General features: G+C 42.9%; 1 protein-coding gene and 2 long non-coding RNA genes across 3 annotated transcripts; all 3 read right to left on the reverse strand.

Moving 5' to 3' along the window:
• Positions 1-9,195: 9,195 nt before the first annotated feature.
• LOC139227128 (uncharacterized) lies at positions 9,196-33,972 on the reverse strand. Its single transcript, XR_011587386.1, has 3 exons — positions 33,894-33,972; positions 9,620-9,669; positions 9,196-9,214 (listed from the first exon to the last, which is right to left on the reverse strand). It is a non-coding gene; the product is annotated as an uncharacterized lncRNA (long non-coding RNA).
• Positions 33,973-35,452: 1,480 nt separating this feature from the next.
• LOC139226691 (SEC14-like protein 1) lies at positions 35,453-87,362 on the reverse strand. The gene is made up of 16 exons (XM_070857637.1): positions 87,217-87,362; positions 86,053-86,138; positions 54,711-54,860; positions 52,561-52,692; positions 50,726-50,854; positions 49,438-49,681; positions 48,931-49,040; positions 47,089-47,278; positions 44,973-45,061; positions 41,756-41,826; positions 41,417-41,588; positions 41,186-41,320; positions 39,245-39,379; positions 38,630-38,881; positions 38,250-38,428; positions 35,453-36,441 (listed from the first exon to the last, which is right to left on the reverse strand). Exons 2-16 carry the CDS (start codon positions 86,113-86,115, stop codon positions 36,336-36,338), a joined length of 2,157 nt encoding a protein of 718 aa, XP_070713738.1. The 5' UTR covers positions 86,116-86,138; positions 87,217-87,362; the 3' UTR covers positions 35,453-36,335.
• A 32,835-nt stretch (positions 87,363-120,197) lies between these two features.
• LOC139227129 (uncharacterized) lies at positions 120,198-129,627 on the reverse strand. Its single transcript, XR_011587387.1, has 2 exons — positions 129,255-129,627; positions 120,198-121,357 (listed from the first exon to the last, which is right to left on the reverse strand). It is a non-coding gene; the product is annotated as an uncharacterized lncRNA (long non-coding RNA).
• Between the last annotated feature and the right edge of the window lie 14,552 nt (positions 129,628-144,179).

The following is a 144,179-nucleotide window of genomic DNA, read 5'->3' on the forward strand; positions in this document are numbered from 1 at the left end:
CCTACTGAATCTATTCTCAGGTTCCCATCCCCCTGCCAAGCTAGTTTAAACCCTCCCCAACAGCACAAGCAATTGCACCCCCCCCCTCCCCCACAAGGGGATATTGGTGCCGGCTCTGTTGAGGTGCAAGCCGTCCGGCTTGTACAGGTCCCACCTCTACCCCAGAAGTGGTCCTAATGCCTCAGGAATCTAAAGCCCTCCCTCCTGCACCATCTTTCCAGCCATGCATTCATCTGCTCGATCCTCCTATTTCTGTACTCACTAGCTCGTGGCACCGGGAGTAATCCAGAGATTACTCCCTTTGAAGTCCTGCTTGTTAATCCTAGCTCCCTAAATTCTGTTTTAAGTACTCACCTAAAGTATGGTGTATACACTATTGATAATGATGAGCCACAGATTACAATCTCTATCTCTTTGATGATGCTGATCACTAATTACTTGTAACTTTGGTTGATAGTGAATATTCAGGTCACTTCTAGTATCCCATGTCTTCTCATCATATCTCATCTTCTTACACCATACATGTTAGCCTGTATGGTATAAGAAGATGAGATCTGTGGTTGGGAAGATGTTGGAGTCCATTATTAAAGAAGCAGTAGCAGGACATTTGGAAAAGCATAATTCGGTCAGGCAGAGTCAGCATAGATTTATGAAGGGGAAGTCATGTTTGACAAATTTGCTAGTATTCTTTGAGGATGCAACGAACAGAGTGGATAAAGGGGAACCAGTGGATGTGGTGTATTTGGACTTCCAGAAGGCATTTGACAAGGTGCCACATAAAAGGTTACTGCACAAGATAAAAGTTCACGGGTTGGGGGTAATATATTAGCATGGATAGAGGATTGGCTAATGAACAGAAAACAGAGAGTAGGGATAAATGGTTTATTCTCGGGTTGGTAATCAGTAACCAGTGGGGTGCTGGGACTCCAACTATTTACAATCTATATTAACGACTTGGACGGAGGGACCGAGCATAATGTAGCCAAGTTTGCCAACGATACAAAGATGGGAGGAAAAGCAATGTATGAGGAGAACACAAAAAATCTGCAAAAGGACATAGACAGGCTAAGTGAGTGGGCAAAAATTTGGCAGATGGAGTATAATGTTGGCAAATGTGAGGTCATGCACTTTGGCAGAAAAAAAAATCAAAGAATGAAGAAAGATTGCAAAGTGCTGCACTATAGTGGGATCTGGGGGTACTTGTGCATGAAACACAAAAGGATATTATGCAGGTACAGCAAGTGATCAGGAAGACCAATGGAATCTTGGCCTTTATTGCGAAGGGGATGGAGTATAAAAGCAGAGAAGTCTTGTTACAGTGTATAGGGTATTGGTGAAGCCACACCTGGAATACTGTGTGCAGTTTTGGTTTCCATATTTACGAAAGGATATTCTTGCTTTGGAGGCAGTTCAAAGAAGGTTCACAAGGTTGATTCCAGAGATGACGGGGTTGACTTATGAGGAAAGGTTGAGTAGGTTGGGCCTCTACTCATTGGAATTCAGAAGAATGAGAGGTGATCTTATCGAAACGTATAAGATTCTGAGGGGGCTTGACAAGATGGATGCAGAGAGGATGTTTCCACTGTTAGGGGAGACTAGAACTAGAGGGCATAATCTTAGAATAAGGGGCCGCCCATTTAAAATTGAGATGAGGAGAAATTTCTTCTCCTCAGAGGGTTGTGGATCTGTGGAATTCGCTGCCTCATAGAGCTGTGGAAGCTGGGACATTGAATAAATTTAAGACAGAAATAGACAGTTTCTTAAACGATTAGGGAATAAGCGGTTATGGAGAGCGGGCAGGGAAGTGGACCAGAGTCCATGATCGGATCAGCCATGATCGTATTAAATGGCGGAGCAGGCTCGAGGGGCCATATGGCCTACTCCTGCTCCTATTTCTTGTGTTCTTATTGTGATATCATTTCGATTGAATGTTTTTCAGGTGTCCCACTCCGACAGTGAACAAGTGAATCTTGCTAGGGGAGAGATTTCTCAGTCTCACAAGATCAAACATAGAAAGGTCACATAGAAATCAAATACCATAAATTTTAATAATACATCCTCTGCATCATATGTTGTTTTGGATTTTAACAAATAATTAACAATGTTAAGGACAGAAAATAAATTTTGCAGCAGCCTAATAAAAAATAATAAACAATTTGAAAACTGAAACACATCATTGAGTGCTCAAGCGGTCAGTAGTGATTTTAATGAAATAGTTCCCTTTTTAGTTCTTAATTCATATCTGTTGTATTAATCATTTAAATTTGAACATCAAAATTACAAGTTATCCATATTTTACATTTGCTTCATTGAATATCTTTGCAATCCTCTTGTTGTGGTCATCTTGTCTTTAAACATTTCTAAATTATTGATTTTGTTTTTAACTTTACGAGCTTTGATCTGAGCTGTACCAAAGCACTACTGCCACCTAGTGCTTATGATTCAACAAGGCAATATTAAGGTGAAGATGGGTTCTTGCTTTTGTATAAATGAGTTAAGAATAAACATAGGATTGCCTTCCAGTCAATAAAATTCTAGCAAAAATCTTTAGAGAATAGGGGTTATTTTGATTTTTCATTGGCTGTATTTCTTAATGATTGTAAGAGACACTGTATCTCAGTTCTTACTTAACTTTGGACAAGAACCACTTATTATAGGATGGACATGTTGTCTTATTTCAATCTGAGAACTGTGATTGTTGCTGAAACAGATGACTAGACTAGTCTATGGGTATAGTTATCAGCTTGGGATAATAGCATTAGCATTTTGCATTTCCGGGCCTATGCTGGAGTGCAGGCAGAGTTTGATCTTGTATCAGCAACAATAATACTTCAAACTTCAGCAATACCAGCAATTTCAGAGGACTAACATTTTCATTCGCATTTATCACTGGAAAACATTTTTAATACATTGGGTTATTAGAGCGTGGAAAGCTTTATCACAACTGGTAATTTATCACATCGGTCAGGATGGCAGGCAGTGACTAATGGGGTGCCGCAGGGTTCAGTGCTGGGACCCCAGCTATTTACAATATACATTAATGATTTAGACGAAGGAATTGAATGTAATATCTCCAAGTTTGCAGATGACACTAAGCTGTGTGGCAGTGCGAGCTGCGAGGAGAATGCTAGGAGGCTGCAGAGGGACTTGGACAGGTTAGGTGAATGGGCAAATGCATGGCAGATGCAGTATAATGTGGATATGTGTGAGATTATCCACTTTGGTGGCAAAAACAGGAAGGCAGATTATTATCTGAATGATGACAGATTAGTAAAAGGGGAGGTGCAACGAGACCTGGGTGCCATTGAAAGTTGGCATGCAGGTGCAGCAGGCAGTAAAGAAAGCAAATGGCATGCTGGCCTTCATAGTGAGGGGATTTAAGTATAGGAGCAAGGAGGTCTTACTGCAGTTGTGCCTTGGTGAGACCACACCTTGAGAATTGTGTGCAGTTTTGGTCTCCTAATCTGAGGAAGTACATTCTTGCTATTGAGGGAGTGCAGCGAAGATTCACCAGACTGATCCCTGGGATGGCAGGATTGACATATGAAGAAAGACTGGATCGACTAGGCTTATATTCACTGGAATTTAGAAGAATGAGAGGGGATCTCATAGAAACATATAAAATTCTGACGGGATTGGACAGGTTAGATGCAGGAAGAAAGTTGCCAATGTTGGGGAAGTCCAGGACCAGGGGTCACAGTCTAAGGATAAGGGGTAAGCCATTTAGGACCGAGATGAGGAGAAACTTCTTCATTCAGAGAATTGTGAACCTGTGGAATTCTCTACCACAGAAAGTTGTTGAGGCCAGTTCGTTGGATATATTCAAAAGGGAGTTAAATGTGGTCCTTATGGCTAAAGGGATCAAGGGGTATGGAGAGAAAGCAGGAATGGGGTACTGAAGTTGCATGATCATATTGAATGGTGGTGCAGGCTTGAAGGGCCGAGTGGCCTACTCCTGCACCTACTTTCTATGTTTCTATGTAAAAGGGAATTGGATGAGTATTTAAAAAGGAAGAATATAGAGGGTACATGGAGAAAGGGCAGGAAAATGAGACCAGAATAGACAAGTAAAGCTGCCTGAGGAGATAGCACCCACATGGGCAAGATGGGATGAATTGCCTCCCTCTGTGCTGTACGATTTGGGAGGAGGGATGGACAGTGGTCCAGCTAGTGCAAGAGAAGACGAACAAATTACCTTCTCTGAAGATTGGCCAAAAATGCTGCAATGACACCAACTGACATTCAATGCTAATGGAATTCAAGGCCTAAATTAGGAAATTCTTGTCCCATGCCTGCTGAGTCTAACCGAATTTTATTTACAAAAGTGCAAAGTGTGAGTGCTTATATCATTCTGGAGACACTGGGACTGATTTTTGTATATGTAACATCCTGTAAACTGGCATAGATGGGGCATTATTAACCCGTAAAAGGGTCGAAAACCTATTGGGGGGGGGGAAATTGCGGTCAGAGGCTTCCTTCGTACGAACACCTATGACCCAAAAAAAATCTACGAAAGTACCTGGTGGTCCCTAGGATTCCAGTCGGAGGCCTAGATTCGCTGCGCAGCGCATGGGAAGATGTCTTTCACCTACGTACATACATGCTGGAGTCACGTGGGCCTGGACCACCAATCACTATGCAGTATTCTCATTGATAAAAATGGGAACTCCGTTTGTACAAGTTCCCATTACTATCAATGGGAAAAAGCCCCAAAGCACCAAAACACAGCATAATAAATAAAACAGCTCACATATTTAAAATTAATTGAAATTAAATGTAATTAAATGAAATGTTACAGTAAATGTTTTAGAAAAAATATGTATTTTTGGGGATTTTTTTTTAAATGTGTTTTCATAGGGTTAAAATTAAACTTACCTTAATGAACAGGTTTTTTAATGTAAAAATGAGTGTATAAATTACATTTTCATATGTTTTAAAAGTGTTATGCTCGTAAAATTAAGCTATGCGCCTGCTTTCACCAGGCGTAAAAGATTGAAGGAGATTCGTTGGGCATGAGTTGGGCAAATAGCCCAATCTCTCCTGCGCGGATGTCCTCTCGGAGATGCGGAGGTTCTGTACGGAGAAATTTTGATAGATTGGAAAAGCCGCTTTTCAGTTTACACCTTGTACACATTTCTGGGTCATAGAAATAGGTGGAGCTTCATTATAATGTGAAATCATGCTACAGTCATGTCGTTAAGATGTGGAAGCTTTTTTTCCAGCATTGGAAGTACTCCAGTTCTTAATATCTTCCATATAAATCGAGTAATCAGCTTTCCTAGCTTTTTAAATGTCAGGAAATTTGTTAAAGGGCCCATCAGCAACATGCAGATAATTTCAGATTGTTTGTTCTCACTTTTTGTTTGTGATTTTTATTTCGTTTGACATTCTGTGGGTAAATCTGTGGACAGAGGGGTTTACTGCTGGAGTTCTGAAATTTCCCAATTGCGAATGGGTTGCCCTGTGGGAATCCTGCTTTGCTTGCCCTACTTGAAGACGCAGAGGAGAAAGAGAAAGAATGCACAGATATCAGGGAAGGTAGACTGCACCATAGGTTGAGGGCTCCTACCCACCATGTCAACTGCATCTATTGGCCAGAGCAGAATTATCTGAACTTAACCATGAAACAATGCATAGAAAGGCTAAGGTTCACCAAATAGGCAATGACTGAGTTTGATGCATGCTTCAAGATGATGTCCAGCCAAACTCCAACGCTTCATGAATTTGCCAGTTGCTGTGACAGTCACTTCACCCCGAACATTTTGGTCTCTGGCTTTTTCCGGGCTGGTGGTGGGCATTTCAGAAACAACGGGCGGTTGGTAGTTGCCAGATATATAAAGGAGGTGACTGAGGCATTATTTGCAAAAGCCAGCAATTATAGCATTTCCCCAGCAACAAGAGACAACAAGACAGAGTTGTAAGTTTTTGCAAATGACAGGACTGCCCAAGGTCCAGGGAGTAATCGATTGCTCCTTCACACAATAGTAGGTCATACTTGAACTGCATGGATTTTCATCGCCCCACCATTGGCAGTCGTGCCTTCAGCTGCCTACGCCCTAAGTTCTGGAATTCCCTCCCTTTACCTCTCTACTCTTTATCATGTCTGTTGTGCCCCGTAGGGGACTAAATCCACGCTGTGATTCCGGAAGGAGCTCCTCGGCCACAGGGAGAAGACGGTTGAGGAGAACTCTAGCGACAACTTTCCCAGTGGCTGATAGCAGGGAGATTCCCCTGTAGTTGCCGCAGTCGGACTTGTCCCTTTTTTTAAAGATGGTCACAATCACTGCATCTCTCAGATCTCCCAGCATGCTCTCCTCCCTCCAGATGAGAGAGATGAGGTCATGTATCCGTGCCAACAGCGCCTCTCCGCCATATTTCAATGCCTCAGCAGGAATTCCATCCGCACCCATAGCCTTGTTGTTTTTAAGCTGTCCTATGGCTTTGCCAACCTCGTGCAACATTGAGGTTTCACTGAGGTGGTGGCGGGTCGCATGCGGATGGAGTCGAGAACACTCGAGTCAAAGGCAGAGTCTCGATTGAGGAGATCTTCGAAGTGCTCCTTCCAGCGGGCCCTGAGATATATCACCAATGATGTCTCCACTAGATCCTGCAAATCCCCTGGGCAGACAGGCGTACTAACATCAGTGTCCTTGTCCAGGTTAACATCCCCAGCATTGAAGCACTGGCCACACTCGATCAGCTCCGCTGGGCAGGCCACATAGTTCGCATGCCAGACACAAGACTCCCAAAGCAAGTGCTCTATGCGGAGCTTCTTTACGGCAAACGTGCCAAAGGTGGGCAGCGGAAACATTACAAGGACACCCTCAAAGCCTCCCTGATAAAGTGCAACATCACCACTGACATCTGGGAGTCCTTGGCCGAAGACCGCACTAGGTGGAGAAAGTGCATCTGGGAGGACGTTGAGCTCTTCGAATCTCAGCATCGAAAGCGTGAAGAGGTCAAGCGCAGGCAGCGGAAGGAGCGTGCGGCAAACCAGTCCCACACACTCCTTCCCTCAACGACTATCTGCCCCACCTATGACAGAGTTTGTGGCTCTCGTATTGGATTGTTCAGCCACCAGAGGACTCACAGAAGTGGAAGCAAGTCTTCCTCGATTCCGAGGGACTGCCTATGATGATGATGATGACTTTTTAAGATGCTTCTTAAAACCTACCTCTTTCTCCAAGCTTTTGGTCACCTCTCCTAATATCTCCTCATGTGGCTCATTGTCAAATTTTGTTTGATAATGTTTGGGACATTTCACTACATTTAAAGGTGCTTATATAAATACCAGATGTTGTTGTAAAGATACCATTTAATCAAGATGAAGCTCATCTTTATAACCAACTATACAGAATAATGGATGTTAATGCCAACGACCCTGGCAGCATTCATAATCCCTTGTTTTAAGGCAATCTCTCATGCCCCTGTTATTTGTCTCCAACAAAAAGGTGAAAGAAAGGATCCTCAGAAGCAGGGGTATCCTCTGCAGCTCTGACCTTTTTAGCTGCTACAGACCTTTAAGATGTGCAGCATCGGGCACTTTTCATGCCATCACAGAAAATGTCCATGAAAGCTGCGAGCTTGTCGTAGAAACACAACTGGTTCCCGAGAAGGGAACTTCTCACCCCTACCTAGTATGGCCTACATGTGATTCCAGTCCTACACTACGTGGTTGACTCCTAACATCCTCAAAACATCGAGAGATTGGCAATAAATACTGCTCTGCCAGTGTTGCCCATATCCCTACAACAAATTAAAAAATACAATCACACTTGCTGTTTACTGATTCTAAATGAGTGCCTGACCTTATCTGGGACACTGGTCTGCGCCGAAAATCATCCCTGAAATGATGGTTTTTGCTAGCGAAATGTCTTTATGTTCTTCAAAGTCACTCCAGTGCACCAATTACTTTGAAGACCAAACAACACAAGTAGCTGCTCCAAAGGCCCTGAGCAGAACTTTGTTGTGATCATGGTTCCATCACTAATAGGTGCCCGCTATTTCTGGCTACACTGAAAATGTTCTTTTGGTCACGAGTTTACCCATTGTACAATTCTGCGATTATTTTATCTTGGAAGTATGCCTATTACCAGAACCAGACAAGCAACATTCTCTGAAAGAGACAAGTGTCTTGAAAAACTTCACCTGTGGGATTTTCATCAACTACAGTATATGAGGGACAATAAACACGAAAAATTCTAAATGTATAATTTAATTCCAAAGATAAATTCCAAAATCTCTAAGGTGTTCAGATTGTATGATCCAGCAATTACTTTGGCATAATATCATTCAAGCAAATTTTCAAATAAGTCAACTAATGTCAGTCTACAGTGACTCCAATGTATCTTTGCTATCCAAATGATGGAAAATTTAATGAATTGCTGCTTGGGGCTGATGTTATATTTGGATATTTGATTTTGCTATGCAAATAATATTAATAACTGGTCAGTCCTACCCTATTTGTAAGCTCATGGTAATAGATTGTTCTTTGAGTTTATTTTAATCTATGGTCAACTGCTTTCAATCTTGGAGCAAAAGCCAATGTAAATATAGAATAAGAATATTAACAGATTGGTCATTTCTAAAATCTTAATAATCTGAAATATGCAAATATTGATCTAAAAGTTCACCCGAGATTTTCTTTGCCGATGAGACTGCAGTCGGTCTCCATTACAGGTGATGGTGATGTTGCAATAGTGTACAAGATCTCACTAAAAAAAGTCATGAATTTAAAAGTTACACAAAGTTTGTATAATAATGAATATTTCAAAGAGGTTGGTCAGAGCAGTGTAAGGTAATTCTTCCCTTGCCATATATTGCAGAGTGAAATAGGTGAGGCAGTTTGATTGTTTACTGAAGAAATACTCTGAGCTTTGCCAAGAGAACTATTTCCAAAAGCCATTAGCCATGATTTATTTTATTTCCAAATATAAATACTCAAGATCCATGATAAATTCTAAGTATTATTTATATTAAAATGATTTCAACTTGAACTCAACTACATCCACCAGATTAATTATTAGATTAATTCAATTCCAGATGTGGAGAGTTATTCCTTCCTAATATTTTTAGGTAATAATGAAATAATAGCTATAGCGAAAATTCCCCCAAAAAAATGTCAGTTAAATTCTTATTAATTACATATGTTGCAATAGTGAAATGAGAACCAATCATGTTTAAATTACCTTTAAATGGGATACCTGGGCTTTATCTGTAAAAGCACAATTGAGTCACGATTATAAAAATGAACATCTATAAGAAGGACTTGTTCTCAATCTGCAGTATACAATGAATTCACAAGCTTACCTTTACATACTGTAGTTTAAACAGGTATGTTAAACATTGACATTAACTGACTCAAATATGTTTCTTTGGAGAATTCAGAGTAAAGCAGTCAACTAAATGGTCAGTCATTCTAAATACCAATTTACATTAAAGATACTGGAACGCTAAAGTCAGTCTTCAAAATAAAAATTTTTAAGCATCATAAAATCAGATTGTAAAACCTAATCATAATCTGATGTAACAGACAACAAGCAAGTTTTGCAAATCATTCGGTAGCCTTCAGATTTAATTTTAACACATGAAACATGGGCATAATGAGATAGCAACTTACCTTAATGAGAGCTGCCTTCTGCTCTGCTGCTGGCTGGTACTAGACAGTTTCTGGAAATAAAAATTATAGTAATTGAACATTAAATTACACACCTATCAGGACTAAATGAGTCTGCATTTGTTTTCACTACAACATATGTGAGGAAAATAACACACACACAGCCTTAGGTCCAAATATCACTTTTATTTTGATCCAGGGAAGGAATTTACAGTACTATTTAAAGTAAAATGGAAAATCTCAGTCTATTTACCCAATCACTAAGTATCAAGACCATAATTGCTAGTTGGGTTGAGGGGTGGGTGTTACAGCAGTGGTGTCAGGGTGGCAAGACCAGAATTTGTAGACCAGCCCCGCTGGGTCACCATTCCATTTTTTTTTCAATGTCACCAAATTCCTCCATAAGTGGAGGAGGGCACCTCTTGAACCCACCTCACTCTGTGTGCACCTCATCAGAAGAGGTGAGACTGGTGAAATAATGTCATCCATCAGAAGTCCTACCAATTCCACCTCCAGTGCCCCTCAATACTAAATACACATGCTTGATACAGGCGCGCTTGCATGCCAGGACCAGATTGTGGCAGAAGTGGCACAAATGCAACTTTCCTAACAGCTGTCAGTCACTGCAACTTTGAACTTTTATAACAATGCTGTTGCACTTTTGGCTGCAGCAGCTCAGCCCTCACATTTGCCTCAAGGTGCTGTTCTGAAAGTTAGTTTATGTATACAGAGGAGTTGACAGATTAGAGGTTATAGACATGAAGAGTCTCGAACTCCAAAATCTATAACATACAACTTTTCATTAGCACTATAGGGAGCAAAGTGATAGTCAAATCTTGGTTTATTTACCTACATTTCCTGCAACTATAGTCAATTTAAGTGGAAATAATATCCAGAAAAATCCATATTCCTATCCATAGTTTTTAGTGTATCTGGTTTGGGACTATCTGCTTTTGTCCTGTCCTGATTTCCAGTTTCCGAAGTCGTTTTTTTAGTAGGAACTTAGAAGATCCACATTGGTTCCATTGATGGAAAGTTGCGCTTGTCAATTAAACAAAACAAGCTTATTATCTAGTTTCCATGAGTTGCAAACAGAAACACTTCACCTGCCCAGAGTGTTAAAGTGGCTATCCCTCCATCTCCAACCTCTCTCTAGTTTGTCTTCTTTCCTCTGCTTCCCCATGTCCTTTGTAAGCTGTGACACCTCCTGATTCCAGATCTTGGTTTGTATCAGATGTTCTTTATTTAGGATTTATTGTCTGGTTGAAGTTTTTGTGTAAGTGAAACATTTATCTTTACTGAGTTCAAAGCGATGTACTGTACTGATTTATAATGACAATTTAGTGAGAGATATTTTCTTTAATGCTACACACAAGAACATATATCCACAAATACAAATAGCAAATAATTTTTTATGGGTTTTTCTAACGGTTTTTGCAAATTTTCTCTCCTCTCCATGTGTCTGTTGTGTACAATCCAAAACCTTTTCCAGCAATTTGAAAAAGTATCTTATTTCTGAAAAAATGGTGAGTTTTGAGAAAAGTCCATTGATGGCACAATGAACTTGGAGATATTCTATACAAATTTACAGGAGCTGTTTATGGACAGTACTGGAACTGCACTTAATTAATAGAAATGGCCAAACTATACAAAATCATTGAAATAATATCATTCCATAGGATATGGAGTATTCATGGTTTGAAAAGTGGGAACCTCTCATATAAGGCTAGATGTCAATATGTAAATTGGGAGTACCCAAAGCAAGAAAGGATTGTATTTTGTTGTTGGCTACACACCATTTACCACATTAGTGAGATTTTTTTAGTTCAATATTTATACACCTTAGCAGGTTTATAGAGTGTTAATAATTTAAATGCTATGATGTCATCAAAATACACCTAAAATCTATATTATAAATAATTAACATTTACCAAACATTTCTTCAAGGGTTAACAAAATCAAATGGCCTGAATGTAATCGCAGGCAGAAAATTATTCTGCGCTATCTTTTTATTTGAGATATCATGGTGAAGGATGAAGGTTCATAGTGTAGATACCGCTAAGATTTAAAAGATTAAAAGAGATGAGATACAGTGATTAGCTGGTGCGAAGCTTGGAGGTTAGAAGCCTAACGTTTATAGAAGGAATAAAACACAGAGGGAAGAAAGGAGGTCTGAGGTCCTAGGGAAGGATGAGTTAGAATAGGAGACTGTGCAGAGTCTTGTTTTGGAACACTGTGAGTATGTAGGGAGCTGGAAGATCGTGTACAATGGGATATTTGGAGCTGAGACAGAATAAGAGAAGTAAGTTCAGAGGATCACCCTAACCATAACAGTGTCAATCAAATAGGGACAATCTAAAAGTCATATCAATAACCTACTAGTTTTAATATAATTTTTAACAATAATCTGCAGAAGACATAAAATACAGAACCATTCAAAACCTTTCTCAAAACATATGCAAAATAGCATGTTAAGGATATAGAACAATATTTAAATAAAGTTTTTGTCAGGCAGTTTACAGTCTTAAAAAAACTCTCAAGATACAATTTATTTTTTATCCCTTTTCCTTCCTTCCACTTCTAAAGATGCTGAGATACACAGCTTCATGGGCGTTGGTAGCAGTGTTGGCTACCCCTTCAACTATTCTGTTCTCATTTGACTTTCACACATGTGTACTTTCCAGCAGATCGTAATCAGGAGCAGGAACTAAGGCTAATTTACCCTTCCCTAGTTTAGGGGCACTGATGTTTATGGGTAGTGCCCCAAAACTACCTTGGCTGTGATCATTTAACTCAGCACAGAATGGGATTCTAAGCAGAACTTTGATGTTTGTTTGGCTCAGTGTTATACCACTTGGTGCTTTTATCAAATAGGTAAAAAGGGGAGTATAGCATAGAATTTCTAACAGTTTAATAAATAGCATTTGGTTGTAACTGGTTAGTTTTATGTTTTTTTTAAGTGGGTTATTAATACCAACATCAACACCCCTCCTGTTCTTAATACAGCACAATGTTTAGATAAAATAATTACTCTAAAGAATCTTCAAACACTAAACTTAGTGGGTCAAAGAGAAAGCACTTCCCACAATACAAAAAAAAACTATCTGCCCAGAGATGGTCTAATGAGCGCACATGAAAATTATGTGAATGACCACGGATTTAGAACGTTTGCACTTGAAATCACTGGAGACTCATTAAAAGATCGCTTCACTTATAATGATGACCCAGACACAGAAAGAAAAGCTCCACTGACTTGCCACCACATCATGGGAGCTATCAAACATATCCACTATATGCTCCTTTTTTTATCAACTTCAGCAAAATTAAAGCATCATATCTCAGGAGGATGTTGGTAAATGTATGTATAGGAGAACTGCTAACGGGGAATGAATCATGCCTAATACCCAAAAGCTTATGCAGTGATGCGCAGTGCCATGGAGGGAGGTGGATTAATTAGTACCACGCTCATAGCATAGGCTGCTGTTAGTTACTGATCAATGAGCTTTAATTTTTATAAATGACAATGATCATATAATTTAGTATATGTAGATGTTTGTGTAACCTGTATTCACTAGTTACAAAATGTTCCGCAGTACACACAAAACACATTGAAAATTAACAATCCCAATCTTACAGGAGCTCTTTATTTTAATTTAGTTTAGCCACCAAGTCAAAACATGTCAAACCATTATAACAGGCATTTATAAAATTAACTCAAGAACACAATGTCAGAATCAAAAATAGTGCTCATTAAACATGGAACAAAATATATCCAACATTCTCTTGTGCCTATTTGTATTAAGCAAATACTGTTAGAAAGAATTGATAGATTTATTGCATTGGCAGCATTTGCAAGCTGCATCACTATGGATTTTATGTCCTTGAATTTTAAAAGCTTTTTTTTGACAGCCTCCAGGCAGCTCGAGGTGGAGTATTGGTGCCATTCTAAGCTTTAATGAAACTTATGAAACTTAATACTAAATACAGACCCTTGAACCCTGTGTTGTGGGATTTGGATGGCTCTGTGCTGTTGTTATCAACTGTAATGCATGCTAAGGTAAAGTGATGAGATTTGCCAAAAAGCACTGTGGAATGTCTACTCAATGGGAACGACCCAAATATATAAGAGTAGTTGAGAGATCTTGGTATAATAGTTAACGGGTCACTAGCACTAGAGCCCAGTGATCTGAGATAGTAAAGAAAGCAAACAAAATATTGGGATGTAGAGCAAAGGGTATAACTTTTCAATTGAAAGTGAATGTTGCCCTTTGTATGACTATACCTAGAGTATTATCCTGTGTCTCGTTTTAGTCTCCCCATTGTCAATACACATTGGATAGTGTTATGGATGTAGTGTAAGGTATATGCAGGTGTACAATGTATTACCACGTTTAATTTCTGTAGAAAAATGAACAATTAATTCTTATGATCTAAAAACAGTTTTGAGTGTTCGGCAAATCAGCACACACCCACACACCACAGGTCCTGTGCACCAGAGTTTTGAACACGGTGGAACTTGTGGAGGGTAGAAAATGGGAATCTAGCAAGGAGACCATTAGAATACTAAGGCCCGAAATTCATCGACATACCACCCACTACTGCCCGGTAACCGCCCAAAAACACAAGTTTTGCCAAAAAACAGATACATACTGTCGACCTACCGCCCGACGGAAGTTTCATGAGTGACATACCGCCGGGTGGTATGCACACCGCCCGTCCATGCAGACTGCCCACATACCGCCCAAAAGTGCAAGTTTCATGACATACTGCCGACATACTGCCGGAACTGCATACCGTCCTGGAGAAGGTGCTTTTAAGTGGATCTTAAGTGGGCGGGATGTACACAGAGCTGACAGGTTTGTATGATATTACACAGATCTTTATAGTTTTCCAGTTTGATATATTTTTTAATGGATTGTAGTATTTTCTAGTGTTAGGCAATACTATAAATGGTCTAATAAAGCCTTATTTACTCCTTTATTAATGAACTACAATAAAAATGTTATTAGTCTCTCTCAACCCACCCCATCTCTCTCACGCCCCAGTCTCCCTACAGTCTCTCTCACCCCCACCCCCCCACAGCAATCTCTTCCCCCCACAGCGATCCCTTCCCCACCCACAGTGATCTCTCCCCACACCCCCACAGTAATCCCTCCCCCCCACCCCACAGTGATCTCTCCTCCCCCACAGCGATCTCTCCCCCCCACCACAGCAATCTCTCTCCCCCCACCACAGCGATCTCTCTCCCCCCCCACAGCGATCTCTCCCCCACCCCCCACAGTGATCTCTCCCCCACCCCCCACAGTGATCTCTCCCCCCCCCACAGTGATCTCTCCCCCCCCACAGCGATCTCTCCCCCCTCCACAGCGATCTCTCCCCCACCCCCCACAGCGATCCCTTCCCCACCCACAGCGATCTCTCCCCCCCACCCCCCCACAGCGATCTCTCCCCCCCCCACAGCGATCTCTTCCCCCTGCCACAGCGATCTCTCCCCCAACCCCCACAGCGATCTCTCCCCCACCCCAACAGCAATCTCTCCCCCCCCCACAGCGATCTCTCCCCCCCTCAGCGATCTCTCCCCCCCCCACAGCGATCTCTCCCCCACCCCCCACAGCGATCCCTTCCCCATCTACAGCGATCCCTTCCCCACCTACAGCGATCTCTCCCCGCCACCCCCACCCCACAGTGATCTCTCCCCCCACCTACAGCGATCTCTCCCCGCCACCCCCACCCCACAGTGATCTCTCCCCCCACCACAGCGATCCCTTCCCCACCCCCAGTGATCTCTCTCCCCCCCCACAGTGATCTCTCTCCCCCCCCACAGCGATCTCTCCCCCACCCCCCACAGTGATCTCTCCCCCACCCCCCAAAGTGATCTCTCCTCCCCCCCAACAGCGATCTCTCCCCCACCCCCCACAGCGATCCCTTCCCCACCCACAGCGATCTCTCCCCCATCACCCCACCCCACAGCGATCTCTTCCCACACCCACAGCGATCTCTCTCCCCCACCCCCCCCCCCACAGCGATCTCTCCCCCCACCCCCACAGTGATCTCTCGCCCCACACAGTGATCTCTCCTCCCCCACAGCGATCTCTCTCCCCCCCCCACAGCGATCTCTCCCCCCCAACAGCGATCTCTCCACCCCCCCCACAGCGATCTCTCCCAACACCCCCACAGCGATCTCTCCCAACCCCCCCACAGCGATCTCTCCCCCTCCCATAGCGATCTCCCCACCCCACAGCGATCTCCCCCCCCCCACAGCGATCTCTCCCCCCCACCCCACCCCCACAGCGATCTCTTCCCCCCCACACAGCGATCTCTCCTCCACTACAGCGATCTCTCCCCCCCCACAGCGATCTCTCCCCCCCCACAGCGATCTCTCCCCCCCCCAACAGCGATCCCTCCCCCCCCCCAACAGCGATCCCTTCCCCACCCACAGTGATCTCTCCTCCCCCACAGCGATCTCTCTCCCCCACCCCCCACAGTGATCTCTCCCCCACAGCGATCTCTCTCCCCCACCCCCCCCCACAGCGATCCCTTCCCCACCCACAGTGATCTCGCCCCCCACCCCCACAGTGATCTCTCCCCCCCACAGCGATCTCTCTCCCCCCCCCACAGCGATCTCTCCCCCCAACCCCCCCCCACAGCGATCCCTTCCCCACCCACAGTGATCTCGCCCCCCACCCCCACAGTAATCTCTCCCCCCCACAGCGATCTCTCCCCCACCCCCCACGGTGATCTCTCCCCCACCCCCCACGGTGATCTCTCCCCCCCACAGCGATCTCTCCCCCCCCCACAGCGATCTCTCACCCCTCCCACAGCGATCTCACCCTCCCCCCACAGCGATCTCTCCCCCCCCCCCACAGCAATCTCTCCCCCCCGCACAGCGATCTCTCCCCCCCCCCAGAGCGATCTCTTCACCCCCTCCCACAGCGATCTCTCCCCCCCGCAGCGATCTCTCCCCCCAACCCCCCCCCACAGCGATCCCTTCCCCACCCCACAGCGATCCCTTTCCCACCCACAGCGATCTCTCCCCCCCCCACAGCGATCTCTCCCCCTCCCCACAGCGATCTCTCCCCCCCCCCGCAGCGATCTCTCCCCCCAACCCCCCCCCACAGCGATCCCTTCCCCACCCCACAGCGATCCCTTTCCCACCCACAGCGATCTCTCCCCCTCCCCACAGCGATCTCTCCCCCTCCCCACAGCGATCTCTCCCCCCCCCCACAGTGATCTCTCCCCACCCACAGCAATCTCTCCCCCACCACAGCGATCTCTTCCCCCCCCCCACAGCAATCTCTCCCCCCCCCACAACGATCCCTTCCCCACCCACAGCGATCTCTGCCCCCCACAGTGATCTCTCCCCCACCACAGCGATCTCTTCCCCCCCCCCCACAGCGATCTCTCCCCCCCCCCACTGCGATCTCTCCCCCCGCCACAGAGTTCTCTCCCCCACCACCCACAGCGATCTCCCCCCCACCCCCCCACAGCGATCTCCCCCCCACCCCCACACAGCAATCTCTCCCCCCCCACAGCGATCTCTCCCCCCCCACCCACAGCGATCTCTCCCCCCCCCACCCACAGCGATCTCTCTCCCCGCCTCCCCACAGCGATCTCTCCCCCCCCACCCACAGCGATCTCTCCCCCCCCCCACCCACAGCGATCTCTCTCCCCCCCTCCCCACAGCGATCTCTCCCCTCCCACCCACAGCGATCTCTCTCCCCACTCCACAGCGATCTCTCCCCCACCACCCACAGCGATCTCCCCCCCACCCCCCCACAGCGATCTTTCCCCCCCCACAGCGATCTCTCTCTCCCCGCCCCCACAGCGATCTCCCCCCCACCCCCCCACAGCGATCTTTCCCCCCCCACTGCGATCTCTCTCTCCCCGCCCCCACAGCGATCTCTCCCCCCCCCCACAGCGATCTCTCTCCCCCCCCACAGAGATCTCTCCCCCCCCCCACAGCAACCCACAGCAATCTCTCCCCCCCCCCGCAAAGCGATCTCTTTCCCCCCCTACCCCTCCCCCCCCGCAGCGATCTCAGGTTGGCAATCTCTGGCCTCCCGTCGGTGCCTCTCAGCGGGCGGAGCTTCACAGCTGTGCGCATGCGCACAACTCGGAGCCAAAGATTCCCGAGTCAAAAGGCCTCCTTTGCCGCACACCGCCCGTTCCCTCGGCTTACCGCCGAGAAACGTGGGATGAAATATATCATATCAACAGTAGGTACGTTAGACAAACTGGAGTGATTGTTTAACTTTTGTTCATGAACATCTTAAGAGCTTAATTGTTACACAGCCATTCAGTCATAGATAAATACAGCAGTTAAGCCCAGTTACTACATAGTCTGCTATGGGTATTATATGAAAGATCTGATTTTGTGCAAGTTAAGTTCTGATGCTGTGAATAGATCCTGGGCCCGAAATTCAGTCCCGCTGGAAAGCTGGTGCTCCCCCCAACTTTTTGTGGCCATTAGCGCCGAATTCTTTTCGTGGCAGTGCCACCCCATATTCAGCTCCAAAAGTGAACAAATGGGTTCCAGCGCTAATGAACCCTTCCAAAATGGATTTTTCAGCGGTGTGGCTGTGTTAATTTGAGTGTCATCACCACTGAGAAATTCAGCATGCAGGTAAGGGTTTCTAATGAGCCAGGGTTTACAGCAAGGCCCTGAGGGAGGAAGGAGGTTGGAAGGATGGCTGGTGTAAGAGGTGCAAGGAGAGCCAACAGGTTCACTGATATGGAGCTGGAGACACTGATGGACGGTGTGGAGGACAGAAGAAGAATATGGTTTCCTGACGCGGGGAGACCTGGCAGACAGGCAGTACATAATGCATGGAGGGAGATTGCATGGGAGGTGTCAGGCACTTCCATATATGTGAGGATGCATCCACCCAGGAAGGTGCTGGCCAGTCTGCACCCGGCCCTTCCAGGGTGGCGATGGGTCAACGCCTCCTCGCTCTGGGGCGACGGGCATCCTCCTCCGAATCATGGCTGCTGCCTCCTTTGCCTGCTGTCTGTCTTGATTCCGATTGATTTTTTCGATCGACCGCCCAAACTCCACGGTAGCCGTTCCTTCGGGGACGGTGAATTTCGCGCCCCCCATCCCAAATCTAAACTGGAACCAGGAACTGCAGATTTACAGTTGTTGAGCCAGTGCTGACATCATTTGGTTGCAGGGAAGACTAAAGGCTGGATTTGCCATACATCATCTATTCAGAAATGTCAACATAGAAGGAGATTGAGTTGGACACTGGGCTTTCACCTCCGGGGTCTGGGATCAAGTCAAGCCCAAACTGATGAGATAAAAGTCCCTTCTGGCTGCTTACTGTATGAGTTTGGACTGTCTCGATCCAGTTTCTAGTGAATGTGTGTCTACAGCATAGAATTATTCCTAATGTGGTAATAATTTGCAAGCTTGCTCAAGAGACCACAGGATGGAAATCATTACACTGGTGCAAGCAGTTTAATTTCAGTACTTTAAAGATTCAGATTAACAACAACAAGAGGTGCTTTTCTATAGCTGGAGACTGAGACAAGTAAATCTCTAACTTGCTGCCCAGGCATAAAACCGGCATTGCAAATTAGTGCCCGTTATAGAACCCGCCCGATTTTCATTTCTATTGATTTCAGTCATGAAAATTCGTCGGGTTCTATAACGAGCAGACAATCCATTCCGCCAGTTTTACGCTCAGTTGAAAATTTACCCAATGTTGTTGAGATAGAGTAGAGGGAGGTTTACTCTGCAACTGACTCTACACTGTACCTGACCTGGGGGGTTCTTGATGCTGACATTGGGTGCCTGAAATAGAAGGAGTTGCACTCCCACCACGAACATCCCTCACTTTGATGAGCACAATAAAAGAAAGCCAGTTGTCACATTATGCATGTACTGGTGCTAGCTCCAAATCAGACCAATTTATTCTAACCATGCCCTTTAATATTTTCTTCAAGTGCTTATCGAATTCCCTCTTAAATATTACGATTAACTTGGTTTCAATAGTCACTTCGTGGGAATGCATTTGATTTTCTAATAATCCTTTCTGTGAAAAAAAACCCTTCTAACCTCCCACTTTATGCTTCCAGTTATTCTAATTTTATGCCCCCCCCCCCCCCAGTTGTTCTAATGTCTTGAATGAATTAAAATATTTTTTTGTGCAGTTTACATATGTAACAAGATTGATTAGGCTCATATTTGAAAGAAATCATGAGATAAGTGATTTACTTTTACCTTTCATTGTGAACATGTGTCTGCGGTCTTGAGAGCAGAGTGGTCCTTGAAAGATGGAGCAGTACTGCAGAGCTACAATTTAAAGTAGGTCCCGATGGTACCACACTGATAAAATGATACTGCTCGGAGTATGTTATCAATTATAATTATATATGAGCAGAAACGTCATGTTCATGCCAGCTAATCATTTCTTAGAACTAGAATATTGGATGCTGTGAAATAAAGACAAAACAATTTGGAAATACACAGCAAGTGCATTAGCATTATGTGTAGTGATATGAAGTCTGTACCTGAAGCTTTAATCTACCTTTTCTCTTTTCAAACGGTGATAGACCTGCTGTGTACTGCTACCATTTTACATAGGATATGGGATATAAACAGGGAGAGAGAGAAGCCATTTTAGCTGGAAGAATCTTTAACTTTTGTTAATCAGAAACGAGACTTCTGTGTTTGTGAACCTTCCTAGAAGTACAGTTATGTAAGCAACTTCTCCTTAGCCAAGCATTCTGGAATGATTGTGTTTTATCTTTGATATACAGTAAGCGATAATTAACTTCTCTTCATGCTGCTTTCGGCCGCATTCAGTGGGGGAAAGTCATCACTCCCCCCACTGGATGCGGCCAACTCAGCTGCTCCTCTCGATCTCCAATGGCGTCCGGTGAGCCTCCGATCAGCTCCGACCATAGGTTTGGACCCTACCCTCTCACTCTGCCCTCACACCGGATCCTGCCCTCACACCGGATCCCGACAGTGTTTCGGGCCCTACCCTCTCACTCTGTCCTCGCACCCAATCCCGTTGGCGCCTCGGCTCTACCCTCTCTCTCCGCATCCAGCTCCGGTGATGTCTTGGCCTCCCTCCGGCTGCCAGTCCCACTCAACTGAGGAGGCAAAAGCAGCTGAAGGAAGCACGGTGGAGCCCCTGTTATGTACGTGGTGTGTGCAATGGTGACGGCCACTCTGACCTCTCCTCCTCCTACGAACTGGATCTCTGGCCATCCCAATGCCTGCCCTCAGCCGGGAGCTAATACCTGGGAGAGGGAAGCATTGCCTCAAATCTCTCAATCCCACTCTCCACATCTCGGATCTCTCACCATCTCTCCAAAAGATGCTGCTCAGCACCAAGCTTACAGCTCACATCCCACTGTAGGCAATAAGGCCCATACAGTAGAGCTTGGTCTCCAGTCATCTTGGGCCCCCTTGCCACTGGGCCAGGACCTCGCTCGGCTAAGCCCGTGTGGTAACTGTGTGCAATGGCCACTCCACATTAAAAGAACTCACCCACAGACATCTTCTACCCTTCAAAATGAAGTTTGGGACCTGGAACGTCAGGACCCTCATGGACAACCCCAACAGTGACAGACCGAAACGCCGCACTGCTATCGTTGCCTCAAACTCAAACATTTCGATGTTAACATTGCGACCCTAAGCGAGACCCGACGGGCAGGGGAAGGCCAGTTCAAAGAGCAAGGTGGTGGTTACACCTTCTTTTGGAAAGGCAAACCAGAAAAAGAACGCCGCCTCTATAGAGTGGGCTTCACCATCAAGAATGAGCTGGTGGGCCGTCTCAGAGACTCCCCTTGCAGAATAAGTGAACGTCTCATGACTCTTCGGCTCACTCTAGCCTGGAACCAGTCCGCTACGGTCATCAGCGCGTATATCCCAACTCTGGACGCTACAGATGAGACCAAAGAGGAATTCTACTCCAGCCTCGAATAATCCCTGTCCCGAGTCCCAACGGACAATGAGCTGATCCTTCTTGGCGATTTCAACGCCAGAGTCGGAAAGGACACAGACCTCTGGGGAGCTGTGATCGGCAGAGAGTGGGTAGGGAAAACCAACTCCAGTGGTACCCTGCGAAATGCCTAGAACATGGCCTTGTCATTATCAACACCATGTTCCATCAGAGAGACAAGTACAAGGCATCATGGCAGCACCCTCACTCCAAACACTGGCATCTGCTCGACTACGTCATCATCCGAGCGAGGGACCGCAAGGACGTGTGCATCACCCGCGCCATGACAGGAGCTGACGACTGTTGGACGGACCACTGCCTAATCCGCTCCATCATTAACATCAATGTAGCCCCAAAACAGCAACGGCAACAAAAACAATGCCGCAGGAAAATCAACACAGAGGCCCTCAAAGACCCTGTTAAGAAAGCCCTATTCAGCCAGTGGCTCACTGCCAACCTGGCGACCCTCGATAACCCAGAGATGCAGAGTGCCCACAGCGTCTGATCTGCCCTCAAGGCCTCCATAATCAGCACCTGCGAAGAGGCGCTCGGTCACTTGACCAGGAAATACCAAGATTAGTTTGACGGGAACAAGCAGGACATCCAGGAGCTAATTAGCCATAAGTGCAAGGCATTTCTGAACTTAAAACAGCAACCCAACACGAGAGCAACGAAGCAACTCTACAGACGGCTGAAGGCCGAGGACCGACAAAAAACCTTTGACCTAAAAAACAGATGATAGGTGGAGAAAACACAGGAGATCCAGCAGTTAGCCGACAACCACGATGTGCGTGGATTCTTCAGCGCAGTCAAGACTACCTACGGCCCAAGCACCCAAGGCCCTACCTCACTGCTGGCCAAGAATGGTGAGGTACTCATCAAGGACAGAGAGGCAGTCGGCGCCCATTGGAAGGAGCATTTCGAAGATCTCCTTGACCGAGACTCTGCCTTTAACGCAAGTGTCCTCGACTCCATCCCGCAGCATGCTACCCGCCACCATCTCAGCACAACCCCAGCCCGGCATCCGTCAACTGAAGAATAACAAGGCAACAGGAGCAGATGGAATTCCTGCCGAAGCACTAATGTATGGTGGAGAAGCACTTTTGGCACAAAAACATGACCTCAGTTCTCTTATCTGGAAGGAGGCGAGCATGCCAGGTGATCTCAGGGACGCTGTAATCGTGACCATCTTCAAAAAAGGGGACAAGTCCAACTTCGGTAACTACAGAGGAATCTCCCTGCTGTCGGCCACAAGGAAAATCATTGCAAGAATCCTCCTCAATTGTCTTCTCCCTGTGGCTGAAGAGCTCCTCCCAGAGACGCAATGTGAATTCCGTCCACTAAGGGGTACAACAGACATGATCTTCACCGCACGACAACTACAAGAGAAATGCAGGGAACAGCACCAACCCTTGTACATGGCCTTCTTTGACCTCACAAAGGTCTTTGACACAGTCAACCATGAGGGATTATGAAGCGTCCTCCTCCATTTCAGCTGCCCTCAAATGTTTGTCACCATCCTCTGTTTGCTCCACGATGACATGCAAGCCATGATCCTGACCAATAGATCCACCACAGACCCATTCCATGTTCAGACCGGGGTCAAGCAAGGCTGCATCATCGCTCCAACGCTCTTCTCGATCTTCCTTGCTGCAATGCTACATCTCATCCTCAGCAAGCTCCCCATTGGAGCGGAGCTAAATTATAGAATAGACAGGAATCTGTTCAACCTCTGCTGCCTCCAGCCCAGATCCAAGGTCACCCCATCCTCTGTCATTGAACTACAGTACGCAGATGACACTTGCGTCTGCGCACACTCAGAGGCCGAACTCCAAGCCATCATCAACACCTTCACCGAGGCATATGAGAGCATGGGCCTTATGCTAAACATCCGTAAGACAAAGGTCCTCTACCAACCTGATCCTGCCACACAGCACTGCCCCCCGATTATCAAACTCCATGGCGAAGCCTTGGACGTGGACCATTTTCTATACCTCAGGAGCCTACTGTCTGAGGAAGAGAGTGTTTGAAGACCAGGGCCTCAAATCCAGCACCAAGCTCATGGTTTACAGGGCAGTAGTGATACCCGCCCTCCTATATGGCTCAGAGACGTGGCCTATATACAGAAGCCACCTCAAAACACTGGAGAAGTACCACCAGCGCTGCCTCCACAAGATCCTGTAAACCCATTGGCAGGACAGATGCACCAATGTCAGTAATCTTGATCAGGCCAACATCCCCAGCATCGAAGCATTGATCACGCTCCATTGGGTGGGCCACATCGTCCGCATGCCTGTCACAAGACTCCCAAAGCAAGCGCTCTACGCAGAGCTTCGACACGGCAAGCGAGCCCCAGGTGGGCAGAGGAAATGCTTCAAGGACACCCTCAAAGCCTCCTTGACAAAGTGCAACATCCCCACTGACTCCTGGGAATCCCTGGCCCACGACCGCCCAAAGCGGAGGAAGAGCATCCGGGAGGGCGCTGAGCACCTCCAGTCCCATCGCCAAGAACATGCTGAAATCAAGAATAGACAGCGGAAGGAGCGTGCATCAACCAAGGCTCCCCGACCCACCCTTTCGTTCAGACTATCGGTCCCGCATTGGACTCCTCAGTCATCTGGGAACTCATTTTTAGAATGGAAGCAAGTCATCCTCGACTCCGAGGGACTGCCTATGATGATGACCTAGGATATACAGCCCAGAAACAGGCCATCCGGCCCAACCAGTCCAGGCCTGGATTTTCTGCTTTTATTTTACGATTTTCAACATTTGTAGTGATTTTCAAAGTTTCATATTAGATGCTGGATGTTTTTCCAGTTCCTGGTACAAAATATGCTTGTACTGCTTTAGAATAAGATTTCCTTCAACATGTTTCTTGTCTAAGTACATATTTGCATAGCTGATGACAGTGTAAAGCTCTTGCACAAATAAGACAGGGGCTAGTTTTGCCTCCGGTTTGATATCTCAGATCCTTGCACAAGTCAAGCCCAGGCAAAACTACACATTTCAATTTCTGTTAAGAATAAACATTATGCTAATCTAAATGACTGCTGTCATTTCAGATATTTTGGAAACCTTAATTTGTGTTTTTTTAAATAAACTGCTGAGAGTAGGCACAGTGCCTTTTCAATGGCAGCTTTGAAATAAATGAAGTTCAGGCTATGGCGACATAATGAGAAATTTAATGATTCAACAGATTAATTTGACGCTGATGAACTGTGATTTTAGCAATTAAATTAAGGAGGCCCAACGGAGGATGTGCTTTAAATACAATGAGATGTAAATTTATTGTGCTCAGGTAAATGTGACCAAATTGGAAGGTCATAATGATCTGCATCTGAATGAAAATCTGCCACGCGACATTGCTCAGATATGTGACACTTCAAGACTTATTATTGTACCACAATCGATTAGGTTGCAAAGATAATTAAATACAACACAAACTAAATTAAATTTTCCACTTTCCCATCTGTTTAGTTTTCAGATCATTCAGTGTGTTGGCAATATATTGTCTCACCAATCTATATTCTATTTGTTATCAGACAGTATAACCCTCTATTATCCACACTACTTTGAGCAAACTCAAGGTTGCTGTCCCAGGCCCTGTAGATTCGATTCACTGTGAAGATAAATTGAAAGCAGAGACCCAGCCACCGAAATTCAGAATTCTTTAAATTAGCTGTCTCTGTGTTTTGTGTTAATCATACCCAAAAACATATCTTTCTTTTTTTAGCAGCTAACATGACCTGCTGTTTATTTCTGCCATTATCTGTCAAATTATTGATCCATTATACGTGAAACAACAATCTCAGCAGAAAGGCAGAAAATATGAACTGTCTTTACAGGAGGTTCATTTTGGCTTTGCTCATAGCAAGTAAGGTATTTATAATTATATTGGTATAAATGTTCCTTGTGTAACTTTATCGAGATGGTTATTGAAGTGTTGACACTTGGATCACAGCAGAACTCCAAAACACTACCACTGTAATAACCAGAATGACTCGCAAGAACGGTCATGAACGTAATATAAATGATTTTAAAACAAATTTTCAGTTGAGATTATCCTACCCAATCTCTTATTTACTCAGGTTAACAAAGCCATAAAAAAATCAAACAAAGTATTGGGGTTCATTTCTAGAGGGATAGAATTGAAAAGCAGAGAAATTATGTTAAACTTCTATAGAACCTTGGTTAGACCATACTCTGAATGAACAGTTCTGGTCTCCATACCATATAAAAGACATCATCATCATCATAGGCAGTCCCTCGAAATCGAGGAAGACTTGCTTCCACTCTAAAAGTGAGTTCTCAGGTGACTGCACAGTCCAATATAGGAATTACAGTCTCTGTAGCAGGTGGGCCAGACAGTCGTTGAAGAAAAGGGTGGGTGGGGAGTCTGGTTTGCCGCACGCTCCTTCCACTGCCTGCGTTTGTTTTTTGCATGCTCTCGGCGACGAGATTCGAGGTGCTCAGCATCTTCCCGGATGCTCTTCCTCCACTTAGGGCGGTCTTTGGCCAGGGATTCCCAGATGTCAGTGGGGATGTTGTACTTTATCAAGGAGGCTTTCAGGGTGTCCTTGAAATGTTTCCTCTGCCCACCTGGGGATCGCCTGCTGTGTAGGAGTTCCGAGTAGAGCGCTTGCTTTGGGAGTCTTGTGTCAGGCATGTGGACGATGTGGCCCGCCCAATGGAGCTGGTTGAGTGTGGTCAGTGCTTCGATGCTGGGGATGTTGGCCTGATCGAGAACACTGACGTTGGCGCATCTATCCTCCCAGGGGATTTGCAGGATCTTGCGGAGACATTGTTGGTGGTATTTCTCCAGCGATTTGAGGTGTCTACTGTATATGGTCCACATCATTTAGGAGGGCAGGTATCACTACAGCCCTGTAGACCATAAGCTTGGTGCCAGATTTGAGGGCATGATCTTCGAACACTCTCTTCCTCAGGTGACCGAAGGCTTCGCTGGCGCACTGGAGGCGGTGTTGGACCTTGTCGTTGATGTCTGCCTTGCTGATAGTAGGCTCCCGAGGTATGGAAAGTGGTCCATGTTGTCCAAGGCCTGCGCCGTGGATTTCAATGACCGGGGGGCAGTGCTGTGTGGTAGGGTCAGGTTGGTGGAGGACCTTTGTCTTACGGATGTTTAATGTAAGGCCCATGCATTTGTACGCCTTGGTGAAGATGTTGACAATGGCTTGAAGTTCAGCCTCTGAATGTGCGCAGACGCAAGCGTCGTCTGTACACTGTAGTTCGACGACAGAGGATGGGACGGTCTTGGATCTAGCCTGGAGGTGATGAAGGTAGAACTGGTTCCCTCTGGTTCTATAGTTTAGTTCCATTCCAGTGGGGAGCTTGTTGAGTATGAGATGGAGCATTGCAACGAGGAATATCGAGAAAAGCATTGGCGCGATGACGCAACCCTGCTTGACCCCGGTCCGGATGTGGATTGGGTCTGCAGTGGATCGTTGGGTCAGGATCATAGCTTGCATGTCGTCGTGGAGCAGAGGATGGTGACAAACCTTTGGGGGGAACCAAAACAGAGGGGGATGCTCCATAGCCCTCGTGGTTGACAGTGTCAAAGACCTTTGTGAGGTCAAAGAAGGCCACGTACAAGGGTTCGTGCTGTTCCCTCCATTTCTCTTGCAATTGTCGCGCTGTGAAGATCATGTCTGTTGTACCCCGTAGTGGACGGAATCCACACTATGATTCCAGGAGGAGCTCCTCAAAAGACATAGAGGTAATGTAAAATGTGCAAAAAAGATGTACTAGAAAGCAGAACTGAGAGGTTATATCTATTGGGAAAGACTGAAGAGATTGGGGCTCTTTTCTCTAGAAAAGAGATCAAAGGGTGACCTTATCGAAATTTTTTGCATTATGAAGGGGTTTCATAGGTTAAACATAGAGAGGATACTTCCACTTGTGGACGAGACCAGAACTAGGGGCCATAAATATAAGGTAGTCATTATCAAATCCAATAGAGAATTCAAGAGAAACTCGAGAGGGGAGTTAGAATGTGGAACTCACTAACACAAAGAGTAGTTGAGGCAAATAGCATAGATGCATTTATGGGGAAGCTAGATAAGCACATGAGGGAGAAGGGAATAGAAGGATATGTCTTCCTTTTTCCTCAACTGGGGATTCCCCTTCACTGTGATTGATAGGGGCCTTGACCATATCCATCCCATTTCCTGCACTTCTGCCCTCATCCTCAGAAACACAATAGGGTTCCACTTGTCCTCACCTTCCACCCCACCAGCCTGCACATTCTACAGATCATCCTCTGTAATTTTGCCACCTCCAGCGAGATGCCACCAAACACATCTTTCCCTTCCCTCCCCTTTCAGCATTCCAAAGGGACTGTTCTAAGTGTACTAAGCTTAAATAAAGGAGACTATGAAGGTATGAGGGCAGAGTTAGTTAAAGTGGACTGAGAAAATAGATTAAAGTTTAGGATGGTTGATGAACAGTGGCATACATTTAAGGAGATACTTCTCAACTCTCAAGAAAAATATATTCCAGTGAGGAAAAAAGGGTGTAAAAGAAAAGATAGCCATCCGTGGCTAACTAAAGAAATAAAAGACGGTATCCAACTAAAAACAAGGGCATACAAAGTGACCAAAACTAGTTGGAGGACTGAAGACTGGGAAGCTTTTCAAAGCCAGCAAAGAATGACTAAAAAGATGATTAAGAAAGGGAAGATAGTCTATGAAAGTAAACTAGTACGAAATATAAAAACAGACAGCAAGAGTTTCTATAGGTATATAAAAAGGAAAGGAGTAGCTAAAGTAAATGTTGGTCCCTTAGAGGACGAGACCGGGGAATCAGTAATGGGGAACATGGAAATGGCAGAAACTCTGAACAAATATTTTGTATCAGTCTTTACGGTAGAGGACACTAACAATATCCCAACAGTGGATAGTCAAGGGGCTATAGCGGGGGAGGAACTTAACACAATCACAATCGCTAAGGACGTGGTACTCAGTAAGATAATGGGACTAAAGGCGGCTAAATCCCCTGGACCTGATGGATTGCATCCTGGGGTCTTAAGAGAAGTAGCGGCAGGGATTGTGGATACATTGGTTGTAATTTACCAAAATTCCCTGGATTCTGGGGAGGTCCCAGCAGATTGGAAAACTGCAAATGTAACACCCCTATTTAAAAAAGGAGGCAGACAAAAAGCAGGAAACTATAGACCAGTTAGCCTAACATCTGTGGTTAGGAAAATGTTGGAGTCCATTATTAAAGAGGCAGTAGCAGGACATTTGGAAAAGCATAATTCAGTCAGGCAGAGTCAGCATGGATTTGTGAAGGGGAAGTCATTTTTGACAAATTTGCTGGAATTCTTTGAGGATGTAACAAACAGGGTGGATAAAGGGGAACCAGTGGATGTGGTGTACTTGGACTTCGAGAAGGCATTTGACAAGGTGCCACATAAAAGGTTACTGCACAAGATAAAAGTTCATGGGGTTGGGGGTAATATATTAGCAAGGATAGAGGATTGTCTAACTAACAGAAAACAGAGAGTTGGGATAAATGGTTCATTCTCTGGTTGGCAATCAGTAACCAGTGGGGTGCTGCAGGGATCAGTGCAGGACCCCAACTATTTACAATCTATATTAACGACTTGGAAAAAGAGACTGAGTGTAACGTAGCCAAGTTGATACAAAGAGAGGAGGAAAAGCAATGTGTGAGGAGGACACAAAAAATCTGCAAAAGGACATAGGTTAAGTGAGTGGGCAAAAATTTGGCAGATGGAGTATAAATGTTGGAAAGTGTGAAGTCATGCACTTTGGCAGAAAGAATCAAAGAGCAAGTTATTATTTAAATGGAGAAAAATTGCAAAGTGCTGCAGTACAGCAGGACCTGGGATGCATGAAACACAAAAGGTTAGTATGCAGGTACAGCAAGTGATCAGGAATCTTGGCCTTTATTGCAAAGGGGATGGACTATAAAAGCAGGGAAGTCTTGCTACAGTTATACAGGGTATTGGTGAGGCCACACCTAGAATACTGCGTACAGTTTTGGTTTCCATATTTAAGATAGGATATACTTGCTTTGGAGGCAGTTCAGAGAAGGTTGACTAGTTTGATTCTGGAGATGAGGGTTGAGTTATGAGGAAAGGTTAAGTAGGTTGGGCTTCTACTCATTGGAATTCAGAAGAATGAGAGGTGATCTTATCGAAATGTATAAGATTATGAGGGGGCTTGACAAGGTGAATGCAGAGAGAATGTTTCCACTGATAGGGGAGACTAGAACTCGGAGGCATAATCTTAGAATAAGGGGCCGCCCATTTAAAACAGGTGAGGAGGAATTTCTTCTCTCAGAGGGTTGTAAATCTGCGGAATTCGCTGCCTCATGGAGAGCTGTGGAAACTGGGACATTGAATAAATTTAAGACAGATAGACAGTTCCTTAACCGAGAAGGGAATAAGGGGTTATGGGGAGCGGGCAGGGAAGTGGACCTGAGTCCATGATCGGATCAGCCATGATCATATTAAATGGCGGAGCAGGCTCGAGGAGCCGTATGGCCTACTCCTGCTCCTATTATGTTCTTATGTTCCTTTCACGACACCCTGGTCTACTCTTCAATCAGCTACAACGTTCACTCCCCATCCCATGGCACCTTCCCATGCAAGTGCAGGAGATGCAGCACCTGCCCTTGTACCTCCTCCCTTCCCACCATCCAGGGCCACATTCCTTCCATGTGAAACAGCGACTTACTTGTACATCTTTTAATTTAGGATACTGTATTCGCTGCTTACAATGCAGTCTCCTCGACATTCGGGAGACCAAATTCTTTGTGGAACACCTCCATTCAGTCTGCAAGCGTGACCCAGATGCTTCCTGTAGCTTGTCATTTTAATTCTCTGACCCACTCCTATTCTGACCTCTCTGTCATCGGCCTCCTATACTATTGTAATGAAGCTCACTGGAAGCAGGAGGGACACCTCATCTTTCGATTAGGCACTTTACAACTTTCCGGACTCAACATTGAGTTCAACAATTCCAGATCATAACCATTGCTCCCATTTTTTCCAGACAGCAGTTGCTGGTAGTGATTCGCTTTCGTCATTTTTAGCTTCTCTGGACCCATCTTTTGTTTTTTTTATTGCCCCATTACCACCCCCTTTTGCCTTGCATCATCATCCCTTTTGTCATTGAATCACTCCTGTTTTCCACCCTATCACAGACTGTCCCTTTTGTTCTTTTCTCCTCTCTTGCCCTTTCCCTGCCTCTCTACTTGCTTAAAACCGGTTATATCTCGAACTTTTTACAGCTCTGATGAAAGGTCATTGACCTGAAACGTTAACTCTGTTTCTCTCTCCACAGATGCTGCCTGACCTGCTGAGTATTTCCAGCATTTTGTTTTTATTTCAGATTTCCAACATCAACATACAAAAGCAAAATACTGTGGATGAGGCTAGATGAAGAAGAGTGGGGGGAGGCTTATGTGGAGCATAAATACTGACATGGACATCTTGGGCTGAATGGCTTGTTTTTGTGGTGCAAGTACTTTGTAATACATTGTTTCAGTCTCTTGCCTCTTAATTAATGGCTTCATTCCGAAAATTCCCTTCATTTTGCTCAGCTTGGCTCAGTGACAGTACTCTAACACGAGTCCAGCAAACTAATGTATTCACTCAAGATGAACTGAAAGAAATTTTCCAGAGTCTGATCTTGGCACATTCCTGTCCTTCTGCCAGAGTCTGGCCAGCGTGTCAGCATACAACGTAAGCACCATACAAAAAGGGAAGACCTCATCCACCCAAATATGTACTGTGATTCATTGAGCCATGGTAGAAGACCCAAAATGCAACAATGAACTCAATAGGAACGCAGAACAGTACATTCTGTTTTTAGAACATTTTGGTCTAGAGATTCAATGGTGCCACACCTATTTTACAGGCCTACACAACAGGCACCTAAATGTCTAATATAGCAGGTGGCATGTGCACACTCATTTCACTGGAAGTGCAACCACCCACCAATTTGGTAAAGGCTCCATCAGAGCAGGCCAAGGAGCAAAAGGATCAGCATGGCGGCCTGGCCCAGCAGTCTGCGCGACAACCGGCCTGTGAGCACCATCAGAGCAGGCCGGGGAGCGGAAGAAGCAGCGTGGTGGCATAGCACTCCAGGGAGCAGCACAGGCTGGAGCAGGAGAGCAACGGCAGTGAAGAGCGACGTCACCAAGATCCAGGTTAGTGATTGGAGCGTGGACAGGTACAGCAGGAGCGGCGAGGTCGGGGCAAAGGAGCGGCGAGAGATTGTAGAGGGACGTGATCGGGGCCCAGGAGAGGCACAAGTTTGGAGCCCAGAAGAGGCAAGAGCCCAGGGGCAGCACGGGCCAGCCCCCACTGCGATATGATTGTGCACTAGGTCCGTGCAGCAGAGCAGGCCGGCAGTCGCCTTGGTTAGTCCTTGCCACTGGACTAAGACCGAGCTCTGTCAAGCCCATATGGTGGCTGGTGTGCAACGACCACCACACATTAAAAAAAATCCATACACAGGCATCTGCCACTCTTCAAGATTTAATTCGGGACCTGGAATTTTAGGTTCTTCATTGAAACACCTGTGAACTTTTTGACGTGGAAGCCGTGCCCTCCTGCTGCCCGCGCACCCCCCCCCCCCAATCCCTACCAGATTGTCTCCCCCTTCCTTCTTACGAACTCAACCGACTTTCAAACTGGCCAATCTTGGTGCAGCCCGCGACTGGCGAGTTGACTCTTGGACTGCAACTAGCGCCCTGGCTGGAGAGTTTAGAACTAGGGGGCATAGTCTCAGGATAAGGGGTCAGCCATTTAAGACTGAGATGAGGAGGAATTTCTTCACTCAGAGGGTTGTGAATCTTTGGAATTCTCCAGCACAAAGGGCTGTGAATGCTGAATCATTGAGTATATTCAAGGCTAAGATAAATTTTTGGACTCAAGGGGAATCAAGGGATATGGAGATCTGACAGGAAAATGAAATTGAGGTTGAAGATCAGCCATGATGTTATTGAATGACAGAGTTCAAGAGGCCGTATGGCCTACTCCTGCTCCTAATTCTCATGTTCTTAAGTGATTCCTGGATGAAGGGATTGTACTGCAATGAGAGTAGACTTGGCCTATATTCCCTCGAGTTTAAAAGAGAGGTGATCTGAAACATATAAAATTCTTAGAGCTTGAGAAGTTGTTGGGTTGCTGTTGGGAGGATGTTTCCCCTGGCTGGGAATCTAGAACTAGGGGTCAGTCTCTCAATAAGGGGTTGACCATTTGGGACTGAGATGAGAAATTTCTTCACTCAAAAGGTTCTGAATCTTTGGAATTCTCTATCCCAGAGAGCTGTAGATGCTCAGTCATTGAGTATATTCAAGACAGAGATCAATAGATTTTTTAGATACGAAGTGAAATCAAGGAATAGAGTAGAATGGAGGAACAAGCTCAAAGGACCGAATAGCCTACTACTGCTCTTATTTCTTATATATCCCAGTAGAATAACCCAATTAATAGATTACTCATAAGAATAGTAGCAATTTTCAATGTGTGTGTGAATTCTTCTTCTGCATACCATTGATATTGGTGAAAAGATCTCATTACAACATATTGGTCAGTTCTCCATATTATCTTACATGTCTGTATATGTCTTATATAGTGCACCCACCCAATCTCTCATCAGTTGCCTCCTTCTAGAAGACAACTGCTTAATTTTTTTAAACCTCCCTTTTAAAGCATAGGATAATTGACTCAATTCAAATCAAAATTCATGGGATAAAAGCTTCCTTCATAAAATGATTACCAAATCTTTGGAGTAATCTATCTTTATTCTTCAATTGTCTGCTCCATATACTATGAGACATGCCTCTAAAGTAACTGGTGGAGGGGAAACAGAAGGAAAGACAATAACCTATTTTCTGCAGCTGAAGCCACAGCAGACTTGTAGTATCTGTAGCATGTTTGAGACATACAGGCAAAGCAGCTACATGGGGCAAGGTTGCATGTTGAAAATCCCTCATATTGTGAGGATTGGTCTTTTTGAATGTTTTTGGCTTACATCAGGTTCTCACCTTCCTCATTAACAATGATGAATCAGTTCCACTAACCCATGGTTGCTCTCATCTTTGACAAGGACACCGGAATCAGCCCCATAAATATCGTTGACTGGATCTGTCTATATAACAGCACTATTGATGCACATCAGCGTAATGTAACCTATGTTCAGTTCTATCATTAGTATCCTACCATTAGAGATGTATCAAACTTGTGTATAACTAGGGTGCAACTTCATGGCTAAATCTTTAGATGTATCTGCTGCCAAGTGTTCGCTTGGCTAAACCCGTAGCTCTCTTACCTGAATCAATGTTGTGGATACCAGGCCCATTCCTTTAAGCATAAAGGGGAGTGAATTTCCACATTCTCCTTCGCATCTGTCGTAACTTCAGCAGAAGATCTGGAAAACAGCGCAAACGCTATTTTTCCAAGGTTTCTGTGACTCCTTTGCCAAAGTCTTGGTGGCCTAAGCAGGAGAACCCTCCTACAGAAATTAACCTTCCTAATCTAGGCTGACAAATCAGTGCAGTATGGGGCAAGTGCTGCATTATCAAAACTGCCTTCTTTCAGATAAGACATTTAACGAAGGCCCAGTCTGCCTGTACAAGTGAATGTAAAAGGAGTTAACCTAGTATCCTGGCCCACATGCTGCCTCAAACACCACCAGCAAAAACAAATTATCTGATCATTTTATTTACCTTGCTGTGTGCTTTTGGCATCATGAAGATTGCTCTAAAAGGCACATTTCCTTTTAACTTCCAATGTTCCTTTAATAAAGGAAACAGTACTTCCTGAAACTGGAGAATAGGAAAGAGAAATAGCATTTGCAACTTTTGAGTTTCAGACATTCTTTCTCAGGTTCTGGAAGCATGCCAAGACCCAGGGATACCACCTACACAGCAGAGTTCTTTTACTTGCTATTATACAAAGCCCATGTAACAAGTTTCCTGAATACAAGTCGTCTCAATTAGATATAGACCATAGCTCATCCTCATTTGACAAAATGCGTTTTGACTGCCAAACATGTGGGCGAGGCAAGCTTGAAGCTGCAAGCCTGCGTCATATTGTGAACTCTGCCCGTCCATGTCTGTTTGTGTTTTACCAAGATGAGCTCGAAATATCACTTTCAAAATTAGAAATCTGAATAAAGCTTGGACTTTACCTCAGTCCAGTGTGCTTCTGACGCACAATACCCAGCTATGCGACTGTTATCCTATTTGCATCGATAAATTTGACAACTGAAATATTTTTCCTGACGTCTATCTGGGAGAATAATTTCGCCAGATTTTATGTCTGAATCAGGGCTTGCCTCCCATATTTCAGCTTTCTTGGTTGATAACTCCATTTGTTTCTCCTAAAGATTCAATACGAAAGGCTTCTCTATCCTGCAAAGAAATATAGCACCATCTGGTGGTCAAACCGATGTAAACATCTCAAAGAAATACACCTTCACCTGTCTGTTTCAACTTACAGCAGGAATGCCAATGTTCATGTTAAAGGCATTATCCCTTAATTTGGGGAGTTTCAGGCAGACCGAATGTATTTAACAATCTCCTCTAGGATCTCTTCTTGTCAAATCTTCGAGTTGACAGCTGTAGCCAAATTGCGTTGCAGCAGATTGTATACCTGCTGCAGCATAAACATTTTCCAATATGATCAGATTTAAACGTCTGCCTTGGGCACAGGTTAGTTTTTAACAAAACAAAATAGAAGTAATTGGGAGCACATTGACTCACTAAGTTACTGCATACCCCTATTCAGAAACATTGATTCTGTAATGAAAAATTGGGGTTGTGACAAGAGTCCGACTTTAAAGCGACACAAATAAAATTTTGACGCAAAATAAGACTAACATTAGCATTTCAGTTTAGAAGTTTATTATTTAAAAAGAGGCTACTTAAAGAATACTTGAATGATTTATTACCAACCCAGTGGTAACATGTATTGCTCCATAAACAAAGATTGATATGCAATGTATAAGTACAGGTAGACACAACAGAAATGTTAACACAATGATTTCATTTCATGGGAACATTATTGGCTTCAGGACATTAAACACACAACTAAGTTGTAGAAAGAAGGGTTATGAGTTAAAGAGCAATTCTATAACAAAGAAGAAATGTTTAGCTAGAACTATATTCAAGTAGGTTGTGACAATGGTTTCAATTCTGAAGTGTGAGACATCATGCTTCCAAGCAATTATTTATCCAGGTCAAGTGTAAAAGACAAGCCTTCTCTATCTAGCATGTGCTTGTAATAACACTTTTTTTTTAATTATACAACTTTCTTTTCCTTTAAGTGTCATGTTCAGACTAAGTACAAGATATTTGTTTTTTTGACCTTGTGCTTTGTTCACTGCATTGTAATGACAGTTAAGAATTCAGGAAGGATTTGGTGACATTTGCAGAACAGGCAGGATTTAAAGTACAGTACTATCTTTAAAACTATATGGTCTGTTAGAAATTACAGTGCTGTAAACATTTACATCTTGATGGCATTTGACTGAAAGATGAATTAATAGATTTAAAAAATCTTGATTGCAAATTCTGGATGCACTAGGATACATACATAAGTGAAGGAGAAAACGAAAGATACAAAGAAACTGAACTGAGCTGATTGTACTGGTTGCATTAGTAAAGTTAAGTACGCATTTTTGTTGTAGCTGCACCATCATTCCAATCAGCTGCCACCCAAAAATTGTCCTGTTTTGCACGTGGTTTTTAATTGCAGGCATTCTGAATCACTACCTGGAGATCATAGAACTGGAGTGTGACTGGCTGGATGATGTTGTAGCAGCACTAAGCTGTGAGAAACCACTGTGGCTAGATTCGAGACTAGTCATGGACCCCCTGAAATAAAAATAGCATTTGTTTTTTGGGGTTTCAATGCAATACAAATATTCTTCATTGACACAAAATAATTTGCAGATCTGTTTGGAAATAGTTTATTGGGACTCTTGTCTTTGGTATCTGAACTATTTTCTTGGTATCTGAACCCCATTATTGTAATTTTTTTGTACATAAAATCCTAGAAACTTACAGTACCAATTGAGCATCATTTGGCCATTGACTTACACCGACCGGCTCTCTGAAAGGTCTATCCACGTATTTCTCTGCTCTTTAACCATACTCAAAATACTGTTCCTGGTAGAACATTCCATGACCCAACAACCCTTTGTTTAAAAAAAAACATCTCTCCCCACTTTTGTTCTTTTGCTGACAATCTTCAATTTACACCTAGTTAGTGACTCATCTACCAGTGGAAATAGTTTTTCCTCATTAATAATTTTGATATCCATCATAATTTTGAACATTGGCTTCAGATCTCTTAAACTTCTCTGTTCTAATGAAGGCAAGTAGAAACCCTCTTTAATCATTTGGCTTATCAATATTTAAAAACAATTAATTAAAACTAAAGTGGATTTAAAATGGCACCTGGTCATTTGGTGTAATTACCTTGGTTTTTACTTCACTTCTCATCATTTTTGAATGTAAAGCTCAGAACCATGTACTTTAGTGTGGTTGAAACCCTTTTAGGAACATTAATTTGCACCTACGCTAAAGGGTACGAGCAAGTACCACCACCATTTGGACTTGTTTGTAAAATCAACATCTAGAACATTTTAAAAAATAAAGCAGGGTCCAAATCAAGGTTATTTCCAAATTGATCAAAGAAGCCTAGCAAGTTTTATCCATGATTTAGCAAATGTCCCAGCAATTATATTACTGCTGTCCTGATCCAACATGAAAACACTGACATAAAGCGGATCATTTTCTGACTTTAGTCGTACCAGAGAGCATCGCCCACTGGAAGGGCACATCAGAAATTCACGTGTGCAGGATGCAAGATTTTCCAACCAGCTAATGGGCGATCACCTCTAAAATGTTCTGGTAGACCATAATCATATTTTAATAAATTTGTTTTAAGAAATGTAATACAATTTCACCACTCCTCCCTTTCTATAATTCCAGGCAACACAATAAAACTCACGAGAGCAGGAGACTTGCTAAGATATTCACTTCACACCAGCACTGTGAAGAGTGCAACTCAACAATTTCCCAATGTATAAGCTGCAGGTTGGAAGTCACTGTGCAAGTTTTAGCCTTCCCTTTGTTAACAGAAACCAAGTACAAACAAGTCAATGTGTGACCTTGGAAAATTACAACTTATCATAAGTAACCATAGCAAACTGAATTAATGTCAGTTTTAAACATATGGATAACAATATAATTCTAAATTTTGAAAATGAATTACCAAGCAGCTCACTGAACTGATTCAATGGAGTTGCAAAACATGGGTTCCTGCTGTAATTCCTTGTAGTGAAGTTTCCAACCTTATTGAGACAAAGCTGTGGGGGGCAGGGCTAAGAGATGTTGAGCAGAAGGAAGGCAGTTAACTAAAGGGGAAAGTCGGCTGCAATATATTGGTGCACCTCTTACCAGTTTTAGAGTGGCAGAAGCCTGGGACTAAATGGCAGACTGATCTGTATCAGGGACTAGTATACAGCGTGGAAAATATAGTGAAAGACTCCCCACTGCGAGCTGAAGAATAAATTGATTCCACCATATTCAGTGCAGATTAATTGCATCTAGTACTCATCTTCGCACTGGTCAGACACGGTACTGAATTCTCAAAATAGTAGCTTTATATCCTGTACCTGAAATCGTCCGATCCTATGACCTCAGTGTAGTACATAACTTTACACTTGTGGGAGGAGACCTGTAATGTTGCCAGCACATCATCTACTCGAGGCAGGTTAGTTGTAGCACAAGAAGGCATATTGTGAAACTTCCACTGTAGGATATAAAAACCAGGCCATCTTGTTACGTGTGAACCCTGTAAGCAACACAGAAGACAATAGAACTGATTAAATCCTTACTTATTGTTCTAAAAAACATGCAAACATCACTTAAACTGCACACTACACCAAGGCTAAACCTTTATCTTTGATTACTTTGACCAAAGACTTCAATTAACATATTTTGTCCATGGAACACTGGCCTTACAATGTTGATTTCTGATCATTACAAAACTTACCTGCACACTTTCTCCTTCTTTACAAATGAGTGGTGACTCCACCATACTATAGTCCATTCCTAGTTGCCATGACTTATCTATAAGCTGCACATTATTGCCTCCAGGGCATGTTATCCCATGGGCCCCAAGGGTATCCTTTTTGGGAAGCTGGGGTGCTCGCTTTGAGTGATAGATGTTGAAGGCAATATCTCCTTTTACCACGTCAAAATCCCAGGTTATCACAGAAGTTGCTTCCACCATTTCAATTGATATCTGGAAACACATTAAAGCAAAGTATTAAACATCAATGTACTAATGAAATGCTCAACTTTTCCATCTTAAACCATTAGGGGAAATGGTTTGAAGTTAAAACAGCAGCTATACAAGCATTACATTAAGGAATTTAAATTTTAAGAACAGCTAAAGAAGCAAATAGTATAGATGCATGCAAGGGGAAACTAGACAAGCATATGAGGGAGAAGGGAATAGAGGGTTATGCTGATAAGATTTAGATGAGGAAAGACAGGAGGAGGCTTGAGTGGAGCATAAACGCCGGCATGGACTGGTTGGGCCAAATGGTCTGCTTCAGTAGTAATCTTATGTAATGTAATCCTAAAGGGACAGCAAAAACTTTACCTCATGAGGCGATCCTTTGAAAACACTTGCCGATTGATAAATAGTTTCAGTCAACAGCCTGATGTCATCATTGTCAAGTTCTTCTGCGGTTCTATACATCGATTTGGGAATTAGACCTCCCTCTGGAACCTCACACTAAAAAGTGCAATAAAACATTAAATTAGATTTTTAATCATATTCTCATCAAAGGATATTTTGATAGTCTGAATGCCCAGCAAACAATTATCTGGGTTCTGTAGGTCAGTCTGCTTCCAAGTAGCTGCTTGACAAGTGCCGCTTTAAAAAGATATAAATACAACTGTAACAATGCACTTTGACAAAATGGTAGATTGTGGGTATTTGGCAAAAGTTATCCACATATTAAGTTCCCAATCTGAGCTGTGCCGTTGGGAAAGTATCCAAATAGCCACCTTCTCTACATGCAGGAGAGTTTGTCTTTAACTGGGAGTGGTGAATGATGTGAGAAATTCCAGGAGGGAAAATGGAGGAAAAATATACATAATTCCACTTACAAAAATAACATTCAGTATCAAACTATTACTGACATTTGATTGCAATATAATAGAGTACCAGAGTATTTCAGTAGAACACGATATGTAAAGCTTGTTACATATTGCTCCAATTGATTTGTAGAAGCTATTTTTTTTTAAGCAGGTACTAATATATGAAAAATCCACTTCTTTATTTTGCTATTCATCCTGTACCTTTATTGGTTATATTCAAACATTCAAGAATGAAGAACTAATACCATGCCCCTCTAGACTTGCCTCAACAGCCACCCCCCTCCCCCCCCCCAACTTCTCGATGTTTTGGATCAAAATATTCCAAGAGCAAAGATTAAAACAGACTTGCGGATAGCTCCTTCAAGAAATAATACTGCATTATAATTACCAACAGTAATATTCACATTATATACATAAACACCAGACTGTAACCAGTCCTTTTGGATGTCAAAGCAATAGATAGAAATATAGAATTAGCATTTCCCAAGTGTGGCTGTAAGGACAGTGGGGGAAAAAACCTGCTCAATCCTTTGCAGCCTGTATCATGATGATTTAACTTGCATTCACTCCATGTGTTAGTTGGAAACAAGAACTTTAAACAAAACAAACCCCATTTTTCTTTTGACCAACACCGAAACAAGATGGCGGCATAATCTCAGAATAAGGGGCCACCCATTTAAAACTGAGATGAGGAAGAATTTCTACTCTCAGAGGGTTGTAAATCTGTGGAATTCACTGCCCCAGGGAGCTGTGGAGGCTGGGTCTTTGAATATATTTAAGGCAGAGATAGACAGATTTTTGTGCGATAAGGGAATAAAGGGTTATGGGGAGCGGGCAGGGAAGTGAGCTTGGTGCATGATCAGATTAGCCATGATCTTATTAAGTGGAGGAGCAGGCTCGAGGGTTCAAATGGCCTACTCCTGCTCCTATTTCTTGTGTTCTTGTGAAACGAAACACACACGCGCCACACACACAATGTATAAATGGAATATGAGATTGACTAAAGAATTTATCCTACAGGACAAATTATACAGCTAATTATAATTGTACAATAAATTACCTATTCAACAGCTAAATACTCAAAACATAATTGTGTAATCAAGCTCTTCAGGTGCCAATGTAAGATGTTGGGATACTTGAAATACCCATCATTACACAATCCTGGCTCTCATCTGTTTCAAGGGGTATCATCTTAAATCTACAAACAGATTTTCTTCTTCAAAATAGTATCATTTCGTTTAATCAACAACTGCATTCATTTTTATTTTCGGTGAAGCAGCAAGGATGGCAGATTTCCTGTCACATTCAACTGTGACGCCTATTTTTACTAGTAAGGCTTCAATTTAGACACAGCAGAGCTTCTTTAATTGTTAGTTCTGATAAATTATGACATAGTATCCTAAGAATCAAAATTGATTTTGTCGTTGCACATTCTTACCACACATTCTCCTCCAAGGAAATCAGGGATCACTTCTTTGTCTATGTAATCAACCAGCCCTCCAGGCCCCTGGTAGTCATTTCCTGCATAGATAAGGAATTTTTTCCTTGTATTGTCATCAATGAAAGGACTGACCTGGAGTCAAAAGACGACATTAAATCACAATTTACAAACAATATAATTTAAACACAGTAATTTATCATTTATATTTCAGACACTGCAACAACGTACCAAAGTCCAAAGTACTGGAAACACTCTAGGTGCTCGAAGGATTAGCAGTCGACCCAGTGTTTCTGGATAGTTAGCTTCAACAACCTCAATGATTCTCAACAGCGCCTTAACACCGGGTCGCCAAAGGTGTCTCATATTCAAGCCTTCTAAATCCACCAAGCATGTCCACGAACTATTTAATATAAGACAGCAATTTTTTTTAAAACAATGGAGCACTTTGAGACTGATAGTTAAAGATAGCTGTAATATATACATGAAATTGTTTTTGTTCACAATGTCTTTCTTTTTTATGTGCTATATACTAATTGATAACGGTAGCGAGATGGAACTTGTGATTACCTGATCGGTCTTCCAAACACATTGGTGTTTTCTTCACATCGTCTTAATCCTTCTTCATTAATAGACAGCACCTGATTTAGAACAAGAATATCCCAATTTTAAAAACTTCTGCATATTTTCTGAATTGATATTTTAATTTTAAATACCTTCCGTAACAGGTTCTTATTAAAAAAAAGCTATTTCCTTTTGTCCCCATACAACCCCTCAAGCATGTTCCACCATTCAGTTAGATCATGGCTAATCTGCATTATAACTCCATCTTCCTGCTTTTGTTCCGTATCCCTTAATACCCTTGCCTAACAAAAATCTATCAATCTCAGTTTTGAATTTTTCCAATTGACCCAGCCGCAACAGCCTTTTGGGGAAAGAGCGTTCCAGATTTCCACTACCCTTTGTGCGAAGAAGAGCTTCATGACATCAGCCCTGAATAGTCTAGTTCTAATTTTAAGGTTATGCTCCTTTGTTCTGGACTCTCCCAACCAGAGGAAATCGTTTTTCCCTATCTACTCTATTAACAACTCATTTCATCATCATAAACATCTCAATTAGATCACCCCTTAATCTTCTATATTCAAGGGAATACAAGCCTTGTTTATGCAACCTGTCCTCATAATTTAACCCTTTTAGCTCCGGTATCATTCTGGTGAATCTACACTGCAACCCCTTCAAAGCCAATATATCCTGCCTGAGGAGTGATGCTCAGAACTGAATGCAGTACTCCAAGTGGGGTCTAATTAGAGCTCTGTACAGCTGTAACATAATTTCCAGCCCTCTTGAGATAAACATTAATTAGCCTTTTAGTGATTTCTGTACTTGGACTCTGAAATCTCACTGCACATCCACAGTTCCCAGCTTCTCGCCATTTGGAAAATACTTTGATCGGTCTTTCTTGGGTCCAAAGTGGATGACCTCCCACTTTCCCACATTGACCTCCATCGCCCAGATTTGCCCACTTATTTAACCTATCAATGTCCCTTTGCAACTTTCTGCTCCCATCTACACTATTTACTGTGCCATCTAACTTAGTGTCATTAGCAAACTTACATTATACTGCTCTCTAATCCTTCATCTAAGTCTTTAGATACTGAGGCCCCAGTACAGAATCCTGTGGTACACCACTAGTCACATCCTGTCAATTTGAGTACATACCAATTCTCCCTACTCTCTGTCTCCTACCTCCTTATCCAAGCCAATAGGTTGCCCCAATTCCATGCACTCTCATTTTGTTAACAGTCTCTGTGGAACCTTGCTGAATGAGTTCTGGATGTCAATAATAACATCCACAGACACTCTTTTATCCACCATATTAGTTTCCACCTCAAAATATTCAACTAGGTTTTTCAGACATGACTTACCCATTACAAATCCATGCCAGTACTCTGATCAGTTCATTTTTGTCCAAATGCTCAATCGCTCTGTCTCTAATAGATTCTAATAACTTCCCTACCACTGATGTTAGACTAATAGGCCTATAATTTCCTAGTTTAACTCGCCTCTCCTTCTTAACATTCCCCTAAAATGATAAGTGGATTCACTAATTTTTATCCAAAAAAGACCACTTTAGATGCAAGTTTATTTGTAGTTTTAAAAAGAAAATTATTTTAAACAATGAAACAAAAGGTCCCTTTGTGCACAGATGATGCTATCTTTGACGTTCCATCATAACAGCAGCTGTGGCTAGAGCAGCTGCAACAAGAAGTTAAAATAAAGTAATTGCCCTGATGGAATAGAGCAGGAACATGCATTTGATCCCTGGTAGTTATGTAATAAGATCTCAGGGGAAGAATTGAGGTTCTCAGCAAAATGCTGATTGAGCAAGGGACGATTTTGAAGGATGCATCAGTACTCTCTGGCAGTCTTACTGTAATTGTCAGTACTCTATTTCTGCACTGCTCTTTTAGCATCACAAATTCCAAAATCAAATCACCAAAAGCTGTCAAATATTTATCCCTAATTGACAAGAGAAATTCTAGTGGTTCTGGATCTTTATACTATGAAAGAATCCAACAATGTAACCATGTCATAAGTTGATTACATTTGTCACAGGCGCTAATCTGCATTTTTTTTTAAATGAACTAGATTACGTCAAAGCGACAAGGATTTTATTAATGCCAGTTTGTTTGAAGGTTTATGTAACATATTGCTTTGTGAATAGCAGCAACTTAGTGATACGTTAGTCTGGTATCAAAGATTTCAAGTATGCATAAGCTCAGGAAACTGTAACCTGCATAATGAGAGGCCATCACCAGAGCTGACAAATGAAACACTGGGTTAATAGTTGTTTTGTGTTTATATTTTTTCTATTATTTTCAATTTACTCCCAAGGAGAGATGCCATAGGCTGGTTGCAGTCAATGACCTGTGGGATACTTACTCTTGAGGAATTCATTAATAACAGCAATAAATAATTTACGGCAATAACATTCTACTGCGTTGCTCAATGATTGAGCACTGAAATAACGATGGAGGATTTCCTTCATTTTAAGTTGAAAAGTTGCATCTCTTGTTGCACAGAAGACCAAGTTTATTGCAATTTTTGAATTAAGTGAATGCAATTTAAAATGAACCCTTGTAAAGTTTGCCACAGCATTTGATATGCTTATAATGCTCTGGTTTACTTAGTATGTGGCATAATTGGGGAAAGGATGATGCCATACCAACTGAACTTGTTGTGATCATATGTGCGTAACCTTTTGCAATGGCTCAGTGAACAATCATCACTTAACTGAAGGAAATGATTCTGAAATGTCCATCGTAAAACTGCTGAGTCAAACAATATTTCATGCATTATAGTTTATTTACTGTTCCTACTAGAGCGAAGAAAAAAAATCTTAAGTAATAGAATTTGTTGAACTGAATTGAGTTGTGGATTAACAGATAACTTTTGCCCCTGGCTCCAGAGTTTGATTCCAATCCAGATTAAATGAATAAAATCATCCCCTCTCTGCTCTCCCATCTGATAAGAGTTTGGTCAGCTTCAACCCCGTTCATAATGGCCACAAACCGCCAATATGAAAACAGCAACAAAATTTTACATCCTGAATATGCACTGCATAAAAAACCTACTTAAAACATAAATACTATGTTGTTAATTCTTAACTGGAAGTGATTATTATATTTTTGCTGACTATATAGAGTTCCACTAATTGGGCAGGTACTAGAAATGTGGATTAAATTAATTACATTTTATAAGAATACAATGATTAAAATACACTTACATGTCGCAGCAGTGCTTCCTCGCCAAGCGCTCTGACAAGACCTTTGGTATCCATTTGCCCAAGTCTTAAAATATATAGGGGTCTCCCATCTGTAGAAAAAAATTGTAGCATTAAATTATTTATTGCTGTTACTAACAAAAATAAAATGGAATGATTTAATAAGATTCCATGTCTCTCGTATTTAAAATCCTCTGGCTGCCAAACATTAAAAAATTCGAGACTATAGCATGCAAAATACCAACTAGAAATTAGCCCTCAGAGTCTTACCCATTCTATTCCTTGGAGTATCCAATTCAGATACTCAGCAATCACATTGTAATTACAGGTAATAAAAAGCTGTCAATCATCAATTGTTGCTTCCATAAAACTAGCTGTGCCACAGTAGTTTAACTAGTCAGCCATTATACACAGAATATTAAATATACACGAACTGGAAATGTTTGCTTAGCCACTTTAAATGTACAAAACTGAAGTGAAGGGTAACACTGTATATTTAATGTATTAAAAAAACACTAATTTATTCCTGCCCCTTGCAGTTCAATTAAGATTCTTCAACTCAAAGGCTCTCCATGAATAGTATCAATACTACTGTATAACTGGCCCATAGAAGGTACAATTCAAGAAAAGGAAATTCAGATACCCTTCTTCAATATGAATGCACACCTCACTTCATACATCCGCTCAACTAAGAACTACTAAAACAGAAGAAGCACAGGTAGACAAATTTGAACAGATAATCTGGCACCTGAGTTTACAATTGTTTGATCAGGAATCTAAGCACTTCTACTGTTGGGACAGCCAATACAAATACTCAAGTTTTGTATGTAAACCCTCTATAAAAAGACTGTTATAAAGGCTAGAATGGACTTTGAGTTTAATTATAATTATTAATTTACATATCTACCACCTAACTGCAGCACATATGACATTATGAAGCATTTAGGAGGACTTTCTATTTTAAATGAGATGGTGGGGAAAGAAGGGGTTGATCATTTTGTTAATGAAAGCTAGAAATGGCTGCGTTAGAACACTTCCCATTTTTCCTACCAATGCCAGAACCAAGCACTCCCAAGTCAATTAGAAGAGTCTAGATGAAGGTCAGCCCCTCCATATAATGTCCAACACTATGGATGTGCATTTCCATGGGTGGCCCCCGCTTATCTGTAAAAACTCAAGATAAACAATGTAAACAGCTATACTGTTTTCCCTCAGTTTCCACGTTTCTTGAGACGAAGTTATGACGGACAAGTGGGAAACCCCCGCGGAAATTCACACCCTACAACAACCTCAGAAAAGTATGCCTCCGGCACAAATTCCCTACATGCTTATAACTCAAGTGAAATGTCCAATTTGGTATCAAACTATGCACGCTTTTAACTTGTAACCAATGAACTATCCAAACAAACCTCACTTTGGACCTACATACATTTCAAACACGATTCTAGGCTGTAATGTTGACCTAATGAGGCAAAGGGCTGGACTCCCATCCACAATGGTACCTTGTTATTTAAAAGTTACACTTCTACAACATATGCCTTCAAACTCTCATCTGATTATGAATCTTCATAGACAGTCCTCGGAATCGAGGAAGACTTGCTTCCACTCTTAAAATGAGTCCTATGGTGGCAGAACAGTCCAATACAAGAACCACAGTCCCCGTCACTGGTGGAAGAGATAGTCATTGAGGGTAAGGGAGGGTGGGACTGGTTTTCCGCACGCTCTTTCCGCTGCCTGCGCTTGATTTCTGCATGCTCTCGGCAATGAGACTCGAGGTGTTCAGCGCCCTCCCGGATGCACTTCCACCACTCAGGGCGGTCTTTGGCCAAGGACTCCCAGGTGTCAGTGGGGATAATGCTATCAGTACTGATAAGATTACTGGCTGCTTAATAAGAGTTTATTGTTTTGGTTATCTGCCGTAATTTCTTCTTGTGTGGTTTGGTGTCAAATTTATTTGTTTTGTCTTAAAACACTCCTGTGAAGTGCCTTGCGATGTTTTACTATGTTAAAGGCGATATGTAAATACAAGTTGTTGTTGTTTAAGCAAACAACGTTCATACAATAATCTCATTAAGTGTGATAGTCTAGTCATTGTACACATTGTCACATGTGGTGTTACCTTTGTCATGGTGATGCCAGCCTCCTGTGTAATAATCATGCAGTACTTGAGGTGGTGTCCAAGTCTCCAGCAGGTAGTCGACTTTGTGCTGTTTGCGCCATGTCAAAGACTGGCACAGAAGCTCTCTTGCTTTATCTATATTGAAGTCACGTGATCTTAAGAACCGCAGAATGTGCTCATCTTTAGGGATCTGTAAAAAAGATAATATAATTAAATTTACTGACGTGAAAGAAGGCAATTTTCCTATTAACGGAATGGAAACTGAAAACTAAAATCCTACTTCTTGCCACTGTTCAAAGAATTGTAGCTGCTGTTTCCTTGATCAGACTTTTATCCAAATTGCACAGTTCCACGTCTAAATCCAAATTGCACAGTTGCATTCTTGGTTATAACCTCATGACTACAGTAGAAATATTGAATTTCATAAAAGGCAGCTAAGAAAATTATTTAAAATGGTTTATAACTTCAAGATCAAAAAATCATTTCATCGATGCCTCTCAGTCTGATTCTACATTTTTTTTTTAAATCAAGTAATGAATCGTCAAATGTATTATTCATAGATCAACATTTTAAAAAATATTGTAGGACATAAATACAGGGGAAGGGGAGAGCCACACTTTGATAGGATCAGGCAAATAATCAAGGGGGAAGTCACTGCCATCTCACATTCAGCATGGGTAGGGCAATGCTTTTTAAAACTTTCCTAGTTTTTCCCCCACTCTCTCTCAGCCCACTTTATTTTGCCGTCCCTTCCATTCTTCTCTCTTTTATGTTTTTGACTTTTTTCCTTCACTACTTGTGTTTCGATTTTTCTCCTCAATCTCATTTACAGCTGAGAAAATGATTTTAAATGGTTTCAACTTTGTGCATGGAAGCTGGGAAACATTGCAATGATATGCCAATGAAGAGCTAAAAAGCAACCACTGAGCTCTCAGGCTGTGCAGCCATAGATACACAAGAAATATTTTGACCTAAGGTTTACTTCAAAGAATGAAGCTCCAGGGCTGAAGGAGAAGGTGCGCCAAAACTCCCCAAGAGGGGAAAGCACACGTGTGAAAAGGTTGTTGCAATTTTTGGAAGAAGGAAAAGTTCTTACGTGTTTATAATATTTTTTCTAAGGACATGATTGATTGCTATTTTTGCGACTGAAATTGAAATATAAGTGGGTGTTTATTGATTAACTCAAATTACGTGAGAAAGATATCAATTATCAAGCTTTGTGCATCATAAATATTTCCCAAGAAGCAAAATTATATCGATTTTTTCTGTTTAAAGCTTAAATTGCTGAATTAGTAATTAAATAGAATTTCCTACAATATTTCACAAAACTACCATTTTGAATGTGGAATTTATATAAAACCTAACATATTAAAAATTCAAATTTTTGAGCTTTGATCATGATTCAGCTGCACACTGTGTTGTAAATTTATCAGCTCAAAAACAATTTAAGCTAAAACACACAGGCCTATGGTGCACCATAAAGAGGAAAGCTCTCTGGTTACAAACATTGTTCTCAGTAAACAAACACCAAAAAAGGGCAAAATGGCCCATCAAGCTTGCCCCATTCAGTAAACGGAGTATCCCTGCACACCATCCTCCTACCTTTAGCAATGCTCCTGGGAGATAAACAAAGTGTAGCTAAAAACATTTTGTTCAGTAAGATCAATGATACAGCCTAAAATTCAAGATGACCAATGTAAATAAAAAATTGATTACGATGCAGTTGAATAATATAGGACTAGAAGAAAGGGATGGTGATTTACAGATTTAGGTTACAGGATGAGGTAAACTCATTTATGTCTTTGCTATTGCAGCAGGTCATTATGGCTATTACTTCCTTACCTTGCCTTTGTGTGCTTCCTGAAGCCACGTTCGAAGTCTAATGAGACAGCTCTCCTGCAGTGGTGTCAAATCACCCAAATAACGCTCAATGTAATCAGCATCTAGTTTATCTAAAGCACAGCCAGAGCTCAACATTAGACATAAATTGAGTAAGTTCATTCTCTTTAACTAGTACTGGAGTTCTAGGTTAACTATAAGCTTTATTCATTTTAGACAGATGAAAATAATTAATGTTATTTTCTTAATATTTTGCACCAGCATTTTTATATCCAACGACCTAACAAGATTATTTACTCCAAGGACACTACAAATAGATATTATGTACATTTCTAAATCTGGTTTTTAAATATTTATAGAAAAATGTATTACTGTTTCGTATTCAAGAACCTGAATGTTTTTAAAATTAAGATGCATAACATATTTTCAGACTGCACAACAAGTCTATAAACTTGGAGAAAGAAAGATGCAATTGTACAGTTAAGGAAATGAAAGCCTGAGGTGGTTTACCATCTGGTGTTCCTGAGAGAGAGTCAGGTGAATTACTGGAAGCAATAATCAGGTCTTTGTTGACGAGTTCTTCCTTTCCAACAGCATCACCTCGGCCAGGTATGGCCACAGCTGGCGAGGAGGTAAGTTTCAGAACAGGAACTGACTTTTCTATGTTGATGCTAACTGTCGGTGTCCACCGTGGTACGTAAGTAATTCCTTCTTCCTCCAGCTGTTTTAGGTAATATTCAATTATTTCTTTCCCCTATAAAAAGTAAAAACATAATCCATAGCATCTTGACTTATTGAAATATATAATATATCAAATCCCAACGATTAAACACTTGCGCATTGTGAATTTAAGCCAATTAAAGGGGAACTTAGTGTAAAGGTAATAACAGAAGATATGTACTGACCATTATATCTATTTTGTGTCAGTATTTTCTCGACTACTTTATTGGTTAAAATATATTTAGAATTTCAGTCCTCTACAATTATTTTAACAGTATGACCATCTTGGATGATGTGCAGCTTCCATAGCGTTGGAAAGTGTTTTGCTTTGTCGTCTTTTATTCAAAGCAGATTACCAACAAATTGAATTATGGTTGGTAAGAAAAATCTTCCATAGAAACATCTGTAAACAGTTAACAAAACATATGTCAGTCACTTGCTGATTGTTGTGGAAAATCACTGAGCAGAAGCCAAGTGCCTTCTGACTCAGGGGGGTGAGAGAGTCTCAGCAGCAGGCTGCTCTTTTGTTCCTCTTGATAGACACTCAAAGAAACATTGGGGACACAAGTAGCTGCAGGTGAGCGTGGCCTAGAGAAACCAAGTTAACTGTGAAGGGCAACATTACAAGTATATACTAAAACAATGATTACAGTGGAGCAAACTCAGCGTAAGTCTTAGATGTCTAAAATGTGGCTCCTGCATAAAACAGCAAAATTAAAATCAAATTAGAGTAAGGACTGACCGGGGCAATTACAAACCATCCATTGTACTTACCCCTACACTAAAAGCTTATGTTTTAATTATTTCAGCATAACTTGCAAAAATCATCTTAGCGGACTGACAGATATATATTTTACTAAAACATGTTAAAGGGTTGAAAATGTTCACACAGTCAAATGGTCTTATCTACGATAAATATTCTTGCTACTTCCATGTATTTTCTCTATGACCAGGTAGCTCTTGCATTATGAATATGGGCATAATACTTCTAATCAACACAAACTTAAATCACAGACATACAAGGGATAGCCTGTCTAAAGAAACTGTACTAAAACTGAACGCTTTTTTATTCACATACCTTTTTGATGCTGCTGGCGTACTGTTTCATCGCTATTTTCTCAACAGTACTTTCAAATCCAAAAAAAGACTTGATATCAAGGCTTGCTGACTGCTCAAAGCACGTCCAATCTTCATTTTCTTGGTGAACCTGGTAGCACATAAGAAAAGACATGCCAGGTGCAGCTCTGACTTTTAACAGTTCTAAATAATGGTGTCACATTGTTTGACTTGTTTTCTTTTTCATTTTTCAAAAAAAACTAATCACTTGTAAAGCACAATCCGTAACTTTCAAGATCTAATATTTCTAAATACGACTGAAATATTGTACGATAGCAGAGTTCTTTGGTCATTTAATCGAGATAGGGCTACTCCGCTGCAACAGACATTTAGCATTAACAGATGTATAGAATAAAGTAAATCTTCACCAAATATGGAAAGGTCTAATTTTCAGTTCCACTTACACCTATTAATTTTTAGTACACTATGAATGATCATCAGGTGTGGTTAGGCTCTTGGGATTACTGATAATCTTTCTTGAAAGGCAGCAACTTTTCCTGGTTTAATACATTTTGACATGTCAAAGCTTTGCCTGGACACATCGATGACATGCTGTCAATCTGCAAAACCTGAAAGGTTTTCAATCGGTCGCTAAGACTGGCTTTGGAGTTGGCTTCCAGCAAACCATTGTTTTTCTCAAGTTTCTCAAACCTCCAAAATGGTTAGTTTCTTTTTGAACAATGTGTTTTTTTAAAAAAAGAAAATAAGTTAAAATCGATGATGGGGGTATGATGGGAAGTAAAATTTAAGAAAAATAGGAGGAGAGTAAAAGAAATATATGGGGAAGACAACTGAAAGAGAGCAAATAAGCGTCGTAAGTGTTAACATTTTGTTAAGCTCAATCAATAAAAATGTGTAGTTTAGTCATGTATGTATTAACACTGAAATAAAAACAATTCCTCAAACATGTGTAGCATTATTACTGTAATAATAGTTTCAACTTCATAGCTTGAATTGAAATGTTAGAACTGTCTGGACAGAGATTCATTTCCGTAGAGCTACCAGCAGCCCAAGGATTAAATGTATTACTAAATGCCCACAATTTCACCTGCTTTGCAGGACAATACATTAAAGTATATAAAATGTAATATAATTCTAAAAGTGCTGGTTTATATTTAATATTACGGGTTAGGGATGATCAAAAAGTCAAATTTGCATACCTGCTGTGCCAAAGGACATCATAGGTATAACCAATAAATGGATGAAGTTTTGGAAGAAATACGGCATTCCTTAAATATTTAATTAAGCAAATTTCAAAATGTAAAGTTTTCATTTTTCGACTCTTTTAGTCTGCCGGCTTCCTTGCCCCTCTGTTACAAATCAATACACACCATGACCAACAGTATTTGCTTACTATCTCGCATTTCCTATAACACACTTCGGAATGGGTAATGTATCAGCAGTATCAAGCCACTGAACTGGTACAGAAGCGTTTGTTTGTGATTTATACGTTATTCATTCCTTACTGCAAGTGAAAGAGCTCTGCAAGTCATATAAAGCATGTACACATTTACTATGGAGTGTGGAAGACAACTGTAATTTGAATTTAAACACCAATAACCAGAGCATAGTGGAACTGGTGGGAAAATACAAATCAAAGTCAATTGTTTTGACAAAATACACACTCCACGCCTTTATGTAGCTTTGCCTGGCCTGAACCCTAGGTTATGGAAATTCAACTCTTCTTCTGAACTCCTCTATTGCCCTCCATATCCCCTAGCTTCAGAAGATAAAGTTGCTGGGTTTCCAGCCTTTTTTTTTACATTAGATTTTAAAATTTTGCAATTGATAACATACAGTGTAACAGCAGAATTCATTGATGACAACTCGGTTAGCAAAAGTTTCATTGTGGGCTTCTATCTTCAGTGTTCTCTCCCGCTTGTTCAAGGAGTTCTTCTGAATGAAGTAGATGTAATCAACACCTGCAATCTGAACAACATTATTAAACAGCTATGACAAATAAATCTGTATTACTGTGAAACATCATAATGGCATCAAATGCCTCATGGTAAAGGCCATCAATATGTCACAAGTTGCACAGCGCATAAATAAAACAAACTTGGCTAACTATATTTATAATTAAAGCAGTTGTGCATGTTGTTTATTTAGTCCTCCAGGAATTTCAAACATAAAAATAAATTCAAAATAATCTCTAGGGAGAAGAGCAGACAGAAAATGTTCAAAACACCACTGAAAGGAAGTACGCATCAGCGTGTAAATGCAATTAACTAAATGAAAACATTTTGATAAATCAGCACATGCTTTTTTGTAGTACAAGTTTAATGCAATGCTGCCATTAGTGATCACGTAAACTCAATTTGTTTTTAACAAATCCAATGTCTGATGACAGAATATCACTTTCAAGGTTAGAGCAACCTAAAACAGGTCTTATGAAAGTCAATGATGATTGGAACATAAATATACACAAATAATCCTCAGCTCACTCAATAGTAAATGTGGTTAAGAATACTTATTGGATCTACAACTGCCCAGCGGAGACATAGAAATATATCGAAGTTATAACACAGAAACAGGCCATTTGACCCACACAGATTGCATCAGCATTTACCTTCCATGTAAGTAGATTGTCCAATCTCATCTTAAATGCTGACAATAGTTGAGGAAGAAACTAACTCTGGAAATGAATTCTACATCCCAACAACTCTCTGCGCAAAGAAGTTTCCCCAGCCCTCTGTTCTAAATCTCTTGCATTTAATCTTGTATTTATGGCCCCTCGTTCTTGAACTCTCAACTACTGGAAACAGTCGGCTTCTTTCTCCCCTGTTCCATCCTTTCATAATTTCAAATACTTCTGTCATATCATCCCACAATCTTTTTCTAATGAAAAAAAGCATTGTATGACAAGTTTTCAACATCCTTTACATACTGAACTACTGAACATGATGTATTGAGAAACATTTTAAAGATACATGAAACATGTCCTCCTCTATTAGAGGCATCAAATTGCTGTGGTATATAGACCCCTAGATGTCACAGTAGCAAGAGGTAAAATTTGAACAAAAGAATTTTAATGCAATGCAACAAATAGTTTATGGTAATGACAATTCCCACTTGATGTATATCCTCTGGTGCTCCTATCTGCCTTATTCTCTCACTTAAGATATTAAGGAAGTGAACAGCAAATCATAATTCCTCCTCAAACTCTGAAATGGTCTATTACCATTATCAGTGATAGTCATTTTAGAATGAGGGGAAGTCTGGGATAGCCTTTCTCCAAGTAACACTGACTGAATTTTCCCTGCATGGGGAAGAGGGGGCAGTATTATATAACCAGATTATATCAGATAATTGGGCAATGGCTCAAGTATTCCAGGTGCCCGAGGCAATTGGACAACTGCTAATGTTGAACCCTGTCTTTAAAAGACACCTCGATTTTGGTTAACTTAAAACCGTAATTATTTTCTCCCAGCAGATGGTGATGTTACGCAAGTAACAATTTGTGCCAATCTTTACAATCTTGCTGGCTTTGGTTTTGCCTGATAAAGAGGGGGGGTTGTTAAAAAGTAATCAAGTGTTTTTACTGAATCATACCACTTATATTACCGAAAATAGCCTGTAATAAAAATGGAGGCAAAAAATGAGTAGTAATGTAAAATATATTAAGTAAAAACAGGAGTATAGTATTCACAGCAATAGCATTAATAGTATTCAGAGCAGATGACATTAAGTAAAAAATACACATTAGAGTAAATTACAAAAAATTCTGTAGAGTAACAGTTAAGACAGGCAGTCAAGTTATGGATCATAGAATTACAACTTCAAATCTGTTCTATGACATTCCTCAACAGATTGCTCTGCATAGTAATTGTTCCTCCAAGAAATAACATTTTTAAAATATTTTAACTTAATTGAACTCTTAGAAATGATCACCATTTGCACTGCAATTTACATTCATAAACTCACTCAAGTAATTGTCTAAGCCTTACCTTTTTTAGTAGTCTTGGTGCATCTACATCCAATTTGCATCGCCTTTCTAATACATGAACAGTCTCATCCTCACTCTTGTATTCACTGGTAATGTCACTTCCAACGAACATTGGGATTAGAGGGCATGTTGGGAATCGTTTTTCATAAGCCTAGGGAAAAGGCAATTACACAAGATTATATTTTTATTGAATACAAGCATTCAAATATTTATATTGCATAAGGAAGTTCCCCGTAAGCTGCAGCAAGTATTTGTGCAAGTCAGCTACAGTATTGTCACAGACCACAATTTTTCACTGAGTGTCTTTCAGTAGAGAACTGCTAACCCAAGGTGTAGCCACAAAACAGGAAAAAATGTGATCTAGTCATGTTTTTAAAAATCAAATTGATGTTAGCTTATTATTTGCTGATTTACCTTCTCTCTTACTCTTTTTGATCTAGGTGATTATTTTGATCTAGGTGATTGATCTAGGATATTATGCACCATGGCTCTTCATTTTAGATTCTCATTTAAAAAGTGTATGGAATAAATAATTCAATAAATACAACTGAATATATACACACATTTTCCAGCTAAGGAAAATAAATTTACCTCATTACTATCCCACTGAGACCATAGTATATGCCAGGGATTAAATAGAATCATAGAATGATACAGCACAAGAAGTGGCCATTTGGCCCATCGTGCCCATGCTGGCTCTTTGGTAGAGCTATCCAATTAATCCCACTCCCCTGCTCTTTCCCCATAGCCCTGTAAAAAAAAAACAATTCCCTTCAAGTATTTATCCAATTCTCTGTTCAATGTTACTATTGAATTTGCTTACACCACCCTTTCAGGTAGTACATTCCCAATCACAACAATTCACTGTTTGGCTAGACAAGCATAGGAGGGAGAAGGGAATTGGGGGTTATGCTGATATAGTTAGATGAGAAAAGAAGGGAGGAGGCTCGAGTGGAGCATAAACGCCGGCATGGACCGGTTGGACCGAATGGCTGTTTCTGTGCTGTACATCCAATGTAATCCGAAGTAAAAAATTCATTCTTTTGTTAACATTCATAAATTTAAACCCTTTATTGGACTGAACAATTTAGATCTCGTTAGCCTTCCGCTCTAATGAAAAAGCTCCCAGTTTCTCTAGTTAAGAGAGTCAGCCGTGGCTCAGTTAGTAGCACTCTCGCCCGAGTCAGAAGGCTGTGGGTTCAAGTCCCACTCCAGAGACTTGAGCACAAAAATCTACGCTGACACTCCAGTGCAGTGCTGAGGGAGTGCTGCACTGTGGGAGGTGCCTTCTTTCGGATGAGACGTTAAACTGAGGCCCCATCTACTCTCTCAGGTGGACATAAAAAATGTAAAGGAACCTGTTTCTATATATCATTTTAAAGCTATGCAAGGCATCTATTGAAATTTGTGTAACCTAATATATTTGCAGAATTCTACTTTGCGCATGTGTGGAAGAAACACTGTGAATACGAAATAAATTGATTTGAAAATTCATTTTGATTCAGCCCTTGATGTACAAGCTGAAGAATTAATCTGTCTGAATTTCTTTCAAAAATCCACAGGAAATTGCCACTTCCCCAAGGATTATACAGATCATTGAAATTACAACACTGATGGAGGCCCTTTGGCCCTGTGCCAGTGCAAGCTTTTCAACTGGAGTTAACTGCTTTGATCCAATTTCACTGACCTTTTAACATCTTCACATTGCTGGACTTATCTCCTTGAAGATGGTTTACCTGGTATTTAATCAATATAAATCCTTAAAAGTGGGAGGGATTAGATTATTAATAGTTGATTTACAAGTAAAGGAAGAGTACAAAAGCAGGGAGGTAATGCTAAACATATACAAATGATTGATTAAGCTGCAGTGAGAATACTGTGTCCAGTTTTGGGCACTCGTGCCAAGACTATGGAGAGAGTGCAGAAGAAATTTACGAAAATGATATCAAAGTTGAGAAGTTTTAATCATGAGTAAAGACAAAGAAAGAACAACTTGCATTTATATAGAGTCTTTCATGACCTCAGGACATCTCAAAGACACTTTAAAAGTGTAGTCACTGTTGTAATGTAGGAAACATGGTTGCTAATTTGCGCACAGCAAGCTGCCACAAGCAATGCAATAATGACCAGATAATCTGGTTGAGGGATAAATATTGGCCAGGACACCGGATATTTAAATATAATTGCAAATCAGGAAGTCAGGATTTATGGAAATTTTCCACGTGAGAATACATTTGCATGTACCCAACAGGTGCAGCATTTTACACATCAAGGGCTCATTTCAAGTTGTACAAGGACCCCGAGTGTCAGCCATGGCTCAGTGGGTAGCACCCTCGCCCGAGTCAGAAGGTTGTGGGTTCAAGTACCACTTCAGAGACTTGCGCACAAAAATATAGGCTGACACTCCAGTGCAGTGCTGAGGGAGTGCTGCACTGTCGGAGGTGCTGTCTTTCAGATGAGATGTTAAACTGAGGCCCTGTCTGCTTGCTTAGGTGCACGTAAAAAGTACTATTTTGAAGACATGCAGGTGAGTTATCCCTGGTGTCCTGGCCATTATTTATTCCTCAATCAACATCCCTAAAACAGATTATCTAGTCATTATCACATTGCTGTCTGTGGGAGCTTGCTGCCACATTTCCTACATTACAACAGTGACTACAGTTCAAAAAAAGTACTTTATTGGCTGTAAGGTGCTTTGCGATGTCTGGTGGTCATGAAAGGCGCTATATAAATGCAAGTCTTTCTTTCTTTCTTTATATTTTTTAATCAAATGTATAATGGTGCTCGGTACATGATCTCCCCCGAGAAAGCAATTTGTATTGCTGCGCAGAGCTATGAGTAACTAACCACAGAACTTCCCGGTTGTACAAGGATGTGTCTGCTTGAAGACATTTCCTCATCAGAACCAAATTAGTTACGGTATTAGAGAACCTTTTTACTTCCTCACAGCTGTGTGCTCAATAAGAGTTGCTTTTGTGTATTCTTGGACGCAGGAGTGGTGGGTGCTGGGAGAAAGGCAAGAGATAGGAGCAGCATTACATCTAATAAAAATATGAAATTCCAATACAATTTAACTTCATCCTTAATGTATATGATGCTGAAATGGTTAATTGTTCTTGAAAGTTATCCAAATATGGATACAAACCCATTTCCAGTAGACACCTCTGAAAAATTCAAACAACTATTTGCAAGCACAAAGATGGATATTTAAGGATCTGGACATTTATTCTGGAAAAAGTTCAATATGTTGGCCTATTTCCTATACAGCAAGACCAGGAAAGCCGCGGAGTAAGCCTTGGGTCTGGTTGTTCTCTCTCCCCTCCTCTCCCCACCCCCCCGGTCCCGGTTGAAAGCCAGATACTGTTATTGAATCTCAACTTTATTTACAATATGACAAGTTCAAAATTGTTTAGGGACAGTCCTAGCATTCGTTTATATCAATATGCAGTAAATGTATCTCGCTTAAAAAAAATTTATTTGTTCATGTGATGTGGGCATCACCAGCAAGGCCAGCATTTATTGCCCATCCTTAATTGCCCCTGTGAAGGTGGTGGTGAGCCGCCATGGCTATTTCAGAGTGCCGTTAAGAGTCAACCACATTGCTGTGGGTTCGGAGTCACATATAGGCCAGATCATGTAACGATGGCAAGTTTCAGAATGATAAAAAGATGTTATTGCTGCTTTGTTCAATGTAATTGAAGTATATACTGAAAAACTGACCCACTGTTCTCTTCTTTGAACCTGGTTAAGGATATAACTCAAGTCAATAGTGACTTGGTTGAAGCATTCAAAGAGGAGCTTCAGCATTTCCTGATTCACCAAAGCCAGAGGATACAAGCTCAGTTAGAAAACCGATTTAAAAAAATAATCAGATCTGACAGCAAAATAGCCTGAGTGAATAGCCTTTTCTAGTTCCTATAATCTAGTCCTTAAGCATCAGAGACACATCCATCAAATTGAAATTATGGTACAACTTTGGCATTATAAACATTTGAACTGCTAAGAGCAAAATCTCTTTTGCTGCAGAATTACTACAGTACTATAAATTATGTCAGTTGCAAATAAAGCATGCATAAAATCATGATTCATGCTCAATATGCAAGGCTTTGTACACAGAATATTTAAGGAGTTATGGACAGCTGTCCTTATATTCAAAAAAGTACAAAGTACTCAAGGAGGTGTCAATGCATCATACATTAAAATGGTCTTCAACATTTTGGAAGAGGTAAACATTGGTAATTGTGAAAGACATTAATTGTGGATGGTTCCTCACCAACTATTGGGGGCATTTTCTGTAATGGCAAATCGAGAAAACATTACATAGACCAGCGGCTCAAGATTTGTGTGGCACAAGTGGGCGGTCTGGAGGAGAACAATAAATTCTCAAATCAGTCATAGCCCATGCCATGACCCACATGTCTTTATAACTTATATAAAGCATATTACAAATTACGTGAAATATGTTTAAGGGGATTATGACGATTTATGGCATTCCCATCATAGGTCTGGTTCCAGTTGAAGCAGTATGAAGATATTAAACTTCAGCTGTGAGCTGAAGACAGCTCAAGAACAATAACTTTACCATTGCAAGATGCAGATTGAGAATATTAAAAGGAAAGTAAGCTCATGTTTTATTTAAAATGCAAATTTGAAATATTTTCTTAAACCCAGGGCAGGACAGAATTTTTCAATTCTTCTTCAGATAAATATCAGGCAACCAGAAGCAGACATGTTATATTCAGTATCACAAAACCAGACATACCAGGTATCCATGAGAGGAGACACTTCATAAAAACAAAATTTGGGGAAGGGTACAGTGCGCATTTTACATTGACTGCACTCCTTCCCACCACTGTATAATGGTCCTCTTTAAAGCTTTAAACATCTGAACTTTTAAAATGAGCTTTAATTCCAAGCACTACATTGTTCCTAAGTATTAGAAATATTCTCTCCTGATTACCATAATAATTGTACTATAAACACACGGATTATAATACAGTGGGGGTAGTACATTGTGATGCAACGGTCACAGTATCAGATACAAGGAAAATCCATGTCATTTAAAAAAAAATGCACATTGTACATATTCACCAAAAACCTAATGCAATCATGCCAGGACCAATACTACCTTAGAGCAGCTTCTTATACACAATGCAAGTCAGAGTTCTCAGGCCCGGGTCCTAGTGTAGAATGTAGTCTCAACACTGTTTATGCTCATGTGAAGGAGGGCCACTTAGGTGAGGAACTAGATGGTTAAAAGCACTGAACTGCAACCCAGCATGAATACAGATGGGGGAAAAAAAATGGACAAAAAAAAGGGGACACATACCAGTATTTTAATTAATGAGTTTCCATTAGAGTCACTAAAGATGAACCCTGAACTACTTGCATTATACATACACCAAACAAATGTAGATTAACTCAGCAATTCAATTGTAATATATTTGTTTTTTTTTAAAAATGGCAGCTCAAATCGGGGTACAATTCCATAGCTGCAGGCAGTTCTCTGGTGCCTTGCCCGAGTGACCACTGCTCATGCATGAGCCAAGCATTGATTGTTGCAGATTTTGACAGTGGTGGGTGTAATCCATTCCTCACACTACAACCACACTCATGCACTTTCCAGCAATTCTGAAGGATATTCTACATTATCTATACAAAGAGTTATATGTACACACCTTGTAGGTACCGAGTTGTCAAATTTCAACTGTATTCCTGTACTTTGGAAGTACAATGAGCTATCAGCTGGTTTAACAGAAATCATTGGTGAATCCTGTCACAATACTTCTGCCCCATTTATATTAATAGCTACAAATTAATGATCTAGAAGGTTTAAGTTAATTGAAACACTGAATTCTCACCCCTGTCCCTTTTCTAGTAATTAAAGTTTCCTCAACTGGATCATTCATTATAACCTCAATAAACACAGCAATGCTGAAATACCACCAACTTGAATAACAACTTTCATTCAGCACATTCTAGTCACATTGACTTGCATCCATCAACGCTACATCACTATGTAGTGGTCCATCAACATTACATCAAACAGTGCATTCCCAAATCAATTGTGCAAAAGTATTTCATTCAATTGTCACAAAACAACAACAAATTCTATTTTATAGCACCGTAATGTAGTAAAACATCCCAAGGCTCTTCACAGGAGCATTATAAGATAAAATTTGACACTGAGCTACATAGAATCATAGAAGAATCATAGGGGTCAAGTTTAGAGCCGTGCCTAGAATGGCGCAACCACACGAGCCACGCCCGATTTCCACCGAAAACTTACCTCGGTATTCTCCCCTCCCTCAGGTCGATCCAGGCCCTCGGCACAGCGCAACACAAATTATAGGGGGGGGGGCGGAGCCAGTTCCCAGCGCTGAAAACAATGCCGGGACCTCTGCACATGCGCTCTACATTGTGCGTGCATGTGCAGTAGCTCCAAGCTCCCAAAACTGTGTGGGAGGGACCCGAAGCACACCAGCCCTAGCCGAATGGGCTCATTGGGGCGGTGAAGATAGGACAGGACCTCTCTCCTCAAGCTCCGCCTCCCCCCACCCCCCGCCGCTCCCCCCCCCAGCTCCCACTCCGCTCCGGCTCCGCCCTTCTCCACGTCTTTGGCGGGGCCCGCCCGCCCGGCATCTTGCTGGGGGCAGGCCCCGCCCAGCATCTTGCTGGGGGCGGGCCCGTTCAGCAACCCCCCCACCCCTCTCCCCTCTCCCCTCTCCCTCTCCTCGCTGTCAGAAACACCGAGACATTGACAGAGAGAGAGAGAGAGACACTGACAGACAGAGAGAGAGCGAGACACAGAGAGCGAGAGAGAGAGAGAGAGACACTGACAGAGACAGAGAAACACACGGGGGGCCCGTCCCAGCACTCTGTTGGAGGGCTCCCGGTGCTGCAGTCGGTGAGTTGAAACTTAATTTTTTATTTATTGATTTTTACTTTTTTTTAAAAAATTTTAATTTAATTTTTTTTGATTTCTTGGTTGATTTATTTATCATTTATTATTGATGATGGCTCTTTATTTGTAAAAGTGATGTGTTTCATGTTTGTAAACTTCCCTTCCCGCCCCCCCCCGCCCAATCTCTCTTCCCTACGCCTGATTTTCTAAGTGTAGGCAAGGTTTTTCCGAGCGTACAAAAATCTACACTTACTCCATTCTAAGTTAGTTTGGAGTAAGTTTTCGCTGCCTAAACTTGCAAAACAGGCATAAGTGGCCAGACATGCCCCCTTTTGAAAAAAAAATCTGTTCTAAAATGAAACTGTTCTAACTCACTAGAACTGGAGCAAACTAAATGTCGAGAATTGCAATTTCTAAGATACTCCATTCTAAACTAGTTGCTCCAAAAAAACAGGAGCAACTCAGGCTGAAACTTGACCCCATAAGAATGGTTACAGCACAGGAGACCACCATTCGGGCCGTGCCGGCTCTTTGCAAGAGCACTTCAGCTAGTCCCACTCCCTGCCCTATCCCCAAAGCAATTTTTTCTCCTTCCGGTACTTATCCAATTCCCTTTGAAAGCCTCCACCACCCTTTCAGGCAGTGCGATCCAGATAATCACTCGCTGCGTAAAAAAGCTTTTCCTCACGTCACCTTTGGTTCTTCTGACAATCACCATAAATCTCTGTCCTCTGATTCTTGACCCTTCTGCCAATGGGAACAGTTTCTCTCTATCTACTCTGTCTCGACCATTCATGATTTTGAACACTTCTATCAAATCTCCTCTCAATTTTCTCTGCTCTAAAGGAGAACAACCCCAGCTTCTCCAGTCTATCCACGTAACTGAAGTCCCTCATCCCTGGAACCATTCTTGTTAATCATTTCTGCACCCTCTCTAAGGCCTTCACATTCTTCCTAAAGTGTGATGCCCAGAATTGGACACAATACTCCAGTTGAGGCCGAACCAGTATTTTATAAAGGTTCATCATAACTTCCTTGCTTTTGTACTCTGTACCTCTTTTTATGAAGTTCAGGATCCCATATGCTTTTTTAAACTGCTTTCTCAACTTGCCCTGCAACGATTTGTTCACATATACCCCCAGGTCTCTCGGTTCCTGCACCCCATTTAGAATTGCACCTTTTAATTTATATTGCCTCTCCTCGTTCTTTCTACCAAAATGTATCACTTCACACTTTTCTGCCCATTCCAGCAGCCTGTCTATGTCCTCTTGAAGTCCACACTATCCTCTGCACTGTTCACTATACTTCCAAGTTTTGTGTCATCTGCAAATTTTGAAACATAAGGCGATATTAGGACAGATGACGAAATGCTTGGTCAGAGGTAGGTTTTAAGGAGCGTCTTAAAGGAGGAAAGAGAGGTAGAGCGGCAAAGAGGCTTAAGGAGAGAATTCCAGAACTTAGGACCTTGGCAGCTGAAGGCAAGAATTAGAGAAGCGCAGATATCCTGGAGGGTTATAAGGCTGTAGGAGATTACAGAGATAGGAAGGGGCGAGGCCACAGAAGGAATTGAAAACAAGGATAAGAATTTTAAGATTGAGGTGTTGCTTAACCGGGAGCCAATGTAGGACAGCGGGCACGGGGGTGATGGGTCAACGGGACTTGGGTGCGAGTTAGGTCACGGGCAGCAGAGTTTTGGATGACCTCAAGTTTACGGAGGGTAGAATATGGGAGGCCAGCCAGGAGTGTGTTGACTGAATTAAAAGCAGCTTCTCATGAAACTGTTGTAATATCAATAAATTTTAATGTTTTAGCTTTTGGATCAAACTTATTTACTTAAATGGGAGGGAATAAACATTTTACTCAGACAGATAAGCAAATGCTGAATCACTATCTTCATGCTGCACTCGGTCAGAGTGCAGAAACTAAGCTGTGGCCTTATAAAAGGTATCAACCAGCCTTTTTTGGCGTCGTACCTTTTAGTCGTATATTTTCCAGCATCTGCAGTAACAGGTTTTTGACAGTCTGCCGAGTAGTCCAAATAGCAGTGGTTCTCAACTTTAATACAAAAGCAAAATACTGCGGATGCTGGAAATCTAAAATGAAAACAGAAAATGCTGGAAATACTCAGCAGGTCAGGTAGCATGTATGGAGAGAGAAACAGGAGTTAACACTCAGGTTGATGAACTTTTGTTCTGACCGGCTGAGTATTTCCAGCATTAGTTGTTTTCATTTAGTATTTTAATATTTTACAAAGTATCTTTTATCCATGGTGAGGAGTGCGGATAATAATTAGGACCATTTGGAGATTTAAATGACTGAAAGGAATCATTTAAAAAAGGCATCAACTGACACAAAATTTTAAACTGATTTTCTTTAGTCTCTCAGTGTTGAATGGTGGTGGCTAAATTGACTGCTCTCCTGGTATTGTGTCTTACCAAAATATATGAAAAGACATTTAGCAATGTTAGCTACAAACTAATAGTGGAAACTGATGGTTCTTCAATTCAATTCACTTAAAATATAGGGGAAGTCATGTTTGACAAATTTGTTGGAATTCTTTGAGGATGTAACGAACAGGGTGGGATAAGGGGGAACTAGTGGATGTGGTATATTTGTACTTCTCGAAGGCATTTGACAAGATGCCACATAAAAGGTTACTGCACAGGATAAAAGTTCATAGGGTTGGGGGTAATATATTAGCATGGATAGAGGATTGGCTAACTAACAGAAAACAGAGGTGGGATAAATGGTTCATTCTCAGGTTGGCAATCAGTAATTAGTGCAGTGCCGCAGGGATCAGTGCTGGGACCACAACTATTTACAATCTATATTAACGACTTGGATGAAGAGACTGAGTGTAACGTAGCCAAGTTTGCTGACGATACAAAGATGGGAGGAAAAGCAATGTGTGAGGAGCACACAAAAAACCTGCAAAAGGACAGACAGGCTAAATGAGTGGCCAAAAATTTGGCAGATGGAGTATAATGTTGGAAAGTGTGAGGTTATGCACTTTGGCAGAAAAAAAATCAAAGAGCAAGTTACTACTTAAATGGAGAAAGATTGCAAAGTGCTGCAAGTACAGCGGTACCTGGGGGTACTTGTGCATGAAACATAAAAGGTTAGTATGCTGGTACAGCAAGTGATCAGGAAGGCCAATGGAATCTTGGCCTTTATTGCAAAGGGGATGGAGTATAAAAGCAGGGAAGTCTTGTTACAGTTATACAGGGTATTGGTGAGGCCACACCTAGAATACTGCGTACTGTTTTGGTTTCCATATTTAAGATAGGATATACTTGCTTTGGAGGCAGTTCAGAGAAGGTTCACTCGGTTGATTTCTGAGATGAGGGGGTTGACTTATGAGGAAAGGTTGAGGAGATTGGGCCTCTACTCATTCGAATTCAGAAGAATGAGGTGTAATCTTATTGAAATGTATAAGATTATGCGGGAGCTTGACAAGATGGATGCAGAGAGGATGTTTCCACTGATGGGGAGACTAGAACTAGGGGGCATAATCTTAGAATAAGGGGCAGCCCATTTAAAACTGATATGAGGAGGAATTTCTTCTCTGAGAGTTGTAAATCTGTGGAATTTTCTGCCTCAGAGAGCTGTGGAAACTAGGTCATTGAATAAATTTTAGATAGAGATAGATAGTTTCTTAACCGATAAGGGAATAAGGGGTATGGGGAGCAGGCAGGGAAGTGGACCTGAGCCATGATTGGATCAGCCATTATTGTATTAAATGGCGGAGCCCGCTTAAGGGGCCGTACAGCCTACTCCTGCTCCTATTTCTTATGTTCTTCGGTTTGCAATTGCACACACAAGCTCAGACACCTCAGCTGAACGATCCAGAGAGGTTGGCCATTGTAGATATAGTGCTACTCTGCAGAGGGTGAGAAAACAATCCAAAGGCAGATAACGTCAAGAGCAATTTGCAATGGGAGTGCCCTCGTCAAGAGTTGGCACCTTCTTGGGTGCTGAGGAAAGGTAGTAAAAGAGCAACTAGGTAATCATCAACTCCGCAAATCAGTAAAAAAAAAAGTTACTTTTATACATAAAGATTATTGCTCCTCCTGTTCTGTCTGCCCCCACACCGCACCATTTTGTCTTCATCCTCTACATCTTCCATACCATGCAATTTACTCCAACCAAAAAGTCTTATCAGGCAGAAATATCAACTGTTTACTACATTTGCATTTACAGAAAATACTTACAGAACATACACAGCAACAATGGTTCTTTTACAGTGAAAACAAACTGATCCTCTCAGTAACATTCTAATACGTTTCAGGGAGTCCCTTATCTGGCAGCACCCCTCGTCCGGCACCATCCCCTGCCGCTGGGTGACACATGCGCAGAACGCAGCCGGTCAAAATCCTATTCACTAATATAATCTTTCTTCTCGATGCCTGGGTTATTGGCTGCCTCCTCCTAGTCACCCTGCTGGAACTCCTGCAGCCACAGTCCTCGGGCCAGCCACTTCTCTGGGGGTCGGGCCCATTCGGGCCACGCCAACTCTCCGGGGCCCACCGACACTTTGGGACCTGCCCCCGCCTCCTCCCTTCCCCGATCTCGGGCATGCTTTCTCCTCTCCTCTCCCCTCCCCACACTCACCACCCCCCCCAGACCGCCACCCACCCCCCTGGGCAGCCTCCCATCCCCCCCTCTCCATCCAACCCTTCGGGCCGCCTCCCACTCCCTCCTCCCTCCCAAAGACCTCCTCTCATCCTGCAAAATCCTTTCAGCACAGGCCAGGTCCTGAGGGTGCCGGATAAGGGAGATTCAACCTGTACTTTTTTAAATTCAACTAAGATTTTGGGCTAGAAATTCGTGGCCTTAGTGCCACTCCATAGTGCCATTAAATGGCATTAAAACGGCAGCCGCCACTCTTTTGCCAGCTGCTGACGGTTGCCACGACAGCCGCCGTTTCGTGCTTAGCTTAGCTGCCGGTAACTGGCAGTGCCTTGCTGGAGAAAATTGCGGCTTTGTGGCATAAATCAGTCTGCAACGCCGACTTGACGTCACAAGTGCGAACTTTGACCCGAGTGCTGAATTCAGCGCTGGGTCCCAAGCATGCCAGGTGACAGTGGTGATGTCTGCACCTCTTAAAGGGACAGACACGTCGTTCAGGTAAGTTTGGATTTAAGGTTTTCGACTGGGTTTTTTTGCATTTTATTGAACTGGTGGCTAGCTGCAATAGATGTGAAAAGTTTTTTTTTTTAAGTTTCATAGGGTGTGCTGCTGGACGCTTGCAAGGGCTTGGATGGTAGATGATGATTTTGAGAAGACAGAACATGTTGCAAATACTCAGCAGCTCAGGCAACATTCAAGAAAGAAAAACAGATTCATGTCTTAGGTCGAGATGCTGCCTGACCAGCTGAGTATTTCCAGGATTTTATGCTGTAATTTTACATTTACAGCATCTGCTTGCAGAGGGAAGAGGAGGAAGCAGCAGAGGAGGTGTCAGATGGAAGGATATATCCCAGACAGTCCCTTTGTGGTTAGGATATCCGGGATGAATCATCTGCCTGCGGTCCTAGAGACCACAACTCCAATTCCTCTTTCAATATTAGTCCCTCATCTTATCATGTTACAGACCATCACAAAGTCCTCTTGGCCATGATGCTGAAATAAAAGCCACCACAAAGCAAACTTTCCAATCCACCTATATACATCTATCCATCCAATGTGACATCAAGAAACCAACTCATCACCCATATGCATTCTCTTAGTGAGTGTTTTGTGTGCATCTTTGTCTATCCTACTAATGTCACACAGTGCTACCCCAGTGGCTGCAGCGTGGCTGGTGGAAGACAGCTGCCTTTTTCAGTGGGAGACATTGCAAATGTCCTTGCTGGTTGACCTTGAGGAGCTGGTGGCTGGGAGTGTCAAACCAATAATCTTCTTGGTCTTCTCCCTCTCTTCTGGTCATCCATTGGCTGGCAGGCTGCATTTCTTGGGTGTGTGAAATGAGGAAGGCACAAGGATGGAGTTGTGGTGATGGGAGGGTGGGAAAGCATGAGGTGCATGCCAGAAGGAGGATAACGTATGAGGATGCCAGCATCTTTTATCCTTTCAGCCCCACCAGTGGCCAAGGACTCAGCCATACCCCCTCAAGAATGGCCTGCACCGTCTCCTCCAAGGGGGTGAGGTGAGGCTAGGAATGGGAGATACGCCTGGTCATTGGTGCAGATTGTGGTAGGTGAGTGATTGGGGGTGGGGGTCGTGCATTAAGCAGTGTGTGAAGCTAGTGGTGCAGTTGATAGGAGATGGCTTTTGAAGATGCATTCACTGAACTTGACCAGTGGTCTGAGGTCATGAAGCGTCTTTCAGTACTGGAGCCAGGGGGCGACACTGCTGGCCCAACATTGTTCCTTCTGGACAGCCCCCTGGCCCCTGTGCCTAGAGTCCCTTTCTTGCAGTGTTTACCCTCTGCACAAAGCTGGAGCGCTGCATGAGAGACCTTGGGTGCCCCTTCCCTGGCTTGCTGAGCCACATCTATTAGTGCTGAGGCATTTATCCCATATTTTGAGGTTAGGAAGGGAATTCGGCTTTAAGAGCTGAATAATCACATTTGGTACTTCTTTTTAATGTTAAATATTTTTTTAAAGGCAGAAAGGGATGAAAACTGCATTGTTCCACTTAATTTTAATTTGTATTGCTTCGATGTGCATGGCCTCTTTAATTCTCAGACCTCTTCATTGCCCACTATTCCTTGCGAGCTCCACAGCTTCACTCAGAGACTGCACGAAGCTCCATCACTGCACCTGGACAGGAACTGTGTCTCGGCTACCTCCAGCAACGCCACCAGAACGGCATTGCATGGAAGCCAAGTGCTGCACCAACAATCTCCATCCCCCCACAGATCAATTTTTCTCCATTAGCTTTGTGGTCATTTTCAGCGGCCGTTAGCTCCAGTTGCCAGTGACACCGGCAACTTTGCTGGCTAAAATGAATTCCACCGCCCCCTTATATCTATGCTAGTAAATTACCCTTGGTATTACCCATGTTCAGTTGATGAATACAAGTTTTTTTTAAACATATACAAGATGGCGTTGGGAGTTAGAAGATATATAAACTCATTCCATAGAGCTACCTAGAGGCAATAATCAGCATAGAAAGTTGAATGGGAAATGGTGACAACAATTTACAATGTTAAATGCTAACAGAAAAGTGTGAATAAAAATTGTGACAACAAAGATTTGTGAACAAGAGTCCTAAGCACAATCGTTAATAATAGATATGGCTGTGGTGCAGATCATATACAAGATACAGCATAACCCTGTTAATTACACAGCAATAAGCCATCGCGAAAGTTCGAATCATCATATTGCTCATCATCTGAACTTCCAGTATTAGAATACAGTTGTGATCCAGTGAAGCAGTATGGTGACTATCAAAGTGAATTTAAATTTTTTTCATAAAAAAGACCTGCATGTAACAGTTACGTGCAGAAAATTACTTAACGCTGCTTTTGCTGTTAACATAGTTAGCAGCTGTGAGATGTCAATAAGAGAATTTTACAGTGTCAGCAAGTACAGTGAAAAATGCCAACATTTTCATTTGATGGCAGCCAATTTCTTTGACCTCATTGAATCTTTTTGAAGATGAAACTACTGTCAAGTGACATTGGACTAAGTTTTGTGTCTCACTACAGAAAAATAAATCACTGCCCTGTCCAAAATCTATACAGAGACAAAAAGAATAATTGAGAAAGAAAGCATTGTAGTCAATCTGTCACACAAACTCAAGAGGAGAAGCTGCAATTGTCTTGTCAGCTTTATCCAATCTTTACATAACTAAATATCCAAAAAAAATCACTGAATAGCTAATATAAAATCCAGGCGGGCACACAAACAACAAGGGTTTACAACATAGTTATTTTCTATATTCTGCTGTTAGAGAATGTTGGATGTATTTCATATTCTATTCAAATAGGTTTAGATCTTGCCACCTTTCTTGGATAATAAACTTAATATGCGCAAATTAAAAAGACACGACAGGTCCCAACATGTTCCGTTCAAAAGGAGCCAAAAAAGTTTGATGCCGAGGACACTTATCAGGCTTAGTAACAAATAAATGACATTTTTCAAGTTATCATGTGGATAATTTCATGGGGGTTAATTTTCTCGTGCTGTTTTTAGCATACTGGTTAACACATGTATATTAAAACTTTGCCAGTGTCTTTTTAATAACAACAGCAACAACTTGCATTTATATACCGCCTTTAACATAGTAAAATATCCCAAGGCGATTCACAAGAGCATTAACAAAATTTGACACCAAGCCACATAAGGGGATATTAGGGCAAATGACCAAAAGTTTGGTCATATAAGTAAGTTTTAAGGAGCATCTTAAAACAGGAAAGAGAGTGGAGCTGTTTAAGGAGGGAATTTCAGAGCTTAGGGCCTCGGCAGCTGAAGGAACGGCCACCAATGGTGGAGTGATTAAAATCAGGGACGTGCAAAAGGCCAGAATTGGGGGAGCGCAGATATCTCGGGGGGTTGTTGGGCTGGAGGAGGTTACAGAGATAGGGAGGGATTTGAAAATAATTTAAAGTCACTAACCCATCTTAAGGTGCGTTAAGATGGCAGATAGGAACTCGTGTATACATGCATTAATCAGTACTCTAAAGATAGTAGAAAATTAAGCCTCCTTACACCCTTTTCTAACAAGAATCATAGCAAATCTGATCTAAGGGCTTCATTATTTGAAGATACCAATAAAATGTAAACGTACTTAAGTTACTGAAACAACACAGTGCTTCAGTCGAGCCAATCCATGACTCTGCAAAGGGGCAGACTGTAGACACATATTCACATCTCACCGCTGTCAACCTGCGTCAAATCATTTTTAATATAGGTGCAGCTTCGAAAATCTGAGTTCCGGAATCGGGACCGATCGGTGGCAGGGTCGTCCGTAAGCCGTAAAATGTTCCAGAATCTGGACCTGCCGACCCTGGGCCTCGCCACCGCTCGCCTCGCCCCCTTAACTCAGGGCCTCTTCGCCGGTCCGCCCAAACACCACCTTCTCGGCGGGGGCCCACCCGAACATCTTCTCCTCAGCAGGCCCGAGCACCACCTCCTCGGCCGGGCCAGCCAGCCCGAGCACCTCCTCCGCGACGGGGGCCCACCCGAACACCTTCTCACAGCTCATCGGCAGGGCCCTGCCCCCCCTTTGACATTCCAAAATCCGGAAATACCTGAACCTGGGCTCGGTTATTTCCGCATTCGTGACATCAGAAAGACGAAAGTCCGGAAAAGCCCTGAATCCGGAATGGCCTCAGTCCAGAGGGGTCCGGATCCTCGACACTGCACCTGTACTAGGAACCCATAACCTATCATGAACCAGTAGTTTGAGAAAAGCAGATACTGTGGCTACAACAAAAGCAAAAGACTGCAAATGCTGGAAATCTGAAATAAAAACATAACAGAAAATGCTGCAAATACTCAGGTCAGTTGGCAGCTGTGGAGAGAGAAATAGAATTAACGTTTCAGGTCGATGACCTTTCATCAGAACTGGAAAAGGCTAGAGAAGCAGCAGGTTTTAAGCAATGAAAGGCAGGGAAAGAGGGGAGAAAGGAACAAAAGAGGTCTGTAATGGGGTGGAAGGTAGGACAAATTAAATGACAAAAGGGATGATGATGCAAGGCAAAAGGGAATGGAAATGGGACAAGTGTAGAAACAAAAGATGGGACTAAAGGAGCTGTAAATGGCAACAGCAGAATCATTACCCGCACCTGTTTGAAAAAAATGGAAGCAGTGGTTATGATCTGAAATTGTGGAACTCAATGTTGAGTCCAGAAGGGTGGAAAGTGCCTAATCGAAAGATGAGGTGCTGTTCCTTGAGCTTCATTAGAACTGTGTAGGAGGCCAAAGACAGAGAGATCAGAGCGGGAGTGGGGCGGAGAATTAAAATGATTGCCGACCGGAAGCTCGGGCTCACATTTGCGGTCTGAACGGAGGTGTTCCACAAATCGAGGTTTGGTCTCCCCAGTGTAAAGGAGACCATATCATGAGCAGCGAATACAGTACACTAAATTGAAATAAGTACAAGTATATTGCTGTTTCACCTGGTAGGAGGTGTTTGAGGCCCTGGACAGTGGGAAGGGAGGAGGAAAAAGGGCAGGTATTGCAACTCCTGTGCTTGTACGGGAAGGTGCCGTGGGAAGGGAAGGGGGTGTTGGGGTGATTGAAGAGTGGACCAGGGTGTCGTGGAGGGGGCGGTCCCTTCGGAATGCTGAAAGGGGAGGGAAAGATGTGTTTGGTGGCGGCATCACGCTGGAGGTGGCAGGCTGCTGGGGTGGAAGGCAAGGAGAAGGAGAACCCCATCATGGTTCTGGAAGAGAGGAGATGGGGTGAGAGAAGAAGTGCAGGAAATAGAGTAGGTTCAACTGTACCAGGGCCCCCCCCGAGTGTTAGGGGAGCTCTAATTTATGAATGAAACTGATCAGTGATAATAAAACATGTAGTAAAGAAAAGAGAATTTTTAAAGTTTTCAAATTTCCGTATCATTTAATTTAAGAATTTCAATTTATAATGGTGCTTTCTTGCCTTTTCTTCTCAGCATTTTATTAGAATAAAAGGTATAATTTCACTGTAATGTGTTTTTTCCTTTCACAACTTTCAGAAATACTGGAATCATTTCTTAGATAATAAAAATGCCTTTGGCATAATCAAAAAGTAATAAAAATGCTTTTGGCTTAAATTACACTAGCAGGTGGCATATTTTTTATTCACCGGTAATTTATAATGTTGGTCATGCGGAAAGGTTATTGCTCCAGTCGGAACAATTAAATCAAAAAGTTTTGAAAACAGAAACATTTGAAATCTATTCAGAAATGTAAAATAAAACCCCTCTGAACAATATCCAAGAGAAATTGTCATTTTCATATGCAAAATATATCAAGCCCATTTGGAAAGGGTTAATTAAACTATCATGTGAATTCATAGCAAAAATATAACATGCAAAATGTTATACCTGTTAAATAATGTATAGGCTTTTTAAAAGTTTACTTAAGAGATGAAAATTACAAATACTCGTTTCTTAAATTCCATTTGATAATAATCTACAGCAAATCTCGAAATTGAACAAAGCTTGGCAACACAGTTTGGTTTATGGGGTTGGGCTCCAACCAAGGTGATATACCGGAGCCCCCAAATCTACTCAATGGCCCTGGCTAAGGCAAACAATGTTAGAGGTGCAAATAGGTGCTTTGTATTACATAGCCAATTACTCAACTATTTTTTTCAAAGAAAGTTAAAAATATTGAGGTTACAAGGTACAGAAAGTAGTAATGCTGTAAAACTTCAAAATCAAACAGCTGCTACACATGTTCTCAATTTTCTTTTCTTCAATTTAAATTTAATGGTCAAATAAGAACTCATTTAAAGCTCTTGTGTAATTTTTAAAAAATACAACAGAAGTGTCAATTTGCCAAAGTTAATACAGGGTATAGAGGTTGAGTTTTTCTGTAAAATCTGCCTGTCCAAATTCTCTTGTGGAAATGGAGAACACATTTGAAAAGCTGGATTTTCCAAAAACTTGCGGTTTTAGTATTAAATATGCTGTATTATTTTTAAAAGCAGACATTGTGCAATTCTATTAGACAGTAGTAGTGGTACAGTTAAAACTAGTGAAAGAAACAATGCATTTTCCAACAGAAAACAGTATCTGAACAAATTATTCGTTTGGGTGCTCCCTGGTGCAGTTTTATAACATGTTCAGCCAGCTCTTTCTAAAATGACTATCATTATCTCTGTACTTCAGCTTCAAGATTTTATTAAGGGCTTGGTTCCCAGAAGCTGTCAATCCAATTACTTTAATTTCCAGGGGACTTTAACACAATCCAAGCTAAATACAACCCCAGCATCCCCCAACCAAAAAATACAAGCATTTAGCAATGACCTGGTTATATAAAGAGCTTTTTGATTACGCAACATTAAGAATTTAGTATTTATCTGAGGCCAGACACTGTGTAAACATACCACCTACTTAATTGGCAGATTAGCAATTTAAAATTGCATCATTAAAAATATGAAAAGTTTTGAATTCTTCATGGTATTTAGTGGGCTTTGCAAAGTCTCATTAAAATCACTGTTTACCAAATGGAATTAGTGCATTACAACTAAAAATCACAGATTAATGACAAATTAATTATTTTCTGAATGAATCTTTTCCTACTGAATTGTTTACCTCAAGGTAAACAAAATATTTTACAATTAGTCTGATTAAAGTGTAAAGCAGAAGATAGAATAGGTAGATAAAATTAAAGGTGAATGTAATTGCAGAATATAAAGTCTGATTAGGAACAGCTATAAAAAATGCAAAATCAACCACAACCTGGTGTTCCGAAAGTATTCAATATTTGTGTACAATAAAACCCAAATGCATAGCTGGCAACTTGATTGAGCACCAGTATCTGCCTAAAGGATAAAAATCTGAATGTTGGACAATTAATCATCTCACAACTGAGTTGTGTACCCAAGGTGGCTGAAATTTCCCTCACAAACGCAGCACCACTCATTCAACTCTTACAGCAAGGTGCAATACAGAACCCAAAATGCTCTGTACAAAGGAAATAATCACAAAGCTAATTAAGACTGTAAGACAACAGGAAATGGCTGACCACTAGCATGTGAGCACAAGAAAAAGTTGCTGAACATTTACTCGTGCCAAATATAGAGGTCAAGCCAGTGTTGACTGTTACACAAAAACAGTCAAATTATATTATGCAAAAGTATGGTAAACAAAATAAGCCAGGTTACATTACAACAATGACTAATCTTCAAAAGTACAGGTTGGACCTCCCTTATCCGGGACTCCCTTATCCGGCACCACCCCTCGTCCGGCATGATTCTGGTGGCCTGGGGCGCATGCGCAGAACGCGGCCGACCTCCACCCCGACTTTGCAGCCCTCCCCGACCACAGGCCTCCCCCTCCCCCCCCCGGGCATGACTTCCCTTTATCCGGCAAAATCCCTATTTGGCACAGGCCAGGTTCCGAGGGTGCCGGATAAGGGAGGTTCAACCTGTACTTCATTGGCTGTAAAGCGTTTTGGTACCTCCCGAGATTGTGAAATGCATTATGATATGTAAATCATACAGCACAGAAATAAGTAATTCGGTCCAACTGGTCAATGCCAGTGTTTATTCTCCACACAAGTCTCCTTCCACCCTCCTTCATCTCACTCCATCACTAAAACCTTCTACTCCATTATCCCTCATGTCCTATTCTAGCTTCCCCTTAAATGCATCTATGCCATTCGCCTCAACTATAAATGCAAGTTTTTCTTTCTCTCTTGTGGGATTGTAGATGCAGGGGCTCGCGAATTGCCAATATTATTTCTAATGATTAGCATGAAGAAAAATTATCAATCTGAAATGGATAAGCTTATTTCTGAAAATGCCACAGAGCTCAGCAAAGTTTTAGCACACATTAAGAACTTCAAAGAAACCATGGGAGTTGAAGTCTATTCCACATTATAGGAGCTGGATTTAGAACTGACACTGCTGTCAAAATGGCACAGTACAAAAGTATATTAAAATACTCATGTGGGAGGCAGTAAGAGAAAGAGAAAGCAAGAGAAGTGGATTAAGCAGAAATATGTTCCATTCTCCAGCACTAACATCCTTCATTTTGATAGAAACATAGAAAATAGGTGCAGGAGTAGGCCATTCGGCCCTTCGAGCCTGCACCACCATTCAATAAGATCATGGCTGATCATTCCCTCAGTATCCCTTTCCTGCTTTCTCTCAATACCCCTTGATCCCCTTAGCCATAAGAGCCATATCTAACTCCCTCTTGAATATATCCAATGAACTGGCATCAACAACTCTCTGCGGCAGGGAATTGCACAGGTTAACAACTCTCTGAGTGAAGAGGTTTCTCCTCATCTCAGTCCTAAATGGCCTACCCCTTATCCTAAGACTGTGTCCCCTGGTTCTGGACTTCTAACCTGTCCCGTCCCGTCAGAATCTTTATCTTTCTATGAGATCCCCTCTCATCCTTCTAAACTCCAGTGTATAAAGGCCCAGCTGATCCAGTCTCTCCTCATATGTCAGTCCTGTCATCCCGGGAATCAGTCTGGTGAACCTTTGCTGCACTCCCTCAATAGCAAGAACGTCCTTCCTCAGATTAGGAGACCAAAACTGAACACAATATTCCAGGTGAGGCCTCACCAAGGCCCTGTGCAACTGCAGTAAGACCTTCCTGCTCCTATACTCAAATCCCCCAGCTATGAAGGCCAACATACCATTTGCCTTCTTCACCGCCTGCTGTACCTATATGCCAACCTTCAACGACTGATGAACCATGACACCCAGGTCTCGTTGCACCTCCCCTTTTCCTAATCTGCCACCATTCAGATAATATTCTGTCTTCGCGTTTTTTACCCCAAAGTGGATAACCTCACATTTATCCACATTATACTGCACCTGCCATGCATTTGCCCACTCACCTAACCTGTCCAAGTCACCCTGCAGCCTCCTAGCATCCCACTCACAGCTCACACCGCCACCCAGTTTAGTGTTATCTGCAAACTTGGGAGATATTACACTCAATTCCTTCATCCAAATCATTGATGTATATTGTAAAGAGCTGGAGTTCCAGCACTGAGCCCTGCGGCAGGCCACTAGTCACTGCCTGCCATTCTGAAAAGGACCCGTTTATCCCAACTCTCTGCTTCCTGTCTGCCAACCAGTTCCCTGTCTACGTCAGTATATTACCCACAATACCATGTGCTTTGATTTTGCACACCAATCTCTTATGTAGGACCTTGTCAAATGCCTCTTGAAAGTCCAAATACGCCACATCCACTGGTTCTCCCTTGTCCACTCTACTAGTTACATCCTCAAAAAATTCCAGAAGATTTGTCAAGCATGATTTCCCCTTCATAAATCCATGCTGACTTGGACCGATCCTGTCACTGCTTTCCAAATGCGCGCTGCTATTTCATCCTTAATAATTGATTCCAACATTTTCCCCATTACTGATGTCAGGCTAACCGGTCTATAATTACCCGCTTTCTCTCTTCCTCCCTTTTTAAAAAGTGGCGTTAATTAGCTACCCTCCAGTCCATAGGAACTGATCCAGAGTCGATAGACTGTATGAAAATGATCACCAATGCATCCACTATTTCTAGGGCCACTTCCTTAAGTACTCTGAGATGCAGACTATCAGGCCCTGGGGATTTATCGGCCTTCAATCCCATCAATTTCCCTAACACAATTTCCCACCTAATAAGGATATCCTTCAGTTCCTCCTTCTCACTGGACCCTCGGTCCCCCTAGTACTTCCGGAAGGTTATTTGTGTCTTCCTTCGTGAAGACAGAACCAAAATATTTGTTCAATTGGTCTGCCATTTCTTTGTTCCCCATTATAATTTCACCTGAATCAGACTTCAAGGGACCTACGTTTGTCTTCACTAATCTTTTTCTCTTCACATATCTATAGAAGCTTTTGCAGTCAGTTTTTATGTTCCCGGCAAACAGCTTCTCGTATTCTATTTTCTCTCTCTTAATTAAGCCCTTTGTCCTCCTCCGTTGAATTCTAAATTTCTCCCAGTCCTCAGGTTTGCTGCTTTTTCTGGCCAATTTATCTGCCTCTTCCTTGGATTTAACACTATCCTTAATTTCCCTTGTTAGCCACAGTTGAGCCACCTTCCCCGTTTTTATTTTTACTCCAGACAGGGATGTACAATTGCTGAAGTTCATCCAGGTGATCTTTAAATGTTTGCCATTGCCTATCCACCGTCAGCCCTTTAAGTATAATTTGCCAGTCTATTCTAGCTAATTCACGCCTCAAACCATCGAAGTTACCTTTCTTTAAGTTCAGGACCCTAGCTTCTGAATTAACTGTGTCACTCTCCACCTTAATAAAGAATTCTACCATGTTATGGTCACTCTTCCCCAAGGGGCCTCGCACAACAAGATTGCTAATTAGTCCTTTCTCATTATACATCACCCAGTCTAGAATGGCCAGCTCCCTAGTTGGTTCCTCGACATATTGGTCTAGAAAACCATCCCTCATACACTCCAGGAAATCCTCCTCCACCACATTGCTACCAGTTTGGTTAGCCCAATCAATATGTAGATTAAAGTCACCCATGATAACTGCATATAAAAAGGACTAGTTCGAAGGAAAGTGAGTTGCAACATAAACCCCTAGCTCCACATAGACTCAATTCCCCCATGCTCTGGAAATGTTAACTGCAGCCGTGTCTGTCGGAAAGCACACAGCAAAGGCCACTAGGGGGAAAAAAAAGATCAGGCACTGATGCGCATCTCCTAGCGCTTGGTGCAGCTCTGCATTAGTGGTAGCTTGAGACCAGATCACATGGCATATTACCAGAGGAAAAAAAGAATATCAAATACATTCTTTGTCCAAACATTTATGTATGAATGTAAAAGTACAAGCAGGAAAACAAGGAAAATTAGAATTGGTAGGGTATATTACATGGAATATACAGCACAGAAATAGGCTATTCGGTCCAATTGATCTATGCTAGTGTTTATTATACTCCACATAAGCCCTCTTGCACTCTACTTCATCCAACCTCATCAGCATATCCTTCTATTCCTTTCTCCCTGATCTACTTACCTAGCTTCTCCTTAAATGCCTCAACTATGACTTGTGGTAGTGAGTTCCACATTCTAACCTCTCTCTGGGTAAAGAAGTTTCTTCTGAATTCTTATCGGATTTATTAGTGACCATCTTATATTTATGACCCCTAGTTTTGGACTTCCCACAAGTACGAACATCTTCCCTACAAGTACTTTATCAAAATCCTTCATAATTTTGAAGATCTTCTTTAGGTCGTCCCTTAGCTTCTCTTTACTAGAGAAAAGATAAAAATTAAATTAACAGAGGAAAGGAGGATGATAGGATGAGCACAAAGATTTATCTTAAACTAGATTTTTTATGTGGGGTTTATTTCAGTAATTAGTTTTACAAGATTAAAGATATTCTTAATGCTAGAGTTGCTTTATTACCATAAAATAGTTGTCAGCATCAGTGTGCAAGTTGAAATTGTACAAAACCAGTCGACCCTGGAAGACAGGAGGTTGCCTGAAAGTACCAGCACTCAAGGATTAAAAGACTTTGTCCTTTCAAACCTGATGAGGGCTATGAAGTTACTCTTGAAAAATTTCTCCTGAAATACATCTCTATGAACATGATTTGACATAGTAAAACAATTTTAAGTTTTTAAAATAAAGTATTTTCTACTGGAAAGCTTAGTTCACATTTCAACAGATGAGATTTAATAAATTTGGGTCCAAAAATAACCGTATGGACACCATATTCACTCCGCCCACTTTTAATATAATCGGTCCACCATTTTAGCTATGTAATGTAATACAACAGGAACAAACACAGACAACTTTTTTTAAAAAAGCAAGTCTAGCAGACTAGACAGATTCAGTTCTGCTACAATTCTGGCCACTTCCCCCCAAAGTTCTGATGCCATTTTTATTTTTGGAAAGGTGTTAGTGTGACCATATTGCATTGTGGTTAAGAAAGCTGGAGCAACAATCCTAAGCTAGGTGGTGAAATTCAACTTTAGCGAGGGCGCAAATGGGCAGTTGAGAATTAGCTGCACATTATACATCCCGCCTGATTTTCTTTTCCATGTGTATAATGAGTGCCAATTCGCTACTGCCCATTTTACTCCTTAGAGATCTTCATCTGGATGTCTTTAAATGACTTTAAAAATATGATTTTATAAAATATTTTCTAAATATGCCAACGGCATCTGGTGGTAGGTCAATACCGAACCAACCCTGGCTTTATTGGTACTTATCCAACCTGAATAGCTTGGTCCTGTTCGAAAGCTTGAAATAAAAACAGCAGCTCCAACTGCTGCAGAATACTCAGAATTTTCAGTTTGTATCAGTCTCAGAAATTGCAGCTGCATGCTCCTGACCTCATTTACTTGGCATCATAATGTGGTTCTACAACAGATGTGATGAGACCAACTGTTAGTATGGATGATGCAAGATGACTGAAGGGTATATGACTTTTTCAATTTAGAATGAGTGCGTGTGTGTAAAAAAAAAAAACAGGGAGCATAACTCTCAAGTGGTTTTGTGAAAGGAACAAATTAAATGGAAATTATTTTGTTTTTACTCGGGAAACCATGTTTAACCAAATTCTTCTCTTCAACTAAATGAGGAAATAATCTTATGTATTAAAACAGGAACACTCCAACCGAGATTGAAGTTGACAAATTCCCCTCTTATCTTTTCCTCAATCACTTCCACTCAATCACCACCATCTCCATAGTAATCCGCCAAAAGCCAGACTTAAGCAAAGAGGCATGAGGTCCAGTTAAGAGACGGCAAAAGTTACATCCCAAGGACTTTTCCAAAAAGGTTTGTCATCTTTCTAAAGTTCCCATACTAAAAATTACAAACTTGGAACAGATAGGTGCATCAAAATCTACAAGATTTTTCACAGAAATTGGATTTAAACAATATTTCACAAAGTCCCTAACATTACAGAGTTGCAGTAGCAAAGTAATTAAGCCAGCTCTGCTTTCTCCCTTAGCGCTGAATACCTCTTTTCTTCTAGGCTGCTCGACTTGAAGCACTTTTGTCACAAAAGGGATTAAGATTTATAAACTGTATGTCAGCCAACACCATTAGCAGTATAGTTAAGCTGCAGGAGTTGCTGAATTGCCTTTCTTGTTACAGTATTTGGAATTTTTCCTTTTAGCTTACAAAAGCTGCTGACTGTGATAAAATAAGCATCAATGCTGCAGTCAGCAATCCCACCATGCACCAGAATGTTGAACATTGTAAACAGCTGTCATACAATATGTAACTGTGTTTGTCAGCTGACAGTGCAGTCATGTGCAAATAGGCTGACAAGAACATTGGAAAAATATTAATCTAAAAAAAATAGTTAATGGGATGTCAACGCTAATTAGATTTTGCTGCATTTCTTCTCAACAAGTCAGCAGTATGAAACAATTTTACTTATTGTAATAAAGCAGCTCAGACTTACGGTAAGACAAACCAATACTACTATAAAATCAAACACGACTGGATTTTAATCACATGTACAAGTTGATTTCTTTTCACCAGAAATATGGAGAATTTTTTAATAAGAAACCTGTAACTATATCAGAACCTTTCTAAAATTAGTCTCAGAAAAGAAATTCCTTAGTAGTGAATTTCCTGTACCTTATCCCAATTAGCCCCAACAGTAACCAGCAATGAGCTATATCACCATAGAAGGCATTGGAGCATGGTCTTATTCTCACATTAGCTCTTTCAACAGGCTTGGCTAATTAATGATCAAAAGGAGGTGATTATTTCCTCTCTAACACAGGGCTATTGAGGCTAATTTTAACAACCACACTGCCACAACAGCTGAGACCTATTAGCTCAGTACGTCTCAGTTGAGAGAGAGAGAGACAGAGAGAGAGCGCGAGCACGAGCGAGAGAGCAGAGGATCCCAGGTTCAGTACCCAGTCTATGCCGAGTTAGTTGATCTGGGTACCCTACCAAAATGTGCGCATATGTAGACACGATCACTACTGGCTATGATGCCAAGTGATAACTGTGATGATCGAATAGCCTGCTGGTGCAGTTTAGCCTTGCACAAGAAAGGACAGCATCAAATGAACCATACCTCAACAGAAGATGATCCCTTCAGGCAAAGGGAGAAAACGGCATGAAAAATAAGCACCAGATGACAGTTAAAGTTAGCTGACTAGTTTCAATGTGGGTCAAATCTGCTATAAATGGGTTAGTTCCATGAATGTAGAAGTTGCAAATGCAGAATAGGCTATAACACTAACCTTCAACTTCAACATCTATTTTCTTCACGTGTAATTCCCAAATCCTACAGTATGACTCGTGATTAAGTAAATCCCCAGTCAGTACTATATCCTATTTTCTCTAAACCACTGCCATCCAGCAATGCCCCTACAAAAAAGTATCAATATATACTGACATTTTGGGTCAAATCAACACTTCATCTTTTTAAAGTACTGACATCAGTTTATCTTTAAAATCAAAACTACACAAGCTGTATTTTTGCCCAACAGAAATATGCTTGGTCTGTTTCATTAATCTCAATTTTTTTTATTTTGTATGGCACCTGCAGAGCAGAATTACTGTAAATTCAAATGATTTAAAACAATATTGTTACAAATTTCTTGCCTAATGCCCTTCACGCTTATTAGTTTCAAACGCTCAGCATAAATTCTTATCTCTGTATATATTAGAAGTCTTGCGTGTGTGAATGCGGCACTACATAGCACATTAGATTAATCAAGATGCAGAACCAGAAACCGCTGATGTTTCAATCACTTAATCAAAACACGCGGAGCACCACATCAGCTGCTTCTGCTAATAGATTTTGAGATGAGCCCTAATCATCATTGATTCTTTTCATTCATATATCGTACATTTCCATTTCAAGCCAGCATATCTCTCCCAACTCCCCACGAGCAGTGATACACAAGATCCAATAGAGGCCCACATTCATTTTATTTGGGGAAACAGTGTAAATATATATTAAAAATGTAATGCAGTCTTATTAAAACCCAGAAAGTTCAAAAAGGTATAAACTTGGCATTTAAACTGCTAAAGTTTGGATTTCATGCACAAGTAGATTTTATTGCTTTTTTGATAATGTGATTAGTCAAAATTAGTTGACCATATATTTATAGGGACATCACAGTCTGTGACTCTCCTGATTGGAGTGCATCTCTAGGGGAACGGGACTTTTATCTATCATAGAGATATCCCCCTGGCAACCTCCCAGCCTCAGGTCAGTTGCATATGAGAAGCGGGTTCCTTTTCCTCTGCCAGGGAGTTCAGCCGAAAAGAGAGTGGAGTTTGGACGCAGCAGGACTCCTGAAACGAACGGATGCAGACAACCTCTGTGTTGCCTACAGAAACAAAGCCTTTCTGTCGAAAAAATGTTTTACTCCCCTCCTTGGGCCCGTGAAAGGCACAGGCTCAAGAAGAAGATTCAAAGAAGTTTCCCAAAAAAAAGCCATTTTGCAGGCAACATGGAGACTGCCAGGAATAATTTGTCTTGGCCTTCCGCCAACCACTGAATGCTGGATACATGACCCTTGCGTCTAATATTCAAACAGCATAAATGCTGGCAAGCATGGCAATTTATCTCATTTGCACACAGGTTGTACACACCCAGCCAACAAAAAGAAAAAAAGACTTGCATTTATTTAGCGCCTTTCACGACAGATGTCCCAAAGTGCTTTGCAGCCAATGAAGTACTTTTGAAGTGTTGTCACTGTTGTAATGTGGGAAACACATAGGCAGGTGAATGTCAAGCTAACTGCACTGACCACCTGGAAATGCGGACACAGCGGAATGCATCTCTGTATACCTTCCTGCCGCAGAAAAGGCTACAAAGCGTAGATCCGTGTATCTTGTTTATACATGTAGTCAATGGCCCGGAATTTGCAGTCCTGATGATGGCTCACTGGCAGCGGAATTCCTAAAGTTTCAGTGTCATTCACTGCTCCTCCACAGGCTGCGCTTTGCTGCTGCTCCACCCCACCCCACCCACAATCAGCGTAATCTCTCAAATCATGGAAACTGACGAAAATTTTGGCTCTTCCACAATCATTCCGCTGTTAAATGCCACATTAAAAGTTAGACCGTTTAAGGTTAGATGTAACTGGGGGCTTGAACAGCATATTGACAGCTAAACAAATGTTATGGCCCTGAAAAACTAAATTCTAATTTTGTGGAGTGTGAAATTTATCCATTTTAATAAAAGTTTTAAATCACAAACTTTTCTTTTAAAGCTTGTTCATCTTTATTTCAGGTTTACCTTTTCCCCATGTGAGAGCCCCAATCTTTGTTTTGCTCGCTAACATTTATAAAAAGTTAGAATCAAAGGAGCTTACCCACTTCCTGGTTCGCTTGTCTGTGAGAATTCTGATTTTGATTGGCTTCTTAGTCAGGCTGTTGACGTCATGGCAGCTCTTCGCTAAGAATCCCCATTAACTTGCGTTGATTTCAATTATGTGTCGGAAAAGTGGAACTTCTTGCCACAGAGATCGCGAGATCTTTGTGCAAAGCTTACTTTGGGGTCAGCGATGTGGGCCTTTGCTTTGCCGCTGACTGCAAATGATTAGCCATTGTAAAACGAACAAAATAATGGAGACCATTGCCTATGAAACTCTTAGCTCTTGCAAAGATTGGGGAATAAATATGTACCATCATTTTTTATGATTGGATTTTTTTTTTAAAAACCACAGTCCATCAACCATATATAGAAAGATACAATTTATCAAAGTGCATTTATTAACCACTTATACTCTTGGGTAGCCAGTTCCCATGAGCGGTAAGTGACTTTACTCGCTACTACAAAATATAACATTCGCACATGTCCAATTTTTGTTTTGCAAGTGAAAAAATATTTTTGAATATTAAGAATAATCTCTGCCTATGCAATCATCAGTAGAAATTCTACGGTCAAAGATGCACTCTACATAAACTTGGTTGATATGCACTAGGTATTCTGGACAAAAAAACTAATCTTTAAGGGGAACACAATTCATTATAAAAGAATTCAGCTACATAAATTATATTCTAATGCAAAGCATGGCTCATAATTTGTGTTCTTTTCCCAATACTTTACAAAAGATATCAGTGTATTTGAATGGAATTTCTTACAGAACAGAAATTCTTTTCTTTTGTAACATAAATCTACTGATTTTACAAATATAACAGCGGTGTATTGAACTTCACAAAATCTGAAGCAACCATGGGTCAACAGCAATTGCTGAATAACACTGCAGCAAACATAACCAGTGAAATAAATGCACTATCTGGAGCAATCCATCTAAAATCTTCAACCTCAAAAAATGTGCTCTTTAGGGACATAAGGCAGCTGTACTGAAAGATAATGGTTATTCAGTGCAGAAACAGAATCTTGTTACTCCAGGCAGATAAAATTAGAACACAGTAAAACTAACACTCCCTTGTTCCCACTTCATGTGATACAACTAAAAAAAAAGACATTCTTGTGTCTGAAAAAAATAACAAAGGCATTGGTATTCTTATAGATTGCATTCACCAGCTTAAATTCTAGCTCTCAAATAGGTTGAAATATAATAACCTCAGCTGCCATCAACATATGCATGATCCCACCAGTACAGATGAATTAATCCCAAAGTTATTTCATTTTAGTCAGTGATTCACTCGTATATGTAAACTTTGTTTATGATCAATGGTCCTGCAGTTATTTTGTTTTAATCAATGTGGATCAGTTCCAAACAAATATAGTAATCTGACTTGTTTTTCTTCTCAGAATTCAAATTTGAATAATTCAAACATTTAAGGCAGTATCCTCTTTCTTCAGCAAAGCTGTCTAACCCATTTCCTAATCTTTCTCTTGCTTGGCACTCATTCCAGGAACACCATCTGTGAATGCCGCGAGATGTTTTTTACTTTAAAGCTGCTATATAAATTCAAGTGGTTAACTCAGTACAAGTGTTACTAAGTTTTCACACTTGGAAATTGGATCCTATTTTGCTGCAAATGTTCAAATTTTAATAGGAGTAATTTTTTGTGCCACAAATTGTAACTTGATAATAGCAACCTCCATCCTTGAATCTTTATAAAAAGACATTATTGATGCTAAATCCCAAATTGTCAATGCTCCATGAAATTTAGTTTGAATCACACAATAGCCTGAAGAAATACTTTTGCAAGTTTATTTGGATTATAACCTAGAATTAGATGAACATACAGAACCACGTAGTGATTATCTTTGGTTCAGAAATGTTACTACAATATTCAAAGATACCTGTACTGGAATAAATGTTACTATGCTTTCAAACATGTGCAATATGTAGCACAAGACAACCTGTAGCATGAGAGAAGTGAAATATTATCTTCTCACTTTTGGCACCAAAAAAACAGTCAGCAGAGCCAGCGCAACATATTTTGTCATTCTGCACAGAATCTCTGCATTGTGGTCCTATTAAGACCCGAAAACAATTTTTTTAAATCACCATATATCCAGTGTAGAGGTGGTAATATCATATTTTCGTGATCAAGTCACAACACTAAGCCCATACCAGAACCTGCACCTTAATATCATTTTCCAATATTTTTCAATGTTAGATTCACACAATCAAGGGGGTGTTTGTGTATAAGCGTACAGCATAGCTCCTTGGCTCTCTAGCAAAATACCAAGAGTATATTCATATTATGAGCTAAATATTCAAGTACAGTGATGCATGCATTAACACATTATTGTACCAACACACTTGGCATAAATATAAAATCTGCTGAAAGTAGCTCAGGTTATCTGACTTTAGCAGCGTATCAACGTGTATAAATGGAGTCGGTCAATTATTTGCCACTCAACATGCTTGGGAACTACATTTTTTTTTAAAAAAGCTTTATTTAATCAAATCTGCAACCAAAACAAATGGTTTACTCACTGTCATAACAAGTTCAAAGGGGTGTTTGTAAACCCTGACGGGTGACTGGTATTTCTGGACCATGACTGCACTTGCATCAAAAGCACCTAAAAAACGGGATGAAAAAAACAAAAGACTTAGATTTATATAGCACCTGTATACCCACCGGACATCTCAAAGCACTTTACAGCGAATGAAGTATTTTTGGAATATCGCCGAGAGCATGCAGAAATCAAGCGCAAACAGCAGAAGGAGCGTGCAGCAGAAGGAGCGTGCAGCAAACCAGACTCCACACCCACCCTTTCCTTCAACCACTGTCTGCCCCACCTGTGACAGAGACTGTAGGTCCCGCATTGGACTGTAGTCACCCGAGAACTCACTTTTGGAGTGGAAGCAAGTCTTCCTCGTTTCCGAGGGACCGCCTGTGATGATTTTTTTTTAAAGAATATAGGAAATGCGGCAGCACAGCAAGCTCCCACAGACAGCAATGTGATAATGACCAGCTAATCTGTTTTTGTTATGTTGATTGAGGAATAAATATTGGCCTGGACACCAGAGATAACTCCCCTGTTCCTCTTCAAAATAGTGCCGTGGGATCTTTTACGTCCACTTGAGAGAGAGACGGGTTTAAGGACACATCCGAAAGACGGCACCTCCGACAGTGCAGCACTGCCCTGAAGTGTCAGCCTAGATGTTTATGCTGGACTGGGGGACTTGAACGCACAACCTTGTGACTCAGAGGCGAGAGAGCGTTCACACACTGAGCCACAGCTGACACTGCGAGGAAGGAGAGCGAGACAGCTGGAGACCAACCAAACAAAACTGAGAGCGCTCATTTCCTGCGCTGCTAAACAAAACAGAAAGGCACCAGCTCGGCGACATCCTGACAAGAGGGAGCAGAACTTGTGCTTGTTTGTGGGGGGGGGGGGAAGGAGGGTGTCAGTCGAATCGATTCTTCTTTTACTCTGTGAAGTGCCCGGGGACTGGGACAGGGACACTTGCCCGGCTGGAGGGAAGCGACCGGTGGACCGGACAGGAGCAGACCAGACCTTCCCGCACGGACAGCTGCTTCGCTCGCCCGCCCGCCCCAAATCCCCTTCGGTCCAACTTTCAAACAGCCGGAGTAAACAACGCCGAGGCCCCGGCCCAGCTCCCTCACACACACCACAGGAACACAACACCTACCCGCAGTTCTTTAAGCCGCTCTCGCCGACCTGACACGCTTGCAGTGTCTCTCTCGCCCTCCCTCCCCGCTCACAGACGGACGATAGGAACGCGGCCCCGGACCCGCGGACGCCCCCGCCGCCACCAGCCCCGAGACTCCCCGGCAACCCCAGCTCGCGCCTGCGCACCGCTGCCGCGCCGCCCGGGCCGGAGTGTGACGTGCGCGAGCCAGCGCGAGTCACGTCAAAGCAAAGCCAAGCGACAGAGAGAGAAAAAACATTGCTCACCGCCCGCAAACTGCAGGAACATTGCTCACTGCCCGTAAGCTCAATTACTCACCGACTGCAAAAAAAATAATTGCTCGCCTTCCGCAACATCTTACTGACAGCAAACTGCAAAAAAAAACATTGCTCGCTGCCCGCATAAACATTACTCACCGTCCGCAAAAATATTGCACACCCCCCCTGCAAAATGTTACTGATCTCAAACTGCAAAAATAATACTCACTCCCCCCACCCCCTGCAAAATTGCAAAATGTTACTGGCCTCAAACTGCAAAAATAGTACTCGCCCCCTGCAAAATGTTACTGACCTGAAACTGCAAAAATATTACTCACCCCCTGCAAAATGTTACTGACCTCAAACTGCAAAAATATTACTCACCCCCTGCAAAATGTTACTGACCTGAAACCACAGAAATATTACTCACGTCTGCAAAATGTTATTGACCAGAAACTGTAAAAACATTGCTGACCGCCTGCAAAATGTTACTGACCTACATCAGATAAAACATTAATATAAACACCTGGACTACACTTCCTCTCACCCCACTTCCTGTAAGGACTCCATTCCATTCTCCGAGTTTCCCCGTCTGCCGTCACATCTATTCTGACGACACCACCTTCCATACTAATGCTTCCGATATGTCTTCCATTTTCCTCAACCGAATATTCCCCTCTACCGTGGTTGACATGACCCACGACCATGTCTATTCTATTTCCTGCACTTCTGCTCTCGCACCTTCTCCTCTCTCCCAGAACCACGACAGGGTTCCCCTTGTCCTCGCCTTTCACCCCACCAACCTGCTATTCAACGGATCATCCTCCGCCATTTCCACCACCTCCAGCGCGATCCCACTAGCAAACACATTCAGCATTCCGAAGGGACTGCTTCCTCTGCGACATCCTGGTCCACTCCTCAATCAATCCCAGCACCCCCTCACCTTCCCATGACACCTTCCCGTGTCCTGCTCAGGAGATGCAACACCTGCCCTTTTACCTCCTCCCTTCCCATTGTCCAGGGCCCTAAACATTCCTTCCAGGTGAAACAGCGATTTATTTATACTTCTTTCAATTTAGTATACTGTATTCGCTGTTCACGATGCGGTCTCCATTACAATGCAGATTGGGTGACCGCTTTGCAGAACACCTGCGTTTAGTCTGTAAGTGTGACCCCAAGCTTCCGGTCGCCTGTCACTTTAATTCTACACTCCACTCCCACTCTGATCTCTCTGCCTCTTACACTGTTCCAATGAAGCTCAACGCAAGCTCAAGGAACAGCACTTCATCTTTCGTTTAGGCACTTTACAGCCTTCTGGACTCAACATCGAGTTCAGCAATTTCAAACCATAACCTTTGTCCCTAATTTTTTTCTTTGTTTCTGTTTTTTCTCTTTCTTATGGCAGCTGTTGATGATTCTGCCATCTCCATTCACAGCCTATCCAGACTCATCTTTTGTTTCTTAACTTGCCCCAATACCATCTCCTTTTGCCTTGCACCATCATCCCTTTTGTCTCTTAATCTCTTCTGCCTTCCATCCTATCACAGAACAAAACATTACGTATTAGCATCAGCAAAAACTTGTTAATCAACAGCAAAACATTACTCAGCAGCTCTAACTGTCAGTAAATATCAGCACCAACAGCAACAATAAAAATTGTTCATCAGTGCCAACAACATCAGCACAATGTCACTCATCAAACATCATTATCAGTGAAGCATTGCTCACCAGCACCAACAGTAGCAATAAAACATTAGAGACCTGCAGTCTGCTGACTTCAGTTGATCTCAGTGTCTACACTTCAAAAGTGTTTCATTGGCTGCAAAGCGCTTTGGGACATCCTGAGATTGTGAAAGATGCTATATAAATCCAAGTCTTGCTTTTTTATGAACCTAACCTAACAAGAGTCAGCACCTTCAGAAGAGGGCAAGAGACAATTAAGTACGAAAGAAAGAACTTGCATTTATATAGTGCCTTTCATGATCCCAGGACATCCCAAAACACTTCACAGACAATTAAGTCTTTTTTGAAGTGCAGTCACTGTTTAATGGAGGGAAACATAACATAAAATGGAAATTAAAATCCGATGAAAGGAAGCTATCCAGGACAAGCTATCTGATTGTATCAAGGTGGGTTACAATTGCACGAATGGGTTAGAGTCATGAATTCTCAAGTCCAAAAATAAATAATAAACAACTGACCCTGAAGTTCCATGTCTGCATTTTTTGAAGATGCATTTTTAAGATATATTAAATCCCTTTTATGATACAGCAAATAAATACCGATGCTCCAAACTGAACATCAATACATCAGTCTGTTTCAGTACTAGCTGCTAGTGCTCTGAAGAGAATAGGAAATAGGACTGCAGACATGAGGTTTTACTATATCACATATATGCACCTGCAAAAAATGCAGTCTACAGTACTTCCTTTGTATAGAGCAGCAACAGTTACTGCTGTTTACCAACAAAGTGTTGGCCCGGGATTTGCAGTCACCAGTGAAATTAAGATGCTCGCTGCTGGCCCTGAAGTACACTTCGCACAAGGATCTCACAATTCCTGCGTCGAAAACTTTGGGTTTTCCGACCTTCAATTCAAATCAATGAACTGTGGTGGGGATCCCCTTGTTCGAATTGCTGTGACGTCAACAAACTGACTCAGCAGCCAATCTCACAGAATTCTCACAGACAGCGAACAAGGAAGTTAGTAAGCCCTTTAAATTCAAACTTTAATAAATGGTTTGAGAGAGCAAAATAAAGATTGGGACTATCTCATGGGGAAAATGCAAACCTGAAATAAAGATGGACAAACTTTTTTAAAAAAACAAAAACTTTTTTTTTTAAAGTTCCTCAAAAATTAAACTTTTTATCAAAATGGACAATTTCAAACTGCACAAAATTAAAATTTGTTTTCTACGCCTTTAAGATTTGTTTAGCAGTAATAACGCTGTCAAAACCATGTTACACCTAATCCCTTTGGGTCTAACATTTAGTGGGGAATTTAACATCATCATCATAGGCAGTCCCTCGGAATCGAGGAAGACTTGCTTCCACTCTAAAAATGAGTCCTTAGGTGGCTGAACAGTCCAATACGAGAACCACAGTCCCTGTCACAGGTGGGACAGATGGTCGTTGAGGGAAAGAGTGGGTGAGACTGGTTTTCCGCACGCGCTTTCCGCTGCCTGCGCTTGATTTCTGCGTGCTCTCGGCGATGAGTCTCGAGGTGCTCAGCGCCCTCCCGAATGCACTTCCTCCACTTAGGACGGTTTTTGGCCAGGGACTCCCATATGTCAGTGGGGATGTGACATTTTATCAGGGAGGCTTTGAGGGTGTCCTTGTAATGTTTCCTCTGCCCACCTTTGGCTTGCTTACCGTGAAGGAGTATGAATTTAACACCGTACTTACAACAACAATGTGTATTTATATAGCGCCTTTAATGTAGGCGCTTCGCAGGAGTGTTATAAGACAAAATATTTGCACCGAGCCACATACGAAGAAATTAGGGCAGATGATCAAAAGCTTGGTCAAAGAGGTAGGTTTTAAAGAGTGTCTTAAAGGAGGAAGAGAGTGATACGTCCTTACTACACAGTATAAATGCACACGAGGCCCATGCTTGAGAGAAGGTCAGTCTGTGACCTGCCCTTTATTCCTTAGCACTCAAGTGATGAAGGTGGGTGGAGCTTCCCCTTTTGTACCTGAAGGTCCAGGTTAGGAGTGTCTCCCACCTAGTGGTCAGTGTTCTCACAGTGTACAACTTAGGTCAGTTTAAACATGGGTTACAATGCTGGTTGAATACATGACATCACCTCCCCCCCCAAAGTCTTATTGGGATCACAGGTTGAGTCTCTCTGGTGGTTTACGTTCCCTTGTAGAGCGCCTGAGTTGGGGCTCCGGTTGTTGGGCGCTGGCCTGAGTGTCTGCTGTTTGCAGTGCCTCAGGCCTGTCCGGACTGCCCACAGTGACTGGGCTCTCCTCCCTTTGGTTCCGGTGTTCGGTCACCTGTGGTGGAGTGAACTCTATATCGTGTTCTTCCTCTGCTTCTTCTATGGGGTTGCTGAACCTCCTTTTTGTTTGATCCACATGTTTGCGGCAGATTTGTCCATTGATAAGTTTAACTACCAGACTCCTATTTCCCTCTTTGGCAACCACTGTGCCTGTGAGCCATTTGGGCCCTGCAGCGTAGTTGAGGACAAAAACAGGATCATTTACATCAATACATCGCGCCCTCGCATTCCTGTCATGGTAGTGATATTGTGACTGGCGCCTGCTCTTGACAATTTCTTTCATGGTGGGGTGTATAAGGGAAAATCGGGTTTTGAGCGTCCTTTTCATTAGTAGCTCTGCGGGTGGAACCCCTGTGAGCGAGTGTGGTCAGGATCTATAGGCCAACAGGAGGCGTGATAAGCGGGTTTGTAGGGAACCCCCTTGGAATCTGAGCATCCCCTGTTTGATTATCTGCACTGCTCGTTCTGCCTGGCCGTTTGAGGCCAGCTTGAACGGTGCCGTTCTAACATGGTTAATTCCATTGCATGCCATGAAGTCCTGGAATTCAGTGCTTGTGAAGCACGGGCCATTGTCGCTGACCAAGATGTCCGGTAGACCGTGGGCGGCGAACATTGCCCGTAGACTTTCTACCGTGGCAGAGGATGTGCTTGAATTTAAAATGTCACACTCGATCCATTTGGAGTAGGCGTCTACTACAACCAAAAACATTTTCCCCATGAAAGAACCTGCGTTGTCCACATGGATGCGTGACCAAGGCTTGGCGGGCCATGGCCAGGGGATAAGGGGGGGCTTCCCTGAGCGCATGGCCCAGCTGGGCACACGTGTTGCACCTGCGAACACAAAGTTCCAGGTCTGCGTCTATCCCTGGCCACCAAACGTGTGACCTGGCAATTGCCTTCATCGTGACAATGCCCGGGTGCCCATTGTGGAGTTCTCTGATGAACACCTCTCTGCCCATCTGGGGCATGACTACGCGGTTTCCCCACAGTAGGCAATCGGCCTGAATCGAGAGTTCATCCTTGCGCCTGTGAAATGGTTTAAATTTCTCAGGGCATGCCCTGTACGTGGCTGCCCAGTCCCCATTCAGGACACATTTCTTGACTAGAGATAATAGCGGGTCTCTATTTGTCCAGACTTTAATCTGACGGGCTGTCACGGGTGAGCCTTCGCTTCCGAAAGCTTCAACAGCCATGACCATCTCAGCACCATGCTCGGTAGCCACCTCAGTGGTGGCTAGTGGGAGCCTGCTGAATGCATCAGCGCAGTTTTCGGTGCCCGGTCTGTGCCGAATTGTGTAGTCATAGGCAGCTAACGTGAGTGCCCACCTCTGTATGTGGGCCGATGCGTTTGCATTTATGGCCTTGTTGTCGGCCAAAAGGGATGTTAGGGGTTTGTGATCTGTCTCCAGCTCAAATTTCCTGCCAAACAGGTACTGGTGCATTTTCTTTACCGCATATACACATGCGAGCGCCTCCTTTTCTACCATCCCGTAGCCCCTTTCTGCCTGGGACAGACTCCTGGAGGCATAAGCTACCGGCTGTAACTGACCCTTGGCATTGTCATGCTGCAACACACGCCCGACACCATAGGACGACGCATCGCACGTTAACACAAGTTTCTTACATGGGTCATACAGCGTTAACAGATTGTTGGAACATAACAAATTGCGTGCTCTATTAAAAGCCCTTTCCTGGCTGTCCCCCCAGACCCATTCGTGACCTTTGCGTAGGAGCACGTGTAGCGGCTCTAGCAGCGTGCTCAATTTGGGAAGAAAGTTACCAAAATAGTTCAGGAGCCCCAGGAACGAACGCAGCTCCGTCGTGTTACGGGGTCTGGGTGCTCTCTGGATCACTTCCGTCTTGGATGCAGTAGGGCTGATCCCGTCTGCTGCTACCCTCATCCCCAGGAATTCTACCTCTGGAGCTAGGAAGAGGCACTTCGCCTTTTTCAGTCGCAGCCCTACCCGGTCCAGTCTGCGTAGCACCTCCTCCAGGTTGTGGAGATGTTCTTCAGTATCGTAACCCGTAATGAGGATGTCGTCCTGAAAAACCACCGTCCCTGGAATCGACTTGAGGAGGCTTTCCATATTTCATTGGAAGATCGCGGCGGCCGAGCGAATCCCGAACGGACATCTGTTGTACTCAAACAACCCCTTGTGTGTCGTGATGGTCAGCTTCTTCGACTCACTCGCCAGCTCCTGGGTCATGTAAGCTGAGGTCAGGTCCAATTTTGAAAAAAGTTTGCCACCGGATAGCGTCGCAAAGAGGTCTTCCGCTCTCGGTAGCGGGTACTGGTCTTGGAGTGACACCCGATTGATGGTGGCCTTGTAATCGCCGCATATCCTGACCGACCCATCCGCCTTGAGCACTGGCACAATCGGGCTCGCCCAGTCACTGAATTCGACTGGCGAGATAATGCCTTCCCTCAACAGGCGGTCCAATTCGCCTTCTATCTTTTCCCGCATCACGTACGGCACCACTCTGGCCTTGTGGTGTACTGGTCTGGTGTCCGGGTTTATGTGAATCACTACCTTGGCCCCCATGAAAGTGCCAATGCCGGGTTGAAATAAACACAAGTTTCTTACATGGGTCATACAGCGTTAACAGATTGTTGGAACATAACAAATTGCGTGCTCTATTAAAAGCCCTTTCCTGGCTGTCCCCCCAGACCCATTCGCGACCTTTGCGTAGGAGCACGTGTAGCGGCTCTAGCAGCGTGCTCAATTTGGGAAGAAAGTTACCAAAATAGTTCAGGAGCCCCAGGAACGAACGCAGCTCCGTCGTGTTACGGGGTCTGGGTGCTCTCTGGATCACTTCCGTCTTGGATGCAGTAGGGCTGATCCCGTCTGCTGCTACCCTCATCCCCAGGAATTCTACCTCTGGAGCTAGGAAGAGGCACTTCGCCTTTTTCAGTCGCAGCCCTCCCCGGTCCAGTCTGCGTAGCACATCCTCCAGGTTGTGGAGGTGTTCTTCAGTATCGTAACCCGTAATGAGGATATCGTCCTGAAAAACCACCGTCCCTGGAATCGACTTGAGGAGGCTTTCCATATTTCATTGGAAGATCGCGGCGGCCGAGCGAATCCCGAACGGACATCTGTTGTACTCAAACAACCCCTTGTGTGTCGTGATGGTCAGCTTCTTCGACTCACTCGCCAGCTCCTGGGTCATGTAAGCTGAGGTCAGGTCCAATTTTGAAAAAAGTTTGCCACCGGATAGCGTCGCAAAGAGGTCTTCCGCTCTCGGTAGCGGGTACTGGTCTTGGAGTGACACCCGATTGATGGTGGCCTTGTAATCGCCGCATATCCTGACCGACCCATCCGCCTTGAGCACCGGCACAATCGGGCTCGCCCAGTCACTGAATTCGACTGGCGAGATGATGCCTTCCCTCAACAGGCGGTCCAATTCGCCTTCTATCTTTTCCCGCATCACGTACGGCACTGCTCTGGCCTTGTGGTGTACTGGTCTGGCGTCCGGGTTTATGTGAATCACTACCTTGGCCCCCATGAAAGTGCCAATGCCGGGTTGAAATAATGAGTCAAATTTGTCCAGGACCTGTGAGCATGATACTCGCTCCACAGAGGAAATTGCATTGACATCGCCCCATTTCCAGTTCATGACAGCAAGCCAACTCCTCCCCAGTAGTGCGGGACCGTCCCCTGGGACAATCCAGAGTGGCAACCTGTTCTCCGAATCTTTGTGGGTCACGACTACCGTGGCGCTGCCTAGCACCAGAATGATCTGCTTTGTGTAAGTCCGTAGCTGTGCGTCAATCGGCGATAATTTTGGCCTCCTGGCCTTGGATATCCACAACTTTTCGAACTGTTTGATACCCATCAGGGACTGGCTTGCACCCGTGTCTAACTCCATTGATACTGGGATGCCATTGAGGAGCACTTTCATCATTATCGGTGGCGTCCTGGTGTATGAACTGTATACGCGCTCCACATGAACTCGCTGAACTTCAGCTTCCAGCGATTTCCCCCAGTGTCCATTTCTGCAATTTCTGCAGGTATTTTGCTCATCTCTGCAAACTCCGGCTGAATGTATGCCTCCACGCCTCCAGCATGAGTTGCGGTTTGAAACAAAAGATCCCTTGCCAGTCGATCGTCCCTGACTGCCCCTGTTATTGTCCTTGAGTGCACCATTAACAGGTGTTGATGGCCCCATTACTGGCCGCATTGTCCCTTGCAATGGCGTGAATCGCTGTTCAGCTTGCCATTGTCTCTGTCGAACTCCCCCTCTGGGTTCGACTACATGTTGGGGCATGCCTGACTGCCCTTGTCTGCCTGGAGAACTGTATGCTGCTTTAACAATGTTGAATCTCTGTCCCAACCATTCCTTAACACAGTACCTCTCGTCTGTTCTGCTAGTGGCCATGCTCGCGTGGTTTAAATCCCAGTTTCTTGTCGCCATTGATACGTCCTTACTACACAGTATAAACACACACGAGGCCCATGCTTGAGAGAAGGTCAGTCTGTGACCTGTTCTTTATTCCTTAGCACTCAAGTGATGAAGGTGGGTGGAGCTTCCCCTTTTATACCTGAAGGTCCAGGTTAGGAGTGTCTCCCACCTAGTGGTCAGTGTTCTCACGGTGTACAACTTAGGTCAGTTTATACATGGGTTACAATGCTGGTTGAATACATGACAGAGAGGTAGGGAGGTGGAGAGCTACAGGGAGGGATTTCCAAAGGTTAGGGCCCAGGCATTTGAAGGCATGGCAACCGATGTTTGAGCAATTTTAGTCAGGGATGCTCAAGAGGGCAGAATTTGAGGAGCGCAGATATATCGGGGGGATTTGTGAGGCTGAAGAAGATTACAGAGATAGGGAGGGGTGAGGCCATGGAGGGATTTGAAAACAAAGATGAGAAATTTGAAATCGAGGTGTTGCTTAAACGGGAGCCAATGGAGGTCAGCGAGCACAGGGGTGATGGGTGAAGGGTGAAGGGGACTTGCTGTGAGTTAGGTCATGTGCAGCTGAGTTTTGGATGATCTCAAGTTTACGTAGGGTAGAATGTGGGAGACCAGCCAGAAGTGCGGTGGAATAGTCAAGTCCAGAGATAACAAAGGCAAGGATGAGGGTCACAGCAGCGGATGAGCTGAAGCAGGATAGAGATGGTCAATGTTACAGAGGTGGAAATAAGCGGTCTTAGTTATGCCGCGGATATGTGATTGGAAGCTTATTTCAGGGTCAAATATGACACCAGTGTGGTTCAGCATTAGACAGATGCTCACTGCGGAAGAGCTGAAGTTGTCGTCAGTTCCAATGATTTGGCTGATTACATAGATTGCTGGCTCTGTTTAGGGGAGGTGGTGGGGGCGGGGGACGGTGGGGGTGGATTTGCACAGTGCAGCCTGTTTCGGAGCTGTCACTGACAGACCGCAAGTTCGAGACTTCTGCATGCGCCTGCGCCGAGTCCCGAAGATGCGGTCAGTTTCAACGGTGGATTGACGGCAATCGCTGCCAGTTCACCGATATCCGACCACAAATTCTGGGCCATTGAAACAACTGACAGGTTGGGATCAGTCTACTTGATCAATGTAATGTGAAAAATGTAGAATGTGGCACAAACTGGGTTGATCTTAATTCATGTACTTAAACGTCTAATTTGTTAGTCTACTGTGAATAATGTTATTGTTGATATACACACATATATATATAAATAATTATTCAGCTAAAAACAAAAGAGAAGAAAAATAATGTTTTTCCAAATACACAGAATGAGGGTGAAAAATTACTTTCAAGGAGGAGGAACGGCAAGTAAGTTTACAAAATTTTATCCAGAAAAGAAATGTTTATGTCCAAATATGCTTACGAAAAAATCAGATGGGGATGTACATTCATGGTAACACCCTGTTCTATTAGATGTTGCCACATATCACCAAAAATGGAGGTGAAATTAATATATTTTCCTGTGTGAATAGTGGTGTGAATATAAACATCCGAGATGTTTTACTGACGTGCGAATCTTCCCTTACATTCTGTAAGAAAAATAATTTCCGGCATATATGTATCTATTCTCACAGGGTCCAGATTTTACTTTGGCCTTCCCTATTATAAAGTAAGATTAAACAAAGGACTGACATCCTTTGCCCTTTATCACAATTTGTATTTCTCAGAAATCAAACAAGTCAGTAATGCTAAAATTTACAATTTCCACATTACCTTCCTCGTTTATCTGTGTGCACAGAACTGCTCATATAACATGAGCCTTTGTAAAAAGGCACAATACCAATCTGTGCTCTGCAATACTGTAAGATTGTATCAGGTATGAATCATCCTACTGCGCCAAGTTGGATGGGAATAAAGTGGACCTTTACATTTGTGCTAATACAGATTCGGTTTATAAGAAAATGAAAAAGCATGGATAACGAAAAAAGTATCTTTTCTAATATTCTTTCTTCCAACACTAAACAAAAGTGGTAATAATTACATTCTAAAACATGTGTGCTTTTTAAAATTAACTGGAACAAAGTTAATTAATTACAACGAAGGGAATGCATATGCTTTGGACACTCATTACAATGCCATTTTATGAAGGAATTAAATGTAATTAAGATACATTCCACAGGCTCAAGTCAGTTAAATAGCAACAGTTACAGTATGATCCACATAAATATCCTTTAACTTTCCTTAGCATAATCACAACACTGTGGTCAGCGATATGGTGTGACTTTCTCTTTGAAGGTTACTTTTTTTTTTCTTTTCCCATAAATATATTTTTTTAATGTCATACATTTTACTCTAGGGCCAAAAGAACAAGTAGGTAACCTGCTGCAAGACATCTATTAGTTCTGCTCTATAGATGTACATGAGAGTGGTCTTCACCCTCTCTTTAGGGAAGGCCAATCATCTGCTTGACATCTTTCCTGGCATTGTCAAGAGCAGAAATTCATTGAGGACTGCATTGAAGTGTCACCATAGCTTATGATTGTGGCCACTTGGGAAATAGGATTTTTTTTGAGATAATTTGATAAAACATTTTCAATCAATAAACTTTCAAGAAAAATTTTAACAATGGCAGTTTAATGTGTGACATTGTTTATGGGTAATTTGAGCCCTGGGGGGAATTTTAACATCTAAGAATGGGTGGGTTGGTAAAAAAAAATAGATTTTTAGAGCAGGAGCACAACCCGGTTTCATCACGCTCACTTCCAGGTTTAACGGAAGAGAATTCGGATGCAGCGAGAAACCTACTCACTGAAATCGGGGAATTTATAATTGGATGTAATGCAATTAACATTAATGAGGTATTTTTAAATGGTTTTAAATTGGCTTCAAATTTTACTTCAGCAGCACAGGTTTCCCAGGACTCGGGAAACTGACCAGGAAAGCGGAGACAAATTTGAGCAGCAGCTCAGGTGGATATTTAAACTTGTCATTGTCCCATCTGAATAAAATATCAATTATGGCAGCTGCTATCTCAGTTCCCTCTGGCAAATGTTTGGCAGAGAGTGCGTGTATGGATATAGCTTTTTTCAACTTTTAAGGATTTCACACTGACATGATTTGGTGTCTGAACAAATATTTTGTGTCAGTCTTTGCGGAGGACACTAGCAAAATTCCAACAGTGGATAGTCAGGAGGTTATAAGGTGGGAGGAGCTTAACACAATCACAATCACTGAGGAAGTGGTACTCAGTAAGATAATGGGACTAAAGGCGAATAAATCCCCTGGACCTAGGATCTTAAGAGAAGTAGCAGCAGGGATAGTGGATGCATTGGTTGTAATTTACCAAAATTCCTTGGATTCTGGGGAGGTCCCAGCAGATTGGAAAACTGCAAATGTAACGTCCCTATTTAAAAAAGAAAGCAGACAAAAAGCAGGAAACTATAGACCAGTTAGCCTAACATCTGTGGTTGGGAAGATGTTGGAGTCCATTATTAAAGAAGCAGTAGCAAGATATTTGGAAAAGCAAAATTCGGTCAGGCAGAGTCAGCATGGATTTATGAAGGGGAAGTCATGTTTGACAAATTTGCTGGAGTTCTGTATTTGGACTTCCAGGAGGCATTTGACAAGGTGTCACATAAAAGGTTACCGCACAAGATAAAAGTTCACGGGGTTGGAGGTAATATATTAGCATGGATAGAGGATTGGCTAATGATCAGAAAACAGAGAGTCGGGATAAATGGTTCATTCTCGGGTTGGCAATCAGTAACAAGTGGGATGCCGCAGGGATCAGTGCTGGGACCCCAACTATTTACAATCTACATTAATGATTTGGAAGAAGGGACTGAGTGTAACGTAGCCAAGTTTGCTGACAATACAAAGATGGGAGGAAAAGCAATGTGTGAGGAGGACACAAAAAATCTGCAAAAGGACATAGACAGACTAAGTGAGTGGGAAAAAAATTGGCAGATGGAGTATAATGCTGGAAAGTGTGAGGTCATGCACTTTGGCAGAAAAAATCAAAGAGCATGTTATTATTTAAATGGAGAAAGATTGCAAAATGCTGCAGTACAGCGGGACCTGGGGGTACTTGTGCATGAAACACAATAGGTTAGTATGCAGGTATAGCAATTGATCAGGAAGGCCAATGGAATCTTGGCCTTTATTGCAAAGATGATGAAGTATAAAAGCAGGGAAGTCTTGCTACAGTTGTACAGTTGAGGCCACACCTGGAATACTGAGTGCAGTTTTGATTTCCATATTTACAAAAGGATATATTTGCTTTGGAGGCAGTTCAGAGAAGGTTCACAAGGTTGATTCTGGAGATGAGGGAGTTGACTAAGAGGAAAGGTTGAGTAGGTTAGGTTCCACTCATTGAAATTCAGAAGAATGAGAGGTAATCTTATCAAAACATATAAGATTATGAGGGGGCTTGACAGGGTGGATGCAGAGAGGATGTTTCCACTGATAGGGGAGACTAGAACTAGAGGGCATAATCTTAGAATAAGGGGCCGCCCATTTAAAACTGAGATGAGGAGAAATTTCTTCTCTCAGAGGGTTGTGGATCTGTGGAATTCGCTGCCTCAGAGAGTTGTGGAAACTGGGACATTGAATAAAGTTAAGAGAGAAATAGACAATTTCTTAAACGATAAGGGAATAAGGGGTTATAGAGAGCGGGCAGGGAAGTGGACCTGAAACCATAATCGGATCAGCCATGTTCCTATTAAATGGCGGAGCAGGCTCGAGGGGCCGTATGGCCTACTCCTGCTCCTATTTTTCATGTTCTTATGTTCTTAGGATCAGGATGGGAGGCACCGTGTTTGACAGCACATCAGAAGAGGAAGACCATCATCATTCACGACAGTGGCGACATGCTGTGGTGGGATCAGCACATGCACAAGAGGGAGGTGCACAGGAGGGAGGTGCACAGGAGGGAGGGGTACAGGAGAGAGGTGCACAGGAGGGAAGTGCTCAGGAGGGAGGGGTACAGGAGAGAGGTGCACAGGGGAGAGATGCACAGCAGGGAGGGGTACAGGAGAGAGGTGCACAGGAGGAAGGTGCACAAGAGGGAGGGGTACAGCAGATAGGTGCACAGGGGAGAGATGCACAGGAGGAGGTGCACAGGAGGGAGATGTACAGCAGGGAGGGGTACAGCAGGGAGGTACACACAAGGGAGATGCACAGGAGGAGGTGCACAGGAGGGATGTGCACAGCAGGGAGGTACACACAAGGGAGGTGCACAGGAGGAGGTGCACAGGAGGGAGGTGCACAGCAGAGAGGTACACTCAAGGAAGGTGCACAGGAAAGGGGCCAAGGTTGCAGGAGGCACTTCCCATATCACAGGGTTTACAGACAGAGGCTCAGCTTCCTTGACCTCTCGGAAGAGCAGTGCTTGCACAAGTTGAGATTGTTGTGTCAGGTGGTGACAGACATCTACAGCCTCCTACGGGAAGACCTGTGCCTTACTGGAGCTGGTGTTCACACATTACCAGTGGCTGTGAAAGTGACCACCACCCTCAACATTTTCACCCCCAGATCCTACCAGGATGCTACCAGTGACATATCCAGCATCTCCCAGTCAGCTGCACATACATGCATAAGGCAGGTCACTGACGGCTTGTTTTCCGAGCTGACAATGATGTAAATTTCGCCTGTGATGACATTAGCCATAATAAACAGGCACTCGGATTCGCCTCTCTGGCTGGATTCTCCCAGGTACAAGGTGCCATCGACTGCACACACGTGGTAATCCGAGCACCACCACAGTAACCAGGTGTTTTTATAAACCACAAGGGATATTTGTCCATCAACGCACTGCAGATCAAGAAGGCGGCTCACCACCACCTTCTCAAGGGCAATTAGGGATGGGCAATAAATGCTGGACTTTCCAGCGATGCCCCCATCCCATGAACAATTAAACAAAACAGCTGGTGTGCAATCACAAGAAGAGGGTCATGCAGGTCTGTGCCAGATTTCCTGGGAGCTGTCATAATGCCTTCATACTGAGGCAGTTCGACATCCCAGACTTTTTCATTCCAGGAAGCAGACTTAAGGACTGGCTCGTAGGAGACAAGGGGTGCCCACTTCAATCTTTGCTCTGTGAGGAACCCCACCAATGAGGCACGGGAGAGCTACAACTCTTTTGGGGGGGAACAAAATAAACATTAGATCAAGTGCCCCCTGATCTGGGGGACACTCAAACAACAGCTCCACAACTCTTTTGGGAGGAAAAAGTAAACATTAAATCGTGCCCCCCGATCTGGGGGACACACCAAACATTTTTCAAGGCCCTTTTTTGTGGGGTTTTTTTTGGGCACTAAAATCATATTTTTTTCAAGTGCCCCCTATAAAAGGGGAGGGGGAAACGGGAGAGCTACAACTCTTTTTGAGGGAGACAAAATAAACATTAAATCAAGTGCCCCCCGATCTGGGGGACACATCCAAACATTTTTCAAGTGCCCTTTTTTTGTGGGTTTTTTATGGTTTTTTTGTATTTTATTTTTGTTTTTTTGTGGTTTTTTTGGGCACTAAAATCAAAATTTTTTTTTTCCAAGTGCCCCCTATAAAAGGGGAGGGGGACACTAAAAACACCGGCAATTAAAACAAATTAAACTTTAAAACATAAAATCAAATTAAAATTTGGTTGCCGGGGGTGATGATGCACTCCAGTCCCTCCGGCGCCCACCTCTCGCGGAACGCCGCGAGCGTACCGGTGGACACCGCGTGCTCCATCTCCAAGGACACCCTGGCCCGGATGTAGGCACGGAAGAGAGGCAGGCAGTCAGGCTGACCGACCCCCTCGACCGCCCGCTGCCTGGACCGGCTGATGGCACCCTTGGCCGTGCCCAGTAGCAGTCCTACGAGGAGGCCCTCGGACCTACCCGCTCCCCTCCGCACAGGGTGCCCAAAGATCAGGAGTGTGGGACTGAAGTGCAGCCAGAATTTCAGGAGCAGCCCCTTTAAATATTGGAACAGGGGCTGCAACCTCGCACATTCAATAAAAACGTGGAACACGGACTCTTCCAGACCGCAGAAATTGCAGGCGGCCTGGGAGCCCGTGAACCGGCTTAAAAATTTGTTGCACGGGACTGCTCAGTGCACCACCCTCCAGGCCAAGTCCCCGATAAATAGTGGGAGAACTCCCGCGTAGAGTGCCCTCCATCGGGGACCCCCTCCTCCTCCAGACGGCAGGATGGTACGCCATGGCGTGTCCGGATGGCAGGCGAGGATGGTAAAGTTGAGAGTGTGCAGGAGCAGCCCGTACAGGAAACCCCTCCGCGCGGAACTGAAAGGCACGGAGGGGATTTCCCTGAGGCGGCTCACGTTGTGAGGCGCCGGCTCCCGAGGGAGGTTCCGGGGTTTGGCGCCGATGAGGAATTCCGTCCGGACGGGGGTCAGTTCGGACGGGATCTCCCCACATGCTTGAGCCTCCTCGATGCACCTAACGGAGTCAGGGCCCAGAGCTGTTTTTAGCGACTCGATGGCATCGGCCGCGCGGCGGACGTCGGCCGAATTTAAAACGGAGGGGGGTGGGGGGGGGAGAGCTACAACAAGAGCTACATGACCACCAGGTGTGTCATTAAGCAAGGCATCGGAATGTTGAAGATACAGTTCAGGTGCCTTGATAGGTCTGGAGGCGTCCTTTGGCACTCATCAGCTAGGGTGTCCAGAATGATAGTTGTGTACAGCTTCCTGCACAAAACTGCATGTAATGTATGCACCTATTAGTATGCTCACAGGTTTGTGGAGCACTTGCATCTGGAAGAGTCTGTGTTCCATGTTTATGTGGAGTGTGTCAGGTTGCAGCTTCTGTTCCAATATTTGAAGGGGCTGCTCCTCAAATTCTGGTTGCACTTCAGTCCCACGCTCCTCATCTTTGGGCACCCTGTGTGGAGGGGAGCGGGCAGATCGGAAGGCCTCCTCGTAGGACTGCTCCTGGGCATGGTCAAGGTGGTCATTAACTGGTCCAGGCAGCAGGCAGTCCAGGGGGTCGTTCAGCCCAACTGCCTGCCTCTATTCCGTGGTTACCTTCGAGCCAGGGTGTCCCTGGAGATGGAGCACTCGGTGTCCACCGGTACACTCACGGCCTTCCGCAAGAGATGGGCGCCGGAGGGACTGGAGTGTATCATCACTGCCGGCAACCAAATTTTAATTTGATTCGTTTAATGTCCACAGTTTAATTTGTGAATTTGTCGGTTCTAGTGCTCCCTTTTAAGGGGGGCACTTGATTTATAGTTTTACTTAAAATAGTTGTGGAGCTGTTGCATTGGAGTGGCTTAGCCAGTCACGTGATGTTCACAAGACTCAATAAAACCCCAATCAGTTGGGTCTAGGTCATCCAGGATGAGGTATGCAGTTGTGAGCCTAGTGGATGAACTGGTAATGTGTAGTGTGGTTGTTCACCCTTTGTTAATAAACCAACTAGTTCTTAATAGAAATGTGTTGCTATGAATTATTAAACAAAGAACACATGAAGCAAATACATTACACTGTGCAGCAAAGAGGATTGCAGGAGGAGGACGACAAACGGTCTCATCACTCATCTTTGGATGAGGAGAACATGAGGAAGAGCAAGAGGAGAATGAAGGTGGAACACTCATTGCCAGATCAGCCATTTACGTTGCTGGCCAGGATGCCAGCAATTCCATAATATCACAAAGGTGTGAAACATAATAAATGAAATCTTTCAGTCCGCTCCCACCACCAGCACCAACCCCCACATCCCCTCCCTTTGCACTAAACAGTCCTTCAACCATTCATCCACCCATTGTACATCCACCCAATAGGCCCCGGGATGGATTGAGTGCATTATTTAGTTGAGTTGGAAAGACTTTATTTATTTGTTTATTTTTCTCTCCTCCATTCCTATTTTCAGTTATTCATGTTAGAAAATATATTTTTCTTCTCCCTTCCCATGGTGGATTCAAAGTTCTTGCTGAAGCTATCAGTCACACAGCACTGCACCAGAAAACCTTCTCCCCGCACCCCCTGTTGGATTTCCAATAACCAGCATCTTGCACATTTGTTATCCTTGGGGCCCTCTTGACTGATTCTGGCCACAATACGAAAGCTCAGCATCAAAGCACTTCCTCAGGAGTCCCTCTGTGGGCCTCTGCATACATCAGCCCCTGTAGCAACACATAAAGAAAACCAATCCCAAACCAAACTATTAGTTCCGTTTTTTTTAAGGCATCAGATGTGCAAGATACTGAAAAAGAAAAAGCGCTTTTATTTTTGATGCATGCTGTTTGCAATTGCTGACATGGCCTTCAAAAAAGCTGACAATTTTAAAGCAGACAATTATGCAATTTAATGTAAGAAAGAAAAAAAAACTCCACCCAACAGTGTTTCCCTTTGTGTAATGCAACTGCATCCTACATACATTATCAACATTCCACAAGAGTGCAACTTCTTTATTTGGACTGGTATTTCGTGGAACTATGTCTTGGAAATATTCATAACAAATGTAAAATGCATAACACAGATTACATTCGGAACATTGTCTAATACAATTTTCAGTAATAGCAACATTTCCCAGTATTCTGGACAACCCTGGAAGCATCCCTTAAAGAAATTGGCCTGCAGCTTTTGCTCGGTCAGCACAATTTGTCCAAAATCAGCCCAACTAGCGGGATTTTAAGCGCAAATTACGTCCAACATAAATTGAGTTTCCACGATCTTTTGTGCTGGTTTAAAAAACATCACGCTGGAAGCCCCACACACAAATGTGGCCATGCCCCTAATCAAAATTAATCACCATGGCGAGTTTCTGCTAATTGCACCTGTTTGCGGGCCTTCGAGGAGGCTCTTAAAATTAAGTTTTTTGGGGGCGGGCGGTGGGGGGGGGGGGGGGCGAGGACTCTAATAGCATGTTTTAAAAGCTTTTAAATATTATAAAATATTTAATTTACTAAAAAGCTGACTACTATACACCAATGAAACTTGTAAATGGTTTTGTATAGTTTTTTAAAAGTTTTTAGTTATTTAAAATCGAGTCACTCACAGATGGTGAACTAGACACACTAATTAAAGATGTTTATTTTTTGTGATAAACCCATTTTCTCTTATCACAGAATATTTTTTAATGCAAAATTCTTTTTTAACACATTCTAAAATGCTGCCCAATTGCACTGGTTACATAAGAACATAAGAAATAGGAGCAGGAGTGGTACATTTGGCCCCTCGAGCCTGCTCCGCCATTCAATAAGATCATTGCTGATCTGATCTTGGCCTCAACTCCACTTCCCAGCCCGCTCCCCATAACCCTTAATTCCCTTATCGTTCAAAACCTTATGGTTCAAGGAAGATTTTCTGTTCGACAATATGCAAATGAGTTTGAGCAGAAACGTGAGTAAAAAAGTCAATTCAGGCAACTGTCTGAAGCTGAACCAGACTGTTCGCGACCTTGGTGTCATATTTGACCTGTAGATGAGCTTCCAACCATATATCCACACGATCACCAAGACTACCTACTTGCACCACCTTAACATCGCCTGAAACCACCCCTACCTCAGCTCATCTACTGCTGAAACCCTCATCTATGCCTTTGTTATCTCTAGACTAAGCTGGGTGGCGGTGTGAGCTGCGAGGAGGATGCTAAGAGGCTGCAGGGTGACTTGAACAGGTTAGGTGAGTGGGCAAATGCATGGCAGATGCAGTATAATGTAGATAAATGTGAGGCTATCCACTTTGGTGGCAAAAACACGAGGGCAGAATATTATCTGAATGGCGGCTGATTAGGAAAAGGAGATGCAATGAGACCTAGGTGTCATGGTACATCAGTTATTGAAAGTTGGCATGCAGGTACAGCAAGCAGTGAAGAAGGCAAATGGCATGTTGGCCTTCATAGCTAGGGGATTTGAGTATAAGAGCAGGGAGGTCTTACTGCAGTTGTACAGGGCCTTGGTGAGGCCTCACCTGGAATATTGTGTTCAGTTTTGGTCTCCTAATCTGAGGAAAGACGTAATTGCTATTGAGGGAGTGCAGCGAAGGTTCACCAGACTGATTCCCGGGATGGCAGGACTGACATATGAGGAGAGACTGGATCGACTGGGCCTGTATTCACTGGAGTTTAGAAGAATGAGAGGGGATCTCATAGAAACATATAAAATGCTGACGGGACTGGATAGGTTAGATGCAGGAAGAATGTTCCCAATGTTGGGGAAGTCCAGAACCAGGGGACACAGTCTAAGGATAAGGGGTAAGCCGTAAGGGGTAGGACCGAGATGAGGAGAAACTTCTTCACTCAAAGAGTTATTAACCTGTGGAATTCTCTACCACAGAGAGTTGTTGATGCCAGTTCGTTGGATATATTCAAGAGGGAGTTAGATATGGCCCTTACGGCTAAAGGGATCAAGGGGTATGGAGAGAAAGCAGGAAAGGGGTACTGAGGTGATGATCAGCCATGATCTTATTGAATGGTGGTGCAGGCTCGAAGGGCCGAATGGCCTACTCCTGCATCTATTTTCTATGTTTCTATGTTTCTAGACTTGACCATTCCAATGCTCTACTGGCCAGCCTGCCATCTTCCACCTTCCATAAACTTTGAGCTCATCTAAAACTCTACTGCCCGTTTCCTAACTCGCACCAAGTCCCGGTCACCCATCATCCCTGTGCTCACTGACCTGCACTGGTTCCTGGTCCAGCAATGACTCAATTTGAAAATTCCTATCAACGTTTTTAAATCCCTCCATGGCCTCACCCCTCCCTACCTCTATAATCTCTCCAACCCCGCAAGATCTCTGCACTCCTCCAATTCTGGTCTCTTGTGCATCCCCGATTTTAATTGCTCCACCATTAGAGGCTGTGTCTTCAGCTTCCTAGGCCCTAAGCTCGGCAATTCTCTCCCTAAACATCTCTGCCACTCTACCTTTCTTTCCTCCTTTAAGATGCTCCTTAAAACCTACCTCTTTGACCAAGACTTTGATCATTTGTCTGATATCTCCTTATGTGGCTTGGTGTCAAATTTTCTTTGATAACATTAATGTGAACCACCTTGAGACATTCTACCACATTAAAGGCGTTATATAAATGCAATTTGTTGTTGCAGCACAATTTTGAGTGCAATTTGCACCTAGATTGCTAATTGCACCCAAAGCAGAAACTCTACCCCTTTATGTTTGTTCTTTCCCCAAAAGCTATTTTTTTCTACTGCACATATATTCCCCATTCCCCAAAATGTTAATGGACCTGGTCTGTAATTTTCTTCTGTTCTGCATAAGTGCAAAAGTCTACCTTACCTGCTTTGCGTGAAAAACAGCCAGATGAAGTCAAACACACTGTGACTCAATGACTCAAGAGGCAATTTTAACGCTGCCCACCTGGCAATTAAAATCAGCGAGAAGCCATACTCGCTGACGTCCCGCTCCATTCCCAGTGTCTGGAATTTTAACCTGCTCTACTGAGCAGGTCACAAGGACATTCGCCTATAGCTGGCGTAGTCCTTTTCTAAATATACAGATTGGGCTCCGATAACATAATCGGGGCACGACTGCTATTTTAACTGTTGGCCTGAGCGAGGAAGCCGTTGTGGTATTTCCTCCAGGTGGAGCAAGCAAGAAGAGAAGCCAGCGCCAGTACATTTTGTTTTAACTTTACTTGTGGGGCCAGGAGCAGAAGTGCTTGGGCTCCCCTTTTCCCAACTGTGTGTCTCTCCCAAATCTTCCTCCCTGCGACCTACTTGAGTGCTGGGATTCATCTCTTTGGTCCTGGCTCCAGCCTCCTGCTGCCCGACATTCCGCAAGTTTTGGGCGGGCAACTGATCGGAAGCATGCAGATAAGGCCCAGGAATTAGAATTGCCCAGGCCTTAAGCTGCCAAGGTCAGGGTAGTTTAATGCTCGCCTTGGCCCCTGTCCGCCCGATTCTGCTCTGGGTTAGAATCCAGCCTTTAGCCTTCGGCAGCAACCCACATACTACTTTCAGAATAAATTGCTCAAACTGCAATATCAGCACTGGAGTTGGTGAAGAACATGGAAATTGTTTCTGAAATATTTATTACATTATTTCATTTACCTCGCTAAAAGAACTTCAAGGGAACGAAGGAGATTGCCATCAGGTTTAGGCAGATGTGAATTAATTCGGAATAGTAATTCTCTTTAACAAAAAGGAAAAGATGAATGCGTACAGGGGAGTGGAAGAATATCCTAATTCATGGTTACTCTAAAAATAGAAATCAGAAATCTGGGAGAATATACATTCTGATATCTAATATTTCCACCATGCTCTTGAAATCCTAAAGAGTCTTACTGATACCACACATACTGCTGATGTGGAACTGATCAGGAAATTGTCAGAACTGAAAGTTATTATTGGCAAGTGCGACATAGATTGCAAACCCATGTAAATATATTGAGCTGTATTTTTCAAAAATTACATAGATAAAAAAAAGTTATTTTTTAAATTAAAAATGAGTAGTTGCACGTGGCAGGCCTGTATGATTGACTGTTTCTTAAGACTAATTTTCAACCTTTATCTTCCCGGCCACCTTTCTTCTCAATTCTCACCTGGACATGCCACATTTTAATTCTACCTTCCCTGGCACCGTGCCTCCCTTGATCCTGCATCCTACCCATCACAACTCTGCAGCCTATCTTCTCTCCTGTGATACCATGCCATTCTTTCCCATGTCCGCTGTGTCACTTATTGTGGCTGTCAGAGGGTAGCAATCTCAGTTGCTTCATCCTTCCCTCTTGGCAACTACTTTGTCTAATATGACTTTTTTAAAAGATGACGCTGAATGCGTAAAGGAGAAAGGAAGCATACCCTAAACTGTGCTCACCCTAACAATTCAATTCAAAAATCTGGGAAAATACATGTTCTGATATCTAATTTTTCCATCATGCTCTTGAAACCTCTCCAAATTTCTCTCCCTCCTATTTACCTCCTCCACTGTTGCGACACTAATCCTGCAACAATAATTTCTCCTCTCCAGAATGTTTACTCTCTCACAAACAAGGTCCATGTCATTCAAGATCTGGTTATGGATGATTCCATTGATCACCATACACTGACCAAAACATGACCCAGAAGGCAATTCCATCCCCTTTTATGGAAACCTTCCCACCTGGCTATACAGTCCACCATTAACCTGCCTCAACTGCTGAAGCAGTAGTTTGACCCTCATTGCCAAGTCACATAAAGGCCTCTCCCCTACTCCTCCAGCACCTTCCATTCCTTCCAATATTTGCTCTCTTTCATGCCTCATACCTCTAATTTAAAATCCTCATATTTACCATGTTCCCAAACCCTGTGACAGCTTCCTTATTGAAATGTGATTCCTTCTCTCTTCCGTTAATCTCTGCAACATTTTACCTTTGGTGATTTAAATCTACACTTCACCTTCCATTGCCTCCTCTCCTCTGACTTTAACATTCATATAAACACGCCCGTCCATATAGGCCACCCCATTTTCTTTATCATCTCTCATTGCCTCGTTGCACCTGAAGTCTTGATATTCAACAAGGCTATCTTTAAGCACTTTCTCAACTCCCTGACCATCTACATCCCACTACCCTCCTTCACTCTCACTATTCCCACCAGCCCCGCCCCCCCATCCCCCATGAAAAATCTCTCCTCCAGCTCACTTGCTGACTGACTTTCTAATTCCCAAATCCCTTGCCATGAGCCTGCCATCCATTGACTGCTGCTGTTGACATGCTTAACTGCTCCCTTACTTGTCTTTGATGCCCTTGTTCACAGCAAATCAATTATTTTCCCACCCCTGCTGTTCCACTTGGTACAGCTTCGATCTTCACTCCCTTATCTTCACTCCCTTAGCAAACTCGAGCATAAGGCATGCAAAACTAGCTTAGTCACCAACCACCAGATCTGACTCGACAATATCAAGTATTATTGATCTTCAATTCCCTCAGCCAAAATTGCCTACTCCCCAATAATCTTGTAGGACATGACAATCCTAACTTCTTTTCCACAACCAAATGTCTCATAAAAAGCCTCTCTAAAGCTCCCTCTACTCTCACCTCAAATATTAAGTGCTAAGAACTCATGGATTTCTTCATCTCTATCCATGCAACAGCCTTTGCTACTTCAAGCCACTCCTCTAACCCCAACCCTAATCTGTCCCAGTCTGTTACCTCCTTTAGCCCCAAACCCTTGGCTTTTACAGTTTCTCGTTTCTTAGCTGATCTTGTATGAGATCTAGCTCCAGGTTCCTCAATCTCCTCTCTACACAGCTCTGATGGCTAAATTCCCCTTCCTGACTAACATGTCAGCTGATATCAACAGTGGTTCCCTTTCTTCAGGCACTATCCCACTCCCATTAAAACCCACTATACACGCTTCTCAAGAATGTGCCTTTGACAGATCTTTCCTCACTAACTTCTCTCATCTCTTCAAACTCCTTGAATGCATCGCCATTTCCCTGCTTTGTATGAAATTCTCCTGTAATTCCCTGATCAATCTCGTATACATCCCTGTCACAGTGCCAAAACTGCATGAGCCAAAGTCATGAATGATGCTCTCAGTGACTCTAAGCCTCCTTACTCTCAGCTTATCTATATCGTTTGCTATGGTTGATCATGTCATCCCCCTCCAATACCTCTCTCCCGTCATCCAGTTCCATGGGATTTGCTTTGCATGGTTTCATTCCAGTGCATCACCAGCAAAGCTTCCCCAAACTGTTACCTCTGAAGTCCTCTCGGGATCCATCCTTCCCCCCCCTTCTTCATTTACATGTTAGCCCCATGGCAGTATCAGCCACAGGCACAGGCTCAGCTTCCGTATGTATGCCGATGGCATTTAGCTCTATGTCTCCATCATTTTACTTGAGCCATTGACTGTCTCCATGCTGTTAGATTGCCTGTTTAATATAAAGTCTCAGATGAGTCAGAACGTTCTTCTGCTTAACATCAAGATCATTTTAATCCCACATCCTATGGGATCATTTACTTCCACCTCCACAATACTGCCCGCCTCTGCCACACCTGAGCCCTTTCGCCACTAAGATCCTTATACATGTCTTTGTCACCTGCAAGTTTGACTATGGCAACCTTCTCATTGAAAGCCTCTCATCCTCCTAACTCCATAACTTCAATTTGTCCAAATCTGTCCTGTATAGTTCATGACCTGCACCAAGTCCCACTCATCGATCTCCCCTATTCTCACTGACCTACATTGGCTCTTTGTCCCCCAACATATCAAATTTAAAATCTCTCCATGGCATCATCCCAGTCTATTTCTGCAATCTCCACCAACCCTATAATCCCTCCTGAACACTATATTCCTCTGACACTGATCTTCCATACACTTCCTCCCACCTTTTCTCTGCAATTTGTGGCAAAGCCTTCAGCTACCTCGGTCCTATTCTTTGGAACCTCTTGCATGAAACTTCTCTGTATCTTTTTTCCTCTTTTAAAAATTTTCTCAAAACTTATTTCTTCATGTCCATTTCCTTATTCCTAGCTACAAAGAATCTTGGACTTTTTCTTAATGTTAAACACGCTATATATATTATTGTTGATCAAAAAGATTTTTGACAATGTGAGCCAAAAATTTGCAGGAGGCATAGAAAGGAATGATGTGGGTGAAAACAATTCTCAACTGGAACTATTTTCCATGTAGGTGTTAAATCCCAACTGAGCATATACAATGTTCCATTGACAGTATTTCGGAATTTTAATGCCTGACACAAGGACTATCGCATAGAAGTCTTTCTTCTCTTAGGTGGTTCCTCGAATCGAGGATGACTTGCTTCCACGCCAAAAAGGGATGAGTTCATTGAGTTCACAGGTGTTTCAAAGAAGGACTTAATATTCCAAGTCCTGAACTGCATATTGAAGGGTGGAAGATGCATGTGCGTGGATTTTTTTAACGTGTGGTGGCCGTTGCACACCAGCCATCACATGGGCTTGACAAAGCTGGGTCTTGGTCCAGTGGCTAGGGTTAACCAAGATGACTGCAGACCAGCTCTGCTGCACGGACCTAGTACGCACACATTTCGCAGTGTGGGCCGGCCCGTGCTGCCCCTGGGCCCACGCCTCTTCTGGGCCCCAAACCCACGCCTCTCTTGGGCCCCGATCATATTGCTCTGTAATCTCTCGCCGCTCCTTCGCCCCGACCTCGCTGCTTCTGCTGTACCTGCCTACGGTCCAATCACCATAGCTTAAGCCATCACTCACAGACAAGGACGGGAGAGGTAGTTTTGTGGTGAAAATATCTACTTTTATTTACCCTTCTCAGTGCTTATTCCCCAAATCTGCAAAATTCTATCAAACTAACCCAACCACCTTATGATGCCCAGAGAGGCTATAAGTCATTACCATCGGTATGGCTGCCATCAAAAAATGCTACTATACCACCAGTAAATTTTCCACTTCTTCAAAAATTTGAATGACATTTTTTAGACAGAGACTAGGGCTCAATTTCAGAAAGAGTTAAGCCAATGAAGCATTGGATTTTGTAGACAGTGTAGGATGCAGTTCATTACTGCAGATGAAGGGGTTGTCTTGTGAAACATAGAAAATAGGTGCAGGAGTAGGCCATTCGGCCCTTCGAGCCTGCACCACCATTCAATAAGATCATGGCTGATCATTCACCTCAGTACCCCATTTCTGCTTTCTCTCCATATCCCTTGATCCCTTTAGCTGCAAGGGCCATATCTAACTCCCTCTTGAATATATCCAATGAACTGGCATCAACCACTCTCTGCGGTAGGGAATTCCACAGGTCAAGAACTCTCTGAGTGAAGAAGTTGCTCCTCATCTCAGTCCTAAATGGCTTACCCCTTATCCTTAGACTGTGTCCCCTGGTTCTGGACTTCCCCAACATCGGGAACATTCTTCCTGCATCTAACCTGCCCACAGAATTTTATATGTTTCTATGAGATCCCCTCTCATTCTTCTAAACTCCAGTGATTAAAGGCCCAGTCGATCCAGTCTCTCCTCATATGTCAGTCTTGCCATCCCGGGAATCAGTCTGGTGAACCTTCGCTGCACTCCCTCAATAGCAATAACGTCTTTCCTCAGATTAGGAGACAAAAACTGAACACAATATTCCAGGTGAGGCCTCACCAAGGCCCTGTACAACTGCAGTAAGTCCTCCCTGCTCCTATACTCAAAACCCCTAGCTATGAAGGCCAACATGCCATTTGCCTTCTTCACCACCTGCTGTCCCTGCATGCCAACTTTCAATGACTGATGAAAGGTTGAGCAGGTTGGGCCTATACTCATTGGAATTTAGAAGAATGAGAGGTGATCCTATTGAAGTGTATAAGATTCTGAGGTTGCTTGACAGGGTAGATGCAGAGAGGATGTTTCCCCTCATGGAGGAATCTAGAACTAAGAAACATAGTTTCAGAATAAGGGGTTGCCCATTTATAACGGAAATGAGGAGGAATTTTTTCTCTCAGATGGTTGTGAATCTTTGGAATTCTCTACCCCAGGGAGCTGCGGAGGCTGGGTCATTGAATATATTTAAGGTGGAGATAGACAGATTTTTGAATGATAAGGGAGGCAAGGGTTATGGGGAGAGGGCAGGGAAGTGGAGTTGAGGCCAAGATCAAATCAGCTACGATCTTATTGAATGGCGGAGCAGGCTCGAGGGGTCAAATGGACGACTCCTGCTCCTATTTCTTATGTTGTTACTGTTCCAGTTAAGATAAGTCATTTAAAAAATCTTTTTTCCAAACTCATCAGCTTGAAGTATACTCTTCCTAACATTTTTCACTAATTCTGCATTGGCAGTTACCCAGCTCGATGCACATGACAGTTGACATCACATACACATCCTGTCCAACCTCAATATGCAAAATTCTCATTCCAAGTATAACGCTTACATGTAAAATCCTGTTCCAAGCAGAAATTGTGCTCCAATTATCTAAGTACATTAAATTGACTGCCAAGTTTTCCCTGGAGGCAGCAATACATTTTAAAACTCCAATCATTTTAAGTGCGAACATTTTTTTGGTCTTCCTGTTGTTTGTTTAGGCTGAATTGCAGAATTAATAATTAAACATGTTGCAACACACAAAATTATAAACTGACCATTTTTATTTGTAGTATCGCAACAAAATTGTAAGCTAGTTCTTTTCAATTAGATTTACTATTTTCTTACACACAATGCATAGTGAATATAAATATACCCAATTACTCCTCTGCCAGCTTGTGCACCCTAATGTACAAACAGCACAAAGAAACAGAAGGAATTGAGAAACAGAATCATGGGAGTCAGAAAGGTTAGTCAACTCATCAAGCCCTCTCCTTCCATAGATACTGTACTGAGATTCGGCGAGTGATCGCGGTGGATGTGCGGCAAATGTTTGGTGCGGAGGTGTGGCGAATGTTTTGTGGCGGAGGGGCGATGAGAGATTGTGGCGGAGATGTGGCGAAGGAGCGGCGAGAGATCGTGGCGGAGGTGTGGCAAATGAGGGTATGGAGCCCAGAAGAGCCGAGGGCCCAGGGGCAGCACGGGCCAGCCCACACTGTGATACGTGTGCACACTCGGTCCGTGCAGCAGAGCAGGTCTCCAGTCGTCCTGGTTAACCTTTGCCACTGGATAAAGGCCTAGCTCTGTCAAGCATGTGTGGTGGCTGATGTGCAATGGTCACCACACATTAAAAAAAATCCACGCACAGGCATCTTCCACCCGTTGAGTTCAGGACTGGAATATCGGGTCCTTCATCTGCGAACTCATTCCTTTTGGTGTGGAAGCAAGTCATCCTCATTCGAGGGACTGCCTACGATGATGATGGCTATCTATCTTATTGTGGACTTGATTCCGTCCATTTAAATCCAAATGGTTCAGTAATGTTCCTCAGGGATGAGCACCAGCCTGGTCTAATCTATGTTTGAATCTGGTCCTCATTATATTATTGGCTCTTAATGTCCTCGCAAATGGCTTAGCAAACCATTGTGGGATGATAGTGGCTCAATGATCTACAGTGTGTATTAGCTGATCTCATCTATACCAAGCCCCAACACCTTCAATTGCATGCCAAACCAGATAAATCAGGAAAGCGACAGCAAGAGTGAAGGTAAAGTGTAGATAAAGAGGGCTACAGGTTGGAGGAAGTGTAGTCTGGCCTGTCTAAATGCAGCTGTCTTTTTATATTTAAAAAAAAATTAAACAAAAAGTCTATGTGGGCTCAAATGATCTAAATGGACTATTTTATGTAGCAGTTTACTCCTGTTTTTATAAATGACTATAAGTAAGTAGCATTGTTAAAAAGATTCAAAATATAGTGAGAAATATTGACATATTGATTTTTCCTTCTAACAATTAATTCACATGTATTTTCATCCAAATCCTTATTCTGAAAAATATTCCAAATGGGGATCTCATTATCTCTGACTGGTATTTGCATCCACTAAAATTATTTTTCAATTGTTTTAATACAATAAAGTTAAAGGGTTGAAGAAACTATACAGAACAAAAAAGTCAATACATTTCATAATAAATCATAAAGTAGCTCTATGAAAAGACAAGAATGCGTGCTGTTTTCTCTTTACATAACATAATTCTGTTCGACCCAAACAGATTTGTTAAATTATAATTTAATTACCTCGTGTAGACACAAAAAAGTATGCAAAAACAAGGTCAAGCGATCACCAAAAGCTCATTATTTTAATCACATTAGCAGTGAAGGTTTTAAATTACTGCACTGCAAGTTTCTATTCATACTAATATATTGATTCAGGAGACTGGTCATTATCTATTCATGCAGGTGAAAATAAACATACAATTAATAGCATTTACCTGTATAGATGTCTTCTTTTATGCTGCATATTGAACACAGTGGGATTTGCACTAATTTTATCAGCGCAATCCGGGAGAAATTGGCCAAATTGGATTGAGGAAACTTAAGTGTAAGTTACGTCAAGAATAAATCATTTTTTTCACGATCTTTAATGCTGGCTTAAAAATAATTTTGCCCGAAACCGCGCTGCCAACAAACTTGGCCACACCCCCAGATCAAAATAACGAGGTTGGCGAGTTTCCGCTGATTGTGCCCATTTACTCCCATTTGAGGGTCTTCAAATTGAGCTCATTTTCTGAGTGCACAGGCACTAGTAGGCACGTTTTACAAATTCTTTATATATATAAAAAATATTTAATTTACTAAGTAATTGATTAGTGTACACCAATGAAGCTAGTAAATAGTTCAGTATAGTAATTCCCAGTGATTTAAAATCAGGTTGCTCACAGGTGGTGGATTAGACCTATTAAAGTGCTTATTTTTTGTGATAAACCCATTTTCAGCTGTATTAATAAAACTGCACCAGTGTTTACCCCTCTGAAATGCAGTATTTTTTAATGTAAAAAAAAACAATTACGTTCTATTACGCTGATTCATGGAAGGTTTTACATTTGTGAATATGGAAATGAGTTTATGCAGAAACTTGAACCATAACTTCACTTCGGAAAAATGGCAAATTCAAGTACAATTTGCACCCAAAATGGAATCTCAGAATCGTACAGCACAAAAGGAGGTCATTCGGCCCATCAAATCTGTGCCAGCTCTTTCGAAGAGCAATTCAGTTAGTCGCACTCCTTTCCCATATCCCTGCAATTTTTTCTCCAAGTATTTATCCAATTCCCTTCTGAAGTCTACTACTGAATCTGGTATTCACCACCCCATCAGGCAGTGTGTTCCAAATCCCTTTTTCATTTCACCTCTGGTTCTTTTGCCAGAGGGCATGGCTGCAGTACTATACGAGTACTTTGCATCTGTCTTTACCAAGGAAGGAGATGCTGCCAAAGTCTTAGTGAAAAAGGAGGTAGTTAAGATACTGGTCACCACGGCCGGATGTGATGCATTTTAGGATGCTGAGGGAATTAACGTGGAAATTGCAGAGGTACTGGCCATAATCATAGAATGGTTAAAGCACAGGCCATTCAGCCTGTCGAGCCTGTGCAAGAACACTTCAGCTAGTCACTCTTCCCTAGCCCTTTCCCTGTAATCCTGCAAATTTATTTTCCTTCAGGGACTTACCCAATTCCCTTTTGAAAGCCACAATTGAATAAGCCTCTACCACCCTTTCATGCAGTGCATTCCAGATCATAACCAGTCGCTGTGTAAAAAGTTTTTCCTCATGTTGTCTTTGGTTCTGCTGCCAATCACCTTAAATGTGTCCTCTGGTTCTTGACCTTTCTGCCAATGGGAACAATTTCTCTTTCTATTGTCTAGACCTCTCGTGATTTTGAACACCTCTATCAAATCTCCTCTCAACCTTCTCTGCTCTAAGGAGAACCACCCCAGCTTCTCCAGTCTATCCAAGTAACTGAAGAACCTCATCCCTGGAACCATTCTTGTAAATCTCCAAAGCCTCCACATCCTTCCTAAAGTACGGTGCCCAGAATTAGTCACATTACTCCAGTTGAGGCCAGACGAGTGTTTTATAAAGGTCCATCATAACAACCTTGCTTTTGTATTCCATGCCTCTATTTATGAAGCCTGTATGCTTTTATAACAGTTCTTAACCTGCCCTACCACCTTCAATGATTTGTGCATATACCCGCAGGTCTCTGTTCTTGCATCCCCTTTAGAATTGTACCCTTTCATTTATATTGCCTCTCCTTCCTACCAAAATGTATCACTTTTGTGTGTTAAATTTCATCTCCCACGTGTCTGCCCATTCCACCAGCCTATGTCTATGTTGTCTTGATGTCTATCACTAACCTCCTCACTGTTCACTATACTTCCAAGTTTTGTGTCATCTGCAAATTTTGAAATTATGCCCGGTACACCCAAGTCAGTATACCTACCAGCCGAAAAACAACCGAACACCACTAGTTTCCTTTCACTTAGTCAATTTCATATCCATGGTACCAGTGAATTCCATGAACATAATAGGAACAGGAGTAGGCCATGTAGCCCCTCAAGTACCATTCAATAATGATCTGATCATGGACTCCGCCCCACTTCCACACCCGCTCCCCATAATCCCGTATCCTCTTATCGCTCAAGAAACTGTCTATTTCAGTCTTAAATTTATTCAATGTCCCAGCTTCCACAGCTCTCCAAGGCAGCAAATTCCAGATTTACAATCCTGAGAAGTTCCTCATCTGTTTTAACTTTGCTGGCAAGTCTATTATGTGGCACTTTATCAAGCGCCTTTTGAAGTCCATGTTCATTACATCAACCATATTGCCGTCATCAACACTGTTACCTCATCAAAAAACTAAATTATGCTCTTATAGCTCGACAGGGCGAATGGCCTACCTCTGCTGTAACCATTTTATGATTCTATGATATAAAAACTGAAAATGCTGGAAATCTCAGCAGATCAGGCAGCATCTGTGGAGTCATCGACCTGAAATGTTAACTGTTTCTCTCTCCACAGATGCTGGCTGACCCAATGAGTTTTCCAGCATTTTCTGTTATTTGATTCCAGCATCTGCAGTATTTTGCTTTTGTGTTACGATTCTATGAATCACCTTAAATCTGTACCTTCTCGTTATCGACCCTTCAGCATTGGAAACCGTTCGTTTATTTACTCTATGAAAACTGACCATTATCTTAAACACCTCCATCAAATCTCCTCTTAACCTTCTCTTCTCTAGAGAAATTCTACCCCAAACCATTAGATGTTTATCATACACCTCTAAAAATTCTAACCCATAAATGTGTGCATATACACACACATATATATATCTTACATCTGCAGCTTTATATTCTTACATTTTTGATGTCAACCCTTTGTTATAAATTCCTATTCTGTAACCAGGAAGACCAAGAGGTGCCAATACAGTGGCAGCAGCTATTGAGATGTGACTTTAAACAGAGGTCCTGTTTGTCCTCTCAGTTGTAAAAGATCCCATAGCATTATTTGGAAAACAGCACGAGAGTTCTCTCCTGTGTCCTATCCAGTATTTAGCCCTCAATCAACATCACTTAAATAAATGATCTAATCATTTATCTCTGTGGACTTTACAATGCACAAATTGGCTCGAGTTTCCTTACATTACATAATGACTATATTTCAAAGGTACTTCAATGGCTGTAATTTTAATTCAGTACTGTTAAGGGGAATTACAGACAAGTTTCAACATTATGTCTGGAGTTCCTGATTATATATAATCTCATCATCATAGAAACAGAAACCAATCCACTTTCCTGTCAACATTTAGCTGTCTGAATGCAAGGTGTACAGAGCGTTAAATGTATACATTAAATCAGCTGTAGCTTAAAACAGATAAACAAGCCTTTGCTGCTGGTTTGTTCCAGTTGTCTGCAGTGTATTGTTAACAAAATCCATAAGTAGGTAGTTTTTTTTCAATAAAAGTAGGTCAAGACAAAACTAATTGGAAATTAAAATAAATTAAACATGTGACCACATGCAAAAATTGTAAGTATATAGAGAGAACGAGAGGCTCTTCCTTGGCTTTAGTTTTATTTATTAAAATACAAACTATGACATACATAAACGTGAGTAAATTGTGTTACATTGTAAACATTTTTCCAAAGAAAAAAGCATCAACAGTCAACCCTAGAACAAATAAGACAGTTGTTGATTTAAACAACATTAAACATGCGAGGATATATAATTAAACAACACTAGTCAAATTCAAACAGTGGAAGAAATTAGAGGAAGAATGGACCTGAATTAATAAAGATTTGGATAAAACAGCAGGTGAGGAAGAATCCAATTTCAACTAAATAAGTCACAAGCAGAAAGCAAAATAAGGACACAAATTATGCTTTCTCTCCCATATTTAGTTTGTTATACCTTGTGTGAAGAGGGAAGGGCATTACCTCAGGTCTTCTACATACCAGATCCCCAAATATAGAATTTGCATCAACTCATATTTTCTCAGAATTAAACATCCACCAGTCCCATTTTTGAAAAAGCCACAGCTTGTTTTGGCAAGCACAGTATCACATACCAAAATGGGTGGGTTGTGCAGACACGACTGAAGTGTTCAAGAAAAGCTGACTGGAATTTTTTTTCAAGGAGGAATGAAGGAAAAAAATATTTCTCCCTGATGAGCTGTGAACTTTTATTGGGACATAGAAAACTGGCAAGGGATAGTAAATAAGAATATTCATAATTTTTATTGCATAGAACAAGATAACTTGAAGTTTACAGCCACCAGATTACATGTGCTCTTTGCTGTTAAACAAGAATGACCTTTTCAATAAAGTTTTGTGGTGCATAACATGCTTATGAGTGAATTTGTAATGCCATTAAAAATCCCTAAAATTGGAAGGGGGAAACTGGTCAATCAAGCATTCTCAACTTTAAATACTAATTAGCATTGGAGTTACTCAATTAAACACAAAAACAGTATCATTTCATGATCGAAACCACTGAATGTGTATTATCAATATACAGATTGATTTATTTTTCAATTTTAGACTATTTCTATCATGTTCTTGTTAAACCAAGACAGTTTGTGCAGTTAAATTGTAATCAATAGGGAAAGAAAGGTGAAGACCAAATAATAGTTTACAGGAATTCTGAAATCACTCCAAATGAAGTATTCTTTGTAGTTATATTTCCATTACCAACACGACTCAGTCAAGGGCCCAGCATTAACCTGAAAATAAATGTACACCATTAGTTTTCCTTAATTATAAATGCATTTCTTAGCAAGCATTCAAACATTTACAACAAATGATCAATACATGCCAAGAATCTTCTGTATTTGCCCATACCAACCTTACTGGAGCGCACTGCAATTCGAAGGGAAAATCAAAAGCCTCCAAAATAACCACGCAATTCTGGCAGAACATTTAAACTTCCTGCTACCTCCAAAGAGTGTATATACTTATATCTGGAAAAATCTCACTCCCTATTGTTTAGACTGACACGGGGCATTCCACACCCTATATTCTGGTTCTACATTCCACCATTAACTGCACAAGTGCTCCTTCCAGAGGCTGCACAGGCAAGACTGGAAATCCCCCTTATGGGGGTGGGGAAGAAATCTCCCTTATGGGGGTGGGGAAGAAATCTCCCTTCGGTCACTTCACAGCACTGTGCTGGCAGTACTTGAGCATAGGAACAAGAGTCGGCCATTCAGCAACACAGTATTTATATTCTAAAGCCTTTGGCCTGGAATTTGCAGTCAGCGACGGAGCAGAGGAGTTAGCCGCTGGCTCCGAAGCATCTGTGTCGAGAATTTCGGGTTTTCCCATGCGTGATTGAAATCAACGTTAGTTAATGGGGATTCCCAGCGATGGGCTGCTGTGATGGCAACAAGTTGTATAAACAACCAATCAAAATGTGGAATTCTCAATCAGCGAACCAGGAAGTGGATAAGCTCCTTTGATTCTAACTTTTTTTTAAAATGTTGAGCGCAAAATCAAGATTGGGGCACTCACATGGGCAAAAGGCAAACCTGAAATAATGAACAAATTTAAAAATAATTTTTTTTTTTTTTTTTTAAAAAGGTTAATAAGTTTCTTAAATTTTAATTAAAATGGTTAAATTTGACATTCACAAAATTAAAAATTAGTTTTTCAGGGCTCTAACCTTTGTTTAGCAGCCAATATATTGTTAAAACCCCAGTTACACCTAATCCAAAAGGATCCAACTTATAATGGGGTATTTAACAGCGGTATTACCGGGGAAGAGCCGAACTTTCAGATTTCACTGACTGCTGGCTCTGTGGGGATGGGGAAATGAGCACAGCTGTGGAGGAGCAGTGAATGAGGCTGCAACTTCAGGATTTCCTCATTAGGCTGTGCATGCGCTCGTTGGTACTTTATAGTAAGTAAAGGGGAGTAAACTCATTGGTACAAGGTACACCACCTGACCGACGGGCAAATTTTGTACCTGCCTGTGATAGGCAAGAGAATATTTAGTGACTGTTCACAATATAATTTTTGACATATCGATGAATGGAAGAATCATGAGCAGAAAAATACATTTTTGACTTATTTTGTGTGCAGTATTATACATGAACATTACAACTTTTAAAATGTTCACACCTGTTACTGCCCAGATCAACTTTTATTAATCTAGGTCAAGGATGAAACTGCTGAATACATACGAAACCCAGCAGTAAAGACCCAAGACCACATTACACACAGCACTACTGGAGATGCATGCCTCAAGTCTTAAAGATTGCATTCACATCGAGACCAGCTCTCTGAGCATATCTCTATGAAGGGACTGATATTAAAACATTAGTTCCATTAGAAACTGTTTTTTTCTGAATGTTTAATTTTTTTTAAATCTAGCACAACTTTCATAAAACAAATATATAGGACTCTTCTGGAAATACTGTATTAAAAAAGGTAGTAGGTATTGCAGGGAATTCAAGGCCAGAGTGATCTCCTGGATAAGTTTCAATTGCCTAGGTGGGTCAGAGAGGAATTTCCCAGATTTGTTTTTCCAAATTGTCCTGGGATTTTTTAAAATCTGTTTTTTTGCCTCTTGGTTTCAGATGGGGTGGAGTATATATGCTGTGATACAAAATATTGCAATTGTGTGAGACTGGCTCGATGGACAAAATGGTCTTTACCTGTGTAAAGGGTTGTTTCAATCTCCTCCCCAATAGCAATGTGAACGCCGTGTTACAAGTCAGTTACATTGTCTACAGCAGACTATGCGGCCTAACTGTTTTTTGCCGGTGTGTATGCTTCACATGAGCCTCCCCCCTTCCACCCACCCCTCTTCATCTAACCCCATCAACATATCCCCTTCCATTCTCCGTCAAGTGCTTACTGACCACCTTAAAAGCATCTATGCTCCGCGTCAACTATTCCGTGGTAGCAAGTTCTACATTCTTACCACTCTTTGGGTAAAGAAGCTTTTCCTGAATTCCCTATTGGATTTATGAGTGACTATCTTGTATTTAATGACCTCTAGTTTTGGACTCCCCCACGTCAAGTTTGCTTTTTACCAATACTGTTTTAGTTGGTTTAACACAAAAATGTACCATTGGCAAGCCTCACACTCTGAATTGAAAATCTGACCTTATACTTGTAATATACAAGTATGCCAGAGCAAATAATAAAGCTGTACACACTAAAAAAATAGCACTGCTCACCATGTCTGCGGTGTCTCAAACGACAACACCATGCTCACAGCAGGCCATGCAGCGCAGGTTAAACTACTAATTCAAATTGGTTCGTAAAATCATACAAAACAATAAATCAGCAGACAAAAATAAAGTACTTTCACAGGGAAGTTATGGAGGTCAACCCATGAAATAGTTTTAGATTATTAGTCTTGTTCAGTGTTGCTCAAGCAAAACATGGTCATTAATCGCCTTATGGGACACCTTACTCACTGCAGTGACCCAGAATGTGGTTTTCAAATGAACTGAAGTTTTTGGTCTTGGCAGCTTGCACACCTCAGGATCAATGCTCCCTCTAATTTTTCTCCCTGCGCAAGGCCTTTAATATTTGCCGTGTCGCCGCGCATGCGTAGTCTCTCTTCCAGCAGCACTAGCTGGTGCGTGACCTCAGGATCTGCGCGCACCTTAGGGAGAACATTGCTCAGGATACCTCCTTCCCTCATTAAAGCAAGCCTTTTTAAAAAAAGAAACGATGTTGAAGGATCCCGTGTACCACAGAGCGCAGTCTCGTATTACAAGTATATGGTCACATTTTCGATTCATGGAGTCTGAGGCTTTCCTATGGAATACAAACAGAAAATGCTGGAAATACTCAGCAAGTTAGGCAGCATATGTGGTGAGAAAGTGTTAACTTTTCAGGTCAGTGACCTTTCCTCAAAACTGGAAATCATCATCAAAATGTTACAGATGTAACAGGTTTTAAGCAAGTACAAAGGAAGGGGAGGAAAGAACAAAAAGGGTGGGTCTGTGAAAGGGTGGAAGCCCAAGAGTGATTAAATGACAAAATGATGGTGCAAAAAGGGCTGGTAGTGAGACAAGAAACAAAAGATCTAGGTGTAAATGGCAACAGCAGGACCATTACTAGCACCTGCTGTCCAAAGAAATAGAAGCAGTGGTTATGATCTGAAATTGCCGTACTCAATGTTGAGTCCAGAAGGTTGTAAAATGGAAAGCAGCAGGAAGCTCAGGGTCATGCTTGCATACTGAATGGAGGTGTTCAGCAAAGCAATCTATGTTTGGTCTCCCCAATGTAGAGACAGTATCATGAGCAGCGAATACAGTACAGGTATAATGTCCAAAATCCTCGGGACCGAGTCCATGCCAGTTTTTGGGGTTTTCCAGATTTCAGACAAGAAAATCAATAGTCTGAATTCCGGAATCCTCGACCGAATCAGTGCTTGGTTTTGAGCGACGAGGTCTGAAATCTGTCTGAGGTCTGGATTCAGTTAAAGATTCCGGATTTCAGACTATTGATTTTCTTGTCTGAAATCCTCGACTGAATCCGTGCTGGATTTTGGACCTCGCCGCTCGCAGATTCACTCCACTCCTCGCCACCCGCGGCTCCCCGCTTATCAGCAAGTATCCTCTTTATTTCTCCTAAACTGAACCACCCCACTGTTGCCCAACTCAAAAATGCCCAGTTTTTGGACAATAATTCAGGAAGACTCCATCTGGGACATGCAAATTGTCTGGTTTTCGGAGTTCTGGAGTCGGGGGGGGGGGTTGCACCTGCATACCAATTGAAAGTCTGGAAGGAGCGTTTTGGGCCTTGAATGGTGGGAATGGAGGTGGTGAAAGGACAGGTGTTATATCTCCTGTACATGCACGCAAAGTGTCATAAGAAGGGGAGCAGGTGTTGGAAGAGTGGACCGGGAGTGTCACAGAGGGAACTGTTCCTTCGGAATGCTGAAAGGGAAGGGGAAGATGTGTTTAATGATGGCAGATTTCCAAAAGGCATTCGATAAGGTGCCACACAAAAGGTTACTGCAGAAGATAAAGGTACATGGAGTCAGAGGAAATGTATTAGCATGGATCGAGAATTGGCTGGCTAACAGAAAGCAGAGTCTGGATAAATGGATCCTTTTCGGGTTGGAAATCGGTGGTTAGTGGTGTGCCACAGGGATCGGTGCTGGGACCACAACTGTTTACAATATACATAGATGACCTGGAAGAGGGGACAGAGTGTACTGTAACAAAATTTGCTGATGACACAAAGATTAGTGGGAAAGCGGGTTGTGTAGAGGACACAGAGAGGCTGCAAAGAGATTTAGATAGGTTAAGCGAATGGGCTAAGGTTTGGCAGACGGAGTACAATGTCGGAAAATGTGAGGTCATCCACCGTGGAAAAAAAACAGTAAAAGGGAATATTATTTGAATGGGGAGAAATTACAACATGCTGCGGTGCAGAGGGACCTGGGGGTCCTTGTGCATGAAACTCTTTTGGAGTTTACCTGTAAAACATAAACATTAATCGGTGCCACCCGATCTGGATGACACACCAGATATTTACAAGGCCCATTTTTTTTCTTTTTTGTGTTTTTTTTTGTTTTTCTTTTTTTGTGTTTTTTTTTTGGGCACTAAAATCAAATTTTTTCCCCTCCAGTGCCCCCTATAAAAGGGGAGGGGGACACTAAAAGCACCGGCAATTAAAACAAATTAAACTTTAAAACGTAAAAGCAAATTAAAATTTGGTTGCCGGGCGTGATGATGCACTCCAGTCCCTCCTTGTGCATGAAACTCTTTTGGATTTTTTTTGGGGCGCTAAAATCAAATTTTCCCAGTGCCCCCTATAAAAGGGGAGGGGGACACTAAAAGCACCGGCAATGAAAACAAATTAAACTTTAAAACGTAAAATCAAATTAAAATTTGGTTGCCGGGCGTGATGATGCACTCCAGTCCCTCCGGTGCCCACCTCTCGCGGAAGGCCGCGAGCGTACCGGTGGACACCGCGTGCTCCATCTCCAAGGACACCCTGGACCGGATGTAAGAGCGGAAGAGAGGCAGGCAGTCAGGTTGAACGACCCCCTCGACCGCCCGCTGCCTGGACCGGCTGATGGCACCCTTGGCCGTGCCCAGGAGCAGTCCTACGAGGAGGCCTTCGGACCTACCCGCTCCCCTCCGCACAGGGTGCCCAAAGATCAGGAGAGTGGGACTGAAGTGCAGCCAGAATTTCAGGAGCAGCCCCTTCAAATAGTGGAACAGGGGCTGCAACCTTGTGCACTCCATAAAAACATGGAACACGGACTCCTCCAGACCGCAGAAATTGCAGGCGGCCTGGGAGTCCGTGAACCGGCTTAAAAATTTATTGCACGGCACTGCTCCGTGCACCACCCTCCAGGCCAAGTCCCCGATGAATAGTGGGAGGACCCCTGCGTAGAGTGCCCTCCATCGGGGAACCCCGCCTCCTCCGGACGGCAAGATGGTGAAACTCTTTTGGATCCAAAAAAAGTTAGTTTGCAGGTGCAGCAGGTAATCAGGAAGGCGAATGGAATGTTGGCCTTCATTGCGAGAAGGATGGAGTACAAAAGCAGGGAGGTCCTGCTGCAACTGTACAGGGTATTGGTGAGGCCGCACCTGGAGTACTGCATGCAGTTTTGGTCACCTTTCTTAAGGATATACTAGCTTTGGAGGGGGTACAGAGACGATTCACTAGGCTGATTCCGGAGATGAGGGGGTTACCCTATGATGATAGATTGAGTAGACTGGGTCTTTACTCGTCGGAGTTCAAAGGATGAGGGGTGATCTTATAGAAACATTTAAAATAATGAAAGGGATAGACAAGATCGAGGCAGAGAGGTTGTTTCCACTGGTCGGGGAGACTAGAACTAGGGGGCACAGCCTCAAAATACGGGGGAGTCAATTTAAAACTGAATTGAGAAGGAATTTCTTCTCCCAGAGGGTTGTGAATCTGTGGAATTCTCTGCCCAGGGAAGCAGTTGAGGCTGGCTCATTGAATGTATTCAAATCACAGACAGATAGATTTTTAACCAATAAGGGAATTAAGGGTTATGGGGAGCGGGCAGGTAAGTAGAGCTGAGTCCACGGCCAGATCAGCCATGATCTTGTTGAGTGGCGGAGCAGGCTCGAGGGGCTAGATGGCCTACTCCTGTTCCTAATTCTTATGTTCTTATGTAGGAAAATGAACGTGGTGGTCATTGGGATGGAAGGTGAGGACAAGGGGAACCCTATTGTGGTTCTGGCAGGGATGGGAAGAGGCGAGGGTAGAAGTACTGGAAATGGGATGGACACAGTCGAGGACCCGGTCAACCACGGTGGAAGGGAATCCTCAGTTGAGGAAAAGGGAAGACATATCAGAAGCACTAATGTGGAAAGTGGCATGTAAGAACAGATGTGATGGAAATGTGCTTCCACTCTAAAAATGAGTCCTTAGGTAGTTGAACAGTCCAATACGAGAACCACAGATTCTGTCACAGGTGGGACAGATAGTCGTTGAGGGTAAGGAAGGGTGGGACAGGTTTGCTGCATGCTTTTTCTGCTGCCTGCGCTTAATTTCTGCATGCTCTCAGCGATGAGACTCGAGGTGCTCAGCGCCCTCCAGAATGCACTTCCTCCACTCCAAGGGCTCCCAGGTGTCAGTGGGGATGTTGCACTTTATCAGGGAGGCTTTGAGGGTGTCATTGTAACATTTCCTCTGCCCACCTCTGGCTCGTTTGCCGTGAAGGAGTTCCGAGTAGAGAGCTTGCTTTGAGAGTCTTGTGCCTGGCATATAGACAATGTGGCCTGCCCAGTGGAGCTGATCAAGTGTGGTCAGTGCTTCAATGCTGGGGATGTTGGCCTGTTATTGGCTAACAGTCAATGTCCCCTATAAGCTGCACAGCGCTCCAGGGAACTTGCGCAGCAGGCTTTTCAATACAAAAACCATGCACGTGTGGTATTTTGAATGACCCGCGCAGTGCCAAACAATATTAAGAGAAAACATCGCTGACTGTTCCCAGAAATGGGGAGAGAGAAAAGTCAAGGAAGGGACGAGTTGGAGATGGACCACAAGACGACAAAGGAAGAGTGCAAATTTGAAGCAAAGTTGCTAATATTTTCCAGTTCAGGACGAGAGCAGGAAACCGCACCGATAGTCAATGCACCAGAAAAGAAAATGAGGGAGGAGGCTCATGGAATAGGACGGGTAAGTTCCCATAGCGACAACTTTCATTTGAAGAGAGGAGTCAAAGGAGAAGTTTTTCAATGTAAGAACAAGTGGTGTTGGCTGGGTTCAGCTGGGCCTCCAATGAATAAGAGGGACCGTAGGCCGTACTAACGGGGGATGGCGACGTAAAGGGACTGGCCGTCCACGATGAAAAGACGGTTAGGGCCAGGAAACGGTTAAAGTGGCGGAGGATGTCAGAAGAGTCGTGGATATAAGTCGGAAGAGACTGGAAAAGGGGAGAACAAACAGTCGAGATAGGAAGAAATAAGTTCTGTGGAGCAAGAACAAGCTGAAACAATGGAAGCTTTTTGCGTTAAGCCCACGTAAAGAGGTATTGGGAAAAAACATGAATTGTAAAAAGCCGTTCTGCTTTCTGTTAGGGAGAAGATATAATCAACACATTATTTCAAAAAAATCTCCCGGATTGTTTCTGATTAAGCAATGAGAAAGTTTTAAATCAATTACCTCTTCTTGGCAGCTAGTGTGGAGAGGATCTAGACACGGGATAGAAGGTGAATCTTCAAACACTCGACAGGCAGCACGGAGAGAGAGGCCGCATGCTGTCTGTAGAGGCCGAGCAGGCCACCCGAAAGCCTCGGCCTCTCCCACTCTCACTGCCCCCACGCTCTCCGCCCAGGAACCCCGGCGTTCCCCACTCTCGCTGCCCAGAAGCCTCCCGCCGCCTAGAAGCCCGGGCTTCCCCTTTCCCATCCCCATCCCCGGGCCTCTTCCTTTCTTCCTTTTTCTCTATCTCCACGAGCCCCGGGAGCCCGGGCCTTCCCCCACCACACACTGCCCTGCCCTGCCGGACCCGGGCCTACCTCACGCGCCTCCCCCACTTCCCTCGATCCCGAAGCTGAGGCGCATGCTCCGCTCTGGGAGTTTCTATTGGCTGCGGGCTGTGCCGCGACGCTCACGTGATCCAGCTTGTGGTGAGACTGGAAAATGTTCCCCGCAGAGGGAGAGTGACAGAGCTGGCATCGTGTGCAATTTACACAATCAAAACACTGCGGCTGCTGCAAATCTCACATTAAAACAGAAAATGCTGACAGTGCTCAGCAGGGCAGGCAGCCTCTGTGGAGAGAGAAACACTTGATGTTTCAGGTCGTTAACTCTGTTTCTCTCTCCACAAATGCTGCCTGACCATATAGAATATATTTGCTTCTTTTCTGTAATATCTTTCCTCAAGAGATTGGCCGAGAACTTTCTTGCCAAGTTGGTCCAAGGGGGTATATAGGGGCATGGATTGAAATATCTTCAAAGATGTTGGGATTTAATGCAGTTTACGCACAAAAGGACTTCAAATCTTTCAAGATAATGGGGTAGAAATTGCAGTCAGAGATGTACCGCCAGAACACGCCTCCGATCCACGAAACAAATCCGAACCTACCTCCTGGCGTCCAGGCTGAGGAGAGTTGCGGTCTCGGACCTCCAGGCGAACAGCAGCGTAAAGGCCCATGGCTTGGCTTGGAGTTCAGCCTCTGAATGTGCGTAGACACAAGCGTCGTCCGCGTATGTAGTTAGATAGAAACATAGAAACTAGGTGCAGGAGTAGGCCATTCGGCCCTTCGAGCCTGCACCGCCATTCAATATGATCATGGCTGATCATTCACCTCAGTACACCTTTCCTGCTTTCTCTCCATACCCCTTAATCCCTTTAGCCGTAAGGGCTATATCTAACTCCCTCTTCAATATATCCAATGAACTGGCATCAACGACTCTCTGCGGTAGAGAATTCCACAGGTTAGCAACTCTCTGAGTGAAGAAGTTCCTCCTCAGCTCAGTCCTAAATGGCCTACCCCTTATTCTAAGACTGTGTCCCTGATTCTGGACTTCCCCAACATCGGGAACATTCTTCCCGCATCTAACCTGTCCCGTCCCGTCAGAATCTTATACGTTTCTATGTGATCCCCTCTCATCCTTCTAAACTCCAGTGTATAAAGGCCCAGTTGATCCAGTCTCTCCTCATATGTCAGTCCAGCCATCCCTGGAATCAGTCTGGTGAACCTTCGCTGCACTCTCTCAATAGCAAGAACATCCTTCCTCAGATTAGGAGACCAAAACTGAACACAATATTCCAGGTGAGGCCTCACCAAGGCCCTTTAAAATTGCAGTAAGACCTCCCTGCTCCTATACTCAAATCCCCTAGCTATGAAGGCCAACATGCCATTTGCCTTCTTCACCGCCTGCTGCACCTGCATGCCAACTTTCAATAACTGATGAACCATGACACCCAGGTCTCGTTGCACCTCCCCTTTTCCTAATCTGCCACCATTCAGATAATACTCTGCCCTCGTGTTTCTGCCACCAAAGTGGATAACCTCACATTTATCCACATTATACTGTATCTGCCATGCATTTGCCCACTCACCCAACCTGTCCAAATCACCCTGCAGCCTCTTAGCATCCTCCTCACAGCTCACACCAACATCCAATTTAGTGTCATCTGCAAACTTGGAGATATTACACTCAATTCCTTCATCCAAATCATTAATGTATAATGTAAAGAGCTGGGGTCCCAGCACTGAGCCCTGTGGCATTCCACTAGTCACTGCCTCCCATTCTGAAAAGGACCCGTTTATCCCGACTCTCTGCTTCCTGTCTGCCAACCAATTTGCTATCCACGCCAGTACATTACCCCCAATACCATGTGCTTTGATTTTGCACACCAATCTCTTATGTGGGACCTTGTCAAATGCCTTTTGAAAGTCCAAATACACCACATCCACTGGTTCTCCCTTGTCCACTCTACTAGTTACATCCTCAAAAAATACCAGAAGATTTGTCAAGCATGATTTCCCTTTCACAAATCCATGCTGACTTGGACTGATCCTGTCACTGTTCTCCAAATGCGCTGCTATTTCATCCTTAATAATTGACTCCAACATTTTCCCCACGACTGATGTCAGACTAACCGGTCTATAATTACCTGTCTTCTCTCTCCCTCCTTTTTTAAAAAGTGGCGTTACATTAGCTACCCTCCAGTCCATAGGAACAGATCCAGAGTCGATAGACTGTTGGAAAATGATCACCAATGCATCCACTATTTCTAGGGCCACCTCCTTAAGTACTCTGGGATGCAGACAATCAGGCCCCGGGGATTTATCGGCCTTCAATCCAGAGGATGGGATGACCTTGGATCTAGCCTGGAGGCGACGAAGGTTGAACAGGTTCCCATTGGTTCTATAGTTTACTTTCACTCCAACGAGGAGCTTGTTGAGCATGAGATGGAGCATTGCAGCGAGGAAGATTGAGGGGAGCATTGGCGCGATGACGCAGCCCTGCTTGACCCCAGTCCGGATGTGGATTGGGTCTGTGATGGATCCATTGGTCAGGATCACGGCTTGCATGTCATCGTGGAGCAGGCGGAGGATGGTGACAAACCTTTGGGGTCAGCTGAAACGGAGGAGGATACTCCATAGTCCCTCACAGTGTCAAAGGCCATTGTGAGCTCAAAGAAGGCCATGTACAAGGGTTGATGCTGTTCCCTACACTTCTCCTGTAGTTGTCGTGTGGTGAAGATCATGTCCGTTTACCCCTTAGTGGATGAAATCCGCATTGTGACTCTGGGAGGAGCTCTTCAGCCACAGGGAGAAAGTTGAGGAGGATTCTTGTGATGACTTTCCCAGTGGCCGACAGCAGAGAGATTCCTCTGTAGTTACCGCAGTCGGTCTTGTCCCCTTTTTTAAAGATTAAAGTATCTCTGCGATCTCCCGGCATGCTCTCCTCCCTCCAGATATGAGAGATGAGGTCATGCATTCATGCCATTAGTGCTTCTTCGCCATACTTTAATGCCTCAGCAGGGATTCCATCTGCTCCTGATGCCTTGTTGCTCTTGAGCTGATGGATGGCCTTTTCTACCTCATGCAAGGCTGGGGCTTTGCTGAGATGGTGGCAGGTAGCATACTGCGGGATGGAGTCGAGGACACTCATATCAAAGGCAGAGTCTCGATAAAGGAGATCTTCGAAGTGCTCCTTCCAGCAAGCCCTGACTGCCTCGGTGACTTTAATGAGTGTCTCCCCGTTCTTGGCTAGCAGTGGGGTAGCCCTACACCTGTTTTTATCAGCCGTAAGAGTTTTGTGGGCAATTGCTGGGCAGTTGTTGGGCAAATAGCCCAACTCTGCGGCAGCAATACTGCTTTTCCATGCGGTTCGGATGACTTGTTGAGGTGTACCTTGACAGATCTCAAGTTCTGGATTTCACGCAAGTGCATGTACAATATTGGAAGTTGTGGGACCTTTCAAATGGATTAGGTTGGTGTACTCTCAGAGTACGCCTTCAGGGAGACCGCAAATTCTGGCCCAACTAAAATCGACTTTTCCCCCATAGACCAGCCACAATATGCTCTTTCATCGACTCTGGCTCAACCATTTAATGTTTGAGGAAATGTACTGCAAAGTTTTTCCTTATAAAGGTAACTCAAGAATGTGCACAAGGCTGCATTATAATATTTTTCATCTTAAAACCATTTAAGTAAATGGTATTTAATGTATCATCTCCAGATATCAGAAAAGAAGGAAAATGGAAGAAAGGAAAATGGCAGAGTTTAAACCGGCACAGAACGAAGAAGTATTTAAAAACAATCCTGTGATAAAGACTGCCCTGCTTGATGCCCAGTTTCAGTTTTACAAGCGAACATGGGGCCTATCAGGATCAACAGCAAAGCTGATGCTCTACTGTCCATGCACAATTTTACCTCTTAATCATATCTGTTGCAATGTTCAGTGTGATACTTATAGATAATTGTCATTACAAATAGAGCTTCTTTGAAACGGGCCTAGCTACCTATAGACTGGGCCACCAATAAGTTTAAAATATAAAGAATGCATTTCCAGACAGATATATAATTTTCTGTGCATCATATACAACAACAGAAATAGCAAGACAAGGTTGAATTGACTTCCATCTGTATGGAGCATCTGTGTGGTCAGTGCTGAAAAATCATGAGACAGACATTGAAAAAAAATCTTGATTTGAGGGTTTAAAAAAATGAGAAGTATCATCAACAAAAATAGGGACTAAAATATTTATTTAAATATGATATGTAGTAAATGTGCTCTTCTTTAAAGGCAATAGAAATTCACACAATTGAAGTAAGATTGGGAGCATATTGAAGTGTATCATGGACTGATGGAGTTGAGAAACAAGTGGAAAATAAACATTTCTCCAGTAAAAAGGAAAATAATAAAGAAAGACTTGCATTTATATGGGGCTAGAACCTCCACTTTTTTTGCACGCTTAATAACCACTTAACGCCCATTTTACCCTGAAATGACGTATAACGCCCATATATCGCCCATTTTGGCACAAAATGGAAACTGACGGGCATTTTTAGGAAACTTATCGCCGAGCGTTACTTTCCCCATGTGCTTTACGCCCAGAAAAAATATTACTGCCCGACCACTTTTTTGGGGCGGAATTAGCAGAATGGGCGAAATCAATGCCCATAATATTGCCCAGCGTTACTTTCCGCACGGAATTATCGCCGAGATTCAATAATACCGCTCACCCATTTTTTTTTTGTGTAAAGAGCATTATTTGTCTAAACTAACGCCCAGGAGATTGCCCATGGTCACTTTCACCACCTCACACACATATCGCCCACAATATCACTTGCCCAAAAAAACGGCCAGAAAAAGTGGAACTGTTCTGAATGAACGCCAGTGGTGTGGCTGGCATTTTTAAAATCGCAGGTCGCTTCATTCAAAAGGCTGCCTCAACTTTGGGGGAGTTTGCATTGACTCTGGAGTTCTTCTCAGGTGAAGTGAACATATTTTCAGACTCTGGACTATTGGGGGTTTACTCCAGGTGTATTTTAGTAAGGAAATCATTTTTTCTGATCAATCGCCATTATACTTTCAATGCAATGGGGCCACCAAACAATAACTGTGCTTAAGCAATGTTTCAGATGTCTTGACCACTCAGGAGGGGAGCTACAATATAACCCTGAGCAAGTAGCTAAATTCGTGGTTGTATGCTACATGCTGCACAACCTGGCTATCAGGAGGGGCCAAGACTTGCCAGAAGGCTCCACATCATGAGAGAGAAGAAGAGGACGACGAGGGGCTGGACATTGACCTAGGGCCAGACAATCAGGCTGGCTATGCAACCATGCCCACGACCCCTCCAGACCCCAGGAAAGGGCCCGTGGTGGCTACATAGCTGCAAGACTCTTATGTGAGGAGCTGATATCTGAACGATTTGCCTGAAAGAGCGTTGATGTGAGTGACAATGCTGACACACTGCTGTGTGTGTGCAGCTCAGACATCAATGGTGGCCATCACCTTGGTGCCATTTAAGGTTTACGTTGATTGATGTTAAGTTGTATTTAACACTTTCATGTTAAAGAATCACCCGTGTGTAATGGTGCAACTATCTGAGATAATGTGCAACAAGGTTATGTTCAATAACAAAGATTTTATACCAACATTGGTCTGAAATCATAAGTATCACAGGCAATAACACCCAAGCCTGCCCACACCCCACTTTTTCCACTACTGACATCAATCAAATGTTCAACATGTCCAGCACACAGAATACAAAGACAAAGCAGGAGGGTGGTCCCCTCCCCCCATACATTGCAACAAATTGCATTCACCCAGATGGAGATATAACACAGCCATCACCTGCGGACATACACCTCACTTTCCTTCCCCCCTCCCCTTCTTCTTCCCACCTCTACCACTTCCCCTCCTTGCTCCACGGTGCCTGGCCGAGGAGGTCCTCAGGCGGTGCTTCTTTGGGGGGGATGAAGGCAGATGCGGTCGTTGCACGGGTACGGGAGCGGGGGGGGGGTGCCGAGGCAGCAAAATTCTCTGATGCAGAAGCAGGATCTTGATCCTTGCTCTCATCTGTCATTTGCAGTGGTGGTGCGGAACCTAGGTGCAATGTCTGTAAGATTGTAATGTTTGTAGCTCCACACTGTGGATGTGGCCGTATCGTGTACTGCAAGTGCAGGGTTAATAATAAACAGAACCAGGCAGATTTCCGGAGACTTCCGAGAGAGCTGCCTGCCATGTTAGGAAGCTGTGTGTGCTGTGCTCTGTGAATATATCACAGGGTGGAGTGCTGCGCTTGTGTTCCACTGGGAGGCCTGTGCCAGCAGTGTTCTTGACTATCACATCCAGGGCCTCCGCCATCCGCAGAATGTACTCGGTCATGGTGGTCAGCTGTTGGGATATGCCCCCCCAATGCTTCAATGAGTTGGTCACCAATGTCTACAGTCCTCCTGAACAACTGTACCATCTCTCTGCTGTCATGTGGCACTCGTGGAACAGACCTGCCGCGTCCACAAGACCTCCACGGGGTCGACGCCATTCTAGGAACAAATGGGGTGCCCTGTGGCGAGGTACTTGGGGCCTGTACCTCCAGGAATGACCGGACGACCACTAGATGGCCTTGGGGTGGAATGGCTTCTGGAGTGTGGCGATGCAGGTTCCTCGAAGTCCTTGGAGAACAGACCCAGTGGATTGACGGGCGAGAATCGGAGCTCCTCAGCACCAGATGTTGGATCGTCTGGAGAGTCAGGCCCCGCGCCCCCACCTTCTGGCCTCTGTGGTCTTGCCTTGGGAAGCGCTGCTGGCTGAGCTGCAAAACACAATTGAGGTTGTTAGACGAGAAGGGGTTGCTAGGGTCACAAGGTGAGTCCAGCGCTATACACAGCATATGCACGACAAAAGCACCACCGCTCTCAAAATCATCGTAGACAGCACATTTCATGACACACATTTGGATTCCAATGATTTTCATTAGGCCATCTTTATTTCTAGGACAATTTTTGAAATCATCTATCATATATGATTGTTCGGATGTGAGTGGGTGTGGCATCTATTGACTTCACATCATGCAATGGTGTAAGCTTTATGCACATGGCATCACTTCAAGGTCTGCAGATGCGTCCGTGGCTGTCCGGTAGTGCTTCCCCACGAGTGTGAGCACAAGCTCCTCCATCTCAGTGATGTCGCTGGGGACTGGTGGCCCCCCCCACCCCTTCGCCTCTGCACGGACCTCATCGTCGTTAGCTTCTTCTGTAAAAGGTGACAAGATGCCATGCGTGATATCATTGCTAGGTACTGTCACAGAGACTGATACAACACTTAACCGACAGATGTAATCATGATTATTATGAAAATTATCATTCTTTACCTCAAGACGTACACCGTGACCACAGGCTTTGAGTAAAACATTCCCAGTAAAACCGAAAGACCTACATCTGACGATAGTCACTCATGACTGTTACAAATCAAATTATATAAACATATAAGTACATGTAAATCAATGTAATATTTACTCTTGCGGATCCCACAAGGTTGTTCCATCGTTTGCGGCATTGGTTGCCCTCATGAACCTCGTCCATATCCTCTGTATGCCTTTGGGGTGGGCTTCCCATGCCTTCCCTGTGTCAAATCACCCCAGCGTGACTCGACCTCCTGCAAGAGGGAGGCATTTGTCTCATCCGAGAATCTCCTGGCTCTTCTGCACCCTCCAATGTGCTCTTCTCCCACCTCACTGCTCTCTCCAGCGTCAGTCTCCACAGCGTACTGTGATGCCTCCTCCTCTCTCTCCATTATAGGCCAAATTCGGGCAAATATATGGTTGGTAACAGCTAATTTTTGTTTGCCTACTTGCTGTGAAGCTCTAAAGTCTCCCTCCTTCCTCCTAAAGCAGCCACACCGCACCCAGACACGCCTTCAGTCCCTCTGAGCTCCCTCTCTCTCTGTCTCCTCTTCTGCGCATGATGACTCTTGACCTCCTGAATCGCGGGAATCGAGCATTGCCATGCCGTTGCTAAGGACGGCCACACTTTACGGCAGAAGGTCAAAAAAATTTAACGCTACCGCCCATTTCATATCGTTCGCGGTAACGCCCATTTTCAAAAATGGAGACTAGGTGCTTTGAGAATGGGCGAGAAACCGGCGATCTGAAAACCCTTATTTACCGCTCATACCGGAAATAACGCCTATTTTTGGGCAATAAGCACAAAAGTGGAGGTTCTAGCCCATAGCCTTTTATGACCTCAGGATGCCCCAAAGCGCTATTTGCCAATTAAGTACTTTTGAAGAATAGTTACTTTTGTCATGTAGGAAAAATGGCAGCCAATTTCCATGCAGCACGATTCCATGATAAATGACCAGATCATCTGTTTTAGGTGTTGGTTGAGGGATAAGTGTTGGCCAGGACACCAGGAGAACTCCCCTGCTCTTCTTCGAATTCTGCCATGGGATCCTTTACATCCACTTGAGAGGGCGGATAGGGGCCTAGTTTAATATCTCATCTGAAAGACGAATATATAAGAGGCTGAGTCATCTTAGCCTCATCCCCGCTGCCCTTGCACACTTCATAGGATCTATTTACAGGAAGGCATTGGCGCAGACTATCACCGCCCCCACCCCCCGCCCACAGGCCCTCCACCTCCCCCTTCACAAGAAGAGCTAGAAAAAGAAAAAATATTTTACAAGGAACTATGTGGCTTATCAACCTATCCTGATCTCCAACAAAAGTATACTGTACTATTTGTGTAGTCATATTATAGCAAATGTTTATTTAAAAAAGTGTTAACATTATGAGATTCTAAAATATACTAATGAATTCATGAGGTCATTTGACCTACAAAGTTAAAAAAAAGAATGTGTTTTTTTTAAACTCTCACTGAACTGTTTTTGTAAGCCCAATAAAAATATTCCAAATCACATTTTTAAATGCGATATTGTGCAGTCTTGTGCTATAACAGTGTTTCCAAACTGCATTTTTAGACGTCTAAATTCAATAATTTCACGACAGAGATCACCTAGTAAAGCATGATATCAGCACCTAACTAGTTTATTGTGAGCTGAATTGAAGGAGGTTGGTTCTGTTAGGTTCAATTTAGTCCAATAATCTTACTGAAATTAATTTCTGCAGATCTTGTGAGTAAATCTTGGCTGTTGCCATTTAAATTTTTCCTTCATGCATAATGCATGAAGGAAAATTTCACCCACACGACTCCTCTGGTATCAAGTTTATGACAATAATGAGTTTTTATCATTTTATCTAAGTATGCATAAAACAAAGATTCAAAAGTTATGTTTTCCCACTTACTAGTGAGATTGTTAAAAGTCTTTTGTCAGTAGAAGATGCTGTTGTTAGGATACTAAGGAATGCTAAGAAATACAGAATCTGGGATTTTTTTCTTTAAAAAAAGTTTCTCAGCAAACTACAGAAAAAAACCTTTTTTGTTTAACCAACAACAACAACTTGCTTTTATATAGTGCCTTTAACACATTAACAACATCCCAATGCACTTCACAGGAGCGTTAGCAGACAAAATTTGACACTGAGCATCACATAAAGAGATATTATGACAAGTGACCAAAAGCTTGGTCAAAGATGTAGGTATTAAGGAGAGATTTAAAGAAGAACAGAGAGGTAGAGAGGTACAGAAGTTTAGGGAGGGAATTCCAGAGTTTAGGGTCGAGCCAGCTGAAGGCACGGCCGCAAATAGTGGAGCAATGGAAATTGGGGATGCGCAATAGGCTAAAAGTTGAGGAGCTCAGAGAACTCAGTGGGGGATGTGGTGGGGGTTGGCGGGGGGAGGGGAGTTGCAGGGCTGGAAGAGGTTACAGAGAAAGAGATGGGCGAGGCCTTCGAGGAAATTTGAATACAAGGATGAGAATTTTAAAATTGAAGCCTTGCCGGGCTGGAAGCCAATGTAAGTCAGCAAGCACAGGGATGCTGGGTGAATGGGACTTGGTGTGAGTTAGGATAGGGACAGCAGAGTTTTGAATGAGCTCAAATTTACAAAGGGGAGAATGTGGGAGGCTGGCCAGGAGAGCATTGGAATAGTCAAGTCTGGAGCTAACAAAGGTAGGATGAGGCTTTCAGCAGCAGATGAACTGAATTTATTAGATGACCACTACAAAAGTTGATTGGTTTTGAATTCCTCCAATATAAATGTTGGAGAAGCAGGTTCTAGGTATATTCAGCTATTAGCTTCCTAACGTCTGACCACACCAGTTACAGATGTTAATGGGCAAGTGTAAGACCCTCACATGGAAAACTGTTACTGTAACTGGAGATGAAATTCAAAAATATATAAAATATATAAATTATATAGCAAGGACTGTTCTGTGTATTAAATATGTTTCTCTGGAACCCAAGATTTTTCTCCAATATATAATGACGGACAATGTCAGTCTGCAGTTGCAAAATTGAACTTATCATATGCAAAGTTGAATATTGGAACAAAAGCTTTGTCACTGACCATCTCACAGTGGAATCCCATCGAATGTCTAAGATTAATCACAATGGGTAATAATCCTGCAAAGAGCAACAAGCATCTTGATTGGCAGAGGGAAGCAGTAAGCAGAGGCTCAGTGCTTTCTCACAAAGAAGAAGGAAAAAACAGGTGAGTTAGACCAGACCACTGTCATTTACTTCCTAGCAACTGGTTACAGATTCAAGGAACAAGTAGCATGCTCACTTTGCTGGCCACGGAATAATATGTTGAGGAAAGGGTGAACTGCATGCCATTTTAGAATAGGGAAAAAAGTGGAACACCTTAAAATTAATGTTATATATATTTTTTAAATAGGATCTGATAGCAACCTTGTGCTTGTGTTCAGGTGGTCTCTCAAGATCCAGGCCAAATCATTGTTGGTGCTATCATTACATTTTCAATTTAAACAGTTGGGGGGAACTTTTAGCCTGTGTTTAACAACAATAGTAGTGGAGATGGACATGAAAATTGCATGAAAACCAGGAGATATAAAAAAGTCCGTTTTATTGGTTTTAGTACTAACAGTTTTCTATCCTTTAAAAAAGGGACTGAAATGCAAGATCAATTAAGGCATCTTTTATTACCTGAAACCTTGTTTTGTTTTCTCTTCATCAATATGACTGAAGCGCATTACGCCTGCTGCTTCCTGATGTCTTGGGGTTGGCAACTTTGGTTGGATGTATTTCTGGAGGTTGGATCACGTGACATCTGATCATGTGACATCTGCAAATGTTATTGCATTTACCCTATAAATGTTGGAACACCTGCAGTTGAATATCTTTGCTCGTGATTGCATGGCAGCAGCTGTGTGAGAAGTTCCGAGAACCAAGAGGCCACTTGTAAGCACGGGAGGAAGGGAAACTGAGGGCGGGGAAGAGGGGAAAGTGAAGATGGAGGAGGTATTCGCAGGGAGAAATTCAGAGGTGGGAGGAAGTTTGATTCCACCAGTAACGAACAGTAACTCACTGAAATTGCACCGATAAACTGATAGAAACAGCATTCTATAGACAGGGCTAAGCAATCCCACAACCAGCAGATCAGATCAAAGCTCTGCAGTCCCACCACATGCAGTCATAAATGGTGGTGGATAATTAACCAACGAATGGGAGGAGGAGGCTCCATGAACATCCTCACCCTTGCCATCATGATGGTGGAACCCAGCAAGTGAGTGCAAAAGACAAGGCTAAAGCATTCGCAACCATCTTCAGCCAGACGTGCCGATGGATGATCCATCTCGGCCTCCTTCTGAGGTCCCCACCATCACAGAAGCCAGTCTTCAGCCAATTCAATTCACTCCATATGATATCAAGAAACAGGTGAGTGCACGGGATACAGCACAGGCTATGGGCCCTGACAACATCATAGTTGTTGTGCTGAAGACTTGTGCTCCAGAACTAGCCGCGCCTCTAGCCAAGCTGTTCCAGTACAGCTACAACACTGGCATCTACGTGACAATGTGAAAAATTGCCCAGGTATGCCCTGTGCACAAAAAGCAGGACAAATCCAATCCAGCCAATTAATGCCCCATCAGTCTACTCTCAATCATCAGCAAAGTGATGGAAGGTGTTGTCAACAGTGCTATCAAGCAGCACTTACTCACCAATAACCTGCTCACTGATGCTCAGTTTGGGTTCCGCGGGATCACTTGGCTCCAGACCTCATTACAGCCTTGATCCAAACATGGACAAAAAAGTTTAATTCCAGAGGAGAGATGAGAGTGACTGCCCTTAACATCAAGGCAGCATTTGGCCGAGTGTGGCATCAAGGAGATCTAGTAACATTGAAGTCAATGGGAATCGGGGAAAACTCTCCACTGGCTGGAGTCATACTTAGCACAAAGGAAGATGGTTGTGGTTGTTGGAAGCCAATCATCACAGCCCCAGGACATTGCTGCAGGAGTTCCTCAGGGCAGTGTCCTCGGCCCAACCATCTTCAGCTGCTTCATCAATGACCTTCCCTCCATTATAAGGTCAGAATTGGGGACATTCACTGATTGCACAATGTTCACTTCCATGTGAAACTCCTTAGATCATGAAGCCCATATGTAGCAAGACCTGGATGACTTTCAGGCTTGGGCTAATAAGTGGCAAGTAACATTCACACTATTCAAGTGCTAGGCAATGACTATCTCCAAAAAGAGAGAGTCTAACCACCACCCCTTGACATTCAACGGCCTTTCCATCGGCGAATCCCCTACCATCAACATCCTGGGGGCCACCATTGACCATAAACTTAACTGAACCAGCCACATAGATACTGTGGCTACAAGAGTAGGTCAGAGACTAGATATTCTGCAGCCTGTGTCTCACCTCCTGACTTCCCAAAGCCTTTCTACCATCTACAAGGCACAAGTCAGGAGTGCAATGGGGCTAAAAGCCTACATCCTAGGGTTCAAAAATGAGTGTGTGCAGAGATAGTGGATGCATTTGTTGTGATCTTCCAAAATTCTCTGGATTCTAGTACGGTCCCAGTGGGTTGGAAGGTAGCAAATGTAATCCCGCCATTCAAGAAAGGAGGGAAAGAGAAAACGGGGAACTACAGGCTAGTTAGCGGAAAAATGCTGGAATCCATTTTTAAGGAAGTGCTAATAGGGCACTTTGAAAATCATAACATGAATAGGTAGAATTTTATGAATGGGAAATTGTTTTGACAAATTTATTAGAGTTTTTTGAGGATGTAACTAGCAGGGTAGATAAAGGGGAACCATTGGATGTAGTATATTTGGATTTCCAAAAGGCATTTGATAGGATGCCACATAAAAGTTTGCTACCGAAGATAAGAGCTCATGGGGTTGGGCATAATATATTAGCAGGGATCGCGGATTGGGCTAACAGACAGAAAACAGAGAGTTGGGATAAATAGGTAATTTTCCGGTTGGCAGGTTGTAACTAGTGGGGTGCCACTATTTACAATCTATATTAATGACTTAGATGAAGGGACCGAATGTAATGTATCCAAGTTTGCTGATGATACAAAGCTAGTTAGGAAAGTAAGTTGTGAGGAGGACACAAAGAGCCTGCAAAGGGATATAGATAGATTAAGTGAATGGACAATAAGGTGGGAGATAGAATACAGTGTGAGGAAATGTGAGGTTATTCATTGGTAGGAAGAGTTGAAAAACATAATATTTTTTAAATGGTGTGAAACTATTAAATGTTGGTGTTCAGAGAGATTTAGGTGTCCTTGTACAGAAAGCACAGAAAGTTAGCATGCAGGTACAGCAGGCAATTAGGAAGGCAAATGGCATGTTGGTCTTTATTGCAAGAGGGTTGTAGTACAAGAATAAGGAAGTCTATTACAATTGTACAAGGCTTTGGTGAGACCACACCCGGAATAATGTGCACAGTTTTGGTCTCCTTATCTGAGAAAATATATACATGCCTAATAGCAATGTGGAAGTACCTTCACTACACGGACTGCAACAGTTCAAGAAGGTGGCTCACTACCACCTTCTCAAGGGCAATTCGGGATGGGCAATAAATGCTGGCCTTGCCAGTGATACCCACATCCCATGAACAAATAAAAAAAAAACCCAGTTGCCTGCACTCCATCTCTCTATCTCTTTCCCCCAGATTCCTGGAAACCAGCTGGTCCCGACTCTCTGTAGGTTATGTCACTGAGTCGGAGGCTTCTCTGCAGTAGCCAGTGACATTGTGGGGGTGGTGGGGGGTGGGGGGGTAGGTGAGTAGGATGATGGGGGAGGCACTAATGCGATAGGAAATTTAAAGCACAAAGTTCTCCCAGGTTGCTCGCAGCGGCTGGGGGAACCGTGCCTCATCCCAAGGGATTCCTGGGCAATCTGGGAGGGTTGACAACCATATGACGGCTGAACTCTCTGCCTTTCCTTGTCCCCTCTTCATGGTTGTGTGCCGCATTGACCTGTAAGCAGAACACAGCAAGAAACACATTAGTAACTCCCAAAGCAGGTCATATAATATCTTTGATCCCAGGCCACCTCCCTCTCGAGAATTAAACTTTGCAAATGGGCTGGCATGGTGTTTCTGCAGATAATGCAAGAAGAATGTGGAATTGCTATGTGCAAGCTATTACTGAACCCCCAGTGCTATTGTGTCCTCCAACTTCTGCTGCAAGAGTGCAGCAAAAAGGATTCAGCGTTTTCTGCATGTTTTCTCTC

Source organism: Pristiophorus japonicus, chromosome 16 (assembly GCF_044704955.1).
Source record: "Pristiophorus japonicus isolate sPriJap1 chromosome 16, sPriJap1.hap1, whole genome shotgun sequence".
Lineage (NCBI taxonomy): Eukaryota > Metazoa > Chordata > Chondrichthyes > Pristiophoridae > Pristiophorus > Pristiophorus japonicus.

Bases quoted from the DNA above. Each gene is read 5' to 3' on its own strand.
- LOC139226691 (XM_070857637.1), bottom strand. From the start codon at position 86,115: ATGGTCCAGAAATACCAGTCACCCGTCAGGGTTTACAAACACCCCTTT. The intron at 52,693-54,710 runs GTAAGGCTTAGA...AATGTTGTTCAG, and splicing joins CACCAAGACTACTAAAAAAG to ATTGCAGGTGTTGATTACAT. The intron at 39,380-41,185 runs GTAAGAATGTGC...TGCACTTTTTAG, and splicing joins TCCTTGGAGGAGAATGTGTG to TGTGAGGTTCCAGAGGGAGG.